Consider the following 144,179-nt stretch of genomic DNA (forward strand, 5'->3'; position numbering starts at 1 on the left):
TATCACAAGATAAATTTATATCTTATTATACATGCATCAGTATTTCATGCAGGCGGCTTAAGTAAAGGTTATCTAGCAAGTTGCGACTTATGATTTAGTAAACTGTGAGGAAGACTATTGTACACAGCCGATTTTGAACACTGGTTTGCTTCTTTCAAAAACTGTTTAAAAAGTACAATAATGTGATATTGAGATTAAAAGAATATATTAATTGTTATAACTATTTTCATTCTTAACATATAAGGAATGAAATGGCGATAGTAAATATGTTGACAATGAAAGAAACCCGACTTTACATTTAACGTAGAAATTGGACAATATTCATCTTTGAATTTATTTCGATCTAATAATAAACTAAGATAAACTGTTATCGGCTATTGCAATTTTTATATTTTCTATGAACGATCCTTTAATAAAACAATTTACATGGCTGATTATCGATGAAACAACTCATCATTAAGACATATATGAATTGCATTTTACTCGTAGTGATCCTACTCAAATCTATGTCATAGAACTAAAACTGTATAAAATTTCTTATGAGAGGATTAATCCGTCGGAAGTAGGCCAACTTTACAAGATAGGTTTTCTCCCTTTATTTATATATACGGGGCGAGAATGTGCAAATTCCATTTGAACATATCACGTAGGATCGAATTGAAGAACAGTATCGTACACTTTTAAATTTTTCAGAGTATGAGACAAAACGAAAGCAACGTCAATCCTGATAACCTACATAACAAAACTATACTTCTATTAAAATGGGTATATACAGCCCGTCATACGCAAAACACGGTTTGGCACATGAATCCCATACGATATACTCGGATATACACGGGTTGCCTGGTACGAGTATTGAGCTCCAACCGTGCCTAGAGATTAGTTGGTACGAAACATACTCGAATGTAGCACGAGTATGTACGAATTGAGCACGGATATACTCGGTCAAGCAAGGTTTGACCACGATTTGCATACAAATACATACGACTGTTGTACGGTTCCAAGTACGGTCTAGTACGGTCCGGTACGATTAAACATGACTTTTACTGGATTAACTCGACCTTCACGGGGTTTACATAGGGTTCCGCCGACTTCGGTTCAAGTTATGCTCGAATTATCACACATTCGTGTATGTTTTGATATAAATTGACCCATTTTGATGACATGGCTTCATAAATGTTCAAACTTTCAACGAAAAACACCTTTATATACATCATTTACTTCAATAAATGAATTAAAAGGGGAAACGATATAAAATGTGTCTCTTTGTATACGGCGGCTGTTTGGAGGTCAACCGAGCTGGCATAGGATTCTGAGTCCCTGAGAGACATGGGTAGTGCCGGTTGGTCCTCCAGCTTATAAGGGTCGGCAGCGTCAATAGGTCGGATTGGTCGGGGGCCTGGATGGTCCTTCTTGTATTCCTTCTGTGCATCAAAACCTTCTTCTTTGGATACATTCTAGTGTGATGCAGTGTGATGCAGCAAATACTCTCGGCAGAGTGTCAGCAGGTTACCGTTTTTGTACCGTTCTTGCTTACATAGAGGCCGTGTAATACCGTACGAGGCAGAGTGAGACCGTGTATATCCGTAGTATACCGTGTCTGCAGTGTATGTTTCGTAGTAGTTGAACAGTATTGGTGAATAGCAATCGCATGAAATCGTGTGGGCGCTCGTGTAAAATGTACCGTGATTTTGTTACATTCGGTTGTTAATCGGGTGTTGAATGTAGGATTTGAGGACGGTCTCGAACGATTCCATACGATTTATATACGACCTTGATACGGTTGGGCTCACTCGTGGAGTGGAATTCACATACGGCTGTATTTACGGTCTCACACGGTCTCTTACGGTCTTGTACGGTCGCTTATACGGTAATACACGGACATGGCATCCGTGCCATTTTTTAAAAGTTTTAAAAATCTTACACGGTTTACACGGATACACTCAAATGTCCCGAGTGTTACTCGGATAACGCCACGGTTAGTCATGTTGTATGTACGGTTTACACGGGTGGCCAACCGTATAAGCGGTGTCCTGTGTGAGACGGACTCACCGAAATAGTTGCCGAGTATTGCAATCAGCATTGCTAATGGTATTAAAATGTAGCAAAATATATTTATTTCCGAGCAGTACAAAAGGGTATCAATACATTGACGGTTCATAAATTATAACACATTTTCATACATCTATCAATGTTACTATATTGTATCATGTCTAGGTGCCACGTATGTAAGTAAACTTTTCGATGTTTATTTCATTAAGAAACACTGATCTCTATCAGCCTTTTCTCCATCAAAGGAATGGTCAGAGTTGTATGCCAGGTGTCAGTTATACTATTCAAATCACCACGTGCCTAAAATATCTCACTCACCTCTAGGCTATATATTTTATTTCAATCTGCTTTCTATTCATTGTTTAAAATTGATGTAAGTTAATATATATCTGCATATTGAATTTTTTATTTTGTCTGTTCTTTACAAAAAATTGATTACGTTAAAATATTATTTTGCAAATGAATTGAAAAATCAAATACAGGTATTATTTCTGCGTGTGCCATTCTCTTAATGTACTAGTTATCACCTAAAAATATTTTTTCTAAGAGTGTAGTAATATACTCTCAGGCTTCATTGTTTTTTGGGGTTTTTTTTGTTTTTTTGTTCATGGTCTTAGTAAACAATTCAGATTTTTATCAGAAGGATTACATAGATGGCAATTCAAAGAAAGGGCACACACAATGTTAATGGTGTAAATTTTCTTTTGCACAAATGTGGTATCTTTAGAATGTTTTGTTACCTCCTGTTACTTCTAACTGGCGATCAGTTCTCCATCATGATTTGTTCACAATTTTCCGTTTAAAGCCCGCTCTTTATGATAGTTAAATAAGTCATCTTTTAAGGTAGCATACCTGTATTATCATCCTGATTACGTTAGCTGTTAATATCAAATTTCAAATTCTGTCCTGCATTTCTTAAAAAGACGTATTCCAGAGTTTGTTGTTTAACATAATGGATAGACAAAATAAATTGCATGTCGCTACCTTCTAGTATATTACAAAATTATTAATGTCATTAACTATACAGTCGTATATCTCATAATTCACCAAGCCATGAACCAAACAATTCATAGAAAGATGCATATTCAACTTATTAGTCCCCTACCGGTTTAAAATGAGGGAACTTTAGGTTTACCCTCTGAACGTCCGTCCGACCGAGCAAACATTTTGAGTTTATATGGCAATGGGAACAATAGGTGACAGTAAATCTTCTTTGAACATATTCGTTCCGTAAATTTTTATGTGGCTTTTGTTTTGGTTTTCTGTGGACGTTTCTAAATTCAAAATTTGAGCTTTTCGTGTTAAATTGTTGTATTCTGATTAAGCCGGTGTTTGGGGCCGCGGACGATCTCTAATTTATAGAACGACAGAATAGTCACATCAAGCCAAAATTATGATAGAATGTCAGTTCGTCCGTCTAGAAAACTGTCGGTGTGTCTGTCGGCAAACCAACAGTTTCGTTAATTTTCTTCACAGAGGTTGCACATACTGAAATGAAATTCGGTATACGAATATCTAGGTCAAGTTCTGTTTTGGTACGATTGAACAATCTTTGGCAGAGTTATATCCCTTGGACCTTGAAAATCTCCAATTATTTGCAGTTCCGTTCATTTTCTTCGCAGTATGGTGGCTAATTTGTGCCATTCGTGGTTTCAATCCGCGACCCCGCCAAGAGGAAAGTCGAAAATTAACAAGTTTAAATGGCGGGTGTTGCGGAGCGAAAACACGCTAATTAGCGAGTGCGCGGGGTGAGATTTAAGAAATAAAACTCCGCCCCGCGAGGGAGGGGGGAGGGCGCGGCGCGAGATTTAAGAAATAAAATGGCGGGGTCGCGAGACGAAAACACACTTATTAGCGGAAGCGCGGGGCAAAGTTGATAAATAAAAACTTGCCGCGCGCCCCCACTTATAAGCGTGTTTTCGTCCCGCGACCCCGCCAAGCGAAAAATCGATAATTAACAAGTTAAAATGGCGGGGGCGCGGAGCGAAAACACGCTAATTAAGGGGGGGCCCGCCTATTTTTCTCCCCTGAAATTAATTTTGTTGAAACCTTGACTGATAAAGTTTGTTTAAAATAAACAAACTTAAAAAAAGTAAAAAAAATAATACTTATCTTTTGATTGTAAAAGGGTTTTACAAAAAAAAAACCAAAGTAATTTTAAAAAACCAAAAAAAGTTAGGTTTAAGCCCTTTTAATTTTAAAAGAAATAAAAAAAGTTTGCTGACTGTAGTACGCTACACGTGTTTTAGTATAATCAATAATTTGTATTTTTTAAGACTATTGCATTATTTACTGTCCCCTTTTGGTAGAAAAAGCCATGGTATTTCAAAAAGGTTATCTATAGTTGGAACATTTGCCAAAGTTTTCCATAAGGAAATGATTAAAGAAAGCCAGGCCACGTGTTTAACTTAACCCGGGGCCTTAAATAAGGGCCCAAAATTTAACAACCCCAATTCTTATATAAAAACTACAAAACTTTTTTGTTCATTAGTTCATGCACGGACAAGGTTTGTCATAATTAGGTTTATCATATATCAGAATAAGGGACGTCCATTTACACTTGCAGTACCTCGTTTTGCGTAAATTTACGTTACTATATTAATTATTCTAGTTTTTAAATAGCATGATTTTAAAATACCATATAATTATTTGTTTTTCTTCCGATGGTATAAATTGCATGTTTTTCGGGGAAGAACAAATATGCACTAAATCATTTTTATTATTATATAACTTTAAAAATGTGTGTAAGCTTGTTTTGTTTCCTATGGTTTCTAAATAATTACGCAGGCTTCTTATTAGGTCTATTCGGCATTATTAATTTAAACATCTTCTATACAAGCATAATAATCCAGGAACTACATAGTAGTGAAAATCTAATGGAAAATCTATTTGAAATGTATGAAAATGTGTCCTAACCACTAAAACATATAAGTCAGGGTAGTAAATAATACGTATTTTGAATACAGCACACGTTTCCTTGAAAAAAAATCAACAATGATGATTAAAATATATATATTCAAAAGCAATTACTTAAGCAGAAAATCAGCGTAATGTGTTCGAAGAGACAAGTCTTAAATATGTGTTTTATTTCGACAAATATCCTGACTCCCACAAGTGTTCATTAACAGAAAAAACCAAAGTTATCATTGAAAGTGACCAGTTTCGCCAAAAAGCAAATTGTTACACTGTCAAACTATATTTATGTCATTTGAACTTGATCATGAACGAAGAAAACAAAATAAAGTTGCGTGTATATGGACTTTATTTAAATTCGATTTTCAATATTGTTATAAAAAGTATTATCTTTTTTGTTTTCTCCCCGTACATTTAATCAATGATGTTATATTTTCGATCCTTGAAGATCGTTCAGCACGACATTATTGTTGTCCTTGTGATATTTTTAGTTTCAACTTTTCGGCATTTTCTAGATGTTTCTAAATTCAAAATTCTACTATTTCATGTTTAAATGTTGAATTCTGCTTAAGCCGGTGCCAGGGGGCGTGGACGGTAACTTGCACTTTCCAGTACCGTCCATGAATCAAACCGAGCCTGCAACATTTTCAATTTTGCCGTGTTGGGCTTTCTTTGGGGATTCTGTATTTATCTATTCTTAACTAATAGAGGCTACAATATGACCTTTTTACAACCCAAAATGTCCAAAAGTTTAACCTGACCTATCATGAAGACAAACATTCAGACAAATGTTGATCAAAATCTAATTAAAGCTATGACATTTAGCATGTTTATTTGTTGTTTCATTTTTTTGATCTTGTGATCTAATTTTCGATCCAAGATGAAATATTTTTTAATTCAGAGATATCAATAGTATAATTATTTCAAATAAGGTTTGATGAGATCGAATACGATTGGTTTATAATAAACAGTAATAATTCACGGAATAAAACGAACATTGCTTACAAGATGAAGAACATTACTCTTTATTATACACATATATCAAGTGTTATATTTTTTATATGTTAGAACTGAATATGAAAACAAGTATTAAAATACTGATACTAATTTATCTCTAAAGATTTTGGAAACCAGTGGCTGGATTTTGATATTTAATGTAAAGTCAAAAGGGTAAATAGATCTTATCAAAAAATATATAATTTGGTTTTACTGCTACAACTCTTTTCTAAGAAAAACAATGTAGATTCATGTGGATTCCGTTATATCGACCCCGCTAAGGGGGTAAACAATAAAGTATATATATTAGTATTTTCTTCAATGTTTAAGTTTTTTACAAAAGTTATTAGAGAGGTACGTTTGATAGGAGCATTTGTATCACAAAATATGACACTATACGACATAAAAACCAGTCGTTGCGGAGCACGACAAATTCGGTTTCTTTATAAATCAGATAAGAAAAACGCGAAACAACTGAATCAGACGTAAAATGCTATGCTACACACATGCCAAGTTAAGTACCAATAAGTCAAAATGTACTGAGAAATTGAGTAGAAGCTGAAAAGGCTATTGTAAGCAAGTTGCCTTGGCATTGACCCCGGGTATTTAAGTAGCAATCCCAAGATGCATATTAATATAAGCTACCAACACAGAAAGTGAAAATTGGTCAAAGTAAACACAAAATATAATATGAAAACCGAATTTCTTTTTTAAGCAGCAGTGACCTCGGCCTTCATCACAGACACGTGGATAACATTCCAAAGTTGCATCTTATTATAAGCTACCCACATTCTAAATTTGGTGTCGATAGACAAAAGAAAAGCAAACTCAAGTTATTATGCAGCGACTGAATTTCTATTTTTAGCAACAGTGGTCCTTGATCACAGACATCTGGGTAGAAATTTCGTCTTAGTCTTGATATAAGCTACCCACACATCAAATTTGGTGTCAAATGCCACAGCTAACTTAAGTAATTATGTGGAAACTGAATTACTTAATTTCTATTTTAGTAACAGTGACCTTGACCCTAATCATAGTCATCTGGGTAGAATCCCAAGTAGCGTCTTGATATAAGCTTACCACATACTAATCTGGTGTCAATAGGTCATAGAAACTGAAGTTATTGAACTTAATTTATTATTTAAGCAACAGTGACCTAGACCTTGATCAATCACATTTGGGTAGCAATCCCAAGCTGCAACTTGATAAAAGCTACCAATACACAAAGTTTAGGGTCAATTTGCCAAAGGAAACTTAAGTTATTGGGCGGAAACAGAATTTCTATTTTAGCAACATTTAGCTTGATCACAAACACCTGCATAGCAATCTCGAGTAGCCTCTTGATATAATTTGGACATCAATAGGCCAAGAAAACTAAAGGTATTGAGTGGAAACGGAATTTCTATTTTTAGCAACAGTGACCTTGATCTTGATCACAAACATCTGGGTAAAAATCCCAAGCTGTGTTATGATTTAAGCTACTTATGCCCAAGCTTTGTGTAAATAGGCCAAAGCCCAATCCAGCTATTGAGGGGAAACTGGATTTCTATTTTTTGCAACAGTGACATTGACTTTGATCAAAGACATTTGGGTAATAATCCCAAGCTGTGTCTTGATTTAGACTACTTATGCGCCAAGTTTGGTGTCAATAGGCCAGATCACAATCAATTTGATAAGCGAAAGCTCAATTTCAATTTTTATCAGCATTACCCCTGACCTTGATCACATACATTTGGGTATCAATCCAAAGCCGTGTCTTGATATAAGCTACCCATACATAAAATGTGGTGTCTACAAGCCCAAGCAAACTCATGTAATTGGTCGGCACTGAATTTCTATTTTAGCAACAATGATATTGACCTTGATCACAGACAACAGGATAGCAATCCCAAGGTGCGTTTTGAAAGATTCAGACGAATTTAAGTCCCAAAAACAGTTCACGGTGAATTGGTTTTATTATCGTTTCAATTTCCATGGAGTTAACATTGTTTTGTTAAAGAATGGAAACAGAAGCGCATAATCTTAATTCAAACTGAATAGAAAATACAATGAAGACTTACAAATCAATAGTGTTCCTCAAAAATCTATTTGGGAAATGAGCTTACAAAATAATAGTATGTAATATCTACTATCGATTCTGCTTTCCCTTACTTTACAGATCAGTCCATTTTATTTATCAGTATGCATCGACCAATATGCAAATAATCACATTACAATATCTTCCAATGTCTTCCAAACAAAACAAAAATAGCTAAAGGCAAATATACGGATATAAAATTACAAAATTGAATCTGGTTTCATCAGCCATTTACGTAAATATAAAAATGCTAGTTTATATGAGCGCTATAATTAGATATAGTGTGTTAAGAAATAATACTATTTTTTATGTCATGATATTACACATATTTTAAAGAATCCTTTTACAGTAAAAGTTTATATTGAATTGTTTAGTTTCAGGTTTTGCTTCCTTGTTTAAGTAGACATTTGAATTAAGTCGAATTTTTGACAACGGTTGAACAAAATAAGAATTGTGTTCTCATTTAGTACATTATACATGAAATTTGTAATTGGCATGAAAGTAACTGCATGTTTGCAGTAAAGTAGTGTTAAATTTTCTTTAAGTGAATATGTTTTTTAAAGCTAATATAAATGTTAGATAAATTATACCTCAAACAATCAAATGTTAGCAAAGCTAGTTTCCACAACGTTGCTAAATTGATTGGCATGATCAAATACGATAATTAATCTTTCTGCAGTTCTGAGAACAATGCAATTGTAAGACAGAATACTTAACAATTAAAATTTATTGTAATTAATATTATTATAACACTTCTATTCCTATTGATGTTGTCTGTAAACTTTGTCCCGTCACGCTTTGTCTGCCACTGAATGTTTAGTTTTACCTCCTTCTTGTCTTCATATGAAAAACTTTTTGGGTCTTTTATCAGTTGGAATCGAAAAACCAGTTTCAAATGTCAGTGAAGCAGTAGTTACCACTAGGATAAAATTGCCAAAACAGTCATTACTATCTTTGATTTTCAGGTATTTCTTGATAATATAATAGAAAAATCACTCCGCAATAATTTAGTGGTTTTAGTAAAAATATTTGTCCGGTAATGAATTTCAGTCCGGTGCCCTAGAAAAATTTGCGAGGTTGTAATAAAAGCACGTCCTACAAAATCCTTACTGAAACAAATATTTTAATAAAACCACTAAATAATCAAGAAATGATTTTTTCTATAATATGATCATGAAATACCTGAAAAATCAAAGATAATAATGACTTTTTGGCAATTTAATGCTAATGTGTACTATTTTTTCACTGACATGTGAAGGTTTGTTTTCAATTTCAACTAATTAAAAACCGTGGACAAACTTTATAAAGTTGTATATGAATTCCTTAAACATTGCAATGCTCCGTGCAAGTAGAATATTTGAAGACTAACAGTAGTAAATATGTTTAGTTTATATGTGTTCTTACCTTGTCATGCTCAAAATCCAATTTACCTTAATCAATCTAATGAAGTAAATCAAATTCAATTGAGGAACATGAGGAACGCGTAAATATTCCAAATCAACCCGAAACGATTACGCACCGTGCGATTACCTAGATCAATTGTAATATAGGTGAATAATGTTGTATGATACAAATAATTTAGCTTCATCTTCGTGTCTACAAAATATATTTGGTTGTTAAATTTTACATTGAAATGAGATTCGTTTGACTTTATTCTTACTTACAAAAAAACCCAAAAGAAAACAACTTTAAATGTTAAGTTCCGAGAAGTAACCTCTCTTTCTAATCTATTCATGACATTTCAAAAACTGTTTGCTTTTTTTTCTTTTTTCGACACTTTAAGATTAAAGCCTTTTTTCATCTGATTTAATTTCAACTTGTTGCGTTGATTTGTTTGGTATATTTCCCTCCAGCCGCATAAACCATTTTATTGACGGTGTTGTTCTACTGTATGACGCCCTCCATCTTAAGAAACTATGATCGTTCTCTACTACAGATATGTTACTGCCAGTTTGAATTACTTTTCATTCAACCGTTTTCATAAGGAACTTTACAGAAGACAATCTTAACCCTTTACAAAGGAGATTAATGACTTAGATTCATAAAAGACAATCAAAACCTTGCATAATGCAAACGTGGTTACATGTATTATCATATTTTAAAATTAAATGTCGTATGTGCGTCGGGTACACTCAATATGGGCGGCAAAAGCCGATTATATTTACAACATATGTTGTAATGTGGTCTTTTATTTTAATTTTGGAAAGGCAAGGAACTATCTTATTTAAAATTTTGAAGTTTTAGCGTACTTTCTTAACACTTGTGGAAGATGAAACACAATAAAGACCGTTGAACACCTCCCTTTTTAGGTCCATTTGCTAAAAGCAAAATAATATATTAAAGATAGTGCAAAGACCCTGATTGTTAAATTAAAAGGAAATAGCCCGGTCTGGTGAAACAACCCAAATTTCTTTAAATTTCCTTTAAATAACGTGTCCGAGTTAAGATCAGAAATTGCTTGCATTTTACATGTCCTTCATCTAATGTTACTTATAAAAGATTAAACAAGTTAAAACTATTTCATGTTTCATACAAACTAGAATTTGAACTGTTACGGTACTAGTTTATCAAAATTAATATCGATTTAAATATTTTCGTTCGATTGTATTTAAGATATAGGAATCTTGGCGCGCTCGCCAAACCACAATTGCTTGTTTATGATTTGTTTTTACAAAGACGAAATATATTACCAAACCATCTGTTCACATTAATGCAAAAAGCATATATATCTTTACGAAATAAATACACTTCTTTCAAAAGTTATGCCACGGACGAACTGTTGCAGATATTTTATCATTGATAACATAAGCATGTTTACCACATTTACATAACCAAACTGAAAATATAGCACTACCATATTGAGACTCTTAATAAGGTGTTCCGTAACCTTTTAAGAATTTCAAATGAAATGAGAACTTTCATTCGGAAATATTAATAACATACCTTGAATGTTGAATGTCATTGCATTACTTAGTGGACCTGCAAGTCCATGTTTTATTGCGATGTGTTTCGTTCACTTTCAGTAGGGTGAGCGAAAAACGTCCGTTGCCGTGACAATGCCATCAATATAACAACGAATTATTGAGCTAGCCATCTACAAGATATTGACCATTTTTGTGAAGACATGTCTTTAAACTAAAGGAAACTAAAGGTTTTAGGTTTTTTAAGATTTGTACGAACTTTAAATATCATTTTTATAATAGTACTGTACATGTTTTTCTACATTCATAAGAAAACAACCAGAAGCGGCTTTTTTCGACGAATGCATGGAAAATATTCTCACATAGATATGACTCGTCTTTCTTGGAGCAGTGATTATTAGAAATTTTCGCTGAAAATGTTGTGAAATATATCTTACTCATACGCAAAATGATTATACATAAAATAGTAACATTTTATCACGATGATAAATATAGCTTTACATAGAGTACTTATAGAATGTTAACGTTTTAAACACGATTCCAGTTCCTTAAATTTAAGAATATTTTGCAAAGTATGGGACTGTACACCGGGTATAATGGTGCATTGAGTCAGAAGAAAACCGAAGAAAATTAACAGAGGTATGGAAATTATATTCTCAGTAATAACATTTGGGAAGCATTGACATTTTCTAAAAAAGAAAGGCTTAACTACGAGGGTTGTTCAAAAAGTAATATGATTAAGTGTCTTGCATATTCATATTTCATTCAATTAAGAATATTGTCATATGTACAGCAATCGTAAAGTGTTCTCTACAATTTAAGCATAAGTTTATTAAATTATTTTGCTAAACGCGTGTTTTCTGCAGTTTTGAATAACCATGGTAACACGCACCCGGCGCAGCATATCAAAATTGTTGTTGAAGCTAAGTTGTACTTTGTGTTAAACACTAATTTATCGCATTTAACTAGATATACGTGTTATCAATAAATTAATATAAAACTGATTAACGGTAATAATTAGTCGTATTTTCCACAATTTTGTTTAAATAACTGTTAGACTGTGCTAAGTAGAAAAAGATGCTTTTCAATTAATTTATATTTTTATTTTATAATCATATTGTTTTAAAACGCACGGTAACATGTGTAAATGAATTATATAAATCGCCTTTGCATTAACATTTAAGTCCATGCCTGTTGAGTTTCAAGATTGCTCAAAATATATAAAAAAGCGGATAATGGTCGGCTATCGGGCATGTTTTGATATTATTTTTTTTGAGAATGGAACGAAATTGTGATGGCGTTTTTCCTCGCTTCGTCTCCACATATGAAGCCTGGTCATAGTTACATGATTTAGACACCTAGAGCACTATCGACAATACTTTCAGAAAGAATGACGCTTGTTACATTTTGTATTAATTTTACGACGTCAAGAACGTCATTAATTGTATTATTATCGTGCGCCGGGTTTCTGACCCCTTGTCATTTAAAAATTTCACAGAATTGTTATTTGTAAACATTTTGTATTGATTTTTTCACTGTATATAGAGAACATGTTCCGATAATTGTCTCTTGTAAAATTGTGTACATCAAATAAAAAATGTGAGCAGTAGAGCTGCAGTCCTATTACTTTTTGAACAACCCTCGTACATGTTGATAATGAACGCAGGGCTTTTGCTTTTTTTTAGGACAATGAACTTTATTTGTTTCAATCATTGATTGTAAGATATTTTTAATATCACCGAAAGCAGACTTTCATGTTGTAAACAATCTATTTAACTGAGGAATATTATGAATAATTTCCAAGGTAACCAAACATGAAGCTGATATATCAAAAACTCAATTAAATGGACTAAACTTTTGTTAATTAGATTCATTTTTTTATGGCGATCGTAATTTTAGTAAAATTCAACATAGTTACAACACACAAGAGAAATAATTTGTGGTTCCACATGGGTAAACATCCAAAAAAAGAAGTTCCTTCAAAAAACAGTGAGTAATTACACTAGGTTAACTGTCACTATGAAATTAAAAAGTATTATATTATAACAGAGCAATCATATCAAAATATAAAATATGTATAACTAAGCAGTATTTTTGTCAGAAAATATTTTATTTCAACATAATGATCTTAACGTTATGTAATCAAACGTAATATAGTACATGTTATAAAATACACAAATAAGTCATTTTCAATAGATATAATTTATAGAGATTTAATAGAGATTAATTATTTTCTGAAAATACATGAGCACTTTTAAATATTAAATCTACTTACCAGAAACAATTTCAGCAAGAGGGCAAAGGTGATGATTTTACCGATCATTTGAATATTTAGGCTTGATATGACACGGAACAATTATCGATAACTATGAATGGAAAGCAGATATTAAGTCTTAATTTTGATTTGCTATTACAGTGTTCATATCTGCACCTACATAGTAACAAGACTTTCCAAATTTGGGCTGTGTGACCTAATTTATGACCCCAGATGACCAATATTCGAACTTTAGCAAACATTATTAAAACAAGGTTATTCTGGCTGTGTGATATAGTATTAACCTCCTGATAATTCATATTCAAATTTAGATAGAAATCATCTGAACACCTTTTCTGGTAAGTTTTAGAAATTAGGTCCAAAAATGTAACCTCTAGAATGTTAACAAGGTCTTTCCGTAAGGATGTTTATATTTTTTCGATTAAATTTTGCAGACATTTTGGAAACATTCCAAGTTCTTTAATAGCAAACATATTTTAGGGACGGTCAGACAACATGACTGACCAAGGGCAGTTCTAAAAAATATCTCTGATTGTATATAGAATATAAACTGTTTTAAAACAATGTTCTTGCAGTAAAGAGAAAATAACGTAACGTTTCCAGAAGGTGAAAAGCTAGCTCACCAGAAAGAGTGGTATATGTCTTTATATATAGAAAACATTCCCTTATGTTAATTTGCCAACTTTTATTTTGCATATTAATATGCTCATTATCGGTAATATGACGTTCTGCCAACGTTGTTACAAACTCCTCCCCCTCACAAAATGTAACGATTCGAGGCACACAACCCTGTCGGTGAATAGCTTGTTCATCACCAAGAGTGGTTTGTGTCCTTAAATATGGGGAACATTCTCTTATGTATGTCACCAACTTTAGTTTTTACATATAATAATGCTCATTATCATAATAGTCTGCATACGTGGTAACAATAACTCTTGAAATAAAGATGCTAGACCTGTGAACATTGTCCTACATGATATAAGTGGTGACAAGAAACAATCATATGAAGTCTTAAGTAAATACAATTTATAGTAATAAAGGCGAAAAGTTAAATATATAACAATTTTCACATATACATGCCATTAAAAAAGGAAATTAAAAGAAATATATAACAGTTTTCAAATAAATTCAAACTTCAAAATGAAAATAAACATAGAAACAAGGTACTAGACTCATACATGTAATATCATATGATGAAGGTGTTAATAATGGACTTTCTTTTGAAATTGTAAGTATATCCATAAAGAAATATGAGTTATGGAACAAAAAGGGAAATTTAAAGTTTTGAAAATGTGGACGCTAGGTTTATAAACCTTGTCATATTATGATGTGGTAGTTTGAAATTTGAAGTAAAACGTGTAAAAATGAAACAAAATTATAGTTAAAAATTCAGTTCAAGGGGGACATTGTACCTTACAAATTATAGAAGTAATAGAAAACAAACAACATATTTTCATGAACATTCTTAGTTCAGGAACGATAATTTTGGTGATAAAGGAGCTAGAATTATGAACATTGCCACGTATGGTGTGCGTAATGATAAGAAATATATATTTAAAGTTTGAACTATATTCAATAAGAAATGAAGAAATTATATAAAACTAGAAATGTGTCGTCACGCCACGGATGCCCTCGCATGCAGCTTAAATGTCAAATGTTATATTATTTAGTTCCAAATTTGTTTACACAAGCTTTTTTTTATTCTAAGTTCATTGACATAAAACAATTCAATGCTTACACAAACCATTTTATGAAAAGTTCAAGTCCATGGAACTGATGTATCTATATGTCAAATTTGAGTTAAATGTTTACAACCGTTAGGGAGATAGTGAATGGAAACTGAAAATTTCTTTTTTCTTTTCAAGTTCAAGAGTGATATCTCTTTTAGAATTCATCAAACCATTACCAAATCCGAACTTGACTGGCATATCCCTATGACATATACATATGTTAAATTTGAGTCACATGTGAACAATTGAATGGAACTTTAATATCTCCTCTCTTTTTTCAAAGTTAAAAAGCATAACTCTTCAAAAAATCATTGAACCATGACCAAATTCCAACTTGACCTACGCATTCCTTTGCCGTATCCATATGTCAAATTTTAGAAGAATGTGTACAATTTCCTCTCTTTTTTCACATTTAATAGGCCTTTTTAAGGTAAAGGAGGCATAACTCTGCCAAATATCATTGAATCATGACCAAATTAGAACCTGATCTTCACATTCCTATATTCAAACACTAAATTTGAGTAAAATGTGTTAAACTGTTGGGTAGAAAATCGACGGAAATTGACAAAAAAAAATCAAAGTTAAGGGGCATTACTCAAAAATCATCGAACCATGACCCAATTCAAATTTGACCTTCGCATTTTTTTTGCCTTATCCACATATCAAATTTGAGATGAATGTGTACAGCTGTTGGGGAGAAAATGAACCAAAACTGAAAATTTCAAGGGTCATAAATCATTGGACCATGATTAAATTCAAACGTGGCCTGCATTTTCCGATGATATACCCAAATATCACATTTGAGTTGAATGTGTGCAAACGTTACCAAGATATTGAACGGAAACCGATGATAACTGAATGACGAAAAAACGGGATAACACTATATGCCCATGCCATTTAATGATGGGGGCATAAAATACTTTTCTTTTAAAAGATCAAGGAGGGTGGGGGTTAATCTGATGATCTTGACGTGCATAATCTCCATACTGTTATATGTCTATGAAGCTATTTTCTGTACATTTTGAGTTATCACAAATATTGTTATATCTGTCATAGTTTAAGTCTATGTGTTGTCATAGCAACCGAATGTCTCAACAGAGGAAGAAATAAAGACGTGAATTATCACGAGACTGCCACATCATATTTTAAGTTTCATAAAACTATTTCCAGTACTTTTTGCGTTATCATGGTCTCCAATTTTATGAAGAACGAACAAACGTTATAACAGTTTAGTTTTATGGGACTATTCTATTGTTCTAAAAAGCAACATTAAACAAATAAAAACATTAAAAACGTTACAAATAAATAGAATCAAAAGAAATTGACTGTAACCTAAAATGTTTGCTTGAATGGACGGACGAAGGGTAAACCTAAAGTCTCGTTGGCCCTAGCTGTACGAGTACAATCACAAAAAGATCTGCCATTGCCAAACCATAAATTCTTCAAATGTATCTTTATTGATAGGGTACCTTGAATAGATTATTTTTATGGAATTGAAAAAAGGAAATTTATAATGGGAAATAAATTTTGTAAACAATATAACTGACAGCTGGAAAGAAGACTGAAAAATGCAGCTTTGTTCGCACTATACAATGTTTATGTAAGTTATACAATGTACTATGTGTTAACGTAAGTATGTGTTTATGTTATTAAGTATTGTTTGCATAAAATGTATGGAAAATAATCACTGAAAGCAATAGTCGTATGAATATAAAAACTAGAGGTAAATACACAATAAAGCTCAGTACATGCGATATTTACAAGGAAAAAAAGAAAATTAAGTATATAACACAAAGGGCAATACGTTATGATCAAACTTAACACTGTATTTTTGCACAATAACACTACTTCACCCATAAAAATTATCGAAATCTCCTTTTTAGTCACTACTAGGCTTCGCCAATGATATAAAGATATGAAACATGTATAGGGCTGTAACTTGAAAACAGCAACAAAGCATTATTCTCCTTATTTACTTTACTGCTTGTTGATTGCACCTATCATGTTTATACTTCCTATTGTTTTGAGTTATGTCTCGGAATAGAAAATATTTATTTTCAAAAATTAAGAAAGCAATTTATGTAAAGGAAGATTTTGCAAAATTTTATACAGTAATTTCAAAAGTATACACTGGCGTTGTTTGCAATTAACATTATCAACCATAAATTTTTTAAGTATTTGACTGAAGCTCTGCAAAAAAACTGCTAAGGCATTATCATTTAATGTCAATGATTGCATATGAACAACATTGTTTTTAAACACTTAACTTGTCCATAATAACATCTTTTCTTTGTATATAGTTTCATGTTGATACATTTCATAGAGATAACTAAAAGAAAAAGAAAACCCAATTTCTAGAAACTTATGCAAAATAGCATCATGGTTCATAAACATTTCATTTTGTCAATGATCTTTATCAAATTGTTAAGTTTCTTGTTGATCATGGTGTAGTCTTTGGCAAACATTAAGTATGAAAAATTACAGATGACAATTACTTATATAATATGGAAAACAATGTAAAATTGTACATATACTAAAAGCAAATCGGAACTTATCTATGAATCGGCTTCTTGCTAAGATTAAAATAAAAGGCATGGAAAATAGAGAACAAAATGACATTAAATTATAACGGAAATAAAATCTGAATAAACAAAAAACAAAATAAAACAATGACAATCACGTAAACGATATATTAACAAATGTCGTCGTTAAAACATTCCTCATTAAATATGGCTATATTAACATTTTTTTTAAAAGTTTTTGTTTGTACATACTGATGGAGATAATACAACAAATGTATTTACACTGTTGTTTATAAATGCATTAACATGTTGACGTAACTGTTACTTGAGCATCTTGATGTAGGCATCCACTGCCTGATAGCAAAATTTCACTTGTTCCTGAATTAAAACGTAAAAAACGGTGCATGTTTTTATCGAAGGACAAACGCCATATTATATCAGATAATGCAAAATGATTAAAATAAAGAAAAGCGTAGAACATATTTTCCATTATCATTATTCAAATACTCTTCTTTATATTCATGGTAAAATAGGACTTAAATTCAAAAGTTTAAAATACATTAGTTCAAGTAAATACCATGCTAGTAACAGCTGTTTGCCGTCGTGTACGCAAATGTCTCAAAACATTGCCGACATTAATTTCCCTCTCTTCACTAATCTTCTCTTTCAAAAGTTTAACAGCACAAAACAACCCACTCCTCTCATTTGCTTTTCTGTAATGTTTGTATAGCAGGCTTCTTTTATGATTGTCATATTAAATATTATATCCAATAAGTAAAAATTGAACAATTAAATTTGAAATTTGCAATTCACAATACTTAAATTTTTGTCTTGCGGTACTTGGATTTCCATCTACCGTATGCAAGAAATTATCATCAAGGACAGTGTGGAACATTGTGTATCATATAAAACTAATGTTTAAAACAAGTTATTCCATTTCTAGTTCCTTTTTATAGGTATTTTAAAACTGTAAAATATAAATGCTTAAAGTAATGTAATTTAATAAAAATACTTAAACTTTGACAAACACCTCACTCTGTGCAGAGAAACACCCTTTTGGAGACACCGATAACAGCTTTTGAAAGATTGAAATTATTGTACAAGATTTACTTTGGAAAGAGTTTTTACTGTTGTTAAGAGATTATTGCTCTAAAATGAATGTTCTGCAGATGTTGCTTTGTATGTTTAAATGATATATCAAATCACTACAAGAGGTAAACAAAACTTACAGACAGTGTACAAGAATATGAGAATAATTGTCACTAAACTCGTTGTCATAATTTTCCACTTTTTCAATAAAGTGCAAAAATTCTACAGCACTGACGGGGGTATCTTGTCCGGGTATCCATTTTGTATACTGGAAATGATACGCAACCTTCTCACTGCTGTCAGCCTATAATTAAAGGACGTAGAACAAAACAGACAAGAGGTGATTTCAATTTATAGTTCAAACTGGAAACTTAATTTAATTTAATTTAAATATCGTGAAAATCATTATTGTAAATTAATCTAGCCCCTTTGATTTTGTACAAAAGAAATCAAAAATAGATAATATTTTACGTCCGAAGAACGTGACACAGTTAAAGAGACTAATAGAGGCTGTTTATGCGTGGTAGTGATATCATCCAGCCAACCCCCACCCCCTTTAACACAAAAAACCTGCATAAACATGCTTTGGCTAACTAACATATCAGCATGAAATTATTAAACACAGGTAGAAATGTTCATACGGTGTATATAATTGAACATAAAATGTAACGATTAATGACAAATTTCAGAGGTTACCAGAAGTATAAAGCCTGCTTATTACAAATGAATATATTAAATTTCGAAAAGTGGAAATCCCTCGAAAGCAATGAAAACAACACAATTACTTGACAATTTCAGACTCCGTTTAATTGAGTCTGTACCTGAGGGATAATAGAAAAGTGCAACATCTCTCAAGCGCGCTTGCACAGGCTTAAGTGGTATTAAATCTTCAACACATAATGTGCTGTTATCAAAGACCCAAAAGTATCAGAAAGATAGATGAAATTGACCTGTAAAATACAACATGAAGTGAAGAACGGTGCAAACTTTATACTTGATACAGACATGTTGTTGTGATGTATAATATTTTGAACAGTGGAGATCCATCGGAATCAATGGAATCTGCAAAATGGCATTTGAGCCTGTTCTTGAGGAATAACCAAGCATCGTGTACTTTAAAATATTATTCATTCATCCTGCATAGAACGAATTTAAACGAATACTGACGGACGCGCCGATTTACTTAAAGATGCTAAAAACGCCAATGCCTCTTTGAACGTGCATTAACTCTGCAAAAGACTTCAGACTTTAATAAAAAAAATAAATCCTATTGCCTTATGCGGTTTGCACTTTAAAATCATTATTGCACTTTTGCATATGTTTTTATGGCGCTTACAAACTATTCAAGTAGAAATAGTGACACAACGAAAAGACAAATTGGTTGATTCGGAATTTAAATTGTATATACATATATTCACACATATCTTCACTTACGGGGCCCATATATAAGACCGAGTTGAGTGGCATTATTTCATGCAGTCAGTTTTTATATACGCCACTATGTAGGCATAAAATGAACATTTCCATACAACAGAACTAAGGGGTACTAATTTATATATATCAACTATATATTTAATTTTACCATAGTTGAAAACATATTGACTAATAACATAAAACCCCATAATAAATATACACATTTGTGGGACATATATCATTTACTACTAAAACCGGCCTACGGGCACTATGTTAGAAGGGTAGCCTACGCCCCCATACATCGTTTTAAACATGCCAGAGTTGCGAGGCCTTATGTATGCCCACATTAAATATACACCCCACAAGTATGGTCTCAAATAGACCGATGCCCCGTAAATGGAGGAATGTGTTTGTATATATATATATATATATATATATATATTATATATATATATATATATATATATATATATATATATATATATATATATAATATATATATATATATATATATATATATATATAAATAAATAATACGGATTATTGGCTCGGTATAACTGAGCAACTACCGTTAATGGAAAAATGATTTTCTTAGAATTAACGTGCATTCGGATAGTGAGAAATTGTAAAAGATATTTAGTGTCAAACATATAGCATACTTTAAACTGTAATTCAAGTGAAATGAATCTTACTCTTCCGTTATACTTTATCTTCATTTGTCTGACAATATACTGAGTTTTTGTTTCAAGTCTTGAACAATCAACTGTAAAATTTCCGTAGGATTTTGGGTGTTTATTTTCAGACACATATTGACCAATCATCTGAAATGATTAACATTCAAATTACATAATTTTTAGTTATAAATATTGAACTGACATACCCGGAATTGGAACATTTAAATGACAATTATAAAAGTAGCCTGCTATATTAGTTTTAAAGCGTTGTTCTTAAGACCTACCAATTAGTTGCATTGATGATAATATGTCTCACTTAATCAAGTTCAAATAAAAGGAGTGACCAAACGACTAACACACTTTATTCTTGAAACTTAATAATAGTACTGGAAAAATCATAAATTGATTCATGCATCCATTGATTAGGGTCATAATTAAAACTTGCAAAGTAAATATAATAATTTGTCTTTCAAAATACTGACATTCGTTATTTTTTTTTAGAAATCTATATGTAATTGTTTATAATTGTTGTACTCGTATTTCAATATAACACAAATATCCGATTTCTAACCCAAATAATATCATTGCATGAAAGGCTATCATAATTTGAAATGTATTCTTATGTCTAATAATGCGATGCATAATTTTTGATATGTACGTATATTAAGCAGTATTTTTTAAAGATGTATGTATTGCAGAAATAAAACGAGCACATAATTTTTCAGATGGACTTTTGTGCATTTAAACAATTTAATTATTTTTCAGAGACATTTTTGCATTGATAAACCTTATCTTGAAAACAGTAAATATAGAACGATACAAAACTAAATCTGAATGAATATCCTTCAATGTTGATTTTAAAAGAACTATCAGAGGTTTTAATATTCATTCATTGTCCCAAATGGAACCAATATGTAAACACAACATGAATAATGCAAATACCATTCATGAATATTATAATATAAATGAGTTCTTTGTCTTCATTCAAGTGAAACTGTGTGTTTGCTTGGCTCTTTTTACGTATACCCTCGAAACTAAAATGGATAATATGAACGCACAGTACATTCATAAGGCTGTTAAGAAATCAATTTCGAATCTTACCATTCCAGGTTCTTGCAAATCTTCCATAGTGACTACACAAGTACAATTTTCATTGTAAATCATAGAAATGAAGTCCTCTATCGTGTCCGGCAATGGTGTTTGTGCAACGATTACATGGTCTTTTTTCAAATGTGTCTGTATTTTTGAAAATAAATGAGAATATGCCAATATAGATGGCATATTTTGAAATCAATAATTAAACGCACATTAACAAATTATCAGTAAAATAATCATTAAGCTTGGAATTCAAATCTATTTAAAATATCGTACACAAAAATGGCATTTGGAAATGATTTGATCACAAGAAAGTTTATATGCTTTCAATCCTTTTTTAAACATGAATGTTCATGAACGTTAATTTTACTCCGTTCACATAATCCGCATCTACTTCGCTATCAAAGCTATATTACATTTCTACATTTGTTACAACATCTTTTGTTTATCTACATACTTATATAACTTTTATCTATGTAGCTTATAACATACGTTGATATACACAGCATTAACATAGTCGTGATCACCACATTGTCGTGTGAGACAGAGCATCACTCTAAACCGCAAACCTGAAATGTAAAGTACGAGGATTGATAAAAAAAAGTTCTTGGCCCGATCACTTCCAGTAGTCTTATTTTTCAATATAATTGCCCTCTACATCAACGCACTTTGCCTGTGTCAAAACTTGTTTCATTCTTCAAAATAGAACTCCCTATTTTGAACCTCAAAGAAATCATTGACAGCCTCCATGACACATTCATTGCTTCCAAAATGTCTACTGAGAAGCTTGGTTTTCACTTTCGGAAACAAGTAGAAGTCAGAGAGGGCAAAGTCCGGAGAATATAGTGGATGGGAAAGAATTTCAAAGCTGCAATTAGTTACAGTAGCCATCGCAACTTGGGACGTGTGAGCTGGCGCATTGTCGTGCAGGAGCAGAACGCATTGAGTCAATTTGCCTCTCCTTTTGCGATTTCCTGACGCAGACGCCTCAATTCATCTGCATAGTACGTTACAAATTGAAGCCATCATCTCCCCTGCTGATAGTACGCTCTTGAATTTCTTCGGAGGGGTGAGCCAGGGTGCTTCCACTGCATGCTCTGTTTTCTGAATTCTGAATCGAAGTGATGAACCCATGTTTCATACTGTGTTACGATACAATAGATAAAATCAGGTTCGACAAAAGATATCTTGAAATGTCAAGCCTGGTCGTCAGTCAACTGTTTTGGGACACATCTAACCTTTGACATGCAATATTAATCAGTAAGAATTGCCTGGACTGAACCAAAGCTTATACCCACTTCCGTAGCAATGTTAAGCAGGTCTCGCCTGATGTTGCACATGACAAGATCATTCACAGCTTCGACAGTTTCTTTGCCAGAGGCCTCTTTTGGCCATCCAGGTTGCTATTTATCTCCAATGCTCTTCCTGCCCTTCTTAAATTCAGTAGCCCAATTTTTCACAGTGCTATAAGTAGGGGACTCCTTCCAAAATGTATCAATAAAATCTGCATGGATTTCCTTGGGGGCATCCCTTTCTTACAGAGGTACTTAATGACGGGTCTGATTTCATGTTTATTCCATTTGGTCTTAATGACCCGTCCCTCTACTGATGATTAAAGTGTGTTTTATGTTACTTTGTGTGTAAAACCGCGTGTAATTCGGTCAGTAATCTTCAAGGTATCGGCACCGACGTATTGTGTGTAAATGTCAGTGTAGTGGCTAAAAGTATATCGGGCCGAGACCTTTTTGATCATACCTCGTATATATGTTTAAAATGGGTAATGTATTTACGGAGGCAGTTCAATTAATAATTGTAACGTTTCATATAATGTTAATGGTCATCTCTTATCAGTTAACTTTATCAATTTTCATATAACCGATTTAATTTCAAATGTTTTTTACGTAAATATTTGCGTAAATATTTGCATGTGTATATGCTGTGTCCGTCAATCTGCATACATGTTTAAACATGCATGAGGCAAGAACTTTTTTTAATTTATGACAGAAACTAATATCAACGTCAAGCATGGCTTAAAGATTATACATTTATATAATACCATTATGGTGCAAATTTAAAATTCAAAATAGACACACATCGTAAGACTTGAGTCATGCTGACTGCTCATTCTGTCACACTGAATCGTTGAATTTATTTAAATGGATCATAGTTTAATTTCTGTATTTTACCTGGCACGTCAGCTCCTTGACGGTTGTAAATGACAAGTCTCTTATTCTTGGCTCTCGCATCGGCGTCTTCTTTCTTGTCCTTTTCTACAGACTTACCAAGTTGCTAAAGTGTATTAAATGAAAATATCATCCTAATGGTTCTTAAGATGCCAACTGTCTATGCTAATTTGATATCTCTCTCTCTCCCCCTCCCTCTCTCTCTCTCTCTCTCTCTCTCTCTCTCTCTCTCCCTCTCTCTCTCTCTCTCTCTCTCTCCCTCTCTCTCTCTCTCTCTCTTTACATGTCCTTTAAGTAATACATGCCCATTCACCATTTTCTATAATTGTATAGATTGATTAATCTGAATAAAGCGTACTTATCTTTCCATGAATAAGAATACAACGAAAAACAAAACAGAAATTAAATATGTAACGCATATCTTCCATTGCCATTTTGTATGAATAACATTTAAGAGAAACCATTCAGTCCTAACCTTATATTGATTGCTGTAAAAATTGTCGTTATTGTGTGTAACGTAGTTTTCAAATCGGCCAATATGAATGGTTTCACAGCCAAACACAAGTGCATTTACTAGAGCTTTGTATATGTAAACATATTGTTCCTGAAAAATAAATTGTAATCAAATAATCTAATTATATTATTAACATGCATACCATATCATTTAAATGTAGTAGTTTTTATAAAAGACTGTAAGGATATCATACGAAAACAAAGTCATTGCCGATTAGTACAGTTTAGAGAGGGCAAATAGACATTTGAACTTAAAGTGTTCACTTAAGATTCATTTCATCTTTAGGATTTGTTCATTTAGTTCGAATGTCTATGTTTATGTATTATACGAGACAAAAAATACGCTAAAGATTAAAAAAAGCAATGAAATGCGATTTATCTAATTAAACTTACTGGAGTTTGAACCATTTTGACTCTTTGACTTCTCATATGCTCAACGCATTCGAAAACATTTACTGATCCAATATCTTCACCCTCTTCGATAAGTCTGTCAATAGCTATCAAAGTTCCTGTACGACCTATTCCCGCACTGACATTAATATTCAGAAGTTAAGTATTTCCCTATTGTTCAATTTATAATAAGTTATAATGTTGAAAACTTTTTTGGTATTCCCTAGTTTTCAATATAGCAGTTACGTTGGACTATAACTTGCTTTCTTAAATCAAAACGTAAGAAGGCTAAATTTAAGAAATTTGTATTATATTTTTTACATTTTACAGAAGAAATGAGATAATGCTTATTACCTGCAATGAACAATTATTGGTCCTTTCGAAAACGTTGGAATAGACTTCATACGTCGTCGAAATTCCAGTAAACATGTAGTATCTTCTGGTACAGTCTTGTCTGGCCATGCAGTGAAATGAAGATGGGTTAAATTACGTTTCCGGCCATCCTTAAAATAAGATACAAAATAAATATAAATAAATGAATTTTAAAAAGGCAACAGTTTCTTAACTGATGAAAAAACCTTATTGTATTAAGCAGTATTCGATGGTGATATCTGCATCTTTGTCAGTTTGAGACGGTTGATTCAGATATATGTATTGCTCGTTTGATATTTCTGTTTTGAATGAAAAGAAATTATTTTCTGTCATTGCATATAAAATAATTATAAGACTTTATTACCATTTAAAGTATAGTAAGACATTTTCACTACGGGATACTTTTAGCTAGTAAACAATAAACAGTAAACGTGCATGAATAAAACAACGACCCTTGCCAAAAACAAGAAAGCCAATTGTCCACCTGATGACCGTTTTGATATGTTTTATAAAATTGGACTTTCGTGTTTTGAACCAGGGTCTTTCTATTTGAAAGACCCTGTTTGAACATACAATTGATTCAAAAATTGAAACAAAATGTTTAGATCTTTGGTTTATTGTGTTATGGAATACTTTGATTTTCCTTACCTTAATAATGTGGAATGTTCTGATAGTGTATTCTGCAAGCACCTTTATTTCTTTACTTTTTACAGATATGTCGCCATAGTCAATACATGATTCTCCGGATGGCCAATACTGTTCACATTTCATTCCCTATCATTTCAAAACAATAGATAATCAAATTTCAAATGATTTATAATTCAAAAGTCAAACAGAAACATGAGTATAAAAGAAGTGTACATAATTATCAAATACGTATGTAAATTGTGACATATTAATACGAATATCTTAACTTTAGTTAAATACTTTTATCATCAAACATAAGTAATGTACGAAATGCATAAAAAATTAATTGTCAAAGCAGATACATATAATAAATATATCAGCTTGAACAAAACCAAGGAAGGGGACTTTAAAAGAAAATATACACTTGATACGCGAGCTTTCAACTATTTATTTGAAAATGTATTATAATTCAAATTAAAATAAGTAAACCTATAACATACATTCACTTTGGTAAACATATACATTTATATACATATGTTCATTATTTGTTTGGTGAGTATATCAAAACGAGGGGCAACAGCTCAATTTTACCATTATTTGCAGCTAAAAGTACACGTTTAATATATCGTTGGAAAGATAATTGACTGTTTCTAATCAACACGATTTGCACTTGCAATAAAATTTTAGAAGGTCATTTAAACACAACTGGTCGTAAACATGTTGCATTGTAAATTGAAAGAGGAGTAAAGAGCCAATTGCAAAATTTATGAGTTATTGGGTAAATGCGCATTAGATAAAACACATTTATGGAGATAATGCCCTTCCATATGGTACAAATTTTCAAGTGGATGTTAATGTTTAAGGAAGGTAAAAATAATGTTAAGGATGATCGCTAAAAATACACCAGCACTGTCAGAGCCATGATCAAATTGTCTCAGGAAATGAAGCTTGGCTTTTATTATATTTTATATTTTAACTAAGTAACAAAATGTGGTAAGGAAATGTGACAACAACAAATATCGCTCAGTTGTTGCTCGACGTATCATGAGCGTTGAGAGAGTTATGTACACTCTTTTATGACAATGTTGGAATAGTGGCACGTGTCGCTGTTTTGTTTGTTTTGTTTGGGTTTTACGTCACATCGACACAGTATCGGTCATATCGCGACGTTCCAGCTTTACTGGTGGAGGAAGACCTCAGGTGCCCTTCCGTGCATTATTTCAGGCACGAACGGACACCTGAGTAGAACCACCGACGTTCCGTAAGCTAGCTGGATAGCTTCCTCACATGAAACGTGTCGCTGTGCCCGAGAGGGGTTAACGTTGTGTCTCTGGAACATTTTACCGTGACCATGTTCTCCCTACAATAGTTAATCACTAAATTACAAACAACCAATGGTCCGGGTGCCCTCGATCTAATTACTCCATGATAATGCACCTGCGCACTGGTCAGCCTAGGTTCAAGCTTATTTAGTGGAGCACAGAATAGAGGTTTTTCTAAATCTCGCTTATAGTCCTAACCTCTCTCATTGTGACTTTTGGTTAAATCCATACATCAAATCTTGCATTTAAGGTCGCTCTTCTGTATTAGCAGTACACCCAAAGAACAATTCAAACATGCTTTTTCAGAATGGATTCATAGGATGGAAAAGTGTGAAGAGGTACATGGTGAATATTTTGAATGGCTCTGTTAATCATTTCTTCTCAGTTATGAGTTAATTTTAAAAACGCGCTGCCGTTGCCACTAAATAAACTATGCCCCTCGTTCATAAAATATGAATGATGCAATTTTATTAATTTAAGCTACATGTAATGTTACCGAAGGCTCGTTAAGATTGGTTAGCATCACGATCACTTCTGTTTCTTCATGCCAAACCATTTGCCAGAATGTTTGAAAGTCGTTTGTTGTTTTTGTAGTAGGTCCTGATGAAACACATACAGATGCCATATAATTGAATTAAACTCTTAATAATATCTTAAGCACAAATTGAATTAAGAGACATTCAGTGGGAATAAAAGGAAGTTTTTTTCCTAATAAAGTGCTTAAACACGAAATAACAGTAAAATTTTGTTAAAGTAATTTGTATGCTTACCTAATGATGCTATATATGCATTTCTTCTTTTATAACCCTGAAATATTAAATAAAATTCATGTGTATCTTTTTACTATAAAAAGATGGCATATGTATCATTTTAATGGCAATACTAACTGAAGTATTTAATTATTTGATACTTACATCAATATAGCACGCATTCATGAAGAAATCTGGACAGCTAGGTATTTTCACTCTCGAGTGGTCATCTGCAATAGTGGACAAACAAATATTGAGTGAAAATATCCTGCTTGTCAAGCCTGTGAAAAGTGTGTCACGTGTTATTTAAATCTATTAACAGTTTTATCAAAGGATTTAATGAATTGTTAAAATAAATATTAATTTTGATAATACAGGAAAACAGATAAACAGTGATATTTCATTGACCCCTTAAAATAACGTTTGCTTATTTAAATAGATTATGGACTTACATGGATAGATTCCGTTATATCTGTTAAGAGGTAAATTTTCAGGCTTCCTTGCAAATGTGCATGGCTTTTGTAACCCTGATGGTAATTTCTAAAAACAATTGATATCAATCTAATTTACAATTGAATCTTTTATTATAAAAAATATAAATATATTGTGTTTGTGAAATTTGGTAAGAATTGATGAGTTTATATATATATATTTCATATTTGATGAGTAATTTTATACCTATATTTGCACTAATTCTTTAATATTATAAGTTCTTTTTAAGTAAGGTGCATTTAAAAAATTATAATATGTTACATCTCAAGTCTTTTAATGCACTATATGTTTTGCTTTGTTAAATAAACAGATAAATATTTACTTTGAAAAGCTAGCTAGAACTTTGATAAATTTGGAATTTGTTGAAACATAGAAATATCTCTGAGTCAATTAATCTCTTTATATTCCGTGCTTAGATAAATATACCGATAGTATAGCGTCGTATAATTGTTCGCATGCAAAAACTAAAATTAAGCTATTGATATCACTTCTGTTATTAATAATACATTGATATACATAACAGTCTACCAATATTGATGTTGTATTTTTTATTATTTCAATTAAGTAGATGCTTACATTTGTAATGAACACTATAAAAGGACTTTGAATATCCATTTTTGTGAACATATTTTTTAACAGTTTCGTTTTGTGAGAGAGTCCCATAATAACATTCGTAACAAGAAAGAATTTTTCAGAGGCCACATTGTTGGTAATATCGTTTTTACTTTTTAATTATCGTGCCTTGGAATCATTATATATAGGTTTTTCAATTAAACACGGAAGTGTCGTTACTTTCTTTTAAAATTTAGATATGTTTTATATTTTAACCATATGCAGACGTTAATAAATACGATGAACACTAATAAAATCAGCACTTTTGCAAATGCATTGCCTTAATATGATTATGTTTTTTGTTGATATCTTTTTTTTACTTTGAAACAAATGTAAACCTCCTTTATATCCCACAGTCAAATCATCAATCATACCTCATAATCAATTCCAAACGATTCGTAGCTCTTTTCTAAAACATATGAATATAACTCAGACACTTTAATCCTTTCAATTCGCTCTATTTTCTCTGGAGAATTATAATATTCTGAAGGTTCAGACAAATAGTGTGGAACATCGTCAATTTCTTGAAGTTCTTCACTGTAAGTTTCTACAGACTGATGTGGTTTATTATGTTGTTTTGCTTTAAGTTTTCTATCTGAATGCATAAAACACATCTTGTTACATATATACACTATAGATCATTTTCAGAATTTATGGCAATAGTACAAAATATATAATCTTTTTCAATTTTTATTTTTCCTTTAGCCAATGAGTACTTTTACTTGTTCCTAAGAAACATTTCTTATTATTGTTTTAAAACTATCATGTGAAGCCAAAATTATTTTGCTATACTAGTCGTCTACATTTCATATAAGCATGATAGCAATAAAAAGAGTATGTCTTTAAAATGAAAAATATTGTGGAATATAGACGGCTTAGATAAACTCTTCACAATAGTTTTTGGTTTCTTCGAAGTGTTCGATAAAATTGTTCATAAACGTTTAGGCTTTTGTTGTTTAGTTTTCAACAGCAAACAGAATGGTGAATACGCAATGTAAATTTATTAAAAGCTTAAACATAGAAAAGTTTAAGGAAGTGCATATAAATAAAATAACTAGAAAATACGGTTAAGAAATTTTTCTTCCCATTAAAAACACCTACAAAAGGTAAATTAACTTACCTGTATAGGGTACGTTTTGGTAAATCAGCTTGTCAGGTACACCTGTGTTTCTGTAAAGCATATGCATACATTAAAGCTTTGTTTTAGTTGCTGTTGAACTTTACAATACTCATATCATGATATTAAAAGATTTTAAAAGAGAAAAGGTTATCAAGGGGTAGCAACGTAAAACATATACCAAGTCACGCCCAATGGAAAACATAAAAAAATCCAAATTGCAGAAACTTTATTATTTATTACTTTTCTGAGCATGTTTATTTAACTTACTTATGTACGTCCATGTATTTATCTCATACTCTGTCATTTTCCGACGTAATATTTTGATATCATCAGTAAAATATAAAAGATGAACGAGCATACACGAGTACTTTAAACAATTAAACATGCATGCAATCTACAAATAGTTCATAACCGTTACGTGTTTTACCTTTTTCTATACAAAATGATACCTATGACTAAGACAGTTGTAATAATAATTATTATAACTACGGGTAACCCAGCAACGAGCCCATAATTGACTGATGGATTTGAAGAGTCAGATGCCGGTGCTTCCATTCCTACAACATGAATATGGCAAATATTGAGGTATGATTTGCCATTTTTCAAGTAGAAGATTAAAATTGAAACTCCCAAACAAAACGTCACAGCATGCTACTCTTAATTCCAACTTTGAGAACTTTATTGTTTTAAAGAAATTGTTTATTTTTATTTATTAATAACATAAATATGATATTCAAACATTTGTTGTCATTGTCTTCAATTATTGCATAAAATATTTATAAAACCATAAAACTTTAGTGCCTTGAGTATGTCTTTATGCTTAATTTAAGACAAAAATATTTATCGTGTACACTACATTACAACATACCTGCAGGCTCTATGTAGAAAACGTGTTCAAACTTTCCATAATCATTCCTAATAATAAGCTTGTATTTGCCATAGTCCTCTTTCGAAACACGAAGAATCGTGAATTGAATGTCAACACCTTCATAGGTAATATTATAGTTGTCGCTGTCATTCATAGGTATCCACGATTTCCCGTTATGTTTGTTCAACAGAATGTTGGTTGGTTCAGGATATGCTAGCACTGTGAAGTTTATACTCACGGCTTCATATTTTGATATTTTAATGTTTCTTTGTAATGGCATTGCAGGATTTTGTCTAGGTGAACCTAAAATATTTTTTTATACAATTTCAAATACCAATCTTACAGGCCATGTCATTTATAATTTTGACTTTAAAACGTGATTGCAATCATAAGAAGAGATAAAATTGAGAAGGAGTAATGAAACTCAAGAGAAGCGAAACAACATTTATATTTCATTTACTATTTTTATAAGTTTATATTACTCATATTAAGATATTTGGTCATTCACTTAGCATATGATCTTTTCGTTTAAAATATACCGTAACATAATGCTCAATCTTTCCTTCCTACGTTTAACTGAATTAATTATATAACTCGACAGTAAATCAGTGCTTTATATAAAAATAAATGATGACTGACCTACGGTTGATATATGGAATAATATAGGGTAAAATACAAATTTGCCTAAATATAAAAATACTGCCCCACTCTACAGAAATGTCCTTTGGCCGCATGAGTGATTTATTGTTCAATTTAACGCTAAAAATGTCTTATGTTCAATAACAAGGAATTCGAAAAACTTTTTATTGATGTGAAGTGAGTTGACGACATTTTTATATCACAGGGCTTAAAAAAAGAAAATACAGTCAAATAATTTAAAGTTAGTCGCTGATAAGAAAAAAATATACAAATATATAGCTCAAATATAGGATAGGCTATTATCTAGTTCTTTACTGAAAAATATATCTTTGTTGCATATTTTACTATATTAGATTCCTTAACTAACTAACACATAAACTATCGGATATTACTTATATTGTGTTCTTCGATATATTAAGTTTTTTTCTTATTTTAAATGCAAGTTGTTACCTTTCTAAAAAGGAGAATACAAAAAGGAAGACAGAAGGCGGGTGGTTAAAGTGGAAGATTGTCGAATTTGAACTCACATCTTAAAATAAATAAATATTGTCCAAGGTATGCTGCTTTAAAAACAAAAGAACTTTTTAATTAATTACCTTACGTTCAATACTCACATGTTATGAATAGTGTTATATTTCTTTCAGAAATTTCTCTTTGTTTGATCAAATTGGAACCTCTGCATGTATATACTCCTGTATGAAAACATGTTGCTTTAAATGTTACAGAAAATATTGAATGACTTTCATAAGTAGACTGTGTTACATCAAATGCTTCTGAACTGAAGATGCTCCCTTCAGGTGCTGGATTTCCCTCGATTTCACATGTCAGATTGACTAATTGATTCTCTGCTAATGTAACGCTGTGATTTGCTGTGTAGTTATTTGCTATAAAATTCAATACAGCAACTTTATCTGTAAAAGAAAGACGTAAGATTTTTGCAAATAGTGAAAATCGAAACATACAACGTAACACATGTTACGTTTTTCCATTTGCATAATATATCCTTCTTAATTGCTTTAAGGCTTAGGCAAAAAAAGTTAATTGTCAGCAAAATAAACTATTTTGAATACAGATAACAGTCTGAGATATCTCACTCATAAGTTTATATATATATCACCAACACATCATTTAGTTGAACATGAGATACAGACATAGACACGGTTAGACTGGTAATCAAAACCGATAATTGTGTTTATACTTACACAATACGTTAAGATTGATACTTTTTTTATTCTTCCCATGTTTTGTTAAACCGCCTGTCATTATCATGGTGTTGTTGACCGCACACGTATATGTCATACTGTCTGTTCTTGAAACGTTTTCTAATGTAAAGTTTGATCCGAGCCATTGTTTCCCATCTTTGTTTCTTGTCCACATAATATGTGTCTGGTGAGGATTTCCGTCTATAACCGGACATGCAAATCCGACATTTGTTCCTTCCTCCGCTGTTATGCTATTCATATGTCCAATTTCTGGAGAAACTGAAATTGTTCAAATGAAACCGACATATTACATTTTTCACAGCCGTTTACAGTCTGTTCATTTTTATTTTAAAGTTAATTTCCATAAAACCCAAATTAAAGCATCTATCCCACACATTGTAGTCAAAATGGTTTTCAAATAAAATGTCATCAAAAGATAAACTTTTCACCCAGACTTGTACATTTGTATGTAAGAAGGTGGTTAATGCAGCTCTTGTCTGTCAACGGAAATATCTAATTAATTTTGTTCATAGTGACTTAAAGTATAAAAACATCCGTTAACTTCTTGCAGGTAGATCAGTTGGTTGCGTAAAGAACAAATATGCCATAAATGCACAATATATCATAATACAATTATGTCTATAAAAAGTGACAAAAAGAACATACATGTTAACAGATGTGACAATAGGGTTGTTTATATCTGTGTCAAGTGAATTATAACAAACGTTAGGTCACAGCCACTGAATGGAAACTTAATATTTCACTTATATGCATTTTAATAACTTTAAACCAATTATCGATTATTTTAAGAACCGTTGATATGGGTGGGAGAGGAGCGTTAAAACATGGTATGTGATTACTTATATATGGCAATAATTAAAAATCTTCCTTATTTATAGATATTTGATAATGAGTTAAATCTTTTTAGTAAAAAATAATATTCATTTACGTGATAGTTTAGATCACGAAAGCTTATTTAATGAATCGCACATGACTGTATATTTGGACTTCGTTCACCACTAAAAGATAACATAGGATCAATCATATCAGAATTACAAGAAATATTGTCAAGGTAATTTGTCGAAAATAAAAACAATAAGTATGTAATGTTACATAGTTTTTCTATCGAGATTGTTCTATTGTTGTTCCCTGTCATTGAATTCCCTTCAGTTGAAATCATTGTATTTCTGACAAAGCAGGTGATTTCCTCTGTGCCGTTCCTTGTTAAGCCAGGACTCTGTATAACTGAATCATTTGACATCGTCATTGGATCCCATGAATAACTTGGCATAGGTAAGCTATTGGCTTTGCATGACATAGTAAAAGGAGTATGTTCAAAAACAAGTAACTTGTCCGTGACTGTTATATTTACAACATCTGATTTTGATATGGAGACAAGAAATATTGTCGGCTTGTCCGGAGGATCTGTTGGTGAATGAAAGTTATTGATATAGTTATAAAACAGATAACCAATTAATATTTTTCAATCAAGAACTTTAGTCAATTTTTCATTATAACATATAGTAATATGACTATTTTTAGATGTTTTCTATTTTAATATTTCAGATGTATAACTATATTATTTCATCCAATCATTTCATATTATGATTTCTAGAAAATGACGTACTTCATTTACTGAAAAAAATTACAAAACCCGGTACCTAAAGGTTTTTAAAATGTGTTTCTCTTTAATTCATATACCATTTATATGTGACAAAACCGTTTTCATAATTGTATTGGTAGAATGGCAAAGTGTTTTGTTGTTATTTTTTAAATAACGGCTGTTTGAAAAACAAAAATATTTGCTTATTTCAAAAGTGTTCTTTTTTCTATGATTTTTTGTCTTTTTTTCAATAAAAACACAAGATACATACACAATACTGTCATATGTACATTCTTGCGTGCTGATCCATGTCGTTTTAAATTTCCAGTCATTACCATTGTGTTGTTTGCAATACATGTATATCTCATAGAATCGTTTCGAGAAACGTTATGAATTGTAAACGAACTGCTAAACCAGCGCTTGTCATCTAATTCCCTCGTCCATGAAAAGGTCGTATTGGTTGGATTACCATTTGTAATTAGACATTTCAACACAACTCCTAACCCTTCTATTACTATCTTATCGGCCATTGTATTTATCTTAGGCGGATCTAAAGAAATCGGGTAATACAGTTAAATATCTGATATAAAAATGCATGGTTACTAGAAAAAATTAAGCAGAGCAATATTCAAACTCGATTGTTTTTTTTAAATATAGCTCATTGTTTTATACAATATAAAGGTGTCAATCTACCTGGTAGATTTAACGGTATATAATAGTTATGTAATGTCTTTATAGTTTAAGTAAATTAAAACACTATTAAAATTAAAAACAATCATATAAATCAAATCTTTTTTTACACAGAATTTCCACAGTCACACTTCTGTTGACGTTCACTGTTTCTTGTATTTGATTAGTGAAATTCATAGCGTTTGTTGCATGACAAGTTTCCGTATAGTTCCGCCGTGTGTGTGGGTTTATTATCACGATAGTTGAAATGGTTGAACTTTCCATTCCTGTCCATTTATATGATGGTTCTGGGTTGCTGCTTGCTTCACATATTAATGTATAAGTTTCATTTTCTATGACGTAGATAGTTGTGTCAACTGTGATACGATTGGTAAGTTCAGAATGTTCAAATTTGATGCTGTCAATAGTCGGCGGGTCTTGAAAAGATAAAAAGGCAAGGTGTCGGGCGTGAATTATATTAAATTATAATTATTATATACGAGAAACGATCCACAATTACTCGAAATTAAATTATAGATTCATTCAAATATATTTGAAGTTTATATTAGAAATATATAAATGTGTAAAATTTCTACTTTCAGATAAAACTCAAACTGTAATAAAGCTAATTATGAACTAAGCAATAATAGTTATGCACATACAGCGCAATCATTATACACTTCTAATAAGTGTGCATGTATAAATATCTTATAATCTGAGTCAATATTGACCCTGTCATGCTGGAATTTTCGATATACAAAGGTGAGAGACTTAGTATGATATTCCATTCATTTAAATTCATAACAAACACAAATTTAACATACATGCCCAATAAATGTGATGATGTGTAAAAAGTAAATGTCGCAAAATAATTGCATCTGTGATTTATATTCTTAAAGGGACTCCACTGAGGTTTTTTGACATTGCAGGACAGGCAATGATTTTTTGAAATTATTACACCATTTGATGTAGATATATACCAATAACTGATGAGCAAAATTATTTCAGATCATTAGCTCGCTCCGTTTTTCCAGTATAATTATTATGATAGTGAAAAATGTCCTAAAATTGAAAAGCAAGTAAACGCTTTTCACTCAAATCAAAATGAGAATAGCACAAACATATGATTTTTAATGTATTTCTTGTAAATTTGTTAATAATTTTATTATTATATTTTTTTATTCGTCTGTTTTAAGTGCTCATGTTTATCTATGCGATTTTTTAGGGTCTTTAACCTTAGTGGAGTTCCTTTAATCTACGTACACCTACATTGACTTTAATAACAACATGGCAGTTATAGTTATCGTTGTACATTTAATTTTGAGATAAAATTTAGTCTTAAGAAATTTTGACTCATTACTTGGCGATGGTCTGTTGCACTCCACAGGGAAGTTCAGGACAATTTTTGTCACTAACAATGTGCTCTTAAATGGAAATATCAGCGCCGAATATAACCAATACGACGAGCTTCAAACTACGGTTTTATCAATATCTAAAGAACAACATATGATTGCAGTTTCATCATGATGTCTTGCAAGCACATATCCAGAGCGCCATTATTTCTAAACAACTTCAACGTAATGGAATATCACAAAAATATCTAGACATAAATATAATAGAAGCTATACAGTAATAAGATAAAAGCTATACGGGATAAAATTAACCGCCATATAAATGTTTTGGTACAATGTCACAACCCATCGCCTATGAATATGCAAAACCTCTCCAAAAGTAAATAAATCTACCCAAATATTATGGAAAATATTGCGACAACGCTGCCGGGTTAGAATAAGGGTGGGCATACGATATTAGAATAATTTTCACAGATACATTTATTTTGCGACATTGGCTTTTTAACTCAATATCACATTCATTGGGCATGGTTATTACATTAGTGTTTCTCGTGAAATTTAATACATGGAATATCATAGCATGTCTCTCAACTGTATTTAATGAAAATTTCAGCACGATCGCACCAAAATTGACACATATGTGAAACCGTTAATACATGCACACTAATAAGATTTGTGAAGTGTTATTGGCCGTCATGTGAACCCCCAGCTGTGTAATATGACTCATGGTGGTCATTAATGTCTCACTCGAGTAAAATGAGATGTTGTTTACAAGATTTTTTTTCAGTTTTAACCATTTAATTTGGAACATTTTTATAGAGGACTATTTATATAAAATTTCATCAAAATCGATTTTGTTTAAAGACTTTTGTACCTTTAGCTCCGATAGCCATTTTGTTTAGCAGACCGGAGCTATTTTTATATATGTGTGGTTTAAAGGTATTTTGTATTTTTAGTTCTGGCAGACATTTTATGCAGGGCACCAATGCAATTTAACTACTATAGTTACAGACTGCCCAATGATCATTTCTATAAAGTTTTATCAAAATATATCGAACGGTTTATGACGTTTGAGCAATTTGTTTATAGAAAACGTAAAGTTGCTAACGACGGACGACAGACAACGGACAACGGAGGCCGGACACAGGGGTATCACAATAGCTCATATTGAGTGAGTTCAAGTAAGCTTAAATAAAAAAACAATCCGAATATAGCTTATTTGGGGTAAAACAAAAGTGTTACGAATCAAATAAGTTGTTTAACATTGGACTTTATAATATGGCACTCAATTTTGACGAGCCGCATAGCTAGAAGAAAAAACATGACATGCCATTATTTAGAATTCATAAAATACAAGAAATGCAAAGCATTAAAAGACGTCAAAAAAGCAGCAAGTGAAGATGGACTAGTAGACATCTGATGACCAGATATTCTTATAAACTTTTTAATGGTTAATTGGTTTTTACCAGAATTGAATATCATTTATGAATAGGCGGACAAAAGACATTGTTCATCATGAACTTTGGTAGGCATGCTAACTATTAGAAAATTAAATGTTTTTTGTTGTTTTTTTTTAATCACGGGAACTTGAAATTCTATCAATATTAACGATAATATTCAAAATATACAGGTCTATAATATCCAAAATACGCCCCTATATAAGTTTATGTATACTACTTTGGGGGTATTTTTGGATATTACCATTAATATTGGTTATTTGATAGAATTTCAAGTTCATGTGGTATTTTCTTTGTAACATACAAAATTGTAGTCAAAATGAACAAAGTCTGTTAAATGATTTATTTGGAGGTCAATCTACTATTTTAATGAACTACTTCAAACGCCTCGTCTGAAAATCTCGTCTGACCTACCAGTATGTTTACATTCCTGTCAATAAACGCAAACCAAACTATGTTACAATTGCAGACAAAAGTTTCTGTTGTTAAAATATCACAATATTCGGCAAATCAACTTTCCTCGCAAACTACTCTTCAAATAAAATAAAAAGAACAGCAACACTTCGGAAAATCATATACCCTTGAATGACAGAGGAATAAGTTTACTCTCGGCGGTTAGCAAAGTATATTCAGCTGTGTTAAATAATAGACTAAAGAAACATTTAGAAGATCAAGAGTTACTTGTTTAATGAGCAGAACAGATTTCGTTCAAAACGGTCGTGTGAGGACCATGTTTATACCTCATGTACTATTATTAGAAATAGACTTTTGAGTAAACTTGATACATTTGGAACTTTTATTGATATAAAAAAGGCATTTGACTTTGTCAATAGGGATGTTCTTTTGTATAAACTTTTGTCTAATAGTATAAATGGAAAATTTTATAACTCGATTAAGGCTATTTTGACGGATACATCGTCTTGTGTTAAGTTAAACGGTATGCTAACAGACTGGTTCCCGACTCTGTCTGGCGTAAAGCAAGGAGACAGCGGATCGCCAACTATCTTTGCTTACTTCATAAACGATCTAGCTGAAGGTTTAAAGACTCTTAACAAAGGTGTACAGTTTAATAATGATATACTTTGTTGTTTGTTTTATGCTGATGACATATTATTGTTGTCTGAGAATGAACAAGATATGCAAGACATGTTAGATTATGTTCATGAATAGTGTCGGAAATGGCGACTTATTATTAATAATGAAAAGTCAAAGGTTGGGCATTTCTGAAATTAGGGTAAAAATAGAAGTAATTTTCAATTTAGAATAGGCGATTGTTTTGTATTGTTTACGGATATGTATAAATATTTGGGTGTTAATTTACATGAGCACTTAGATTTTACTCATACTGCCGAATTGTTGTCTAAATCTGGTGGCCGAGCACTTGGTGCAATTATTTCTAAAGTACATAATTATAAAGATGTTGGCTTTAAAACATTTACTAAAATGTATTATTCATGTGTTGTTCCTGTAACAGATTACTGTTTCTCAATATGGGGCTTTAAATATTATAACAAAATTGATATGACGCAAAACAGAGCAATAAGATATTTTATGGATGTGCATAAATTTGCACCATTATAAGCAATAAATGGTGATATGGGTTGGATTTCCACTGAACATAGACGTTGGGTTAACATTTTACGATTTTGGAATCGACTTGTAAATATGCCGGACGATAGACTTCCAAAAAAAATGTTCTCCTATGACTACAATTGTTTCGGAAAAACATGGTGCTATGATGTAAAGACTATATTGCAACAAATTCAAATGTCACATTACTATGAAAACAAGTTACCTGTAAATCTAAATGATGTTGAAGATGCATTGTTTGTTAAATATAAAACGGATTGATGTAATAATGTTAGAAATGTTGCCAAACCTATAACATATATTGAATTTAAACAACATTATAATACTGACAAGTATTTGCTTTCGTCATTAACTAAGATTGAACGGTCTCATTTAGCCCAATTCCGATGTGGTACACTTCCATTAAAGATAGAAACGGGAAGATATGTCGGTTTAAATGTAAACGAAAGATTTTGTCACTTTTTTCCAGTTAATGTTGTAGAAGATGAGACTCATTTTCTTTTAAACTGCATTAAATATAATGACTTACGAGAGAACCTTTTATCAAAATGTAAAGATAGAAATCCTGATTTTGAACATATGTCTGAAGTAAATAAGTTAGTATATGCTGTCAATTATCAGTATGTGCATGTTGCTAAATTTTTAGTCGAAGCTGAACAGAAGAAGGATGTCTCTCTACAGAAATTAATTTAAAAAATGTTGTAAATGTATTTGCTCTAATGATATGTACATGAATGACAACTGTATATGTATCATATATGTGATTTGATACCGAAAGTAATTGGGAAAAAATGTAAACTTGTATACTTCCTATTTCTCTTATAATGCAGATGTTATTATGTCCAAGAACATTTTAATCACTATTTGCTCGTGCATGTATATAATTAGTTAATATCTCAATTATGTTATAAATTGTATATTTTTGAAACTGATTAAATAATTAAGTGACTTGTAGGCCCAACGTGGACGGGTGTTGTAAAAAAATATGTATCGTTATTATGTATGTACATAACACAATGTCACTATAATAAAATTTACTTATCTTATCTTATCTTATCTTTTTAATAAACCACTGTATACTACAAAATGATTAATAAAAAACCGAAGAGCGCGATTAATTGACGGAAAAGATAATTTCATTTGAATATGATTGCATTACGAAATTCTCCAGTTCCCTAGTCATTGTACATATCGCGACATTTCATTTTTAATAATTAAACACCCGCATACCAATCAGAATGATCAGCTATTTTGACCGACGTGTGTTTACATTCCTATCAATAAACCCAAAACACCTCGTGTTAAAACTGGCGACAAAAGTTTCTGTTGTTAAAATGGCACAGTTTTCAACAGATCAACAACCCACTCAAACTACCATAAAATTGATTGCCTTGAAACAAAATAGAATCCACTTCTTACAGCAAAACAAATGGATAATTAGGGTCAATTATAATATTCTCGGTAAAAACTGTAAAAAAAGTGCAATCAGGGCCGTAAAACAATTAATTTACCGGGAAAATAAACTTACGGAAAAGTTTCAGAATGTTAATACTATTATATAAACATTCAGAAAAAACTCGTCTGCCTAAGTTTAGTCTTTAAATCATGTTTTATTTAGATAGATTTTTAAAAATCTCAATTTATTGTTTAATATGTCCTGCAATTTTTTTCAGTTCGTTATGTATAACCATAGCGCTACACGAATAACCATTTCGTTTAAACAACCATTTCACCAATCGGAACGTCCTAAAAGTTGCTATTGCCTTTTAACAAAATCTGAATTCATTCCATAAAGGGCGTTGCGCTTCAGCGCGGACGCCGATAATCAATTTTCCCCTATACTTAAACAAGAAGTATCTTTAAAAAAAGATACTCGGTCGAAGAAAAACTAGTTAACTTGCATATGTTAATTCTCAGTTTTCAATGCAAAGTCATACATGAATGTTAGCATAGCTTGCATAACAATGACAATAATTTTTGTAGGGTTTTTAATCTTGACAAATGGAACGCTTTAAGATAAATGTGTTTCTAAACAAAAATGATGTTTCTGTAAATGAACTCAATTTTTAACACCTACATCAACTAGGCGGTAAAACAATTGTTTTTATAAATACTTGAAATGTGCATGATGTTTGTTGCAAAACATGTTTCTGAATAGTTCTGTCGTGTTTGTGGGTTAACTATGACGACGGTTGACACATTTGAATTTTTCAACCCTGCCCATTTATAGGATGGCTCTGGTTTGCTGATTGCTTCACATACCAATGTGTAAGTTTCATTTTCTATGACTCGTATGGTGTTTTTAACGGTGGTACGTTCATTAAGGCTGGTGTGCTCAAATTTGATGCTTTCAATCGTAGGCGGGTCTTAAATAGAAAAAGCACAAACTAGATACACGCTTTAACAAGATTTACCAAGTAATTATTATGATATAAGTTATTTTGTTTTATTAAGCAGTAACTTTTTGTTTTATGTGTTTTTAAACACATTTCAATACCTCTCTTTTCATTTTATAATACTTCAATAGTTGATAAATGGTGTCGGACTCAAGTAACATGAAATAAAAAATGTTTTACTGGGTTATTTATGAACGTTTAGCCTTATTAGTTCGGCGTTAACGGCTTACAGACTACAGTTTCTTAACCGCTTTTCACACTTCTTTCTTTCTAGTTTTACACTGATAAGCCTGACAGTCTTATGGACGGAAAATCTACGGTCAAAACTTCCTATAATTTGAACGTTTTCAAAAATTAAATAGGTATAATTGTTTGTACTAACTGCATTCCAAACAATCAAAAATGTTACCTCTCTTTACACATACAAGCGGTTTCTTTAAAATGTGAAAAAACATTTCTTTGGTGGACATGTAATGCCGTTATCATAAAATGATTAATTACGTAAAATGTATAGTAGCTTATTAGTGTGTATAATTGATAAGAAAAAGCTGCGCATAGAAAGTTATTTTCCTATAAATTCCGGCAAAAAAAAAGTGTATGCATTATTTTTAATAAATTTATGTTTTATAAGTAACAATTAAATAGTACCGATTAGCTAAGCCTAAAATGCAGTAGTTCAAATACGTTTAGAAAAAACCGTAGAAATTATATAAAAAATATTTCCAATGCATTTTTATGGTGTTTTTTATTCAAACAATAGCAATTGGTGTTATGCCATTTATTTTACAGCTAATGGTTGTTGCTGTTGTCCTTCTTGTATAAAAGGTGCGTAATCTTTGCGATCTGGCCACATGCCGTTGACACTATGAGGGAATGATCACAATTGATGTAATAAATGTCGTCGCTAATTCCACATGCTGTTACATTTTTTATTAGACTGTGTGTCAGTTCCTTTTACAGCGGACTTTATAACTTTAGAAAAAGCAAACAATATATTACTTTAAGTTATTAAATTATAATATTTAACTTGATTTCTATTCGGTAGTCTGCTCAAGGATTATCCAAGAGTCCTTTCGGACTGATGGTTGTCGGAGGCTGCGTTCTATCTTATCATTTCAAAGACCAAAATTCCTCGCGTGAGCTTTGTTAGTAGTTATAAATAACATATTGAAAACCCTGTTCATCATGGCAGCGTGTAAAATATTTGTTACCGACATGTATGACCATCTTCGTCACTATCAAGGTTTTAAATCACTTAGTGTTGTTTATTAACCGTGCAAATTAAGGACATTAGGAGAGCGCTTCGTAATTTCATTTATCTCAAAGCAATTGCACTTGCGCTTGGAAAAAATGGGGAATATTGGACAGATCTAAACCACCGATGAATATAACATGCATAAACATGGGAATAGATAAATACGTAGGTTGGATAGGCAATTGTAAAGAAAACAGCCAAAATAAAAGTAAATGAACAATGCAATAGGTAGTCGCCGACAATGTGTTACTATACGGTCAATGTTTACCAATGCACCGACAATGTCGTTTTTTTCTCACTATTGGATAGTGGCCGCTTATAAAGAAATTTACCTGTGTGAAAAATATAGATTGAATATTTTTAATAGTTTTTACTTTATTTTGACGTCATCACTTTTATAACCATAAGGATGAGCTATTTATAGCTACTGTTACTTAAAATAACTTAAATATATAAGGTCAATTATTACGACGGAAACGCAACGGCCGCTGTGGTGTTATGGTTAGCATACTGGACGACCCGTAGTTCGAGTCCGGGCTGCAGCGTGCCGATCGATTGTTAGTGTGATTTTTTAGTATTCTTTCTCGCTAATGAGTTTCTTTCTTATATATGAGGTAATGTTGGCCTTTCTTCCTAACTTTGCTAGTTGATTTCACCAAACATCTATTTGGGCACCGTCCGTGTAGAACAATGCTGTTCGTTTTTGGACTTGGAAAAAGACATCGACGTCGAAAATTATTTCGATGCCTTTTTGACAAGTCTTATGAATTCAACTAGAATGTATAATAACAAATAACAGATGTTATAGTTTGATTTTATTGACTTGTCAATTATGAATACATTATAGTACTAAATTGCATATCCGTTATATAACTTAATATATAATAGACGTGTGGTTCGATCCCTACCCCTACTGTTGCCATTGTTTTAGATCTGCTCTTCCTAAAGGAAATGGCAAGTGCATGCAAAATTGTCTATATGAAACAACTAAAAACACTGTTTTGTCTCGTTTGAGATTGTAATTTACGTTATTGAAATTACTTTTTGATTCAGATCCGAGTCAATTTTAATTATTAATTCTTAAACAATGTTATTTAAAAAAGTATAGACTTTACCAAAATAATTGCAAAATCATATTAAATAAAACGAACAACATCAAAAACAATCATAGCTTTAATGATGTTGAAAATAAGAATTAGTAAATAAACATGGAACTATGCGGTTTCGATCTCACAATACGTAGAACATATAAAATTATTAACCCGTAGTTTACTCTATTGTGCTATAACTCTCAGTACAATTGTTTAATTGGCACACATTAAATTTTATCTTATCTTACTGAGTACATCTCATGAAACTTACCGAAAATATTTCGGAGATTAATATAGCGTGTACATTGACCGTATAACCAGTATTCAATTGACATGTAAATAAAATCAAACAGTACTCGCAGTTAACATATTTAGACTGTTTGTTGTAATCCATAAAAAGAACGGAAATTGTATGAAATAATAAGTCAACCTAATAACTGGGTTATATGCATATGTAAATTAAATCTTACATAATATAGCAATCCTTATAATAGCTGTATCAATCCCGGCTACCACGTGAGTTGATGTACATGTGCAAACTCTGTCTTCATCACGTTTTACCTGCCACTGTAAATTTAATCCTACCTCCTCATTACTTTCAAACTCGAATTGTGTTCCAGTGCAGTTCCATGATAGTTTTGGGGGCGGGTAACCCCCAACGATTGTGCATGTAATATTACAAGTGCTGTTTTCCTTCAATTTGTAGAAGCTGTTATTGAAAGCTTTATTAATATAAGGACCTCTATTTGGAGCATCTGGAACAATTCATTGATTTAAAATTGTCATTAAAACGACAACAAACAAAAAATAAAGGAACAATTATAAAAAAAATCATTAAGTGTGTTTTGAAATTAAAAGAGCGGGTAATATAAACCGTAAGTTGAAGCCTCTAAAATTCTCATTACAAACATTCAGATTATTATCTCGTGTAGACTATTTCAAAATGTTAAACTATATAGTACCACTTCATTTGGAAAGTTGAAATTATGCTCCAGTATAATAATTATATATCTAAAATGAAATTGCTTTCCCTAAAAATAAATTTTGTAGTTAAAAGATAAATATGTGACCAGAACTTTTACTTACAAAATACGCGAATCTTTATATTTCGAGAGACAACAGTTGATCCTACGCCATTTTTACCAATGCAAAATATTTTAGCCCCCTGTTTTTCTCTGGTGACACTTATGTTTAGCTTGCTAATAGTAGACGTATACCCTTTGTCATCAGATATGATTTCAACAGAACTAGTTGTGCTTATTGGACTTGTTTCATCTCCGATTTGCATTAACCATTGCACAGATGGTGTTGGTCTACTGTATGATGTTTTACATATAAACAGTTGATAATTATTTTCCGTTATTGTTACATTGCTATCGCTTGGCGAAGTAACTTCAATTTTTTCCACGGGAACTGAAAAAAAAGATAAAAAATAAAGAACCCGTATTTGGAATTCAGTAAAAGGGATAATAGATTACGAAAAGTTAAATTGAATTCCATTGACGTATTTAAATAGATACAATCTGAGACTCTATTTTTGTGATAATATAGTAAAATACGTTTTTATAATATGCTGTTATGCATATTTTGTACATAGTCTAATATACAACAATGTATATTATTATCTTGGTAAATATCGACATCTGAATTATTGACATTAAAGTTAAACATTTTTAAACAATTCTTATCATCGTTATCCAAGTTAAGCAATTTCAAAATAAAATCTTATTCAATTTGTGTGTCATATTGTTTTTTACTGTCATAAAATATGTATAGTTACCAGTTGACTATCTAGCATACAATTAAAATACAGTATGCACTGCATATTCTTATCATGTATTAAATAATTGCTGATATAGCTTTACGTTCATTTACCAAGTTATCAATAAAATAGAAAGAATAAAAAATAACAAAACAGCAGATTTTGCTGTAAAATGAATATCCTTTTAGTGGTATCTAGATATCTTTTAAATGCTTAATGCATATCATTGTTATATTAATAAGTTTTATAAATCAAACACTGACTAAAGTAATTTATCTGGTTTTGCAACATGCCATATAGATTCAAAACTACAAAATGCACTTCAAATGCGAGTATATGCATAAAACTATATGTTTTGTTGACCTTTAAAAGTGTCCATTGAAAGGTTAAGCAGACGGGTTATTTCAAGCGTCAGCAATAAAGCAATAAAGTTATTCAATTCGTTTTTTTTCCAGTCAGGGTTTTAAACGATATGCGCAGCTTGTATTGTAAAATTTTAACTCTATTAAAATATCAAATATCAAATTAACATTCTCTTAAAAGGTATTTACAGTTGTTAATCTCCTATGTAACATTATGAACATGTAAAATAAAGAAACAAGAAAATAAAAATACCTTTCACATTGATAACTACTCGATTACTTAACGAAAATCCCTGCTTGCACGTCCAAATGTTTTCATGTTGTGACCTATCTACTTTAATCAACGTTAAAGTGAAGCTTCCATTTATATGACAATTCCATGAATATAATAAACTGTTATTGACAAAGCCGAATGCCTGACATGTGCCGTCCTCTGATTTGTATATACGCGCCCAGATGGTACTGTTGACATTATTTATATTTATGCCCCATGCTGATACGTCACCAGTTAATAAGCATGTCAAAGCGACACTAGAATTTTCAACCACATCAACAGTCTTCGGTACAAGTTCAACTGTTTGTGTTAGTTCACCTATAAATAACAATATCATTAATATTATATCTTTATTCTTAAATAAGTTTGAATCTGACCTATACTATATATTTGATATTTTGTATATATACAACATTAACATTTCTCCACATTCAATTTCGAAATAAGTAATGAATTCTTATAACAATTAAGAACATTTACGAAATTTAAAAACGAACAATGAGACGGTTAGATGGAACTTTTAAAAGTCCATAAAGAGTTCTAAAGATTTGTTTTTGACCGGATTGTAAATATTAGAATAAAACGATAGGAGAAAATATGAGAAGAAAATAATTCATTTAAAGTACTTGGCTATAAACATTTTTAAATGTGAGCCTGCAAATATACATGTATAGTACTAAAAGGCCGATTTCATTTAACAAAGTGCATCCTTATCTTATAATTTCAATCGTGTGTGAAAGATATGATTTCGTTCTTTGTTATAGTGGGACGGTGATCATATGGTTGTTTGATTAATTTGAAGTAGATTAAATCTGGATTTGATCTACTTATCATTTTGAAAGGGATTCAAATTCCGATGGAAGAGGATTGTTCTGATATTGAATTTTTGCTGAAGGCGGGTGTACATATATAAATATGTAGAATAAATAAAATATTTATTAAGGTCAGAAGAATAATTTAAATTTACAACAACAAGATGTCATTAGGTTTTGAATTGCATCATGTTTGTTCTTCTCATTGCTTGCGCAAAATGTTAAAGCAATACTTTTAAAAACATGGTGAGGTGAATGAGGCGTTACTATAATTCGCGTACAAGAAAAATAATATTTAAAGGTTCATTCAATACATCTTATTTTTTTCCTTCGTAAAATATTAGTTGATATCTTAATTTGTAGAACAAAAACACACTTTGTGAGTTTATTTGGAATAAATCTAATTTGTTCACTGGCTTAAGTTATAACCAACCTAATGGGTACTATAAGGAACTGAGAAATTGTCAGATATAATAATTATGCCTGTAAGGACACCTTCATGAAAAATTTAGACAAACTTTACCGTACGGTAAACGAGTTATGGTAACATTTGGATGTTAGAAGGTCAATTTTTCAGAAATGATAAACCTTAAAATAATCTACGAAAAAATTTTCCCATGAAGCTTGGATAAAAACAAATCCACAAGCAAAATGATTGTTCCTAATCAAAATTTATGAAATATGACCATTTCTTACATAGAGAGCCTAAATAGAAAAATTCCAAAAATTTACCAAATTGGGGCTGTTTCCAAAGATTCCCTATTTATTTATTTATTTTTTTAAATATTGGTTGATCTTGTAAAATATTAGATACTATTTCTATGTAGTTTTGATTTTATTAAACTTTGAAAATATCAGGTACCATATATGTTTAGCCAATAAATACCTATCTTTACTATATAATTAAAATTAAATACATTTTCCGAAACTTGTGTTTTCTTGAATTGCTCTCTAAGTCTTTGTTTAATTGAATCAAAATGTGTTTTTGCCAAAAGCTAGAAGATAATTATTGAAAGATAATCGTTTCACCGATAAACACTTTCCGAACTAGCAGACAGCAGGCTATTCTTATCAACTGTGTATAGAAAGCCATGGCTGTCTTATATTGTTCTTTTTCAATTCATTTAACCATTTGGATAATATATAAGTTCACTTCGACTATATATTAATTGATATTAGTGAAAACATCTTCTTATTTAATCGGAATCCATTATATTAATCCACAGTTATTATAGTACGATACTCTTTCATAAACAGGGTTTATGATCCTTTGTAAAGTTCGTTCTACAAACAAAGAGTAGACAAGTTTGCATCACACTTATAAATTTCAGCTTTCACCTGCTTTATACGTTGAAATCAATGATACAATATATGAATATGACCAACAAGAATTTGTCATAAATAAAGGGAAGTAGATTTGCGTAAATGTGATTCTAAACAGTTACAAGTGTTCTCCCAAGTATTCTCCCTTGCAACCATTTACTAATGATTCAATTAAACAGATATTATGGTTAGTTATAATCAATACCCGTCAAAATATTAATATTAGGCTTATCGGAATATTTGGGCATTAAACTTTTTATTTATAAACCAAATTTGGAAGAAAACAATAGCTTTCAGTCCAATTACACACAAGTGAGATTTTACATTGCGACGGAATGGTGTTACATTTTTGCATACTTTGAGAAGGGTCGATTTAGATCAGCGCAGTTGTGAAAATTGAAGTTAAAGGAGAAGCGTTATAACACAAAAATTACGTTTCGTACTAAAACTTATGTTATAATATGACAGGACAAGGACTCTTAAGTCAATGTCACAGGGAAAGCAAACCAGTAAGTGTGCCAGGAATCTGACACGACGGGTCTTTATATGTCCCGCTCGTTTTTGATAATTATAATGCCTTGTACTGCAAAGTATCAACAATGAAGCCCTAAACTTGGTTATAAATATAAGGAAAGGTATTAGACATATCATAAAGTCTAGACCTCCCCCGCGATCTTGACAATCGTTTGCAACGTCGCGATATAGACCTTATTATAAATAAGTGGTCAATGGGCACAGACGTTTGAGAATAAAAAACATGTGATTTTATACAGTATTTATTTAAAACTTTTTTAGCAAAACAGTTTTCTAAGTTATATTTTCAATGTTATATGATTATGTTAGGATTTTTCCGTTATCCGTTAATACACACGATTTATCTATTTATTCAATGTATTCCGAAGTCAATGGGTTGAACTGAATGTGATGGGATTTTGAAAGAGGATCGGAAGTTATGAACCCTACAAACTCAAGATAAGTCGTGTAAAAGTATTTTAAAATGCAGGCAACATATCCTAGGGATGATGATACAGTATTCAAGTAGGAATACTGGAGTCACCCTTGTAGAAAAAGGACATCTATCAAAACAGCAGCATCATATATGGAAATAACATCACCATCTATCAAAACCACAACGCCATTTATAAAAAAAAAACATCACTTAAGAAGTGTATATAGAAGCATGGATTTATGTAATATAAATCCGTGATAGAAGGCAGTTTTTGCGTTTCATAAATATTTCAAAGAAAATGTAAGAATGATCATGTCTGTCTAATGACCATAGATCAACATGAAATTAAGAAATAATAATTTACAGTGTCTTCTTAAACTCGCATACGGTGTCATTTAATAACAAATGATCATGACTATCCAACGGATAACATTACAAATACCATCGCGAGATATATAAATACACCGGTACCATGGAGACATCAGTAGTATGGGGTTTCAGTAAAGGTACCACGTGAAATTTGTTACCATACTAATGATCCGTATCAACATCAAGAAAAGCAAGTAAAAATGCTATGATAGTAAATAAGGATCGTGAAATGGCATAATTGCAATGAATAATTTCTTGTCAGCTGTCGTACAACTATTGTAAGTCAAAGTATAGTACGTACAGGACATTCTTAAATAAACAATAAACATCATGCAATGATGATATACAACAAAATAACTGGAAAGTAGCACGAGGGTTATATAATGTTACGCATGCTTCGTATACAAAGAAACGGACACCATATACTGGAAAATCATAATCAAATAATGATAAATTTGCATCACATATAGTATGAATTTTTTTAAAAATTAGTAATCGAAATTCTTTCGGTTTAAAATCAATAAATGTCATTTCATTGCCGTAAAATACAATACAAAACGTGACAACTCAATGTTTCTTAGTTGTTTCATATCCATGTAGGCAATCTTGCAAACGCTTGACAATTTTTTTTAATTATACTTAAATATAAAGAAAGAATAAGCCTAAAAAGAATGTCAAAAGAAGGGATCGAACCTCGAAACCATCATACATAAGGTAATCACTTAACTGACTGTGCTATTGCGGATGTTACAAGAACCTATATTAAGCTAGTGGGAGTTTTCCAAACGCTAGTCATATGCTCCATATTAATTCTCGTAAAATAAACGGACAAAACCGAAGTGGGATCGGATATTTAAATGAGTGCTATAATGTATTCATATTTGATTTGACAGGTCAATATAAACAGACTATAACGGGTGTATAACACAGCCGTGTTTATATCATAACAACTGTAAGGTCACACTTAGCTCATTGAAACTGAAGATTTTTCTTCAGTTGTACAATACGCGTATCTATTAACTTGAAACAAATATGGTCATGTTATAATAATAATATCTGTCATATTTTGCGGTTCGGATCGGAATATCCGTCCCGAGGTGACCAGCCCATTGGGCGGTAACGAGGCTTGCCGAGTTACCGCCCATGGGCGGGTGACCGAGGGACGGATATTCCGATCCGAACCGCAAACATATGTCAGATATTTTTTCTTGCATATTCTACCATATTCCATTATATTTTAAATTCTTTATCTTTATTTTCAATGAAAATTTATATCATTACAACCGTAACTACTTTCATTCTACAGCGTATGAATTACAAAATCATTCATAACGGTAAAATGACGTCATCTTTATCGTGCCATTGTACAGCACGCGACTCATCTGGAACCCCCATGCCAGATGAAATTTCCGGCATGGGTAAAACTAACGGAAACGCCAGTCTGATACGCAAGAAGACACGTTCTGTGATGGAGAGGGTAGTTTTAACGACAAATAACACACCGTATTACCGGCGGCAGTGATGGCAGATCACTGCAGTGATGGCAGATATCTGAAAATTACCGATCGGTACAGGTAGGTTATAAATTTGGTTGGTTTAATTATATTACACAAATACGGCCCATTTCATTGCTATAAAACTATTGTCCATTGAATGGAGATACTGTAAGGTAATTTTGGACTCGATTTTTCCTTTTTTCAGACTATTTTGAGCAGGTTAAAAGTGAAAGCCTTAGAAAAATCCGTGAAAATGTCTGTTTTCTGTTCAAAATATCTCAAGTTTTAAGTAAATGGCAGGATTTCCTGTTATCAATATAGACGTTCATCCATTGGGGTCACGCAAGCCAAATATCTACCCCGTGAGTCTTTTCTTGAAAGTTTTACAGACGCTCAATCTTGTCCGGTCGAAGAAAAAATGCTGCCGTTGTAGGCAGATACATATTATAAATGCTGCCGTCGATGGCAGAAATACCACGAAAGTGGCTAACATTCTGACAGAAAATCAAGTTCAATCTTTTATCAATTCCTCTTTTCTTTGCGTCCTTTTAGTCGGAATTGAGACGTTAAACTATCATTTCTAATATTTTCTCAAGATAGAAAAAGTATTAATGCGGTGTGTGCATCGAAAAAAGCTTTTTAGTAACATGCAGTTACAATACAAAAAGTGATGATTTAGTACGACAAAATTTCACTATAAATAGAGAAATGAACATGAAAAACTTCATTTTTCTATATTCATGCATGTGTGCTTGATCTGTTCATATGAATTGAAAGGTCAAAAAAGAGAAAAAGAATATAACAAATCAAAAAATTCTAGTTTTTTTCCTATAAATACAGGATTTATTTTCATCTTGTGATATGAATCATCGAAAGGTTCATCTTTATAAGTTGTCATGGTTACAACTAAAATGAATGAAAAAAATATATAGTTAAATGGGAGCACGTGATGTTAGAACTGTTGTTAATAGTTTAGCATAGTAAATGTAATTCAAAGGCAAACTACAACGCTATTACAAACATGAAAATTTAAAGAAATGAATCCACGTTGTCGTGTTTTATCAAGAACTTGATAATATAGGAAAATATTTGAACTGTCAATAATATTATATTTCCATTTTACATTAACATACATTGTTTTATGATACACTGATGCCAGTTGCGAGGTTAATAGTCTCCCCTTTATTACATCAATTTAATAATTTATAATCTGCGCCGATTAAGTAAATTTCAGCCTTTATTTGTCATAAAGCGATGAACATTATTACCTCGAGAAAATAATGTCATATGCTAGCAAATGAATATCCACTTACAGAAGTTACTTTAAAAAGGGAGTGCGCTGCTAAACTTAAGATACATATAGTATTGTATGCATGTAACTGACAGACACAACAGATCAAGCACACATGCATGAATATAGAAAAAATGAAGTTTTTCATGTTCATTTCTCTATTTATAGTGAAATTTTGTGGTACTAAATCATAACTTTTTGTATTGTAACTGCATGTTGCTAATAAGCTTTTTTTCGATGCACATACCGCATAAATGAAAAAAATCAAAAAATCTACAAAACAAGCAATTTTTCTTCAAAATTATATGTGAGGCCATGTTTTAACATGGAAAAACGCGTTTTTGGGTAAAATCGTTTTTTTTTCATCATTTTCTGTTAACCCATTACCAGATATATACGCCTTTCTACGCCTTTTTCACCCTCCCCCACCTCCTTTTTTGCTTTCTCAAATGGTGAAAAAATGCCTTATTTAGGCCCCCAAACACTTGTTTTTGTTTGATAAATGTTGTTTAAAAAATTGACCACTTTTTCGGCGCGGCCCCCCCCCACCCCCATCCAAAAGATACATCAGGGGGTTGCCAGAAGGGGGATGTGCCCCCTTCTGTTTGGGGGGTTTGAAGGGGGGCTGAGTCCCCCTCATCGCCAAGAAAACTTTGGACTTGTGGGAGGCTAAAAATGGCCCCAGGTCGATCATAAGGTAACGTGTAACCAATGCTGAAAAGCCTTTGACTACTCTATCTCAATCCATTGAGAAGTGGCAGCACTTTGAAATCAATTTTGATGGAAAAAATCAACGTAAAATAGTGATTTTTTGCAATTTTGAGATGTCCCCTAGTTGCTATGGTAACAGGAAATTTCAGACTGAACATGTTGTTACAAAGGCAATGGTCCACTCAACATTTGTGCCAAGTTTGATTAGTATTGAAGCAGTTTTTATAGTTTTATAGCAACTTGAACTTGTAACGGGAGACCTTTCAATGAAAACAGCCATTTTTCACAAGATGCTCATGGAGTAATGGGTTAATAACTTTTCTATCTTGAGAAAATATTAAAAATGATAGTTTAACGTCGCAATTCTGACTAAAAGGACGCAAAGAAAAGAGGAATTGATAAAAGATTGAACTTGATTTTCTGTCAGAAAGTTAGCCACTTTCATGGTATTTCTGCCATCGACGGCAGCATTTATAATATGTATCTGCCTACAACGGCAGCATTTTTTCTTCGACCGGACAAGATTGAGCGTCTGTAAAACTTTCAAGAAAAGACTCACGGGGTAGATATTTGGCTTGCGTGACCCCAATGGATGAACGTCTATATTGATAACAGGAAATCCTGCCATTTACTTAAAACTTGAGATATTTTTGAACAGAAAACAGACATTTTCACGGATTTTTTCTAAGGCTTTCACTTTTAACCTGCTCAAAATAGTCTGAAAAAAGGAAAAATCGAGTCCAAAATTACCCTTACAGTATCTCCATTCAATGGACAATAGTTTTATAGCAATGAAATGGGCCGTATTTGTGTAATATAATTAAACCAACCAAATTTATAACCTACCTGTATCGATCGGTAATTTTCAGATATCTGCCATCACTGCAGTGATCTGCCATCACTGCCGTCGGTAATACGGTGTGAATAAGAAGCAAAGCAAAATAAATTGTGTCCTTCCGAAGAAAGTCATGCGCCTTATTTAAAATCATATATGACTCGCTGCTTTGCAGTCGAATCACGATTATAAGTCAATCGGAAAAGGCCCAATATGGTAGGTTGATGCATTTTATGAATTGACATTGCAATTTATTTGTACAATAAAAACTTACACCTATAATGAATGTGAAAAAGCTAAATTTAGGTAAATTTACTTCTAAATTTGATTGTATTAACTTCGTTCATGTTCCTATCGTTCATTTCCTTATAGATTTTTTATAAAAACATACCTTTACAAATAAGAACCGTTATTATAACGATTATTATAAAGCATCCGTTGTGCATCATGTTTCCTCAGATTGATTTTTTTCTAAAATATGATTAAGACATATATTAATATATCTTAAGAATATGAAAATGATTTCTTTAGATATCGCTGATGTTGCATTTTCTCTTGAAGCAGATTAATCATCTAAAGTTGTTTCTTTTTAATATTAATGCCATACCTCGACCAGCAAGTTCATGAGATATTTTACTAAAACGATATATGAATTAATACAATTGATACAAATGGATACTGCTCTTTCTACAATTTAACTTTTATATACCAAAATGCATTGTAAGCGGAGGAATGATAATTAAACTGTTATTTAACATAAACTGAATTATTATATTTTGCACAATGAAATATTCAGACTTTGCATCGTAAATATCATGGAAATAGCTAATTCTTACCTTCTGTGATAGTCGCACACATATCATTCGTTCACCTAGTACTTTTCCATTGATCAAATTTCGTTTTATATTTTTCAAACTTCCTCAATTAGATAGCTGTTTACCACAATACATGTTAGAACATAAGTCCTCGGTGGATTCTGGTAGTCAACAGCAAAGACAAGACAAGTTTTAACTAAATTTCCCAAGACGAATACATATCAGCATTACGTTGTTTTTTTGTGTTTTTTTTTATGCTCCCGAAGGCTGAGCATATAGTCGCCGCTTTGTCCGCCCGTCAGTCGGTTTTTCTTGTCCGGGACATAATTTTGAAACAACAAGAGGTATCAATATGAAACCTTGTAGGTAGATAGATCTCTTTGAGTAGGTGTGCACAAGAACTGTAAATCGGTCTTGACTAATTTTTGAATTATTGCACTTTGTTTATTTTTACACTTTGAACTTTGTCCGAGACATAAATCTAAAACTATAAGAGGTATCAACATGAAACTTTGTAGGTAGATGGATCTCATTGAGTAGGTGTGCAGTGTACTAGAAATGTAACTCTGCCTTGCCTAATTTTTCAATTATTGCCCTTTGTTTATTTTTACACTTTGAACTTTGTCAGGGACATAACTCTAAAACTATAAGAGGTATCAACATGAAAATATTTAGGTAGATATATCTCATTAAGTAGGAGTGCAGTGCACAAGAATTGTAACTCTGCCTTGCCTAATACTTGAATTATTTCACTTTGTTTATTTTTACACTTTGAACTTTGTCCGGGACATAACTCTAGAACTATAAGAGTTATCAACATGAAGCTTTGCAGATAGATGGATCTCATTGAGGTGGTTTGCAGTGCACAAGAACCGTAACTCTGCTATGCCTTATTTTTGAATTATTGCCCTTTGTTTATTTTTTACACTTTTAACTTTGTCCGGGACATAACTCTAAAAGTATAAGAGATATCAACATGAATCTTTGTAGGTAGATAGATCTCATTGAGTGGAAGTGCATTGTTAAAGAGCCATAACTCTGTCTTGCTTAATGTTGGAGTTATTGCTCTTCGTTCATTTTTACACTTGGAACTTTGTCCGGGCATTACTCTAAAATTATAAGAGATATATATAGAAACTTTATAGATAGATATATCTCATTAAATAGAAGTGCAATGCAAAAAAATCATAACTCTGCTTTCAAATTGCCTTATTTTGGAGTTTTTTTGTTGTTTTTTTTTTTTTTTTTTTTTTTCAATAATTTTTACACTTCCGAAATTGCAATCTTGTTCATTCTTTATTGAATTACGCTAAGGTTTCACACAATGGTCAAATAACTTAAAATGATTTTAAAATAATGTACATATATCAATGTATTTCTTTTTGCTGTAAATTTAAATAAGAATGTTTTGCAACCAAACCAAGAAATTAACAATTGCTATCGAAGTGCTAAACCAATGTATTTGCATGTTTTATGTACTTAAGAATCATGACCAAAAAAGAAAAATCGATGTGACTTGATTAGCTTATTGTGGAATGAAACTAATACAATTCATTAGGCTGTAATCTTAAGACAACTTTCGACCAGAATTTTGTCAAACAAAATTGCATTTGCATAGTAATTATTAGTTAGTAATTACTTTCTCGGTTTCTTGATGAAAAGTTGGTCAGTTGGCGTTTTTATGACTGTTTTGCATAATTGCATTTAATCTTAGACCGTGCTTTAAGCACGTTAAACACTCATGCATCATAATGTTGTTGTTGTTGTTGTTGTTATTGTTGTTGTAAAGTACCGCCTGGCTAATTAACAAGGCAATACCAGTTATACGTTTAAAAACACTTTGTCATTAACCACTACTTTCCAATGGCCACTTTTAAATTGTATGATTACCCTGTACACTGCAAATCAAAAGATTTTTCACTTATTTTATTAATAAATTTAAGTTGTGCTGCCTTTGGCAACAGCGTTTTAGGCCGATTTCTTATTGTGTTGTTGTTAAAATTATTTGCTATGGCACGACATGAAATAAAGAGGTTATGGCCAGATGTTTCTTGATTATATTGGATTAAAAGCAAACAAATAAAAGTAAGTTTTTGATATAATTCAATTTTGTTAAACTATGCGGGATCGATAAAATCTTGCCTTCATTTAAATCATTGCCTATTAGACTTTTTTATTAAAATAGATGGTGTTGTCTAGTCTTGCCAATTCCTTTTTTTGCACTATATTATCAATGGTGTTATCCTAGTATGCTATACAAAGTGAAGTATTGAAATATTTATCGCTGATGATTACGGTAGTTTTGAAGCATTTGTGCGTTTTTACCGAACTTAAGGTAAACAAATACATTGATTCGGAATGTATATGACTTGTTAATTATTTATTGGATTTAAAGATAAATTGAAGGGAATAAATATTTTATCTCATTGGTAAGTGATTATGAAATTCGTTTAAACTGTATATTGCCTTTTCTTACTAGTTTTCTCTTTCATTTATTTATATTTGTATGTTTATTGTTATTTTTGTTGTTAACGAGGGGGGATAAAATGGCGACACCCTTAACTTATGTCTATTCGACTGGTTGTATAAATGGTGGGCATACAGTTATAAGACAAGCTTATAGAATTATAGTTTGATTATATATATGTGGTATATGTACATACTCAGAATATATATGTCAGGTTCTTGTGACCGCACACAATTACATTAACAAACGCTGTTTAACAGTCATAAAGCTTTCACAGTTCAATCAAAATAGCCAAAGGGTATGTTCTTCCGAAACTAGAAATATTGAACAAAACAAATGAGATTGAAAGAAAAGGGCTAAACTAGAGCTGCAAGTTGGTTTAAAGCAAGTTGTAAATTTTTATTTTAGAAAATACAAAAATAGATCATCAAATGTTTAAAGAATGTACATAAAGTTAGTTTCCTATTCCTTTTTCGTTTTTCGAATAAGGAATAAGGAATCAGTTCCTTATTCCTTTTTCGAATAAGGAATAGGGAACTATTGCACAAATCAATCATCAAAATCATAGAATAAAGCAACCGCATCGACATATTTTTAAACAATATTCAAATCGAACAATTCGACTTTAACATATTTTCAAAATAATTTTATGCAGATGCTTTATGCAATGATTTTAATGAGGTATAACAAACGGGTTCATTATACCATGTTCAATTTGATTATTGTTTAAAAATATGTCGATGCGTTTGCTTTATTCTATTATTTTGATGATTGATTTGTGCAATTTTCAACAGATTTTTGAAAGAAAGAACCTTTTTAGTGTTCTGATCAACCAAAATTTTATTTTGAATAGATACTAATTCTGTTGTTTCTTATCTAGAATTGAATAATGAATGAGGAACATGTTCCCTATTACTTATTCGAAAGGAATAAGGAACTGATTTCTTATTCCTTATTCGAAAAGGGAATAAGGAATAAGACATAGGGAACTAACTCTATGTACATATTTAATGAATACGCGTATGGCTTCACATACTTAAAGTTCATGAAATGTGGTGGATTTGCATAGGTCTATTTTAAAGAGAGCAATTTTGAGCTATGCAATTTGTGCGTGTGTGTGGAATATGATAGACAGGTTCCGTTTACATGTGCAATATTAATATTTGCATATAACTTTCGGCAATCAGTTATGAAATAATATATTGTGTTACTGTACATGATGAGAAAGTTTAACTTTGAATTAATTCATTTATTGATTCAGAATATGTATTTGTCAAAATCTCTTTCATTTACTATGCATACGCGTACAAAAAACATGTAGTAAACCAACAATTGATTCTAGAAGACTAATAATATCAACAACAGTAAAATGACATACAATTTTATGTTAAAGTAATTCCAATATAAGGCTAAAAAAGTCTAAATAAAACATAAATTCGAAATTATTATATAGACTAAGTGCTCAGAATTAATTTTAAAAGATCACGATAACAAAATAAGTTTTCGAAAAACAAAATGGCAATGTCTTGTTTGTTTGATTGTTTTTCAAACACACTGACGCAGTATAGGTTATATGGCGACGTTCCAGATTTACTGGGAGAGGAACAATTAAGGTGCCCAACCGTGCATCATTCCAGGCACAAACGAGCACCTGAGTAGAACCAACGAGGTTTCGAAAGCTGGTTAGCTTCTTCATATGAAAGAATCCAAAGTCCCTGTCGGGATTCAACTTACATCGTTGAGGGGCAAGTGGTTTGAATTCAAAAACCTTAACCACTCGGCCACGGACGCCCCCAACAAAATCTGAAAATAACTACATCTTAAAACATTTGGGTTTCTTTCAGATCATTGATGTATGATGGGTTCCATCAACATTTTCAGCTTATTATTCATTTTGAAGTTACTGCAAACAGGTAAGGAAACTTCTTTGCCACATTTTAAAACTCGTTTTATTAATGAGTATATTTCAATGCAAGCACTGTTAATACATGACCGTTAGGAATTTCACAGTGTCTTTGTTTTAGGAGCAGATATTGTTATAATCATTGACAATGACGTGGATATGCGATATGGCATTCTTAAATCAATAATGCTGAGGGCTATTTCAACATTAGAAGCAAATGAATTGTTTACATGTGTACAAATGTATCTACCAAAATTATGTTGGAGTTTGTATGAGCCCTTTCTAAATTTGTAAATTTAGTAAGGTTCAGCATAAAAAACTCAAATATACAAATTTGAAATAAATCTTACTGTTCTGTTGGTGTTTGTTAATTTGTGTTGCTGGTACAATTTGAAATTTTCTGTTTTTTCAAACTGGAAGCAAATAAGTTAATTTCAGGAAACTTCAGTAAGAAATAAAACATACATACTTCAAGACATCATTTGACTGAAAAAGATGGTATAATAATCTGTTATCTTTATCCTTTAATGTATGCATAGTACTATAACCCCAAAAACTTGTAAGTTACAATCACCAGAGTTGCAGGCATAACCATACATTTTTATGTGTTTTGACAAAATTATGTGTCGCTGTTTTTCTTAGTGTTTTGTACCATTCACTGTATTGCTATAAACTTTTAGTTATATACATGAATCTTAATGACGCTCATATGCCAGTGCGAAAATGCGATGGCGACAATATGATAGTGCAATAATACTATCGCGTTATCGCCATCGCACTATCGTACCGTCGCCATCGCACTATCGTATTATCGTTATCGCACTGTCGCATTGTCGTCATCAAATTTTCGCACTGTCGTCATCGCGTTATCGCATTGTCGAAATCGCACTATCGCAGTGTCGTCATCGCGTTATCGCATGGCCGACTATCGCCTTCCGTTGGACAATTATAGACTGCTAACGAATAAGCTGACGGTATTGAATATGTGTAAATAATTTTTCGTTTGTCAATATACTTTTTTCTTCTTGTTTTTTCTTTTCTTTTTTTTTTCTTCTTTTGTGTTTGTTTCTTTCTTTTTTGTAAACTGAAAACGTCTAAATAAAATTATGAATTAATAAAACTCACATTTCATATCGAAAGATATGGAGAAATACGTTTAATACACGGAAAATGTAATAAATGGTGTGAAACTTTAAAAGAAGTCGAAAGATTTCAGATGAAAAAGATGTTATGTTGACAAATTAAAAAATGGAAATAAAAATGGTCCATAGATAAAGGATTTATTTTTATGGAGGTGTATGAAAATAAAAAGTTTGTGAGTTGAGGTATTATTATATACTTTTCCTCTTTTTGACAATTTGAAAGACTTGCCCTCAAATGTTGTATTTCGGCTGAATCTAGCAGAAAGTAGTCCTGAAAAAAAGAAGTGAAAATACGGCAAAATATGTTTCACTCCAGTGAAAAACAATTGTAAATACGGAAAATGAAAATACGCATTTCATTTCTAATATATAAGTTTTTTTTATGTATATCATTAATAAATCTAACTGGACAGCTTTGTTCGATATAAACAAATGCTATTTCTATTATATTAATTGGTAATCATTTGTTTTATTGTTTTGTAAGATGTCATTATATTTACTAACAGGGTGGAAAAAAGAAATGTACGTCTACACATAATTTTCGCTGTATATTTAACAAAGTGGTCAGCAATTTCCACTATAAGTTTAAGTGGTCAGCAGATTCTTCTTTATTTTTTAACTTGCCAGCAGAGTCTACTATACGTTTAACTGGTCAACAGCGGTTTTTTTTTTGCATGACGTTCATTATGTTAAATTAGCTGACCATATAAAATAAGAAGAAAACACGACAAAAAACACTTAAGCATTTTTTTTATATTTTAGTTTCTCAGCAGTAGTTCAATTGGTTTGCGATATGTAGAATCTTTTATATTTCCTAACATGATCATATAAATAAAAAATGCCTGGCAAAATAACATATTTCTCTAGATATCTAATTTGTCAACAGTTTTCATTGTAAGTGTAACTGGTCAACAGATTTTACCTAATGTTTTACCCTTTATCTCATATTTTAACGCCTTTTCATCCCGCCCCTTTTGAGGCCAAATATTGAAAGCAATGCCGTTTTTAATCCCCAAACTCTTGTATTCGTTTGAGAATTGTTATTAAAACTAGTGATCACTGCTTTCGGCGCCGCCTTTTACCTAAAAGAGACATCGGGGTGCTAGAGAAGTTACAGCTTTGATGGAAAAATCAACACAACATAGTGATCTTTAAATGTCCTCTCTCGTTGCCATGGTAACAGGAAATTTAATAGTGAACATGCCGTTTCAAAAGCTATTGTCCAGTAAACATTTGTGACAAGTTTTATCAGTATTAAGGCATTTTTATAGTTTCATAGCAATTTGAACTTGTGTAACAGGAGGCTTTTCAATGAAAACACCTATTTTTCACCAAATGCTATTGCGGTGATGGGTTAACTGGTCAGTAGTTTCTCCTATACACGTGTACCTAATGCACAGTACGTTAAGTCTGCTGACCATATAGTATAAGAAGAAAATATGGCATAAACCACAAAGTAATTTTTACTAACATTGCAAAATGAATTAGTATTTGACGGCAAATATCATTTTCCTCTGTACATTAGCAGTTTCTGAGGGTTGAGCTAAAATCACTATAAAAACAAGTGGACACAAAATCTCGTACATCTTAAATGTCTTTTTATTATTATTATTATTATTATTATTATTATTATACTTATTTAATTATATTTATTAACTATTTTTAAGAAACATAAAAGCGCTATATGTACCAAGCACCAAAGATAGCCCCATCTAAAACTTAAAGAGCGTCAATTTGGTAGGTATTGGTAGTAGGTTATTCATAATTCCCACTACCCACCTGCAGGTAGTCGGTTATTCGAACTTTGCATGTTTTCCCTTAAGTTAGTATTGTTCTGGAATATATATCATGGATATACGATAGCATGATAGATGTGCTTTTCAACATTGAAACACCTTGTCTCACTATGTCCACCAGCGGATACTCCAATATGCTGACCAATTAAACTTATAGTAGAATATGTTGTCAAGTTTAACTTACAGTGAAAATTTCTGACCACTTTTGTTAGATATATAGAAAAAATATGTGTTGATTTAAATTTCTAACTATTTTTACAATGTTAGTAATATGAAAAATTCTTACAAAACAATAAAACCACTGGTGACCAATACAAATTAATAGATATTACTTAAGTGTTTTAAGCAGTATTGACAGTACTGTGTTGAAACTTAATATTCATAAAAACAAATCCGTCACGAATTTACACGTGTGAAACATTTGCTCGAATTTCTCACACGTGTGTGACAAGTTCGTACGAATTAGACACAAAAAGGTTCTGTGAAATTATCAAGCCCTATTTTTCAACCACCTCTTTTTTCACACATGCTAGTGAGGGTTTTAAGTTAAAGGAGGTTTAACTTTGTATTGTCCGGACTGTAACTCCTGAATATTTTTAGAACGGCCATGGTTATAAAGCGAAAGGAGTTAACCCCCACGCTTTAAGGCGTTTTGCGCTAAATCAACTTATTTTAATTCGCATTTATAAGATGTTTTTGCATTTCTCAATACAATTTACTGACAAAGATGAGAAGCATTTAGGTATTGCAACTGAAGTTTTTCGATATCCTTGAAGCAGGTATCACTTAAACAAAAAAAATAGGTTAGCTGATATCAAAATACAATTCGGCATCAGAAATTGCATTCCTGGTCCAAAACAAGAAAGTAGGTGATATGGTTCCAAAAATACCAATAAGAGCTCAACTGATACCAACATTCAATTACAAACATGAAACAGATATCAGGTTCAACAGTGTGTTCCCTAATTGATTTCAAGTTTGAATCCAAATAAAAAAAAATACATTTTTTAAGAAGATTAAATTTTTAAAGATAAGCAAACAAACTCATCTTTGTTAGTAAGATACAGGAAACAAATGTAAACTTTTCCAGGCCTAATTTTATGTCATGTTGGCAAAGCTAATTACTTTCGGCCTACAATTGACTCTGCCGAAAAATTTGATTGTATGATGCACTCTGTCCAAATTTTAGAGCTGAAAGTTATTTACACTTTAAGACAAATATATTTTTTAAAAATAGACTTACTGTAGCAGCAGTTGATGGTCGGAAAAAAACTGTAAAATTAATGGTAATTAATTCAGTGTTGATCCAATGGAAAGTTTAAAGAGTAAATTAATTTTACACACTTAATGTTATGAAATGTTAATTCAAGATACACATTTATAACATTAATGTTATGGGTGGGGTGTGCTCATTATTGAAATATCAATATGTGTGACTTGAAAGAGTATTTAAGTTATTTAAAACTATCAATAAAATAACTCGTATACATTTCCATTTGGCTATTTTAAAGAAATCTGTCTTGTTTAAAACTTAAAACAATACCCAATAATAAACGCCTTATTATCCTTGATTAGGATTTTTTTCAGCAATAAATATCTTGTTTTGTAGATAAATGTCCGCCATAGGACATTGATTATTGAAAATAACTTGGAAACTTGTTATGTCTTTTGTTGTTGTAAATAAGCATTCGATTTTGATCATTAATAAATAAATAAATTAATTAATAAAGTGATTAAGTCATAGCATTCAATTTTATTTTAGCTGACATCTATAAATATTTCTTTTTGTAGCATAATTAAAATTCTGATACAGAGGACAGTTCTCGATTGGCCGAAGATTTCTTATATTGTGTTATTCTTATAGATATACATGCTTATATTCAGCTCCATCATGATTATTTACTTCAGTGTTTAACAACAGGTTTACCGTGAACGAAGTATATCGAAATTAATAAGGGTTACAAACTCTTATTTAGATAGAAAGGTATTCTTCAAGCTGACAGCTGATAACTCCCTGTGGTTGAAGGGTTTACACAGCGGTCGAGGGGGGTTTTTTTGTTTGTTTTTTTTTGTTTAAGCCAAATAAACATTGAATTCAATATCAGTGTTGCAATAAGTCTTACAGCCAATTTACTATAGTTATAACACTGGAAAGAGTGTTTTGTGACACTTTACAAACAAATTGGTTTATAATCTCACAACCTTCAACTTTTTGACATTCTGAGACCCAAACAAATTCAGCGCCTTCTGTGCTTTGATTAAGAAATGCCATGGCCTGGGGCATGTTAGCTTAATTGACCCCTAAACGGGACCAATCAAGTTTATGTAAAGAAACTTGATAAAAGCCTAAGAATGCTACAGACAAAGTTTGGTGATCATCCATCAATTAGTTCTATAGGGGACGTTTAAAGGTATTTCAATTTTTAGCTGTAGCGGCCCCTTAAAGGACCCAATCAAATTCATATGAGCAAATGTAATAAAAGACTACGTTAGAATGCTATCAAATTATTTTGAACAAATTTGATAACAGGCTATCTAAGAATGCTACTGATTAAGTTTGGTGGCCATCCGTCATTTAATTTAATAGTAGAAGATTTTGAAAGGTTATTTATGTTTTGCGCTGTTGATCCCTTAAACGCACCAATTGAAATGAAATGAGCAAGGTGCGACTGTCAAAAGGATGCTACAGACCTAATGTGAGGTAAACCTGCTAAGCAGTTTCAGAGATGATTGTTGACGCATAACGACGGACGACGGACGCGGGAGAGTAACCCCCTTTGTTACTAACAACTCACCCTGAACTTTTGGTTCTTGTGAGCTAAAAAAGGAAATGAAAACACAAAAAGAAAACGATTTATTGACAAAAGTAAAATTATTTTCCCATATTCTATAGCGTCAGCTTAATCGTCAGCAGTTAAAAACACCGGAATACGATAGTCGACAATGCGATTACGCGATGGCGAAAGTGCCACAATACGATAGCGACAATACTATAATGCTATGACAACAGTACGACATTGTGATAGTGCAACAGAGCCCTAATGACAATACGATAGTGCGATGACGACAATGCGGCAATGCGATGGCGACAATGCGATAACACCACCGCCCTGTCATTATCGTAGTATCGGATTATCGCATGTCACCAGCGCACTGTCGCCGTGTCGTCATCATATTTTGTTTATTGTCGTCATCATACTTTTGGACTATTGCTTTGTCGCCCTTTGTATTTCAATGTATAACTACGATGGCCCTAACGGTATTCCGTATTGTGTTGACGTATAAGTAAATGCTCGATTTATCGTTCGGGCCAATTTAAAATGACGTCATACTGGTACCTTTAAGTTTGAGAACATACTTATGATGGCGTCCTTACGCAGCTGACAAATTGGTGCCGATTTGTCTAACTTAAATTTTATCAAATGTTGCGAATCAAACCTGTGGTGTGAGTGTATGTGAGATATAATGTTAGCATTGTATGAAAAGAAACTTATGAAGAACAGAAAAATATCAGTAAAAATGCGTTATTATTGTTGCCTTAAGAGAGATTTGTAAACTATAGTATCGAGGGAGAAAAAAGTCGCATATATATATTTGTGTGCATGTGGTTGTGTGTCCGCGCACGTGGCGATAAAATTACAAGTGGTGTTAAAATTTCGTATAGGTTTTGCAAGTTTTTTTTCTGGCTTCACTATCAGGCACAGCTTTAAGGTTCGGTTTTATTCCTCTATCACCAAAAGTACTTATTACAGTCAGGCGCGCTTAATAACAGCTTTTGTTATATTGATTGTAGATGCCAGTATTAATATATATCAAAGCGGTGTCCAAGCTGGTAGCGGCCATTTTGAATGCGGAGAAGAATTTGTTCTTACATGCCAGATAGATAGTTATTCAGTTTCAATGGCATTACAAAATGACAGCAGCAATGTTCCACTCGCAGAATGTTTTCTGAATACATGTACATTGAACCCAGATGTAGCAAACAGATATACATTGTCAACAAATACAGCCACTGGAACCTTCAATTTGACGTTTAATGTATCAAATTACCATAACGGGACGACTTTTATGTGTGACGATGCTTCTAACTCCAAGAGTTCTTTATTCTTGATGAACGGTATCATTCTTTGTTTATACATTTTAGAGTTTGATAACATCATATACAATTTCATGCTGTAGAACGTTTTAAATATCCTTGTCTTAAGTTTCTTGCGCTTGTTACAATCGATACTCATTGTCAAGCTTGCAAATATTTAAAAGCATTATCAAATTAGGTAAGGTCCAATTACTACTATATATGTACAGAATCACTTCATGAATTTCAGATTATGAGCCAAATATAATTGAAACAAATCAAACACAGTTGGAAGTGATGTCTGGATGCATAAATTCGGGTGTAACTGTTACATTTTTATGGAAGAAAGTAGAGGTAATACTGTATGAAAATTTGCAATGTAATGTCCTTCCTAAATCAAAGATTAAAGTCTAAAAACAATCAAGAAAAGTGACCTCATAGCATGACTTCAGATTACACTTCCAAATAAACATAACTGTGAAATTCAAGATTATGATCGATATAAACGCTCTTATAATGGTAAATTACAATATTTTTGGTTAGATTTTCTTTAAGACGGAACAAAAATATCAATACATTCCCGTGGCACTGGATTTTGAATTACATTCAAAACTAAAAATGATAAAAAAGCAAATTTCATAGCAACTTATATTACCTTAATATGTACATCCAACTATTTCTTTGCAAGGTCATGTTGCATGTCGAATTATTTATTGATTGTTGTCACTGAAGCACAAAATATTTCTTTTTTTTTAAACATGCACTTATCATTTGAATAAAATGTGCGGAACGTTCTATAATTTTAAATTATATTTTAGATAACAATAAATTTGGCATTGTCGGTCTTAAATCCGAATAAAAGTTTAACGTTCATATATAATCTTATTGACTAAAACTGATATCCTTAGAAACTTACTAGAAATTTTTAAGGGTTTTCTATTTTTCAAAGTGTAGATGTAGATCACAATCACAATTTTGGAATGCCGCAAAATTTGATAACTTATATACATTATTTACTTAAAAGTTATAATCATTAGAAAAATATAGAGTGTTTCTTTCATTTTTGAATGCAAACTTGTAAATATGAAGTAAGTTTTGCTTTGTGTTGAAGTAGTTAAAACCCTTTAAATGCAAGTGTGTTGGAATTTCGTGACTTACAATGTTTTTATGCCCCCACAGAGTGGGAGCATATAGCGTTGCACTTGTCCGTCCGTCTGTCCGTCCGTACGTCTGTCCGTCCGTCCGTCCGTCTGTCCGTACGTCCCGAAATCTTGTGAACGCAACTCCTCTTAAACCGGATGGCAGATTTTGCTTAAACTTCCAGGGATGAACAACCCTAATGTGTAGATGATAGTAAAGGAAGGAATTTTTGCTGTGACAAAATTTAACAGAATTATGGCCCTTTGTTGATTTTTTCACTATATACCATATAGAAATTTTGTTAACGCAACTCCTCTTAAACCGGATGGCAGATTTTGCTTAAACTTCCAGGGATGAACAACCCTAATGTGTAGATGATAGTAAAGGAAGGAATTTTTGCTGTGACCAAATTTAACAGAATTATGGCCCTTTGTTGATTTTTTCACTATATACCATATAGAAATTTTGTTAACGCAACTCCTCTTAAACCGGATGGCAGATTTTGCTTTAACTTCCAGGGATGAACAACCCTAATGTGTAGATGATAGTAAAGGAAGGAATTTTTGCTGTGACCAAATTTAACAGAATTATGGCCCTTTGTTGATTTTTTCACTATAGTCTATATACCATATAGAAATTTTGTGAACGCAACTCCTCTTAAACCGGATGGCAGATTTTGCTTAAACTTCCAGGGATGAACAACCTTAATGTGTAGATGGTAGTAAAGGAAGGAATTTTTGCTGCGACCAAATTTAACAGAATTATGGCCCTTTGTTGATTTTTTCACTATATACCATATATATGTTGTCAGTGGGGGCATCCGTGTCCTTTGGACACAGTTCTAGTTTTATTATGAGTTCGAGCTTGAAAAGTTGTATCATTTGTTCATTCATAATTTATGTTTTATTTGTTTGGTTTTTAATGTTGCTGAAGGCAGAGCAATGCATTTTGATTATAATCACATTATCTAAACGTAAAACTATAAAATATTATGGAAAGCCATGCCTGTCTGATATTGTTCTTTTAATTTATGTAACCATTTGAATCATATATGAGTTCACTTCGACAATATATGAATTGAAAACACATTATTATTAAACCGGAATCCATTATATTTATCCACAGTAACAATATATGAAACCATACTGTCAGTGTATGAAACCGAGATAGCAATATATCAGTTGATTTTCTCAATATATGATTCCAATTCTTCAATATATGGTACCAAAGTAGCCATGTATGGAACAAGATGTCCTTATATGAAACCGAATTATCAATATATTAATTCATTTTTCAATATATGAAACCAATGTATCAATTTATGAAACCAAAGTAGAAATATATGAGTTGGTTATTACAATATATGATACCAATTATTCAATATATGGAACCAAAGTAACAATGTATAGAACCAGGTGTCCTTATATGAAACCAAATTATCAATATATTAATTCATTTTTACAATATATGAAACCAGTTTATTAATGTATGGAGCCTAAGTATCAATATATAAGTTGATTATCACATTATATGATACCAGATCTTCAATATATGGATCCAAGGAAGTCATGTATGGAACCAGATGCCCTTATATGAAACCGAATTATTAATATATTAAATCAATTTTACAATATATGAAACCATTTTATCAATATATGTAACCGAAGTAGCAATATATAAGTTGATTTTCACATTATATGATACCAGTTCTTCAACATATGATACCAAAGTAGCAATATATTGAACCAAAATGTCATTATATTGACGGGACTTTTTTTAAAGCCTTGCACCGGTATTACAGTTTCGCGTCAATATTCCTTGGTGCTTCACTGACTGCATACTGCACATTTTCTGAATAAGGAAATATTTGAATTTACTTAAAATGGGCCGGGCAGGCAAAACTTATATCGTTATATATGTAGGAGTTGTATGTCATAATTTAAGCTATTGAGTCGTACATGTACTGACCATTAACAAAAACATATTTAAAAAATAAGTTCATCTCGACCTTTACCTTTGATCAAAAATAGGCATGGCCAGAAGGACACATCAAGGTTAATCTACTCACAAAGTTTAAAAAATAATCAGTCAAATAATAATTGATTTCATGAAAAGGTGTATGCATTATAATGAAAATTGCTATCATAGAATGTAACATCAACTTATATACTGCTACTTTGGTTCCATACATTAATAAAATGGTTTCATATATTGTAAAAATAACTTAATATATTGATAATTCGGTTTCATATAAGGGCATCTGGTCCCATATATGGCTTTTTTGGTACCATATATTGAAGAGCTGGTGTCATATAAAGTGATAATCAAGTCATATATTGCTACTTTGGTTCCATACATTGATAAATTGGTTTCATATATTGTAAAAATGAATTAATATATTGATAATTCGGTTTCATATAAGGACATCTGGTTCCATATATGGCTATTTTGGTACCATATATTGAAGAATTGGTATCATATAATGTAATAACCAACTCATATATTGCTACTTTGGTCCCATACATTGATAAATTGGTTTCATATATTGTAAAAATGAATTAATATATTGATAATTCGGTTTCCTATCAGGACATCTGGTTCCATATATGGCTACTTTGGTACCATATATTGAAGAATTGGTATCATATAATGTAATAACCAACTTATATATTTCTACTTTGGTTTTATAAATTGATACATTGGTTTCATATATTGAAAAATGAATTAATATATTGATAATTCGGTTTCATATAAGGACATCTTGTTCCATACATGGCTACTTTGGTACCATATATTGAAGAATTGGAATCATATATTGAGAAAATCAACTTATATATTGCTAACTCGGTTTCATACACTGACAGTATGGTTTCATGTATTGTAACTGTGGATTAATACAATGGATTCCGGTTAAATTTCAATTCATATATAGTCGAAGTGAACTCATATAAAAAATTATTATCCAAATGGTTACATAAATTGAAAAAGAACAATATCAGACAGCCATGGCTTTCCATAAAATATACCACAAACTGATTTTATCATGTGTAGTGCATATACTATTACATGTAGTTCCATGCATGTTTATAATGCCAGCTAATTAAAAGTTAATGCAATGATATAATGATATAATAATATCAATAGTATGTAATGAAATTAAATATAATCTAAACATCGACATGTTGGCAAAAAACAAAGCTTAAACATTTTATATATTACTTTAGAATTCCTTTTAAATATTTTATAATTTATCAACAGACTATGGAAAAAAACAATTACATGACATTTAAAGTAAAAAAGAATTAAAAAAAAACGTTTGTTATTATAAAATTATATTAACAATATTTATATATATATATATATATATATATATATATATATATATATTACATGACATTTAAAGTAAAAAAAGAATTAAAAAAAAAAACGTTTGTTAGTATAAAATTATATTAACAATATATATATATATATATATATATATATATATATATATATATATATATATATATATATATATATATATAATATATATATATATATATATATATATATATATATTTATATATATATTCGTACAATACTATATAAAGTCCTTCGCTTTTTTAAACTTAGTTGTCATCTTTTGCTTATGAAAGTATTGATTAGTCCAATGGAAAACATAAGCAAAGCAACAGAACTAATTCAGGAAAACATTTAAATTATTGTTATACTTAATATTTCAAGAATGGAATGGCGGAAAAGAGAAACATTACATTTTGTTAATATCAATTGCCCACTTAAGATCATGTATGTCAGTAGGTAACGGAGACGTTAGGTAAACTTTTCTTTTAAATTTCTATAAATGTTGATTTACATTCACTTGATCATTCTTCAAAAGTTATTCTTTGACGTATTCTACAAAAAGGCCTTTGAAAAGCTTTCGCGAAAAGGTTTTATAAATGCAGTTAATAACATCTCCAATTTTCATAATATGTTTAATGTTGTTGTTTTTTCTTTTGTTAAAGGCAAAGACCATGACTGAAAGTGAATACAAATTTGATTTTTCAAACAAACACGAGTATTCTAATGCAACCATCTGTGAATTAGACGAAGAATGTGGTGGACAAGGTTTGATAAAAAGAATCATATCGATAGATGTAGAGGAAGAAGGGACAGACGAATACTATCTGAAAGCAATATTGTCTTACCCCGGCGTTAAAAAGGAAATACTTACAAGTAAAACATACAAGATCAAACAAGGCAAGAACATGTCATAGAGTAATTTGATATATGTATATAATAAGTACCGGAAAAAAGTCACATATAAATAAAACAAAAAACACAGTCCATCATTTAAGTTATTTAATTATTTGATTAATTATTTAATAATAAGTTAACACATGGATTGTGTTTTTGTTTTATATATATATACTAATATGAAAAAGGCAAAGCCTCAGAGCGAGCTCGATGTATTTTTAACGTGAAATAGTATGAAATAATCGCTCATTTTTATTTCAGTGACGAGTGCGTGTGACGTCACACGTACTTTGTTAAATATGGATCCACCCCTGTCGTTAAATGAATAACGAGTTTTGAAAACGTTGATAAAACTTTGTTTGTTTATCTTATTTCACTCTATAATTTTTCAAGCGAAATAAAGATTATTAAAAGTGAAATAAATGTAAAACTTAACACGTTTGCAACATTAAAATAGCGTATTTGATCACGTGCTGTTTGGCGCTACATTGTGACGTCACGTAAACAATACTTTAAACGTCTGTACAGCGTTAACGAATGAATATTAATATAATGTTCGGATTCATTTTCTTAGTTAGACCATTTTCTTTCATTCTAGATAGTTTTCACAACAAATTTCGACAAAAAATTGTTTTTATTTATAAGATTTTTCAAACAGAATGGCGCCTTCAATGTGAAAATACACGGGGAAATAATAAGAACGGCGAGTGCATTGTCGTAGAATTGTCGGACCTTCTTTGTTTATATAAAGAATTTTCCGATAGTGTTAGTCTAAGAATGTTTTGTTTCTTCAAAAAGAGGATGTGAATGTTCATTTAATGAAATCAGGCAAACCCTATGTACGAGAATAATCGTTCAATTTTCATTTTACATTTTTCGTTTTAAAACTGTCATTCGATATTTTATACACATCTTCCGTTATTCTGGTTCCTTTTCCAATTATGGTTCCCATAGACGTGCGCGGGTGACCAGTCAACACATCCGTTTTCAGCCAGAATTCCTTAGTTTTTATCGTTATCTTTAAATTCGAAAAGTTGCGATGTGTCCAATTCGGTACTTCGGACGAAAATTTTCAAAACCATCACTTTGCAGGTACTCACGTTACCGTAAAGCTCGCTTTGGGAGCAGGCCCCTCGAGCCAGCTCGTCGAGCTCGCTATAAGATGATTTGCTGAAGATTTAGTTTAGTTCTTATTTGATGATTTTATTTTTCAAATCGGGCATTTCAAATCTGGTATTTACCACCCAATATACGACTGACGTAGAATTAACAAGATTTTTGTTGTTGTTGTTGTTTTTGTTACAAAAAAGCAGACTTCTAGAAAGAAGAAATTCTTAATTATCATGGTAAAATTAAGACCATTTAGATCTATCAGAATGTTTACCAGTGCATATCAATATTATTAACTTAACATATACTTCTTATTCGGTTAAACAAAAAATCTGCTCTGTACTATTAATTAAGTTAAGCATAGCACAAAAATATTTTGATGAGGCGGCTGACTGGAATGAGTCATCTATGAAAATTCTTTACACTATGAATGTTTTGAAACAAAATTACATGTTTCCAAACTATGTGTTCTGTATATGCTCCAATTTAATTGGTAAAGCCAGTGCCTTTGAAGCTTGTGTTTGTAGTTTATCTATGCACTTAATACCATACGTTTTTCGATTCATTATAAGAAAGTATTTAATTTTCAGCATTAAGAATTTAGTATTTTGGTATTTCTGTAAGATTTCTGTCCACAAATGCTGATTTGCATGCATGACTGTTCTCACATCTTTGCCGTTTTAAACCATCAAACAACCAAAAATACTCAGTCATGTTATTTGATCGTGTTTGAACATACATATTAGAAAAAATGATCACTATTGATTTGACTTATAATGAGTGTAATTGCATACAAGAATAAAAAGGAATAACTAATTAGTCATACACTCAAATTGAATTAAACATATCTTTAACATTAAATAAAGACGTTTATTTTAATAGCACTAATAGACATATACTTTTTCAATAGCATTACATTTTGTTTTTGCTTTCATTAAAAATGATTTTATGTAAATTAGCGTCATACTGTAATTTATTATCCGTCCGTCGTAAAGGCTTCTTGTGTTAGTGAACCGGATATGTCAAACACAAATTTATCTACAAGCGTGATGCTTTTGGGGAAATTTCCGCATAGAATATATGATATACATACATAAAAAAGGGAATTTCAACGAGTTCGATGCATTGAATTGAAATATTCTTAGCAAGCATTCATTTCATGGTTTAAGGGTGGCCGTTTAATAAAACATTTTACTGTTCTGAAATTATTGGCGTTTGGCGTTGCATATCGTACACATATAGCGTTACATATCAAATATTGGCAAGTTTCTATATTTCTGGAAATAATTGGCAAAGCTAACACTAAAATACATTTTTTTTGTTCTTTATAATCATTATTCTTTTATATAAAATTGAATATGTTCAAGAAATGCTTTTTTATCGATGTCATCATGAGCAGTTTTTCATGTGAAATTAAGTGTATTTTTCAGACTTTAAAAATGACACAAAAATTTTGCGACGATATTTGGTGATTGGTAATTTGAATTAATTTATGTTGGTTTTTTTTTGTTTTTTTTTTCTTTTGAAATTTAAGTTATTTATCAATTTTAGCTTCGCTTTTCTCTAAACAGCCGTGGCAATGTGAGATTGTAACCAAAATAAAATTGAGGTACCACATGGGGAAATCTTTAAAAAGTAGTCTCGTCATTGAAATGTATGAAATTATATTTTTATAATTTTCACTGTGAAATTGTCAAGTATAACATTCAAAGATAAATCACTTATTCACTGAAAAACATAAAATTACGTAATTATTTGTATATCAATTAACTAGTATGTTCATCAAAACATTCTTGATAAGACTTATTTTTTCCACATTTTGTTTTTAATATTTCAATTATGAAAGTTATTAATCATTCCTTTTTATCTAGAAAGAAATTAATTAATGAAAATACCTTTTCAGGTTTAATACCATTTCTATACTGATTGCAAAGGTAAAGATTGACAACTTTCACCTTGATTTTAATATGGTTAGTTTCATTTACCCATGGTACTAGATTGGACCGAGAAATATCGATTTTACTTACAGTAGCAAGGCGTTTGTACAAAAATGAGACGATGAAATGTAACTTACATTGTTGACTTTTCTCAAACTTGATAGACTTGCATTTATTATGCAGATAATGCCATATTAGTTTAAAATCGCTACATTTTAACATTTACACATTAATCCTTGTTTCACCACAAAAATGTCTGTGTGGAATCGAGATGAGATTTTGACCAAGAACAAAAATATCTCAGAAGCTAGCTTTGACACTTTTTTGACAATAATAGAAGCTGTAATAGTATCTGAAGTGGCAGCTGAAGAAACTGTAGAAATGAAATCGATAGAAGTGTAAGTAGAGGTAGTATTTATTGATATAACTGTAGCATCAATAGCGATAGTTACAGTAGTATTTCTTACTGATAGACGTATAGTATAAGTTGATGTGTAATTGCTGGTAATGTAAGCTGATGATACTGTTAAAATGATAGTACTGTTTGTGATGAAAATGCTACCTGCTGAAGGCGGCGGGGGATAAAGAAATAGTCTCCGTCCGTCCGTCCGTCCTTCCTTCGCCCGTCCGTCCTTCCGTCCGACATTTTTAGTCTGGAGCAAATCTCAAAAAGTATTTGAGGTATCAACTTGAAAATTCATAGGTGGATAGATCATATTAAAGATGAATGCAGTGCACAAGAATGATAACTCTACCATGCATAATTTTTAAGTTATTCCTCTTTGTTATTTTTCAAACTTAAATTTTGTCCAGAGCATAACTCACAAAGCCTTTGAGATATCAACATGAAATTTCATAGGTGGATAGATCTCACTCAGAAGGTGTGCAGTACACAAGAATGATAATTATATCTTTTATAAATTTTCAGTTATTGCCCTTTGTTATTTTTCATACTTATTTTTCACCTTAGTGGAGCATAATTCAAAAGTCTTGGAGATGTCAACATGAAACTTCATATGTGGCTAAATCTTATTGAGGAAGAGTGCAGCAAACACGAATGATAACTCTACCCTGCCTAATTTTTACGTTTTTGCCCTTTGTTATTTGTTATACTTAATTTTTGTCCAGAGCATAACTAAAAAAATGTTAGAGGTGTCAACTTGAAACTTCATAGGTGGACAGATCGCATTAAGGAGGAGTGCAGCACACAATAATGAAAACTCTACCTGCATAATTTTTCAGTTATTGCCCTTTGTTATTTTTCATGCTTAATTTGTGTCCAGAGCATTACTTAAAAGCCTTTAAGATATCAACATGAAACTTCATAGGTGGATAAGTCTCATCGATGCGGAGTTCAGCACACAATAATGATATCTCTACCCTGCATATGTTTAAAGTTATTGCCCTTTGTTATTTTTTAAGCTTAATGTTTGTCCAGATCATAACTATAAAAGCCTTTGAGATATCAACTTGAAACTTCATAGGTGGATAGATCTCATTGAGGAGTAGTGCAGCGCGCAAGAATCATAACCTACCCTGCATTTTTTCGTTATTGCCTTTTATTATTTTCAGCCATCAGTATTCACATAGGTTTCAAATTTGTAATCACTTCAGCCATCAGTTTTCATTTCCAAAAGACCTCTTAAAATTGAATTATTCTGCTCTACTACATATACATTCTTCCAATTTGGCGAGGGATGGCCATGTTGACATGACTCTTGTTGATAGTAGTGTAAGTCGTGTTAATGGAACTGTAGCATTGTAAGTACTGTAAGTGGTAATCTTAATTATTGAAATCGTCGCTATAGTAATAGTATTGTAAGTCGAATAACATGTCGATATGCAACGTAAAACGTCTGACTTAGGCCGTTTTGCGAACGGGACGTTACGCGGTGTGATAAGGCACCTTAAATGCAATTACATAAATTAGTTTATGAATATTTTGAGACAATAATTATTGATTTACTTCTTTAAAGATAACAGAAAGATTAACATAAAAGAAATTCTGAACATGAAGTTTATGTGCCGCTTAATTGATTTGTTTTGTGTTGTGTGATAATACGCTTTCTTTTAATTATAATAAATAGATTACGTATTTTTAAATGCGTGCTAGCGTGTTTTGATTGTAGTGAAACAGGGTTATATAATATTTAGATACCTAACGGACAACGTATTTCTGAAATATATAACTATGAACCATAATAGCTGAAAGTATGCATGACATAAACATCATACATTTTTGGTGAAAATAAATGGCTCATTGCTTTGTAAATTGTAGCTAATATATGACTGAAATACTTTAAGCGATTGTAACATTTCCTATATGTAGCTGAAAACGAACCAGCCTTACAGAAAGATTAACGTATTTCAGACGGATTTTGTGTCATGTCGTTTCAGGTTTCACAAATGTGACACAAACTCCTGACAATAAGACGTCATTAGTCAATAATAAAACGGCGAGTGATGTGCGAGATCAAAGTGAGGGGGGATATCTTATGTTATGGATAGGATTAGGATGTGATATTATTCTGTTTTCTTTTGGGATGATTGTTTACGTGACTGTTTATATATTTTATAATCGTTAAAGGACAATAATAGCAACATTATGATTAACAAATTTAATTGTAACAACGTTATGTACATGTACAAAGCTTTACCGTGACGATAAGATGATTTGTAAAGTACAAATGCAATGCTGTATACTGTTAAAAGTATGGATACAAACAACGATAAAATATTGGTGCATTCATTTGCAAGGTACAAACATATACAAATTTTAAGAACGACTTAAGAAATAATGATCCAACGTGTATCGAATAAATGGAAGTAAATCGCTGCCAATTAACATCCTGCTGTTACAGATTTAATGTGCATAAATTCAAGTAAATTCGTTCATTGATCTTTTAAAATGTATGTGCCAGGCTGCATTCTTACATTACAAATTGCTGTTATTTTAATTCATGGAAAAAAATGCTTTCATCTTTTCATTTGTTCATTTTTTTACAAAATTATTTCTTTTAACTGCGGATGAAGAGATAACTCCCAAATATTGGTATAACACTTGTTTAAGCCTTTCCCTCATTAGCATATTGTGAAAAAATGGCCGTTTTCATTGAAAGGCCTCCTTTTACAAGTTCAAACTGCTATGAAACTATGGAATATGCTTCAATACTAATCAAAATTGGCACAACTGTTGACTGGACCATTGCCTTTGTAACGACATGCTCAGTCTTAAATTTCCTGTTATCATGGCAACGAGGGGACATCTCAAAATTGCCAAAAATCATGAGGCCCCCTTCAAACCCCCAAACAGAAGGGGACCCATCCCCATTCTGGCACCCCCCTGATGTATCTTTTGGATGGGGGTGGCGCCAAAAAAATGCTCACTTTCATAGCAACATATTATAAACGAAAACATGTGTTTGGGCCCAACCAGGACATTTTTTCGCTATTTGAGGCCTAGAAGAGGGGGGGGGGGGGGTCGAAAGTGCGTTTTTTTGCGTATATATGAGGTAAAGGGTTAATATTTTACTGACTATTTTTCTATGAACCTTAAGCTGATTATCTTAAAAAAAGTAATAAAATAAAAAAAAATAAAAAGGATGTCTATGTTTCTCTTACCGAATTTCATAAGGGAAGTTAATCGCTTTCGGGGGCCGGGCTTTGCTTTGACCGACTATAGTATATGTACAAGTGTTCATTTAATTGAAAGTAAATCTATATGCTCGTAAAAACAGGTCCATTTGCCGTTTTGGTCACCCCTTTTTTGAAATAAAAAGAGCAATCAGTGATCAATGTTTTGTTTGATGATAGCCAATTGCATGTTGCAACTGCTGTGAAACAGGCAACACAAAAGTCATTAAGATGACAAAACACGTTTTTTATTCAATTCAGCTAAAATCATTTAACAGGAAAGACCGTTTACAATGCACAAGAACTTGAGGTACCAATCAATCCTATAAAACTTCATTTTAATTTGAATCAGTTGTATATGAGAAGTTGTAAAACATGAACAACAGATCATTAAAGGGCCATAACTCTGACAAAAATCATTGAACTGGAAAATGTGGACGTTTCACACAAGAAGACTTAGTATCGATGATTCATGTAAACATAAATGAATTCGATAACGATTATCCTCGTTCTAGCAGTAAAAATATAACTGGCATATGCATTTTGTTTATTAATTATTACCAAGAAAATTAAACACAAACAATATTTATATAATGCTTTCTTGATATTACTTGATGATTGCTGCTTCCTTCATTCGATAAAATGTCATGCGACAAATTTCGTTTGGCTGCGGTAAACAAACATGTTATTACACTTAAAAAACATAATAAACATTAGGGCATTTCTTAAATCTTTAATAAATACATGCTATGGCACCATCATGATGGTTGATACATACAACAAAATATTTAATAGAGGTTTAAAAAAAACACAAACACACAATAAAAAACATATTCAATTCACCATTAAATGATTCAAAATTAGATAAAATGATTCCTAACAGCTGAGAAAGAGAGATTATTATCTAGCAGTATCTATTTATTGGCAGTGAAAACATCTTCATGTAAGAAAAGAATTAAAATAGTAAGCAGGTAGAAGGAACACTCCTCTATATAACAAAAACTGCAATTGATTATGATAGAATGCAGTATGGCATAACCATCTTAAAGGTTCAATGAACGAATTTATTTGCATGCACATAGAGTTTACAATATAAGAAAACAGTATTTTGGCAGCAAAAATCTTCCATTCACAAATAATAGTTGAGATTACAAGTTCTAATCCGTCAGTGAATAAGTTCGGATGTAGTTCATGTTTCCTTGTTACTGGAAATCTGTTTAGTTTTGTTTTTGTGTCACTTTGTGTTTTTTTTTCTTTCTTTTTATTTATTCATTATTCAGTGTATAAAACCAATCTTTCCTTATGCGTTGACATATCTCATTTATTTGCACCATCGTGTAAATAACTTACATTATAAAACGTTTCTATGTTTTGCAGACTAGATTTATAAGTATAATGTTTCAATAGCAATGTAATATAATCCTCTGTCATTTAGTATGCAGATACTTTGTTTAGATAAATGGAAAGTTCCATTAAGAATTGCTTTTATTAAATAAACATGCGCGCCATAACTATATACACTATCACACATTTCCAAAATGAATTTCTTTGCGTTAGCATTGCAAATGAACAGTTATCATCTCCCCTCATTTTTTTTATTTTTAAACAATAAGATTGTTATGTTTGTATGAAATGACATGCACAACTGTTTGCTGAGAGACGAGCTTTTTGCTGGTTGCCTGTCCTTTATCGTCCCTCGATATCTGCATCTTTAAACAACATTTCCTCTCCTTGACCATGAGTAATAACGACCAATCTTAACAGAATAAACGCGGTCTTTAAATTTTACTACATCATTTTTGGATTTTCATATAACAGTTGATAACAATACTTTTATAAAAAGCTCTATGAAAATCTATGATAAGTGACATAACAGTCAATTTTCCATATTTAAATGGAAATATACCGCATACAACATCGGCGGTATATGTATCTCAGTTAATTAGATTCGCTAGGACTTGTAGCCATCTGAATGATTTTAACGGACGGAAATTTTCATTACAAGCAGACTGTTCAACCAGGGCTACCGCTATTACAAATTAAGGAAATATTTAAGTTTTATTATTGTTTTCTTCGATTTAAGTTCGAAATTCAAGCGATTTGCAAACTCGTCTGCGACTGGGATATGTAAGCCTGATTTCTAACGAGACGTCATTTACAAACTTCGTTTGGTCTTCGTTCATGGTAAATTTGCGACTGCCTTTAAAAAAAATAAACGTTTTGGGTTATGAGCCTACAGGGGCTACACTGAGGTCTGACAGGTAATTTGGTGTCCAAAAAAATGTAAACAAATTTCCTCACAAACCACAATATTATAATTAAAATAACAATAACTTACACTTTAACTCAACCTCTGCTAACAGACCAAGTATGGCTAGAAAATGCATTATCACATTAGCTTTTGATGCAAAAATGAAAGTTGGTTTTCCAGGCGGCATTGTACAGAAGTTACCCACAATTCATCGGGTATGACTTAAAAATACGCAACGGAAGCATTTTTGAACACAACATGAGTAAACCGGGGTAAAAAAGTCTATTGATTTTTTCTCAACACTTGTAACCTATGCATGTTTATATAACTTGAAGTATAACGAAGAAAAAACTGTATAAAAGATAAATCAAGGTAGCAATTTTCGTTGGTCTTGAAAAAATCAAACGCCAAGCGAAGCGGACATTTTCCTAGACAAAAGGAAAGATATATATATACATGTACAATTATTTCCATTGACATTTCAGTTTTAATTTCAATATTCCTAAGGCAAACATTAATGCAATACGTGATTATTTATACTATAACGAGCACAGTGTAATCGAGAGACGACAATAAATGTATTTAACGCTATCTATAAGCGTATTAAATCAAATACAGTTAATGACTATTTCTATTTGATTTGATTGTTTGTTTTTTGGAATGAAATGGGGGTTACGTAACACAAAAACTGTGGTAGGTCAGTTTGGCGACGCTTCAAGTTTTACTAGTCGGAGAAAGAACTCAGGTGGCCCCCTTTGCAAAATTGTTTCTGGCACAAACGGGCATCTGTGTAATGTAATTGAGCGACGTTAGGCTATCTTCTTGATAGGATCGTAACATACACGTTCCACACACAATTACATTAATTCATACCATATAGGCAAAATTGAAATGTACGTTCCGTTGTAAGCATATGAAACCCCAGATAAAAATAACCCTAATAGAACACAGCTTCTGAATGTGGCATTTCCTAATCGGTTATTCAACAAACCAATAAAAAAAGGAATGAAGTACATCGAATGGGCATGCTCTGGAGTGTTGGAACTTATTACCTGACTCCAGTTAACGCACTTTGCATGTATATGAATTCGATTTAACTTCTGACACGTTTTCAACAGAAATGTCCTTCAAACTATGATACAATAAATGTTTAATGATTCTGTTAGAAACTTGTTTAGAAATTTAATGATTTTTCGGTGAAAACGGATATAGTTTACTGATTGTACTACATATAAGATCAAAGTGCTGAAGGCACTGAAGAAAAAAACGGATAAACTAACACATTTTCACTCAGTTTCACAGGTAAAGTTAAGATTTTATATGTCGCGGTTTACATTTTAATATCAGCTAACCTTTTGCTTTTTTGAGGACTTTTTGTTTTTGAGAATACATCTAACGAGTAAAATAAACCCCTTTTTATGGGCAAATAATTTTAATAAGTGGCATCCCCGATTTTTCTCTTTCAATAAATTGGCTTTAGCAAATTCTTTTCTTTTCAAATATTAAGAACATTCTGTCAGTGACGTGTCTTCTACTTGAAATCTTCCTGGTGTGTATTTTTCGGTAACATGAAAGAAAATGACAGTCTGTCGTAAATCTTTTCGGTAACAGGAAAGAAAATGACAGTCTTGTTCATTTGATCATGACTGTGAAAAAATCATGTTTTGTGAAACCAATTTTTTCCTGCCCGATAAAGATTTTGCATAGCAATCTAGTGGTTTATTTCTAGTGCTTACACTTAGTATTTATTCCAAAGAACATTTTTTTAGGAGACCTTTAACTGTTTGATTAAGGTATAATCACTATAACCGAAATACTTAGGAATTAATTTTAATTCCTTGTGACCTAATGAAATTTTTTCGTTCAATCGGGTTTAAAATACTTCAGTAGCCCTCTATAAATTTTTCAAAAACGATATCCAGTATTTCCGAAAACAATTAACAAAGTATTGCAAGTATTACGAGAACCAACCCACCTAATCGTCCAGAACATACATACGAAAAACAAGAATAAATCAAAAGGCCTGCAAGCTCTGGTGGTATTTTTTGATCTTTGCAATCTAAATCGCACTGTAATAACTGTAATTATTTTCCTGGTATAAGTTTATTTTAAATGTACTATAATTCTTGCTTGCTTGGTACCAGAGTTTGATACATATGAATTTTGCATGAACTAGAGTTGCAATCAAAAAATCATTTTATGTTCATTTTTATGACAAGCCACTACTTTATCCTTGCATATCGTGGGCTATTTCCTTAACAAAGAAACTTTATAAAAAATAATTGCCTTGATTTAAGCTGGTGCTAGGGGGCGTGGACGGTAACTTGCACATTCCAGTAATGTCCATGAACAGGCTCAATCAAACCGAACCTGCAACATTTTCAATTTTGCCGTGTTGGGCTTTCTTCAGGGATTCTGTATTTATCTATTTTTTGAATTTGATTTGAACCCCAGACACACTAAACGAGCGCGTTACCCTCGCACCACGGAGAAGATATACGAAACAATGCTGAATAAAATCAAGTAAATTCTAAATTAGATTTTTCATGCATTTCGTGTTTGTAATTCTTATTAATTTCGAGGTTTTTGTTCAAGATAAACCTTTTTGTTTAACAATGATGTAAATAATTTTACAAAAAAATCTTCTCGCCAAAAAAACAGTCCGACAGTATATATTCCACTACTCGACAGTCAGATTTATTTTTGAAATACGCTCTCGACATCGCTTAAAATAGCATTTTCATTGATTAAAAATGATATTCATCCGCGTAATTTGTGAATGTGCATTCATGACAATTCTATAACCCCAAAGCTACTTTTAAACTTTGAATGCGTTGTAATTTGTTAGATTCTTATAAACAAAATGAAAATATTCTTTCTTTTAAAATCGCTTTTTTCAGCTGTTTGAAGAACTGCTTGTTGTTAGGTTTGTCGTGAAACCGCTGTGTCAGAGATTGACTGTTAGCTTTGTATGTTCCTGATCTTCGATCAGAAATACAAAAAGGAATGGTAAAACATTCAATGAATGCAACACGCACACACGACCAAGCAACACAGATCCAAACAGCTAAATTATCAATGAAAAATTTAATTTCAGGCTTTCAAGTGGTAAATAAAAAGACTAAACAAAAAAAAATGAAAAAACAGAAGAAAGAAGAGACAAAAGTAGAGAAAAGTAAAGGTTTTAGTGCTATTAAGGAAGAAAAGCAGGGTTCTCTTCCTAACATATTTACTGCAATGAAATGCACCCGAATCAATATTTTAACCATTGCAGTTTTTGAAACCAGTCACTCGTGTTTTCCAAAATAGTCCCGGGAAATGAACCTGACTTTTTTTTATCAAAATATTTACAAAACTATAAACAATGAGTATGCCATGATATCATAAACAGGCTATAAGGAGTAAAAACAATGGTTAAGATATGCATTGCCCTTTCCCAAGTTTGTATACCGTCTAGGAGTTGGAAGTATTACAAAACAAAGTTTAAGTAATGGTTGTTGTTTGAGGTGAGGTTAATAATATCTTACTGAATTCTTAAAATAGATAAATAGAGAATCCCTAAAGAAAGCCCAACACGGCAAAATTGAAAATGTTGCAGGCTCGGTTTGATTGAGCCTGTTCATGGACGGTACTGGAAAGTGCAAGTTACCATCCACGCTCCCTAGCACCGGCTTAAGCAGAATTCAACATTTAAACGTGAAATAGTAAATTTTGAATTTAGAAACATCCGCAGATGTGTTCATACGGCGGTTATCATGACACCTTCAATGTGACACTTCCGTGCCATCCATGAAAAGCAGCGTATGGTCCCCAAGTAATAAAAAGCGTGTGCCCTAAACGAGAAAACAATGTGCGGAACTAAATAAAATGGAATTTTGAAAGGGGATCAGAGGTTATGAAGCCTGCGTATCACAGATAAGACGTCAAAAGACAAATTTAAAAAGCAGGCAACATATCCTAAGGGTGATTCAACATTATTCAAGTAGGAATATTGGAACCACCCAACTAGAAAATGCCGAAAAGTTGAAACTAAAAATACCACAAGCACAACAATAATGTCGTGCTGAACGATCTTCAAGGATCGAAAATATAACATCATTGATTAAATGTACGGGGAGACTTTTTACAGTCGCCACTCGGCACAAATAACACGGATGTGATCATAAAATAGATAAATAGAGAATCCCTAAAGAAAGCCCAACACGGCAAAATTAAAGTTACTTTTACTTCACATTTGTCTTGCAAGTATCATGATTTTGTTTGTTTCGTTTAATTTGAAAGAATGTTAGGGTTAAAGGAACAACAACTATATAATCAGTTTTAAGTTTATTTCACCAGTCACGACAATAACCCTGCTGTGGAAGCTTGACTGTGTCGGGGGCTGCGTCCTGTGAACGTTGCCGTCGCCTTGTTTGTCTTTATTCCAGTTTTCCTTTTTTTACTCTTATAACGCTCTCCATTTCTTTTCCACCGGGAAGCTTCAATATATTGGTAACATTAAAGCACAGCTCAATTGACCCATCACTAGTACGGAGGCCTTCCAATAACAAAGAAATTTATCAGGATATCTGCTAAATCAATAATGATAATAATAATAATATTAATAATAGAGCCATATTGTAACTCATCCGACCTTCTTGATAATGTTTACCATGTGCATGAAACAGGTATCAATTACCTATAGTTTTGAATGTCTATATCAAAACGTAGTAATCTTCTCATCAACAAAGTTTACATCCAATCCGGATAAATATGCAAGTATGTATGTAAAATGATAAATATTGAAATTCAGATCTATCTAGTAAAGGAGATCGATTTTTTCTTATAGAATTTTAATAATATGCACTAGACATACATAAGAAATATTAACTAATAAAGTTGAAGCCTAAATTTCCTATAATGAGGCCGGATTCATTCTCTATTTAGCCAGTGCTTTCAGTGCTTTGATCAGAGTTAAAGAGAAATCTCTGGAATAACATTCTGAGTGTGCCTGTGATTTTTTATGCTTACAATACTCAAGTTCATGTTCGTTGTATAAAAGGTATTACGAAGTTTTTTTTCCAGAACGAGTGTCAGATAAACCAAAGTGACCTCTTAAAAAAAAAAGGACCCATTACACTGATTGACAAAGTAAATTTTCTTAGCCTAGATATCATGATATTTTAACCATTACAAAGTTTATACATAATATCTAAGAATTACACGAAAGCTCTCAAATTAACATAGAATATTTGTAAAATTTGTGTATGTCAGTTTCCAACTCCGTACGTTTAGCTAAATTAATCATTGTAATGGAGAGAAAAAAACATGATTACAACAATGTAATGCTTTAAATATATTGAAACTGCTTTTGAAAGATTTTTCTCACAAGAACATATGTGAACAACAAGAAATTTAACAAAGAAACCCATAATTTGCTTCTAAATTTATGGATTGTTGGTATATTCCACTTTCGCACTTTCGTTGCTGCCGATACACAAGAAATTCTCCGTTTCGCTTTTTAGTCATCCCGAGAATCATCACGTGACCATTGTTTTTATTAACATAACATATATTTTATTAGTCTTAAGCACATTAACAGCTCATCGACATTTACATACAATATGACACGTATTTGTAGCATGCGTAATAATTATAATCATATTTACAGAAATAGAAAAACACATACATTAACACAAAACACAAAACACAACGGGCTACACACAATAATAAACAGCGAGAATTGACATTTTTTTTACAAAAACAGAAAGCTTGGTAAATACGTCATCTTTTATGACACTATTATGTTGAAAAGTACACATTCACTGTTCGAACACTAATTGGTCTCTCTAAAAAATGATTGTCTGATTCTAAAAGCCTTAAGAATATATAATGCTAGCTTGATAAGTACATTTTTATTGGTCGAATTTAAAAGTTCAATAAACTTGTAAACACTTGCATGATTACAATAATAGTCACTTATATACTTCTTTCTGATGTCTCTATATAATTTACATGTTAAAAAACGAAGTGGAATTCGTCTTCAATGTCATTCATGTCACATAGCATACACTTTCGCTGGTCTCTCGGCACTGCATTTTCAAAGTGTCTTGCCTTTTCTATCATTAAATCATGCGAACCCATACGTATCTTTGCAATTGCTCGTCTGTATTTCAAGTTATTCAATATTATGAGATATGAGGGAATTTCAAAAGTTTGTTTGATTTCCTTGTATAAATATAACGAAGGACACGTGTTAATATCTATATACCATTCTGCTATGTAAAAGTCTCTTAGTCTCTGTTTCAGAATAGGCGTAAATATTTCTATACAAAAAAAAAATATATGTTATGTTATTGTTTTTATTCAGATTTGCAAACCGAAAGGTGTTTAAACACTTTTCCCACAAAATTGGAGAAAATATGTATTTCAAACGATTTGCCAATCCAAAGAACACATATCAATGTATCACTGATTCTGTTTGAATGTCCCTAACACGCAGGTAACAAAAAATTATCGGTTTGTGAAATTTTACTTTTTTTGTGACATTCGGCCGTACCTCAGTGGAGTACCTTTAAGACATAGTGCATGCTCAGTGGTCATTCCTTTAATAGTTGGACATTACGCTTTCCACTTTTGATAACATTTGACAGACTAATTTGGAGACTCTATGGTTGACTGAATCGTCTTAATTTTCGTTTTCTGTCTTGCTTTGTTGGGCTCATGTAGGGGATATTCTAGCTGCTTTGTCTTCCCTTAAGATTTCGAGTATTTTTGTTATGGTAATTTGGCTTACTTTTTATATGTATCTATTGTTTGATTTTATTAACCTGTCAATTCCATACTCATTATACGGTCAATGCACAGAATATATTAATATTCGATAAATGTTCGGTAAATTCCGTGAGATGTATGCAGTAAGATGTGATTAAATTCATCTAGTTGCTATGAATTAGTTACACTGACCGTTATAGCGCAATAGGGTAAACCACGGGTATATAATATCAAAATGTCCTAAGATCGTTGTTGTAAGATCGAGACAGTGTATGTCAAGGGTTTTTTCTTATACATAACTATTTTCAATTTTTTGGAATTTATGGTTTTTCTGTTTTTAATATGTTTTGCACTATTTTGTAAATACTATATTTTTGTATATAACATTGTTTAAGAATTGATACTGAAAATTCATTGGGATTATAATCAATAAATGTATTTTCAGTGCCGTAAAATACAATACAAAATGTGACAATTCAGTGTTTCTTAGTTGTTTCATATCCGTGTAGACAATTTTGCAAGCGCTTGACCATTTTCTTTAAAATATACCTAAAAATAAAGACAGAATAAGTCTAAAAAGGATGTCAAAAGAAGGGATCGAACCTCGGACCTCTCATACATTAGGTAATCACTTAACCGACTGTGCTATTGCGGAAGTTACGAGAACTAACATTAAGCTAGTGGGAGTTTTCCAAACGTTAGTGATATACTCCATATTAATTCTCGTAAAATAAACGGACAAAACCGAAGTGGGATCGAATATTTAAATGAGTGCTATAATGTATTCATTATTGACAGGTCAATAAAATCAGACTATACATGTCATTTAGCATTGTGTTAATTTGTTTCTCCTTTTGTAACTATAACAACTGTTAAAATTTCACCTGACGGGGAAATAAGTTTATTTACACTGTCTCGTTCAAAAGGAAGAAAGAGTTTGGTGCACTATTTAACGATTTAAACCCTCCGGCAATGCTTATGTTGCTGAACGTTCAAAGGTGTTGCCTCCTTTGTTCCTCTGATGTATGTCTTGTTAATTGTATTATACAATGTTACATATTGTTGGATGAAACTACAAGGCCAAGAACTGAGATAATTTGTATGTGCATTCGCCTATGGAACCTCTACGAAAGTTATGAAAGTCATGACCCTGGTGGGGGATGGTCCCACTTTTTAGTAAACATAGACTTGTATAGTAAAATATCTTAAAGGTCTCCTTATCTGAAAGTGAAATGATCAGAACTATAAGATTTTGCATGAAATGTCGTCTTATGGTGTCCTGTACAAATTTATATACATTATGTCCTCTGGTTAAAATGGATCAACCGTGGGGGTGGACTTAGCTTATAAAGACTTGATATGAAAAACATTTAAATATTTTTGTTTTTACAATACAAAGATACTACATATTTCAAGTATATTATTGCCAATTGAAAATATAAAAACATTTATGTCCGGTCCCTGAAGGTCAAAAAAGGTCCCGCACTTTATTTTCGTGACTTATACAACTTATACATGTATAGTAGTAATTTAATAACCTGCTTTTCTGTGTGTTTCTCATTGCTCAAAGCTGAGATATTTTGCATGAACACATACATAATAAACCTATACTAAAGGGGCTTTACAGACATCCTGTATGGTAAACGATATTTGACGAACATGTTTTTAAATGATACATTGTACAAATATTGTTTGAGTAATGCTTGCTTTCCCCTGCATCCATCTGTTTTACAATTATCATAAAGTTTATAATTGTCTGTAAGCTTCCATAAACTTCAGCATATGTTTTAATTATTCAGATATTCAGAATAGAACTATATATATCTAAAATTAACAACTATGATGTAATATAACAGTACGAGTACATACGGTTAATATGAAACAATTTAATTATAACATACAATATGAAAGTAGCATCGACTTAATCAAAATTATATCAGAATTTACATAAGAAAATCACCCCTTATAATCCTGTTCACTTCAATGTTTATTCCTTTTGACTAAGATGTACAAGCCGCCATTAATGTATTTTCCGCTGTGGCCTTACAAACACATTTGTTTTACCGCTCCAATATCTTTGCGACATGAAGCAATTTGATTCATATGCTTCACATAGTAACATTTGTTGAAATCGATGGATGCTAGAACAAGAGCTATCACTTAAGCGCCACCTTACGTATTTGACAAAAGAAGTGATCTGAAGCCAGATTTGAACTCGAGCTATATTTTATGATATCTCGTCTGTGTACCGAAAATTATTACAATTAATTGCCTTGTAAAAGAGTATTATCATCTGCTAACTATTATTGTTTGTAAAAATAAAGAGGAAATGTAAGTATAGTAATTAGTCTTCTGAAGCCAATTTGAATAAAAGGAACTTAATTATGTCAAACTTCCTATCAGAGTTATTAAACATTACTGATAACAAAATGTAGTCATTTAGATAACTTACAATAAAGCTATAGCCACTTTAGACATTTTCTGAATGTTTCGTCGAATTTTAAATACGATTCAAATAATTATCAGTATTTAGTTTCAGGACCACTTATATGTGTTTGGATCGTAACAGACTATGTCTTAACTATTTGCATTGGAATTACATTTTGCCTTCATCACATTGTTGCATTTGTGATAATTTACAAAAAAGGTATATCATTTCTAGTTGAGTGATTTACTTCATGAAATGATAATATTTAAATTTAGATCTATATGATAAAGAATAGTTAGTAATATCAAATACAACATTTTTAGTATTATAAAAAAAATCGAGATAAACAAAAGGTTTAAAATTCTAGTGTAAATCTTGTAAATACATTCTGTATGTAGTTTAAACCATTTAGTGAACTCGGGTTATTTTATTTTCAGATTTATGTTTTAGATCAACATTCGCAAACACTGCTCTCATTTCTACACCAATCTATATTTGTCTGGCACTGTGTATCGCTAATTGGATACGATGTAGCTGTACTAATCGTAAAGATTTCCTTTATTTTATTTTTACGCGCATATACAAGGGCTGATTATTAAGTCCGTGGACATCCTGGCTGAAACAAAGATAGGATATATCATTTAAATAACCCATGAGTGAGGAAAATAAACATGATATTGTTTGAATTTATTAACCTGTCAATTCCTTACTGATATAATACGGTTAATGTCAAGAATATATTAATATTCGATTAATGTTCGTTAAATTCCGTGAAAGGTACGCAGTAAGATATGATTAAATTCATCTAGTTTCTATGAATTAGTCACACTGGCCGTTAAAGCGCAATAGGGTAAAGCACAGGTACATGTATATATTATCTAAATGTCCTACATGTTGTAAGATCGAGACAGAGTATGTCTAACTATTTTCAATTCTTTTGGTTGTTATGTATTTTATATGTTTTGCACTTTTTTGTAAATACTATACTTTCGTATTTAATATTGTTTAAGAAGTAATACTGAAAACTTATTTTGATTAAAATCAATAAATGTAATTTCAGTGCCGAAAAATACAATACAGAATGTGACAATTCAGTGTTTTTTAGTTGTTTTATATCCGTGTAGACAATTTTGCAAGCGCTTGACCATTTTCATTAAAATATACTTAAAATAAAGAAAGAATAAGTCTAAACGAATATTCAAATGAGTGCTATATTATGTTCATAATTGGCAGGTCAATAAAATCAGACTATAATATTAATGTAGCTGCAAAATTTCATTTCAAAATAATGATTTATGAAAATATTATAAACATTTATCAACAATCCTGTATCAGTGACAACGCAGGTACTGCGACGTCAACGTCATATTTTCTCAACATACGCTCCACGGGCTTTTAAACAACGTTCATATCCTATGTACACACTGATTGAAAAGGTCTCCATAAAACAATTTATCATATCCTCCCAATAAACAAACCAGCTGTTTTGAGTTCCTCAAAACACGTGAAACTAAGTTCTGACTGCAGTTTTTGGAATGGAGAGGTCATACGGGGCTATCTTCTGGGCCAGTATTCAAAATGCATCTTCTGATTTTTCTTTTAAAAAAATCCGCTGAATTTAAGAAATTTTTATATCTATTATAACAAAATAATAATCCGTTTTTGCGAAATGATAATTCGTTTTTAATCTATAAGGTATATTTAAGGACAAGATCATCTTAAGATGTATAATGAATACGGGGCCTGGTCTAGTAAACGTTTTCGAGATCTGTATTAAGGTCTGGTTGCTTTTGCCGTGATGTTGTCATGAGATTTCTTTGAAAAACTTAAAATTGAAGAAATAAAATTGATATTAACAATGAAATAATTTCGTCCTATCATTATGATAACTGTTATTTCTTATAACAATAATAAGTATAAATACTGTAAGCATTATTATTATTGATATTATTATTACTGTCATAATTATGTGATAGAACGCTGACATAGAGGATATGTGTTTGTTTTGCATGTAAAAATAAGAGGATACTTTTCGTTTGAGTGAAATTTGGAATATATTTTCACTCAACATGATAAAATGCAACATATTTTCACAAGTCGGGACGGCGAGTGAAAATATGTGGAATTTTATCATGTTGAGTGAAAATATATACCATATTTCACGTAAAACGAAAAAATGATATTTTTATTTAATTTCATTATCAAAAAAAAATGTTACGACTTCCCTTGCTTGCTACGCAATTGTACAGCGCGCAGTAATATATGTATCATTTATATATGCGTCTTGTTTTGCACTCAATGTTTGGCGCTACATTGTGACGTCACGTAAACAACACTTTAAACGTATGTACAGCGTTAAATTAATGACTGAACAGAATTCATTGACAAATAAATCACAAAACAGTTATCTGTCTTGATGTTTTATCAAATTTATCCACGGACCTAATGATCAGCCCTCGTACTTGCACTGTTATAATAAAAGTAACAAAAATGTAATAGTTTGAATAATTTGAAATGTTTTAATAATTCAGATAAATCAAAAGCAAAAACCTTCATTCATACAATTAAATTCATTTATCATACTTCTTGCTATCGACCAAGTTTAAATCAAAAATATGTTACTATGTTAAATTTTAAGGCATGAAAATGCTTAATTTTAAAGTGGATTTGTCTACAATGCTCCATAAGTATTTTTAACAATAATAAAAATCAAAACAAATATAACATTTGGATATTCTAATAATATATTGCATGAAAAAAAATGTTGATAAAATTTATGTGATTTATTATGAACATTTATATAGAATAATAATATCTTGTTCTATTATTTGCTATTTAAATATTATGTTAAATTTAATATATCTCAAACTTGTCAACGACATCTATTTATAATTATTTCAAGGTTTAATGTTATCTTCGATACTTAATACTATCAACTTATCTTTGATACTTAATACTATCAACTTAATATTTTTCGTATAACAGACCTTCTGTTATAGACCATTTACTTTCACGCATATTATACGCTGAGCTGTTCAAAATAAATTCATATAAATGCATACTTGATAATAGATTTAAAAATATTTTAACATGACATTTAAGAGATATGTATATACTATCCTTACCGTAGTTTTGTATATAGCTATATGTTTCTTCTTTAAACTATCTTAAACATAAGAGCTGTTTATTTCTATGTTTTGTGCATTAGTCATTTAGATTTATACGTATGCATATTTCATAAGCAACACAGCAGTTAAAATTGTTATTCCTAATAAGTTCATTCTTACTTTTTCAGCCTGTTCATCATGTGAGTACATGTGTGTTTTGCGGTATATTTGGATAGCTGTTGTCTTGGTAAACTGGGGTTTAGGATTTTACCGGTTGCACAAGATTCGGAAACTTTGCGACAAAAAAGGTATCATATTTATTTTATTTAAGTTTTCAAACATAATTTTTTTTAAAACTGAATCTTAAAATCATTTCTGCTATAAATGAAAATGAAGTAGGTTTAATTAACCTCCATTATGTAACAGCTTTTATTTTAGATTTTACAGGTGTTAACGAAGAAAGGGGTGTGATCTATTTGGTCGAAGATACAGAGTTTCTTATCAGCCTTTTTTGTTTCATCATTCTGACCTATGTCTTGCTGTTAATTGTCTGGATTTTTTACAAGATTGGTAAGACAACTTTATATTTTTGTTTAAAACGGAACAATTGTTTGACGCAAGAGCCAGATTTATGCTCAAATCTGGTCCAAGTTCATATGATTATCATTTAAATTTATTCAAAAATAGCATACTTTTTTCTTTTAATTCCCTTTACTGAATAGAAGAGTTTCACTTACAATGTAAAATAGATTATAAAGCAAAGAGTAAGGATAAACTGTATTTCATGAGTAAAAAAATGCAACTTTCAAGTTGTGTCGCACGTATCTCAAAAAGTATTTGACCTAGAGTCATGAATCTCTTCAGGAATGTTGATCAGCATGTGAAGTTGTGAAGTTGTGCACCTGTTTCTCTTGTGGATTTATTCTGTTTTGTCAGAGTTATTGCCCTTGACATAGTAAAACTTTGCAATCACACATAGCTCAATAGCGTCATGAAACTTTAAGGGAATGTTGATCAGCTGGTGAAGTAGTTGTGCATTTCGGGTTTCTCTTGTAATTGTATATGTTTTGTCAGAGTTATTGCTCTTGACTTAGTGAAAATTTTCAAGTTTCAATTTGTATCATGCGTAGCTCAAAAGATATTTAACGTAGAATCATGAAACTAAAGAGGAATTTTGTTTTGATAATCATAAGTAGTTGGCACATTTTCGCTTGTGGATTTATCCAGTATTTGTAGCTTTATTTCCCTTGACTTAGTAATAACAGTTTCATTATGTTGTGTTTTAATTTTTTTTATTTCTTCTTTTGTTCCTTGAGTTAGAAACAAACAACTTTACAGGAATAATGATCAACATCACTGTGAAACTATGCACCTGGGATTTTGCATGTTGATTTTTGTCAGTTTTTATAGAGTTATTGCCCTTGACTAAGTATAAATTTGCAATTTACAACATGAACATGCATAGCTCAAATAATATTTGATCTATAGGCCTGAAAGTTTAAAAGAATGTTTATCAGCATGTTTACTTATGTACCTTTGGTTCGCTCTTGTGGATTTAGTCAGTATTTGTAAATTTCTTGCCCTTTACTTAATAAAAGATTTTTAGTTTTCAACTTGTAGCCGAAACAATATTTGACCTAAAGTCATAAGATTGACAAAACGGTTGAGCACGGGGTACCCGTGTCATATGGACACATTTCTAGTTTAAAAACTTAAATATAACTCTCTTGAAGATCTATTTCTTTAGCGGTAAATAGGTCGGAGGGATGTCATGTCTTGCACCGAACGTCACAGATACTATAGAGCATTCCTTTACTGTACTTTTCACGCAATGTTGGTCTTGTTGACGATTATTATTCTGCCAAAAAAAAATAATGTGTTGGCGTTTGAAACAAATACATGTATATCGAATATACGAGGGTTGCCCGAAAAGTTATATAATTTTACTATATCTGTAAAAATAGTAATTCAAAAGTGTTTTAACTCGGCGTGTGAATACACATGTACCTGCTTTTGCCTCAATAATATGCTTCAAAAAGTGTTTAAAACCACAATTTTATTTTTGATGTCATGAATGAAAGAATGAAAAGGTGTATTTTATCAATAATTTCAACAACTTTGAAGAATATGTAAAATCTTTGTAGGGACTTTGCTGATGGCCAGTAGTTGATTGTTAGATTATAAGCATATAAAATGAACTATCAAAATAATTTCATAGTATAATATGGATCATGCATGTTGATAGATAACAGCATACAATTCCAATTACATAATGGAGCACGTTATCATTTTAACATATCTGGAAATAAGTGATTCCCTCGGAAGCATAAAAACCAGCAAAATTACATGAAAATTGCAGACATGGTTTGATTGAGTCTGTGCATGAGGGATAATGTAATGGATTCAACGATCCCGAAGGACCGAAAAAAAAACAACACTAAAGTGAAAAACGGGGCAACTTTTACGGCTGCCACTCAGCACTTGCACCTGCTATTATAATGTATAATTATCTGGAAAAAAATAATGCCTCGAATGAACAGATAAATTTTATAAAATAAATTTCACGATTTTTCTTCCGAGTTTTATCCTCTGCAAATGTTGTTCAAGAAAATATATCCCTCGAAAGTATTTGATTTATAACAAAGTATCATAACTTAAGTATAAACTACAACATAAATAAATCGGAAACATGATGAAATGTTTAATTTTTCTATTCCGGATAAACATTCATTTTTTTCATTTCAAATGTTTGGGGTTTTTTTGTTTTTGTTTTGTTTCAAACTATTTTTTATAATTAAAGTGTAAAAGCTGTATTTTAGTTATACTTGTTAAAGAATGAATTTACATGTGCATTATTCAATATACATCAAAAATGGAAATAAGCGATAATCATAACTTGCAAATACTTCGCTACTGGTGTTATAAATGTGCGTATGCTTGACCTTAAGTCCAATCTCTTGGCTGCCTGTATAAAATTATATTTCTTGAGAAGACCCGGGACAATCCGTTCTATTTAGTGACAGTGTTGTTATATAAGTAAATCGGGAGTTGCAACAAATATTCAGCATTCCACATATTTGCCTAGCAATGGCACAATTCTTCAGTAAGCAATTAGTCCATGGTCAGAATACCGAATGTACGAGGTATGTTTAATAAGCCTGCGGCTCTACTTTTCGTCTTTTAATATTTGTATACGATTTTACAAGAAACAAATATCGGAACATGTCATCTTTACACATTGTAAGCATCAATAAAATATATTTATACGTAACAATTCTAAATACTCTAAATACCGAAGCATAAATTATTAAGCGTTTCAGTCACAAATTTACAAAATTTCTTGACTAATATTTCTTCCTTGCTGAGGATTTTTGAACAAGCTGTTTGGTCATATTCTTGTTTAATATCATTCACGTGCTTAAACATCAATTCAATTATTTGGTAATCAAAATGTTTATACACTTTATTAATAGTTAAAAGTCGAAGACCAACTTACGCATGTACAAAGATCGACAAAGAAGCAAACACCCCCAAAATAAATCGACCTTTACCACCGTTTTATAAAAAGGCTGCCCCGTCATCTTCAAGGGACCAAATGTCAATTAGTTACCACGTTTACAATTTGGACCAAAAGTAAAATTGTTTTTATTTATTATTTTATTTGAAAGCGTTGTTTAGTTTTTTTCAAGAGAACTTATAAAACGAATTGAAACGTACTAATAAATGTCAATAAACGCTCACGTTTAAATGTATTACTTTTTCTTTAAGTGATATACTTTGATCATGAATATGTTATTTATTCATAAGTTTATAGAATATTATGCAATGCTGTTTCCGTAAATGAAAAACTGTGTTTTGCAAAAAGGTAACGTTTTTGATATTTAAGTCGACAAAGAGGAGAAACGCAGAAGACAGAGGGGCAGCCCGGTAAAGGACGTAATAATATGGAAGGTTCTGAGAAACTTAAATCACCCAAGAAATCAGAAGGAAAAGCAAACAGGTATATTGAGGAAATACAAATAGTGTTTTCTTACTATATGTTCAATTTTGCAACATGTTTATTGTTAAACTGTTTGGAGTTGGTCTAAAGTGAAATACGTTTAGCTTTAATTCATTACTTTCATGTGACTTAACTATAATTGACAAATCAATACTTTGCGTTTAATTCTTCAGCCATGTTAAAAATTCTTGCATTGGTGTCCTTTTAAGATCACCTGTTATAATTATTCAAAAGGAAGGACTATCCTAATCATCAGCGCTTTGGCGTCTGCCTCATACTTTATGTTTTTCGGACCACCTTCCTTTTTTCTTCACCCTTAAAGCATTGTTTTGAGGTGAAATTAAAAACCGTAATATCTACGTCCTGGCAAGAGAACATGACTCAGTCATAATTTTTTACGAAATTAAATTAAAACCCTTCTTTGACTGAACAGTGTTATGTTAAGGTTTTTTGTTCCAACATTTTTGCTGTACTCTTTAAGGTTTAACTTCAAAGTACTAGTACTTTAAAGTGACAATAATTTACGCTTCCAGACAAGAAGATATAGCTCTGTCGTAGATTTTCACACACAAAAATACGTTTTTTATTTACTTCCATTTCTTGTTAAGTCTTCTTATTACCTCATTTATTTCCTATAACCGTTGAGGTATTGCTTTGAAACCTTGAAATATTTTTTAGTGACCATCATCCCAACTTACAGGCAAGAGTACATAACTTTTATCATTTATATAGACAAAAAAGGCCCATTTCACAAATTAGACGTTTGATTTAGTTCTTCTACTACACAACTTTTTTCAATAAGTCAGGAAACAGCTTTTTATGCTACCGAAAACAAATCAGAGAGCATTTAGTCCGTGCTTAATCCTTTTGTAGTTCCATCGCGCTTCTCTTACAAATTCTCCTTATTACTTGACTTATTGACCGATGATAATCTTTCAAATATTTTAGGTAATTTGTGATAAAGGTCAAGGTCACTAGAAATAGATTATTACACTTCATATATACATCCTTTATGTATAGATTGATGTCTTTCATAATTGGTAGGAATATACCTTGGGAAGTCGTCTTCTTCTTTGGCATGGAGTTTTGGGTCTCTGGCGTCAAGGTCGCCAGTGTTACTAGTCACCAGTAGATGGTTAAACTTAGTCGTTAACATAAAAAAAATTATCAATTTACTAATGCCTTTCATATTTACAAGGCAGATACGTTTGTTGGTGAAGAGCTTAAGTTCACTTGGGTCAATGTGACCAGCACTAAAAAAATATTTCTATATTTTGGTATTTATCTGTTGGCGGATTTCTTAGCAATAATATGTAGTCCTCTTCTTTTGGGTGGATATTGAGAGCACCGGGGTCATCGTCACCAGTACTGCGAAAAGGATGTCTATACTTTTGTTCATACTGTCTTAAATTATTCACTGACGTGTTTCATATTTGATAGTAAATTCCTTAAGTGGTATTCTAAGTTTTGGAAAAGATCAAGGTCACATTGCTTTAGGTCCAGGAATATATTTCGCCATATATATATTGTACAGTTTCAAGAACCTTTTTAACAGTATTGTTGTAAATCTAATCAAACATTGTTCAGAAATGATAACTTTAAAAGAAACCCCCAACATCACACTAAATTTCGTTAACGAATTTTAACTCCGACAATCGAAACGCTCTTTAAAACAATAGCTGTTAGTTTTCTCATCTAATACGGGTGTGTGAACAAACTGTTTCCGTAATTCCTACATGGTGTAATCTTGAGAATGATGAAATATAAATTTCGGTTATAAGTAAGATACTTCCGTAAATAATAAGTTTTCTTGCTCAGCAATACTTATTAAATATGTGCTTTCAAAATATGTCAAAATATTGCATGGTCATTATAATTGTGTTTGTTATTTTTCATCACAAAATCAAGTTACTAACACTTTTTAAGCATTTCTTGATTCCAAATATGTAAATTTTATAGATACATGTATTTTATCAATAAATTATTTTAAAATATTTTTAACTTATTGTTAAAATATGCAAAGCTATTAGTAAGGATATATAAATATCTTAGGATAGAACTGAATTAATTCAAACTTATTATTTGATTTTACCCATGAAATATGGTGATATATCAGTCAAATGTATTTCATTTTTGTAAAAAATAAATATGAAATATAAATATCAAAAGTGAGCGGAGTCAAAAGTCATATTTATTTTAAGGGACCTCTTTCGCCATTTTGTTTAAAAAATCTGATAAATAAATAACAACTTTAGTTGAATTTGTTTTGAAAACTATCTAGAATGATAGATTATGGTCTAACTTAGAAAATAAATCCGAATACCAATATCTTTAATTCTATCACTCCACGTGATTTTGTCACTATATACAAAGAAGGAAAAAAACGGTGTTAAACTGCCAATAAACACTGGTTAGGGACTACTTGTATATGCGGCTTTTATGTTTTCACCCTCGATTTTATAGTTTACAAAGCCTTTTAAAGCAACAATAAAAGCATTTTTATTTATATTTCCAGTTCTAATAATGTTTTCTTTTCATACAAAACCGAAATAATATCTCACATACACTAACGCCACATATTTGATCCATATCAGTTAATAAATAGTTTGACAAATGTTATTTCATACATACAAGAATGATAAATGGAGCACTGATGTAAACACAATACGACATAAATTTTATTGTTGAAAACTTGATAAAATAACGTTTTTTCTTATTATTTATTTTGTTTAATAATTTCTATATCTTTGCCACAGTAGGGTGCGAAAATCGAACAGCGTTATACAAAAATCGCCACCGGAAGTTATTTCCGCTTGAAAAAATAACATAAGTGATCTTCCTTATTTTATCGTGATAGAATCGAAATAACATCGGCCTGATAGGTGTATATCGGCGGTTTTGTCGTTTTGATGCAAAAAAATAACACTCAGGCCTACGGCCTTTGTGGTCAATTCCTACGCATCAAAACTCTAAACCGGTGTTAAATAGTCGATATACACCTCTCAGACCGATGTTATTTCTTAATTCAATCATTAACGCTGTACAGACGTTTAAAGAGTTGTTTACGTGACGTTACATTGTAGCGCCAAACATCGCGAGCAAAACAAGACGCATCTATAAATAATCAATATATTACTGCGCGCTGTACAATTTGAGTTGCGTAGCAAGCAAGGGGATTCGTATCTTTGATAATGAAATTAAATAAAAAGGTTATTTTTTCGTTTTTCGTAAAATATGGTATTTTTTTCACTCAAGTGGCATTTTATCTTGTTTCGTGAAAATATATTCCAAATTTCACTCAAACGATAAAATATCCTCTTAATATTCACACGAAGCAAGTGATGTCAACTGAGGCATTATCTTACCAAAAATAAGACTTTTAAACTGAAAAAAGTGTCTAAAGTTTTTAGCAAAGCAAATAAAACATAACCTTGTTATGCTTGTGGGAGACGCTTGTTAATGTCAGTTGGCCGTATCATAATGTTAACATTGGACATTACAGATTGGTATTATATAAGGCGATAACGAGATGAATTATAGCAATTATTCGAATATTACAATCTTTTAGTGAACATTTTTGCTTACATTTAGAATAACAGCTGGCATTCCAGACAACAACTCAAATACGGTCATGTCTATTAATACAGGGAGCAAAAAAAAAGGCGGATCTAAAAAACTATTTAAAAAAGGAACTGGACAAAGTATTGCAATGAACAGGTAATGATCAAGTAAAACTTTTACATAAGTATAAAATTGCTTTGTTCTATCTTTATTTACTTCTATTTATGCAAGGTTATGATTCTCTTTAAGCAATTATTTGCCCCCTTCAAAAAATTTCTTTTTCATTATTTTTTTTTCTTTTTTTTAAAAAATGTGCATACAGATAGTAATCTAAAGAGCAATCGAGCTAAATCGATATTCTCTAATTAGGAGGAAGAATACATCTGCCTCAAGTAAAATCGTTACCAAAAGTCATTCTCAAAATACCAGGGTATTAATAAGATCAGTATTCATCGAGTTAAATAATAATTGCCATAAAATATTAAGCCTTCATTTAATGTCATTTACCTTTTTTGAAGTACTAAAATAATAAAATTGAAATGTAAACATTTGAAAAAGGGGTTAAATTTTAATATAGATATGTTTCTGTCTTATAAATAATTGTTTAATAACAATCATTGTGTGTGTGTGTGTGTGTGTGTGTGTGTGTGTGTGTGTGTGTGTGTGTGTGTGTGTGCGTACGTGCGTTGGTGGGTTGGTGTGTGTGTGTGTGTGTGTGCCCACGTGCGTGTGTGCGAGTGTACGTGCGTGCGTGTTGTGTTGTGTTCTATTGTTTCGCTGTAAATGGAAATTGATTATCGTAAAATGTTTTAAGAGAAATTCTATCACTCCACGTGATTTTGTCACTGTAGACAAAGAAGGAAAAAACCGGTGTTAAACTGCCAATAAACACTGGTTAGGGACTACTTGAATATGCGGCTTTTATGTTTTCACCCTCGATTATATAGTTTACAAAGCCTTTTAAAGCAACAATAAAAAGTATTTTTATTTATATTTTCAGTTCTTATAACGTTTTCTTTTCATACAATACCGAAATAATATCTCACATACACTAACGCCACATATTTGATCCATATCAGTTAATAAATATTTTGACAAAACGGCGCCAATCCGTAAGCAGCGTAATGACGTCATCGTAAGTAAACAACTCATTCATAAACAAGCTGACGTTATTTCATACATACAAGAATGATAAATGGGGCACTGATGTAAACACAATACGACGTAAGTTTTTATTGTTGAAAACTTGATAAAATAACGTTTTTTTCTCATTATTTATTTTGTTTAATAATTTCTATATCTTTGCAACAGTAGGGTGCGAAAATCGAACAGCGTTATACGAAAATTGGCACCGGAAGTTATTTCCGCTTGAAAAAGTAACATTAGTGATCTTCCTTACTTTATCGTGATAGAATCGAAATATCATCGGCCTGAGAGGTGTATATCGGCTATTTAACACCGGTTTTTTCGTTTTGATGCGAAAAAATTAACCAGTCAGGCCTACGGCCTTCGTGGTCAATTCCTACGCATCAAAACTCCAAACCGGTGTTAAATAGCCGATATACACCTCTCAGGCCGATGTTATTTCTTAAATAAAATCTTTGTAAAAGTCTTAGGGAAAAAATGATATATAGATTTCGCCTGAATATTTCTGTTTCATTTAAATGTTTTATAACAATCAGTAATACAGGGGTAAACACAAAAATTGAAGATCTTTTACAAAATGAAGACGGTAGAAAGGGTGAAGATACGAAGACTACTAATAAGGACAACTTAAAACATTCTGGTGGACAAAACGGTGCAAAGAATGGGTAATAATTATGTTTACCATATTATTATTATTTATGATTGTATCCCAGCAAAATAATGTTGTACGCAGAGTAATATGTGGTCAGTTTGTCTAGCGTGTTTCACTTTCCTCAAATAAACATTTCCAAACAAAGTCAACACCTAAACTACAAAGTCAAAACAATGCCTTGTAATGCTTGTCACTTGCTTTGCTATGCTCCCCAGATGAAGAGGCTATAGTTGCCGCTAGTTCCGACCGTCACACTGTCGACAATTGAATTATTTTTCTTTATGAGACAAAATAATGCTTGTCCAGAAAATAACTTGAAATGTATTATCTTCTTATATGATACTTAAAATAACTTTTTTTTTCAAATAATGTTTGTCCAGGGAATATATTCTAAATTTTCAACGGTATTTTCTGAATGAATTGTGTATCTAAGATAAGAAAACCGCCATGAGGATCATTTAGCTGTATAAGAATAAAAGTAATTTTGGTTCCTTTTGGCAGTTATTACAAATTATAGATATATGACTTTGTTTTATCCTCTCTATTAAGTTATAAAACGTCTAACTGTATTTATAAGTAATGGAGTGAATGTTAAAGCATATGAGTGTGTTAATACACGAGTATTTGAGACAACAAATAAAAAATATATGAGATAACTATAAAGATTGTTAATATATTTCTTCAAATTTACAGTAAGACGGCTCGCGATCCTGGTAGTGAGACGGCTCACGATCTAAATAACAGAAATGATAATAATAGTGGAAATAAGCATAACTATGACGAAAAGGCTCAAAACAGTGATAAAAATCAAGGGTAAGTATTTTTGAATTGCTTTATAACATTATACTGCCACTGTTTTATACATTTTAAACATTTATACTCGTTAGAAAGTGTATAGAGTTCCGATTTAAGGTATGGTCCACCTAATGCATTACCTCCACTTTGAAGAGTATTCAAATAGGCTAGAACTACTGTCAACTGCATTGTAACTGAGGGGCGTGGGTTAAAGCCCCAGAAGCGGCAACTTTTTTTTCTTTCTTTTTTTTCTTTGAACATTATTTGTGTCTCTAATATAACAGTTGAGAAGAAAAAAGTGTTTCATTTTAATTATGAAATTATTATTGGAATTATAATAATTAAAATAATGACAAAAATATTAAAATGATCTATGTACTCATATTACGCTAAAATGACTTTTCTTGAAGTTTCAGCATGATTTTCTGTTTAAATTCTATATATTTTGGGTTTGAGCGTAAATATATCTACATATGTTGAACAAAATTTAGATGCCAATAGAATCACGAAATAGTCAGGTGACTTGAACAAACCCTTTACAATAACAAATATTGTTGATATTGTATGATTGAAACAAGCCTAAGTCATTCATTTGACATGTTCTTTAACTTTTCCAGAGTTTACTTTGACAACTATTGTGAAATGCTAGCGCTCTAACCTGACCCACACGGGTCAAGTTAGGAAACCACCATTTTATTCCTAATATGGAGCCTTTAACTGTCTTATATATTTATTTTGATGGCATTTAAAGAATAATGAATGAAAAATTCAAAACTAAGAAATGAAAATTTTGCCTGTGTCTCCCTTTAAGGTATATTATTTTATCTAAATACAGATTTAACACATTTAATGCAGGTTTGCCTCCTTTCTTAGACATATAATGTTATCGTTATTGGTTATTATCTATCCTGTACATCTGTAAAATAAATAGTGCATAACTTGCTTTAAACTACCATTGTTAAAGATTTGCTATTATACCGCTCCAAATCGCCTAATATAATCTGTTCAACCTAATCTACCACCAAATACCATCGGTAAAATTTTTTTGCTTCTTAAAGTATTGGAGGGCTTTTTTTTAATTTCTGGTAAAAGTAAAACTGTAGACATTATAAATAATTCTCAGTCAAAGTTTCGAATAGACATTAGAGGGACACATGTTCTTTTGACATGGTGGGACTGAAAATATTTATTTCCAGATAAAAGTACCATGTGATGTAGGTTTAGACCACTTATCTTTCTGCAAAATTTCAGATAATTCGAACACTTCGTTTTTTACAAAATAATTATTCAAATTATAAAAAAATGATCCAAAATGAAAAGCGTTTAAACGCTTTAACTCAAATCGAACTAAGAAATGCATAAACACACGATTTTCATTTTATTTCAAAATATATTTCTTAATTATCTTTGCATACGAGTATATTTCTGTTTAAATTGCTCCAGCTCATTTATGTAAGAAAATTAAATGTTATGTTTTTTAGGCTTTTAAACCTCAGTGGAGTCCCTTTAAGCAACAATCATAAAATTACACAGAAATTGCTCTATTTTGAGACATAAATTTAACACTTAACCTGTATATTATAAATTCAATTTAGGTCTAGCATGGTAAAAGTTTGTTTTTTTTTTGTTTTTTTTTTTTTGTTTTTTTTTTTTTTAATTTATAGCTTTGCTTTGGTAAAGATTTATTAATAAACTAAATAAATCACTTAGAAATGTGCACATGTTGTAAGGAAACACTTGGAAGCTACGGGAAATAATTATTTTTCTTCTTTTATTTGAAACACATTCGAAGCAAAATTTAATGATAACATCATTATTGCATTGACTCTTAGACTAGATATCTATCTCTTCAACAGAAAATAACCGGAAAATAACTTCTTAAATATAAATGATATCTCATTTGAACATTGTAAAGACTTAAAAGAGAGTAAGTGCAATGTCAAAGAACCATATCTTAACATTGCTAAGTTGTAGAATTAGCTCCTATTTTTATACTTAATACAGTATATCCGAAGAATAGCTTAAAAATATAGAAAACATTTTATCAGATCTTCACATGTAGATATATATAAGTATTAGGAAATGCATTGTCAAAGGTTCATAATTTTTTCGAGCTTTTCTTATCGCGTTTTGTAAATTTAAACGTGAAATAATTCTGGAGCATAATTTCTTAACTATCTATGATGTCTCTTTGAAGCTTCACATAGTTGTACAGACTAGAAAGAGTGCAGATATTACGTAGTTTTTTTAATTTGAACGTCCCTCTATAAAACTTAATAGTGCCTGTCCGGAGAACAATCTGAAAAGTTTTGAAGACATTTGATTTTCATTTAGTTAATGTAGATTTTTATATATAACTAAGCAGCTCATCTTATCTTTTTTCCGGGAAATACCAAAATACCAATATATATATATATTGAATTTTGTTTTGAAAACTATCTAGAATGATAGAAAATGGTCTAACTAAGAAAATAAATCCGAACACCAATATCTTTCATTTATAAACGCTGTACATACGTTTAAAGAGTTGTTTACGTGACGTCACAATTTAGCGCCAAATATCGCGTGCAAAACAAGACGCAATAATATATTACTGCGCGCTGTGCAGTTGCGTAGCAAGCAATGGGGTTCGTTACCATTTTTCTTTGATAATGAAATAAAATAAAAAGGTTATTTTTTCGTTTTTCGTGAAATATGGTATATATTTTCACTCAACATGATAAAATGCCACATATTTTCACTCGCCGACCCGGCTCTTGAAAATATGTAGCATTTTATCATGTTTCGTGAAAATATATTCCATATTTCACTCAAACGAAAAAATATCCTCTTAATATATATATACTCTTCAAAACAATGTAGAATGCAGTATCTTTTATTTGGAATATGTTTTGATATTTGATAATTATATGCTTTTAATTTTATTTGCTTCATTCCCCGCAAAAAATTATACATATACAACTGTGTCCGCATCATGGTGGTTTTTAAGTACCAAAATGATAAAAAATATGTTTTCACTCCGGCAATTGTTACAATCGAATTAGATATAAAAATTCATTTGATCCGCTCTATCAAGAGATTAGATGCCTGACTATATTTCATAAGCGATCGAATGAATTTGAAATAAAACACGAGAATATGAGACTGGAAATAAAATGGCATGTGATAATAACGTTTTCTTGCAAATCAATGCAGAACTTATTTTGACATAAGTATTGCATGATCATTATGATACTTTTTGTTATTTTTGATTCATATCTCCGGGTACTGACAGATAACTGAAGTAGCTATTAAAGCGATTCCTGAGTCAATTATTGTAAATTTTATAGACTGAAATCTTTATAAATAGAGCTTCAGGTCGCTTTGCTTTAGGACGAGGAAAATAGGCCGCCATAGACCTACATATCAACCGTTATACAACTTCAGTAACCTTTTTTGCAGTATAAATCTCAGAAATGATAACTTTAAAAGAAAAACCCCCGAGACAGCACTAAAATTTGTATGCGAATTTAAAGTTATTTAATCAGGACTCTTTTAAAATCCAGTACGTGTTATAATTTCCATCTAATACAGGTGTTTGAACAAACTGTTACCGTTATTCCTTCACGATGCAGTATTGGAATTGATACTCAATATGTGATGAAGAATAATTTTCGGGTTAAAAGTAAAATACTTGTTTAACTAATGAGTGTTCTTGTCCAGCAATACTTATAAAAATACTTTTTTTTAAATTTGTCAAAGTATTACATGGTTAACATAATAGCGTTTGTTATTTTTTATAAAAAAAAATCAAGTCACTAACAGTTAATAAAATTAGCTATTTAAAACAAATCCTGAATCAAATCATTTAAATTTTATTGATATTTTTATAAAAATATAGTTAAACCTATTGTTTATTTATGTATGCAACGTTATGAATAGGGATATACATATTATATCCTACTGAGGATAGTACTTATTTAAAGGGACTCCACTGAGTTTTTTTTGTTGTTTTTTTGCATGACGGGACTACAAAATTAATATGTTTTGTACGATTTATGCACCAATTGATGTAGCTGTGGACCAATAACTTGTGTGCAAATTTTTAGATAATTACCTCAACCTTTTTTTCAGGAATCACCATTTATATAGTGCAAAATGACCCTAAATGAAAAGCGTTCCAACGCTTTTCACAAAAGTCGAAAAAAATCGAGTTTCCATTTAAGTCTGATCATATTTCTTTACAATCATTTTCAGATCTTTCCATTTATGTGTTTTAATTGATCTAACCAAAAATTTCAAAGTTGATGTTTTAAGGCTTTTTGACCAATGTGGAGCCCCTTTAATAGAACTAAATATTCTCATTATGCAAGTGATGTCAACTGAGGCATTATTATACCAAAGTAACACTTTGAGAAACAGTGCCTTAAGAACCCTGGTGTGCTTGTGAGAGGCATTTGTTAATGTCGGTTGGCCGTATAATGATGTTAACTTGGGACATTACATATTGGTATTATATTAGGCGATCACAAGCGGTATAATAGCAATTACTTGAATATAACAATCATTTAGTTAACATGTTTGTTTACATTTAGAAATACAGCTGACATTTCAGCCACCGTCGCAAACAATAAGATCTGTATCCATCGAGTTTAATGATAATTGCCACAAAATATTTAGCCTTCATTTAATGTCATTTACCTTTTTGAAGTACTAAAAAAATAAAATTGAAATGTAAACATTTGAAAAAGGGGTTATTGCTCCGCGCCAACAGGCGAGGGGCTATGTCCATGGGCCTAATTTTTATCAAGTAATCCCTTCGATTTACAGCTTAAAATAAATTCGGAATCAAGAACTCCTTGTGATTACTATTATGTAAATTCATATATTGGTTTCCCCTTCGTTGATTCGCAGCACGTCATATTTTAATGAATGGAAACAGGAACAAATTTCACGGAAGCATGAATTCGACAGCTATAAATAGATGACCTTCACATTGTAAAAGTCCAAAAATCTATTTATAGAGTAGATTTTGTCTAAACGAAATGGTCATTCGTGTCGCACTATGGTAATAAATAACGACCTGGCGAAATTTGCAAGAAATTAAATGCAAAGATGTCACAATTCAGAACTGTTCACTATTTAGTGGAGATAATGTGTTAGCGGCCGGATAGCTCAGTCGTTAGAGCCGCGGTACGGTATTCAGAGGGTCCAGGGACCCGTTCAGGCTGCACAATTTTGCAACCTTGTGGCATTTGGCGCTAAACGTGGGGCCGTGATGGTATACAGCTCCGAGTTTAATTTCAAATTGTTCTCGTTAGCCATTGGAAATTCCAGGACGAATTTCAATATAGCTGGGGAGTATGTCACGGTTCAGAATTTTCACTATTTTGGGGAGATAATGTGTAAGCGGCCGGATAGCCTAGTCGGTAGAGCCGCTGTACGGTATTCTTAGGGTCCCTGGTTCGAGTCCCGGTCAGACTGCACATTTTTTCGATCCTGTAAAATTAAGTAGGCAAGTTTTTACAAAATATTTTATCATAATATTATCATTTTGATTTTTTTTCCGTAGGTTCTCTCCGGTATATAGCTCCTTTCTTTTTTACGGCCCTGATTGCACTTCTGACATTTTTACCGTGAATATTTACATCAACCCTGACTTCTCGAAAAAAATTTGTAAGAAGTTGATTTTATTTTGTTTGAAGGCACACGGTTTTGTGAAATGTTGATTTGCCGAATACTTTGATATTTTAACAACAGAAACTTTCGTCTTCACTTTGAATATGAGGTGTTATGTTTTTTTTAGGAATGTAAACACAGAGTTTTGAAGCAATTCCTCAAAAGAGTAGTTTTATCTCCCAATAAACTAATAAACAATAGCTCTATATTCATCACCAATGTCAAGTAGGTTTTATATCTTTGTCTGCACGAACATGATGTTAGTGAATTTCCTCATACCTGTCTAAAAGTTAGGTTACAGTCTTCAATTATATTGATAAACAATGTTTCACCATATAACGTGTATAACAAACAAAAAATTCTGAATTTGGTCTTTTTGAAATTCATCCCAATTTTTCATTCCAGTGTGTATTCAACTTTCAGTATTTATCCGGGACTTGAAATCTATAATCCCATGATGAAAACATTTTTTTTAAATTAAACATGAAAACAATACATGTACTATTGCTATGTTAGACCCTTTTGTTAATATTTGTATATTTGTTACAATTATAATAATAAAATACAGACTTTGTTCATTTCATTTTGACTATTGTTTTGTATGTTCCAAATAAAATACATTTAATAGTCCAATCTCTAGCAAACCTACCAAAGTTCACGATAAACAATGTCTTTTGTCCTCCCATTTATCTATGATGTACAATTCTGGAAAATCCAATTAACCACTGAAAACCTTATAAAAATATCTAGTCATCATATGTCTACTAGTTCATTGTCATTAGCTGCATTTCTTGCTTGGACGCCCTTTTATGCTTTGCATCAATGCTTTTCTTGTTATATCGTGATATACCATTTGCAGCGAAACATGCAAAGAACTTTTTGAAAAGTAAAGTCCATAAAAGTTTTTGCTTTGGCTTATTTACATATGTTTTTTTATATTTCTTACCCTGATTAGTTGTTGATATTTGTAGAAAATGAGTAGGCATATAGGAAAAAAACAAAATGTACATGCTTGATGTTTTATCATCTTATACTACTGACTACTGTAGTGACACAGACAGAACACTGTTGCACTACTGTCATGTCACATTACATTTACAAATAGAGAAAAATAAAAATCCCTAAAGATAGCCCAACACGGCAAAATTGAAAATGTTGCAGACTCGGTTTGATTGAGTCTGTTCACAAGTCTTGTAAGCCTTGTTTGCATTTAATGGAATTACTTGCCTTACCAGGTAGGCATCAGTGAAAACATATTTTTAAAGATTTAATATCTGGCCCCTCTCTTATGTACAGTGCATACGACAAGTATAATTGTGCGTGTGTGAGTCTTTTGCCGTGTTGGGCTTTCTCTAGGGATTCTTATTTTCTCTATTTGTGTGTATTTTTTTTTTATTTTCTCTTTCTCTTTTATGAATTTGCATAGCATCAGGAAAAAAAAGAACAGGTAAAAATAATTCTTTAATTATGAAGTGAGGTTTATATAAACCAGATAAAATAATTTTCAGTTAATCATATGCAAAACTTTAAAATATGAGTAAGATCTGTATGCATTGAGTTTAATAATTATTGTCACAAAATACTATGCTGTTAAGGAGCGTTCTTATAATCATGACATTAACCTCTAAAGTACTATATAAAAATTATATCAAAATCATACACGTATTTTTAGCAAAATTGAAGTAGGAAAAGAGTTTTATTGTTTCTCTGTAAATGGAAATAATTTATCCTAAACTGTTTCAGCCGATCTTAGGGAAAACATCCTTTCTGCTAAACATTGTTGTACGCAGATTAATTTTTGGTCAGTTTGTCTAGTTGCTTATGTCATGAGTTTAACTCTAAAACTTTAGGAGAACAGCATTAAACTCCATATGTGTACGTGTCGCATTCAGTGTAAATGCTGAAAATTGTAATTTAATTTCTTTTCCATCGTGTGAAATTATCGCTCTTTTCAAATGACCGTCCGACCATCTGTCCGCGCTGTAACATTTGAACCGATGAAAAGGAAATTAAACAAATGGCCGAAATGTGGACCAGAGTAGGATGATGTACAGAGCGGGGGTTTCACTTTCCTCAAATAAATATTTCTAAAAATATTCAACACCTAAAATACAAAGTATTGCCTTGCAATGGGGGTCACTTGCTTTGCTATGCTCCAAGGAGGAAGAGTGAATAAATGTCGCTACTTCCGACCGTCACACAGTCGACTATTGAATATGATGATACTAAATAATGCTTGTCCGGAGAATAACTTGAAATGTATTATCTCCTTATGTGATACTTAAAATTACTTTTTTTTAAAAATAATGTTTGTCCAGAGAATATCTTCTTAACTTTCAATGATATCTTCTTGGAACTTCGGAATATTTGGCATTGGCCTGTTGAATTTTACAATGTTTTATGATTTATGCATCTATGATTAAAAACTTTCTCACCATCGGGATCATTTAGCTCCATAAGGATAAAAGTAATTTTGTTTCACTTTTGCAATTATTACAGATAAATTATATATGTGAATTCTTTTGATTCGCTCTATTACGTTATAAAACGCCTATATATATTTATAAGTTATGGATTGAATTTAAAAGCATACGAGTGTTTTAATACACGAGGATATGAGACAGACGAATGAAGATATATTTGGTAACTATATAGATTGTTAATGCATGTGTTCAAATTAACAGTCAGAAGGCTCACGATCAAGATAAAAGAATTGATAATAAAAGTGGACCTGAACAAGAAGACATAATTAAGAACTCTACTGAAGACAAGGCACATGGACAAAACGGTGATGAAAATCAAGAGTAAGTATTTTAAAATTGCTTTATAACATTATATTGCCACTGTTTTGTACATTTCAAACATTTATACTTGTATATAGAAAGTGTATAGAGTTCCGATTTAAACAATGACCAAATGGTAGATAATTGTTGAAAAAATTTGTTTTAGGTATATTATTTTATCGAAATAGAGATTTAACACATTTAATGCAGGTTTGCCTCCTTTCTTAGACATATAATATTATCGTTATTGGTAATTATCTATCCTGTACATCTGTTAAATATATAGTGAATAACTTGCTTAAAGCTACCATTGTTAAAGATAGTTTTTACCTAATCCACCACCAGAAATCATCGGTAAAAATGTTTTTGCTTCTTGAAGTATTTGAAGGATTTTTTTAATTTCTAGTAAAAATAAAACTGTAGACATTATGAATATTTCTCAATCGAATTTCCGAGTATACATCAAGCATACATATCATTGTAGATAGTTAGATATGTATGCAATATTTTAAGACATAAATTACAAAAATACCTTAATGTTCTCAGGCCCATAATACTGCTGTCATGTGAAATAACTTGGCACAAGTACGAAACATGATGACACATTATCATGCGCAAGACCTAGACCTCTAGTTCCAAGACCAAGAAACATTTTAAAAGTCATATGTCAGCAGTCAATATGAATATTAAAAACTGTTTTTATCAACAACCAGCGTTCCTTTTACTTTAAAGGGACCCAGCTATAGTTTTTATTTGGCATGAATGGACTGGAAACATTTTTCGAGTATACATCAATCATACATAGCATTGTAAATAATTAAATGTGTATGCAATATTTTAAGACATAAATTACAAAAATACCTTAATGTTCCCAGGCCCTAAATACTGTCATGTATCAAAGTATTATGAAATAACTTGGCACAAGTACGAAACATTATGACACAGTGCATCATTAGCAAGACCAAGACTTCTAGTTCCAAGACCAAGATTTCTCTTAAAAGTCATACGTATGTCAGCAGTCAATATGAATATTAGAAACTGTTTTTATCAACAACCGGCGTTCCTTTTACTTTAAAGAGACACCGCTGTAGTTTTTTATTTGGCATGAATGGACTGGAAACATTTTTCCGAGAGATTTGTACCATTTGATGTAGGTGTCTGAACCAGCAACTTGCGTGCAAATTTTCAGATCATTCATTCACCCCGTTTTTCCTTAATAGTAATCTGTATTGTGCACATGACCCAAAAATTAAAAGCGTGTGCAATTTATATTTTTGAGTATTTTTGCATGTTGGTGGCAACTAAAATAACAAACTGTAAACAAAAACAGTAGAATCATGTGGTAAATGAATAACATCAACCAATCACCATAGTCGTTATGAATAATTCTAATTATATATTTAAACAAGAAGCGCCGCAATGCGACAAAAAAAAACAGATTTTCAACCACCAAGTATTGATGTGACATGAATTACGAATGAAATATGGCAGTGAAGACAAAAATGATGCTGTTATTTGTACCAATACAGATAGTTTGTTTCACTAGTTTAAAATAAAAATATACCAGATACCCGAGTATCAATTCCAGGTTGTATTTCGTGTAAGCTACACACATGTCGAATTAAGTATCAATAGGTCAAGGTGTACTGAAGATAATGAGTAGAAGCTAAAAAATTAATTGTAAATAAAAGATTGGGACCTTGCTCGCATACATTTAAGTAGCAATTCCAAGCTGCATGTTAATTTAGGTTACCCATACACCATACAACAAGTTTAGTGTCAACAGGTGTAAGCAAACTCAACCTATTTTGCGGAGAATAAATTTCTATTTTAAGCAACTGTGACATTGAAAATAATCACAGGCATCTGGGTAGCAATGTCGAGTTGCGTCTTGACATAAACTATCCACACACAAAATTGCCTTTAATTTGTCTCAGCTAGCTAAAGTTATTACATGTATGTGGAAACTGATGTTCTTTACAAACAGTGACCTAAATTCTTATAACTGTCATATGGGAAGTATTTACAAGCTGCCTGTTGATATAAGCTACCAAGATAAATATTTGGTATCAATAGGCCAAAGAAAACTCAAGATATCGAGCGGAAACTGAAGTTCTATTTTTTTAGAAATAGTGACCATAACCTTGATAACATGCACCTGGGTAGCAATCCCAAGTGGCCTCTTGATATAAGCTACACATACACCAACCTTGGTACCACGAGGCCTAAGCAAACTAAATTATTAAGAGGAAACTGAATTTCTATTTTTAGCAATAGTGTCTTTGACTTTGGTCACTGACACTTGGTTAGCAAATCCAAGCTGCCTCTTGAAATACGCTACTCATACACCAATTTTGGTATCCATAAGCCAAAGCAAACTCTAGTTATAAAGCAGAAAATGAATTTCTATTTTTAGCAGCATAAACATTTAATTCGATCACAGACAGCTGGGTAGCTATCCCAAGCTGCCGTATATGATACTTAAAATCATTAATAAATGCTTTTCCAGATTTTAAAATTCTTAACTTGCAATGGTATTCTAATGGAACCTCACACAATTGTATAGACTGGAAAGAAAAAGTGCCGTGGCAAGGAACCATATCTCAACAATCCTTAGGTTTTCTTTAAATTTGAATCTCCCTTTACAGAACTTTATAATGCTTTGGAAACTGAATTTCTATTTTTAGAACCAGTGACCTTGAATTCAATCACAGACACCTGGGTAGCAATCACAATCTGCCTCTTTATATAAGCTCCCCATACACCACGTTTGGTGTCAAAACGTCTAAGCAAACTCAAGTTATTGAGCGGAAACTGAATTTCTATTTTAAGCAACAGTGACCTTGACTTTGATTATTGACACCTTAGTTGCTATCCTAAGCTGTCTCTTGATAAACACTACCCATATACTAAGTTTCGTGTGAAATGTTGACCAGAATAAGATGATGTACATAACGGGGGTTCACTTTCCTCAATAAATATTTCTTAAAAAATTCAACACCTAAAATACAAAGTATTGCCTTGCAATGGGGGTCATTTGCTTTCTATGCTCCCAGGAGGAAGAGTGTATAGTTGCCACTAGTTCCGTCCTTCAAACTCTCAAATTTGAAATATTTTTCTTTATGATACTAAATAATGCTTGTCCGGAGAATAACTTGAAATGTATTATCTCCTTATGTGATACTTAAAATTATTTTTTTAAATAATGTTTGTCCAGAGAATATCTTCTTAACGTTCAATGATATCTTCTTGGAACTTCGAAATATTTGGCATTGCCTTGTTGACTACTACAATGTTTAATGATTTATGCATCTATGATTAAAAACAGGATCATTTAGCTCACTCAGGATAAAAGTAATTTCGTTTCACTTTTGCAATTCTTACAAAATAAATTAGATATCTTAATTCTTTTGATTCGCTCTACTACGTTATAAAACGCCTAAATATATTTATAAGTAACTGTTATGGATTGAATTTAAAAGCATATTTTTATACACGAGGATATGAGACGACAAATGAAAATATATTTGGTAACTATATAGATTGTTAATGTATGTGTTCAAATTAACAGTCAGACGGCTCACGATCTAAATAAAAAAAATGATAATGAAAGTGGACCTGGACAAGAAGACACAATAAAGGATTCTACTGAAGACAAGGCACATGGACAAAACAGTGATGAAAATCAAGGGTATGTATTTTTGAATTGCTTTATAACATTATACTGCCACTGCTTTATACATTTCAAACATTCATACTCGTATATACAAAATGTATAGAGTTCCGATTTAAACAATGACCAAATGATAGATAATTGTTAAAAAAAAATGTTTAAGGTATAAATTGTTTTATCGAAATACAGATTTGGCACATTTAATGCAGGTTTGTCTCCTTTCTTAGACATATAATATTATCGTTATTGGTAATTATCTATCCCGTACATCTCTAAAATATATTGTGCATAACTTGCTTTTAACTACCATTGTTATAGATAGTTTTTACTTAATCTACCACCAGATACCATCGGTAAAAATGTGTTTGTTTCTTGGAAGTATATGAAGGTTTTTTTGTTTTTTTTTTGGTTTTTTGGGGTTTTTTTTAATTTCTAGTAAAAATAAAACTGTAGACATTATGAATAGTTCTCAATCAAAGTTCCGAATATACATAAAGCATATATATCATTGTAGATAATTAGATGTGTATGCAATATTTTAAGACATAAATTACAAAAATTCCTTAATATTCTCAGGCCCATAATACTGTCATGTATCAAAGTATTATGACATAACTTGGCATAAGTACGAAACATGATGACACAGTATATCATGCGCAAGACCTAGACCTCTAGTTCCAAGACCATGGTTCCTCTTAAAAGTCATATGTCTGCAGTCAATATGAATATTAGAAACTGTTTTTATCAACAACCAGCGTTCCTTTTACTTTAAAGGGACCCCGCTATAATTTTTATTTGGCATGAATGGACTTGAAACATTTTTCCGAGAGATTTGTACCATTTGATGTAGGTCTGAACCAGCAACTTACGTGCAAATTTTCAGATCATTCATTTGCCCCGCTTTTCCTGAATAGTAATTTGTAGTGGGCACATGACCCACAATTAAAAGCGTGTGCAATTTTTTTATTTTAGTATTTTTGCATGTTGGTGGCAACAAAATACAAACTGTAAACAAAAATAGGGGTAAATGAATAACGCCAACCATTTTGAATAACTCTAAGTAAAGGTTTAAACAAAACGCCCTGCAATGCGACGAAAACCAGGTTTTTAACCACCGCCAAGTATTGCTGTGACAGGAATTAGGAATGAAATATGACAGTGAAGAAATAAATGATGCTGTTGTTTGTACCAATTTCACTAAACTAAGTTCAAAATAAAAATATACTAGATACCCGCGTATCAATTTCAGATTGTATTTCGTGTAAGCTACACATATGTCAAGTTAAGTATCAATAGGTCAAAGTGTACTGAAGATAAGGAGTAGAAGCTAACAATTTGATTGTAAACAAAAGATCGGGACCTCGCTCGCATACATTTGAATACAACAATACAACACATTTAGTGTCAAGAGGCCTTAGCAAACTCAACTTATTTTGCGGAGAATAAATTTCTATTTTAAGCAACAGTGACATTGACATTAATCACAGACATCTGGGTAGCAATTTCGAGTTGCGTCTTGATATAAACTACCCACATACGAAATTTGCTTTCAATATGTCATAGCTGGCTCAAGTTATTATGTGAAAACAGATTTTCTTTACCAACAATGACCTTTATCTTAATCACTGGCACATGGGAAGTATTTACAAGCTGCCTGTTCATATAAGCTACCAAGATACAATATTTGGCGTCAATAGGCCAAAGAAAACTCAAGATATTGAGCGGAAACTGAATTTCTATTTTTTTAGAAATAGTGACCATAACCTTGATAACATGCACCTGGGTAGCAATCCCAAGCGGCCTCTTGATATCAGCTACAGATACACCAACGTTGGTGCCAATAGGCCAAAGCAAACAAATTATTAAGTGGAAACTGAATGTCTATTTTTAGCAACAGTGACTTTGACCTTGGTCACTGACATCTGGTAAGGAAGTCCAAGTTGCCTCTTGAAATACGCTACTTATACACTATGTTTGGTTTCAATAGGCCAAAGCAAACTCTAGTTATTTAGCAGAAAATGAATTTCTATTTTTAGTAACATAGACCTTGAATCCGATCACAGACAGCTAGGTAGCAATCCCAAGCTGCCGTATATGATACTTAAAATCATTAATAAATGCTTTTCCAGAGTTTAAAATTTCTAACTTTCAATGATATCCCAATGGAACCACACAATTGTATAGACTAGAAAGAGGAAGTGTTGTGGCAAAGAACCATATCTCAACAATCTTTAGGGTGTTTTTTTAAATTTGAATCTCCCTTTACAGAACTTTATAATGCTTGGGAAACTGAATTTCTATTTTTAGAACCAGTGACCTTGAATTCGATCACAGACACCTGGAAAGCAATCACAATCTGCCTCTTTATATAAGCTACCCATACACCACGTTTGGTGTCAAAACGTCTAAGCAAACTCCAGTTTTTGAGCGGAAACTGAAATTCTATTTTAAGCAACAGTGACTTTGACTTTGATCATAGACACCTAAGTAGCTATCCTTAGCAGTCTCTTGATAAACGCTACCCATACCAAGTTTGGTGTGAATAGGCTAAAGCAAACTTAAACTTAGCGGAAACTAAAAGTTGACGCCCGCCCTGCCGACTTTGACATTACAAAAACCTGGTTAATAACTGTTTAAGCCAATTTATGTAAAAATGTAAACGACAATTCATTTTATTGTTAATTGATAAAATAATGTTATATATTTCATGCAATGCTTATAAATATTATAATAACATTTAGAGATACTCTTAACCCATAGTTATTGTACTAAAAAAACCTAAAGCAACATTATTACGAACTCTTAATTCATGATAATTAAACATTCATTAAAAAGGCGTGTTTTTACAATTAGCAGTCCAAATTTTATCTTTTATACGGTTGTTTAACAGAACCTATTAATTTGAAAAACAAATAGTAATGCAAAAGTATAGTGTTGTCCTTTTTTCTAGTAACATGGCTAATGTACACAGAACTCAAATCTTTGTCACTACACCAGCTCAATCAAATATTGTAGTTCAGCCGCTAGATGACAATACAGTACAGCAGAGCAGTGTAGGTAAACAGAGTAGTAAAACACACAAGTAAGTATTCGTAGTAAAGAAGAATATTGATACATTATAATTATGCAGACGTCCACTAAGAAGATTTGGTTTGCTCTTCGGTATTTGCAGATTTATTGTCTAAATGATATTTTAACCAACTCAAGAATAACTCCATATGATATAATAGACTTTCGATTATAATAATAAATTTATTTCTTAATGATGACTGTCGAAAGAGTCTGGTCTGACTGTTCTTCAGTTTTTATAAGATTTTCTTGTTTTGCCTTTAAAAGATATCTTTTACAATCTGCTGACAAACTTTCATTTAATATTTGAAACAATACCCTTTTTAACTATAAATGAATATGTGCATTATCACTGTAATCAAGTAAAGATAAGCACTCGCTTTTTAAGTAATTCTTTTATGTGAAATAATTCGTTTCCGCAAACTTTGGCATAGAAATATGTTATATCAAAACAAAAAATATGTTTGTTGTTCATCGCAATTAACTCATTTTTTGGAAGAATTATGCCCCTTTTTGACAAAACTGTCTGTGTTTTAATTAGTTTCCATAGAACAGATTTAAAGGGATTTCACTAAATGCTTTTGTGTAGGTCAAATCTTATTATATCAGCAACTGATTAATTGCAACATTTTCTAAATCGATTTATTTCAATCAAAAAAGAAATCAATTATCTTCTATTACGGTTATTTGGCTTTTGATTATGATGTCAAAGTCATCATCAACAATAAATTTGCTGTCTTTCCTTTAGGCAAATATGTACATAATGCCATATTTAAATTTGCCGACGGGTTTAAATTGAACCGCCTCAGGGGTTGTAATATATTGTTATTTGTCTCATATTTCTATTGTTATGATATATTAAGCATTATATTGCTTTATTTATTATTTTCAGTTCTTGAAACATTCATGAAAAATAACTTCTATTACGGCTAGTATTTTTACTTTAATTCATATCATCATACAGCTAACTACAAATTAATTTTAACTGCTTTAAATTGCGATAAATGTTTGTGATGATAATGATTGTGAAGCCAATTTTATTACTCTTGTCCTGCACAAAGTGCAATAGTAAATTGTAGTTTATATGATAGTCTTGTTTTGACCATTATCTTTACAATCATATATCTTTTTTCTTTCAGTGATATACCTCGTGGAATATCAACAGTTTTTAATGACCCTGATAATAATGATCCTCAACCAGCTTAAACTGATAGTGAATGAAATTGGCAAATGTTTGAACTATATGAATAGATATTGGCATTTCAAAACATGAAAACAAGTTAAACGATTACATTTTTTTTATCAATTTCACTTGTTTATAAACAGTTATGTATACGACATTTAAAGTGTGTAAAGCTATGTATTTACTTTCGATGGATTATATATTGATTTATTGTTTTTTATATTGTTCGTAAAATGATTACAGAATGCATAGAAAAACAATATTTTACTCAAAGCGAGTAGGATATTGTGAAATCATCGCCAAACCTCCTAAAATACATCAAACTATTTTTTCAGTGATATTTTTTAATTACATAATGGTGTGTAGTAATTCAAATATACATTCAATGAGAAACGACCGTATCGTTATGAAAACAACATCATTAAAAAAAATATTTCATTATATAACTTTTTGCACGTTTAAAAGACAAATAATAGGTATGAACTTATAAAATTGAACACAATATTTTGGTTGGAGATTTCCTGAAAAGGACAAATTTAACCTATGGTCGACAGGCACATTAAATATCACTAGTCCGTTCGTATCTAAAGGACTTTTTTATTTAGATATCAAGTCCTGATGCGCAATTAACATGTCTTTTGACACGCTTGCTTAACGCATACCTATTCAGTATCGGTGCTTTTTCTCAAATTAGGTGTGAAAAGCAATTTTCGTTGCTAGTGCGCTAAAATTTCATGTAGACGTTTCTCTCCCATGGTGTAAACGTATTCATCGAGTAATTCGTAATGGCCTTGCTACAATGCAGTAGAAATATTGAGAGGTTGATATGGAAAACTTCATTTTATATCTAAAAGTCAATTTGATCAATTTAATTTTGTATCGACAACCGAAAATTTTACATAAGCGTCAGTGTCAATGACTAAATAAATAACATTGTTTATTTTCTGTTCAATGCTGCAAGGATGTTACGGATTATCTAAACTACGTTTGGGAAGTGTATGTTATGTCTTTTGTCACGTTTTGGCATATATTTAAACGAATTAGAAATGCGGTTGACCATTAATCGTCTTACATGTATGTAAAAAGCAAATAATTCTAGCTATTTAATTGCAGCTTTTTATTAGCATTTTATAACTTATTGTGAAATACCAATTTACTGAAACCTAAAAATGTCTAAGAAATCATCTTTAAAAAGTTCTTCGAAAGGAAAATGCAAAAAAGCAGTAGCACTGCCATTTGTTAGGACAGGTAAACATTTCAAATCAAAACATATGCATCGAAGGCCTGTAACAACAAATATTTTATTAATATCATATTGACATGCAAGTGAGTGTAATTAAACCTACTGGAGGATACAAGTTAATAATCATTCATGTGGAGTACGTAAACTGAAAAAAGATTGATACTCTGAATGACTGGATGATATTCCATTTCGAATTCCCAAATATACTATGTAAATGGAGTTTGTTATTTATTTACATAATCATGTCTAACATATATAAGCGTAATTAATTACAAACATTCCTCCAACAATGTGGAACAAAGGTTCAGTGACACATAGCATAATATCAGATAGGATAGTGTTTTATACAGTTAAATGTTTTTTTAAGACAAATGCAACCATCTTACTTACATAGATATGGAAGGATACACTACTATAGAACCTACAGCACCATGTGCACACCTGCATCACTAAACACAATGATTAATGTCATGGTACTGATAAACCGTTGTTACACATTTTTGTTTTTAAATTTGTAAAACGGCTTTAATATGTGAAATTGTACATTATGTATACGCACACTATTTTCAGACACATAAGTCCAAGGATTAACACTTTACTCCCTTAAAAAATATTCACTTGATCTGTGAAAATAAATACACACATGATAAAATTAGCCAGGTCAAACTGTGTGTTTAGTTATTGAAATGATGGACATAATTATATAAATCACAATAACATAAAGTAACACAAGCTATCTTGATTTTTTCAAGTTTACCTGCACGACGATATTACAAAAAAAAATCGCACACCTGATTCAAAGCGAAGCACTAATGTACTGTAGATTTGCGTTGAGCAGGCGTTATTAATGTGTTATTTATCTGTTTAACCTGTATTCTGTGATATCAATACCTATTGGCTCATTCGTCACATTGAAGAAAACATTTTCTGTCGTGTCCTGATTAAATGCACAAAAATAATATTCTTCACCTTGTAAATTTGCAAAATTGTCTGATTTCTTGTTTCACGCAAATAAGTCATGAATGCATGCAAATAAGCCATAAATAAGGAAATCTGTTTTTGGCATTTGTATCCCTTTTTGAAGAGTGTTAATGCTCCTTAGAATGTGAAATAAAACGCCTTTTTATTTCATCGTTGTATTATTGAAAGACAGGACGCTGTTGGTATCAGTATTTAAAGTGTATAAATCTATATCCTACGATATATTTTTATAAGATGTATGAACAGTAAAATTATATTGGTTACATTATAATTTGACTGATTCTCTAAAAGCCGTAACATAGAATGTCTCTATTATTTAATACATATGAATAATGTATGTAAACAGAATAAAACGTTCCGGAACAAATTGTTATTTTGCTGTTTTAGGTTGGGTTTTATCCGCCCTCGCTTAAAGGCAATTTAGTGCCATGTTTATTTCATACAAACATTTTGGAAGTATTCTTTTTGCAAAATCCAGACAATATTTTTGTATGGGATATACATGTATATCTTTATACACTTTAAGTTAACTCTATATATTTATTTTTAATCAGTGTATTTTATCATTATTATCTGTTCGGTAGTATCGTACTTGCCGTTAAGTCCATTAACTTTTTGTCGTTGAAGTTAGCGAGTGTTTTGTTTACATGAATATCACCTGGTGTCGAGATAAATGTCACTTCTTTTTAACTGTCAATTGAACGCGTCTTGATCAATAGCAACATGTCATATTATATATTATTACCTTAAAGGCCCATTTTGCCCCAGAAATGAAGAAAGAATTATTTCCTTCTTTAGAAAAGATAAAAGTGACTTAAATAACCATAACGGCATGTTACATGCTTAATACCTGAAGAAAGAAGGGATGAACGTGACATTATGTGTCATAATAGTAGGTAAATGTAATCAAAATTTATTTTGACTTGCATAGAAAATACTTTACAAAGTATCAGGAGCAAATGTAAATAAGATGATTGGCCAATAAGTAGCTGCAAGGAAATCTTAATGGGACACAGAAAATAAAAAGCTTTAATTTGCGTAATAGATGTAAAATCAATTTTTTGGACATAATGGGCATAAATTTACGCTTGTATGAAATAGTCTTACTTATTTTTAGGCGAGTAATTTTGTCTCTGATAAAAGTTTTGAATGCTGAAATATATTTATTTTTGAACGTGTTGTTGTATGCATTAAATGATTTTGATTTGTTGTCATACCTTAGATATTGATTTATATTAAACTATTTTGATGAGCTTGATGTTTTCTTTCAATGTAATCCTTTTAATTAAGATACATGTTTATAATGCGTGTGTCACATATATAACTAGAACTGTGTCCGAAGGACACGGATGCCCCCACTGTGCAGATGTGCTCGTAAACAAGAGCATGCATATCTGAATGTAAGATTTTTATGTGGATTTTTTTTATTCTGCATTGGCAAAGAAAAGGGCCATAATTCTGTGAAATTCAGTCGCAGCGAAAATTCCTTCCTTTACTTCCATCTACACATGAATGTTGTTCATCCCTGGAAGTTTAAGCAAAACCTGCCGTCCGGTTTAAGAGGAGATGCGTTCACAAAATTTCTATATGGTATATAGTGAAAAAATCAACTAACGGTCATAATTTTGTTAATTTTGGTCGCAGCAAAAATTCCTTCCTTTACTACCATCTACACATTCAGGTTGTTCATCCCTGGAAGTTTAAGCAAAATCTGCCATCCGGTTTAAGAGGAGTTGCGTTCACAAAATTCCTACATTGTATATAGTGAAAAAATCAACAAAGGGCCATAATTCTGTTAAATTTGATCGCAGCGAATATTCATTCCTTTACTGCCATCTACACATTCAGGTTGTTCATCCCTGGAAGTTTAAGCAAAATCTGCCATCCGGTTTAAGAGGAGATGCGTTCACAAAATTCCTACATAGTATATAGTGTAAAAATCAACAAAGGGCCATAATTCTGTTAAATTTGATCGCAGCGAAAATTCCTTCCTTTACTGCCATCTACACATTAAGGTTGTTCATCCCTGGAAGTTTAAGCCAACCGATTTAAGAGGAGTTGCGTCCACAAGATTTCGGGGCGTACGGATAGACGTACGGACGGACGGACGTATGGACGGACGTTCCAACATTTTGGGTTTAGGGACTATTTTCTTTGTTATTTTCTTTGTTTTCTTAAGGACTACTAGCCCCTAAACCCTTTGATCACGGAATGAACCTATTGTTCTCTTTTGATCTCTTTACTGTTATATAGCCCCTAAACCCAAAATGTTTGCTCGGACAGACGTACGGACGGAAGGACAAGTGCAACGCTATATACACTCTACTTTGTGGGGGCATAAAAATGAATGAAATTTGTGTTGCATGTTATGTCTACAGTTATTGGACCGATTTACATGGTGCAAATGTAACTCTCTTTAAAGAGACTTGCATGAAGAAACAGTTTTAATTCACTGTAAAATAATTTTGTTGTCGTTATCATTATGTCTCCCAAAATTTTTGGGATACATATTATTTTTGCATTCTTTCCCGTCCGTCCGTATTCAGACTCCGGCTATCACAGGTCAAGCTGCTAGCAGGATTTCAATGAACCTTCACTAGAGTGATCAGTCTTATTCCTAGCTGTGCATATCGTCGGCATGTTCTGCCTCACTGCACACAATGGCTGCAGCTATGAATAGAAAACAGTCTTGTCTGGCTTTCACATGTTAAACGTTTGGCGGAATTTCGACAAAATTGCACAAGAGTGATCACTGTCATACACCTAGTTGTGCATTTCGCGAGCACGTTCCGCTTCTGTGAACAAAATGGCGCCAGGGCTATAAAGAGAAAAGTCTTGTCCGGCTTTCACATGTAAATTGCTGGCTACTTCACATGAGTAATCAGTACCATCCCAATTTGTGTATATTGCCGACACGTTTTCCTTTTCTGCAATAACTGGCCACCAGAGCTATAAATATAAAAGGTATTGTCCAGCATTCACAGGTAAAACTGTTGGTTGGATTTTAATGAAACTTCACAGGAAAGTTCAGAACCATACCTAGTTGTTCATATTATATCATATGAATAGAATAATCTTGTCCGACTTTCACAGGTCAAACTCCTGGGGGATTTCGATGAAATTTCACAACAGTGATCAGTACCATTCTTGGTTATGAAATCGCCGACACGTTCCTCTTCGCTGCACAAAATGACTGCCATAGTATTTAATATAAAAATCTAGTCCGGCTTTTACAGAGGATACTGCTGGACAGATTTAAATAATACTTCACAGAAGTGATCAGTACTATCCCTAGTTTTGCATTTCGCCGGCATGTTCCACTTCGTTGTACAAAGTGGCCGTCACAGCTATATATAAAATAAACCTATCCAGATTTCACTGATCAAACTGATTTCGACCAAAATTCACAGGAGTAATCAGCACTACAACTAGCTTTGGGAGACATATGTTTTTGTGACAGAAACGTCTTCTTATTTCCAGTTGCTGTTTTCGATATGAACCCTAATTTGTAAACATTAACAAGGCAATTGCTTAAATAACGCTTTTTTTGAAGACAATTGTATTAATTTGTCAATAATTTCTTCGCTCGTTAACAAAATCTGCTGGAGACAAAATTACATAACTAACTACGATCACTCTTGTTATTTTTTTAAGAAAATCTCTAGTATCAAAACAAGGTCAGTTGGAGTCAAATATTGCCTCGAAGTCTAAAAAAAGAGACAAAATCTAAAATCAAACTTAAATTTCTTAAAGTTAAATAGAGAAAAAACAGAATCCCTAAAGAAAGCACAACACGACAAAGTTAAAAATGTTGCAGACTCGGTTTGATTGAGTCTGTTCATGGACAGTCCTGGAAAATGCAAGTTACCGTCCACGCCCCTAACACCGGCTTTAGCAGAATTCAACATTTAACACGAAACTGGTGAAATTTTGAATTTAGAAACATCCACAGATGTGTTCATACGGCGGTTATCACGGAACCTTCAATGTGACACAGTAGTGCCATTCCATGAAAAGCGGCGTATGGTCCACAAGTAAAGGAATGCTTTTGCCCTAAACGAGAAAACAATGGGCGGAACTAAATAAAATGGAATTTTGAAAGGGGATCTGAGGTTACGAAGCCTGCATATCAAAGATAAGAAGTCAAAAGACAAATTTAAAAAACAGGCAACATATCCTAAGGATGATTATACAGTATTCAAGTCGGAATACTGGAACCACATCAGTTGAAAATGGCCAAATAGAAAAAAAAACTAAAAGTACCACATAACATGTATACACAACAATTATGTCGTGCTGACGATCTTCTAGGATCGAAAATATAACATCATTGATTAAATGTACGGGGAGACATCTGCAAATAATCCATATACTAATAGACAGTGAGATTTTCATTCCTGCTCATGAAAATACTCAGTCAAACTCTGTGAAACGAAGCCAGCAATTGTCTGTATTTGTGGTCCGCCTGGGCTCCTTGCCACTGGTTCTTGTTGCTTCGTCGTAGGGGGGTTGCGTTCATTTAACGCCGCCTTTCCTTGTTGATCTTTTTTATCATATTTTATGCTCACAACCGTGTTGTTTGTGCCGTGTGGCGGCTGCAAAAAGTCTCCCCGTACATGCAATCAATGTTGTTATATTTTCATCCTCAAGGGATTGTTCGGCGTTCAGTGTTGCGTTCATCGAACGCCGCCTTTCCTTGTTGATCTTTTTTATCATATTTTACAAAGTTCTCGTTGCTATAGAAGGATCAACCTTTTCAGAATCTATTAATTATTATTGCATATCTTACTAAATCGTAAAAAATGCATTGAAAGTGCATTAATACTGCCTCAAGATTGTCAATATTAGACGGTATTGAGAATGTGTGCCAATTTCTAATATCAACCTACTTCCTACTATGCAAAAAATCCATATAAAGGTAACTTTATTTTTTACCTTCATTCTAGCAACGACAGACCGTCTGCACGTGTAATTTGTTACGTCATTAGCAATGAGTTATTGTATGACTGCCGAGCGGGTACATCTCAAAAACCGAATAATTGATTTCGATAAGATTATGGTATTAAAATAAAAGGGTTTTGTTCCTTAACATTTTACCTAAAATAGGCGTGTTTTGAGGGCTTCACATCCTCCCCCTTTTGATGCCTAAAAAAATGTGAAAGAAATTCGCTTTTTAGGCCCAAAACACTCAGTCTGTTTTTCGTTTGAGAAATGTTGTTCATAAAAGTGATTATTTTTTCGGCGCCACCCTCATAAAAAGGTACATTAAGGAGGTGCCACAGGGGGGGGGGCGGGGGGTACCCCCTTCTGTCTGAAAGTTTGACGTTGGGCATTATAGCTCCTCTAATCGCCAAGAAAATTTTGGATTTGTGGGGGAGGGGTGGCCTAAAAATGGCTTCAAGTCGATTTAATGGTAACGTGTAACCGACGCTGAAAAGCCCTTGACTCTATCTCAATCAATTGAGAAGTTTCAGCACCTTGAAATCAGTTTTGAAAGAAAAAACAACGCAAAATAGTGATTTTTGGCAATTTTGAGACATCATCCGTTGCAATGGTGACTGGAAATTTAAAATTTAGCATGTTGTTCTACAGGCTATGGTCCAGGCAACATTTGTGCCAAGTTTGATCAGTATTGAAGCATTTTTATATAGTTTCATAGCAGTTTGAACTTGTAACAGGAGGCTTTGTTCAATGAAAAAAGCCTTTTTTTGCAATATGCTCATGCAGTGAATGGTTAAGACGATACCGGCATACTTGGAAGGCAAAAGCCCTCGGGCAAATATTTTACTAAGATTGTCGATATGTTTCTTAAGGCAAGCTTGCCCTGTTAAAACCTATAATTAATGTCTTCTAAATATGTTTTTAATTCTTTTTTTTTAGAGATGACAGTTTCTTGAGACATGTATTGAATGATTTTTATCGTCAATTTGGGTAGTTCTACCCTGCTCCCGACCCTGCTCCCGTCTATAAGCGTACACTTTAACGCCATCTTCATTAAACGCACTTAAACTTTTTTCATCCGTAGAGTGATTTTCAATCAAATGGGAAATTAAATCACTGTATTTGTCCGTAGAAAAAGAACAGTAATAACATTGAAAATGCATTGTTGAATCTGCAATACTTGAATAAATATCATATAAACAGTACATAAACAGCAAAATAAAATGGCATCGATAAACAGACGTAACAAAAATGTACACACAGAGTTGCATCAGTACTTAGGGTGCAGTGTTTAAGTACCAGTATCAGTATTTGCCAAGTTATGAAATATCAGTACTCTTACTGGATTTTAGCTTGGTACTGCAGAAATAGTACTTTTTAGGAAGTAATTAAGTATCAATAACAGTAATTTTATATATTTATCATAGTTTGAATAAATACACAGTGTCAAACAAAAATAAATTATGTATATTTATTTATTTATTTATTTTTGTTTGACACTGTGTATTTATTCAAACTATGATAAATATATATCCGTTGCAAGTTCAGGGGTGAATTTATAAGTATGTATAATACACTTTTCGAGAAAATCTATGACCCCTTGGAGGCAATGATCTTAACAAACTTGGCAGAGGGCTCTTTAAGAATGCCAAATGTGTCTCAGGCATTGAGTGAGCCTATATTTACACCGGGAATCCACTAGGCAATGGCTCTTTTCAAGACAAATATCTAAATTCTAACCAAAGCGCATTAAAAATCGCTTTTTACTACTACTGTGACCTTTTTATGCATCATACAATTGATTTTTTGATAATTTATTTGGAGGGTTACCTACAGACTATTCCTATGACGTTTGAGAAAAACACTTAGACGTGTAAGAGGAGGTGTTGTTTAGAGAAGTAAATGACACTGACAAACGACGTTTACACTACCATTACCAAAACAGCAACATTTAAAATTTGTATGCGCGTTTGATTGTGAATGTTCATGAACGCTAGTAGTAGGTACAAACTACTGTCCAAGCCAAATACCAAAGGATTAAGTAAAATTCAACATTTTCATATGGTATAGTGGATATTAAGGTACATATGTATAATCTATGTGTTTATACGGCGTGATTATTGATGCTTCAATATAACAAGTTGTCTTTAAATGACATGTACAGAATCGCGTCTGCTTCCGCGGGAAAACAGTGGATGAAACTAATTAAAATGCAATATTGACAGGGTATCAGAGGTAATTAAGCTTGCATGTCACATGATAGCATATCCTAAGTGTGATTATACGGTAATTTGTTAAGAAAACTAGAACCACTAAACATGAAAAAATATTAAATAGAAGGGATTTTAATTATTACACACCCAATAATGCTGAAGGATCGGAAATATAATTATAACAGACTAGAAAAAAGATGAAAATATATCATAAAGAGGGATAGATTGTCGATGAATTTCTGTTTATTATGAAGGTCTAGATTGCATGTAAAATCACTAAATCACTAATTTTTAGACAATAATTTCATATGGTTTTCATCTGGTTTTAACCGAAGAGAAAGGATGTTACTTTGCAATGAAATAATATAATATATTTATAAAATATTTATAGGTTTCATTGAAATACAATTATTATGTTGTAAATGTATTATAACTCTAAATTTAGGCCAAAAGGCAATAAATTAATAAGAAATGAAGCAATAACATCACAGTTCATATTTATATCACGCCTTTCAGGATAACAGTGCGATTTAAATGGTAAACAACACATCAATTTATACTAAAACTTTGCACATTTATGACTGGTATGCAAATTTGATAACATAATTTGCTATTATAGTAATCTCATCTTATATATTAATAAAAATGTTTACACTGCACTTTAACGATGTGCCAAATAGCCAGCGATATATTTCTTAATTTGAAAAGTACAGAAATAAGTTAAGTTCTTAATTGTTAAACGGAAAAGAAAGAATTTGTATCTATATAAAAATGAATCACTACTGTAGAAAGATTTAAAGCAGTTATATGTGGAATTTATTATTTCAAGACACACAGTGTTTAAGTGGATTCAGACATTTGAAAATGGAAAATATCAGCAGAATTGAACCCTCGTTCTGGTATGTCTAAGAGCTCCATTATCAAGGCTATTACCATTTTGCAAACTTTTGGCCGAATGTGATTCGCTTTTGCCAGTTACAAAACTATCAAGTTATTGTCCATTGTGCAGAAATGTAAAATAATAATTCACACTTTTGCTGTGCTAGCTACTCATTAAGCAGCAAAGACAACAAAACCATAAAGATGTCCGGTAACAAGCATCAAGCTGTAGAAGAAAATAGAGAAACAAAAACGCTCATAGTGATGCTATCAGATGCTATCTTTTTTGGACGAAGCACGTCTGTTATCGGTTTGACTTCCTGTAAAATTAATATGGAAGGACTGAATATAAAAAGAATCTTCATTGGTCATTTTAAAATTGCAAACTAAAATCGGCGAATCTCATTGGTCATTGTAAAATAGAATGTGAAGGACAGTTCTAACCATTCTAAATAAGAAATGTAAACAATAGTTATTACGATTCTAAAATATTTTTTTAGGATAGCTCTATGATAAAATGTAAGGAATAGTTTTGTCACTATAGAAAAAAATGTAATGGATAGTTCTTAAATAAAATGTACAGGAATGAGAAAAGTTCTTTAAATTTTAGATTAATTTGTAAATGATTACTAAATTTATAAAGTCAAAAGGAAAACAAGTATAAGTAAATTTAAATTGTTCTTGCTTGAAAAATCATCAATATCAATATACTGTACTTTAATTTCAATGTTTGCAAAGTGGGTATTTTCTTAATAGCTACGAGACATTATTATCATACCATTGTTATGCAAGCATTGCTAATATTTCTTTTTGCATTGAAAACTTAAAATATTTTGGCATGTTAAACAGTTATACTGCGGTCGAGTATCTTTTTAAAAGAGACTTCTTGTGTTTTTTTTTATTCTAGTGGACTAGTTGCCTAAAATACCGTTGTGATTTTACAAGAATATTTTATAAAAGGAAGAGAAGGAGAATTTCAGTACGAAGAGAGTCATACGTCTATACTATGCACCACAACAACACTTCTCACAAGCGTGATTTTATACATCTGTACTGGCTTTACGAAATGTAGAAATTGTACAGCCTTACTAAAGTGAAATAATTTTTCTTATGTATTTCTCAGGAGCAATAAATGCTTTCTGAAATTAATTATACTTTCGGACAATCTCTTTGCAGCTCCGTTTATGAATACATCCAAAAGAATGTTAAATAAAGCATTAGTTATATATACAGTTTGATAAAAAAAATTATGCAAAAGTCCAGGAAATGCATCGATCAATTGCTTCAAATTTTAAGTTGTATCAAACTTGGTCTTTTATTACCGGAACACATTTTTTAGCTTCATTTCCAATGTATATATATATATTGGAAATGAAGCTAAAATATATATATTGGAAATGAAGCTAAAAAAGTGTTCCGGTAATAAAAGACCAAGTTTGATACAACTTAAAATTTGAAGCAATTGATCGATGCTTTTCCTGGACTTTTGCATAATTTGCCCTGATGCCCTATCCATTTATACAAATCCTTGAAGCTTTCTTTCAGGGTTTGGTAGCATTTACCAATTGTACTAAGTAACGGGGTTTTAAAGCTGCAAAATCAATTTTGCGATGAAAAAGCAAAGTCAATTCAAAACAAATAGCCGGCGAGCAATTACATTTCTTTTCTGGAAAATAAAATTTCAGAATATTGCTGTAAACCTTGATGTGTTTATAATTATTTTTATTCTGTTAAAACTGTTGTTACATTATTTTTTGCATTTGAAAATATTCTAGCATAAACAACGTGACAAAATTGAATTATGTAAGAACTTCAAGTTTTAGTTTTTAGGCTTTTTGGCACCAGTTGAATTCGTTTGATTGATTTCTCTTAGAAATAAGCTATCAAGGATGAAAATAAAAAACACGTTCTCCATATTAACATAAGTAACACAGTTTGATAAAAAAATTGTACTTAAACATTTTGAGTATCCCCGTCAACATAAGCGAATAAATCCATTCAAATTTTAACAAACAGAAAAACGATAAAACTTCCTTTTGAAATAGAAAATGTGAAACTACATGTGCTTTATTAAAGCATTTTAGCTAAAGCGGTAATTTAGTGCAATTGTCTTGTCGAATGTGACTAAATCATTATTAAAAAAGCGTCATTTCTATAAAATGGATAATTTACAGATAAAATCATCATTTGTGAACAAAAACCTTTATGCATTATCTAGAATTTTGGTAACAGTGGGATGTCTATCCCTGGTGATAAACGATGGTAAGAGTATCTAAACTAAAATTTCAATTTTCAAGTAAATATAATTTCTAGAATTTATATATTTTGTATCTTGATTTAACAAAATACGATGCGCCATTGGATATTTGTTTGTTCGCTTGTTGCAAAACAGGCGTTATTTTCAAAAGAAAAAGAGTGGAAAGGTATGAGACGAGGTAACACAAATACTAGTTTTTATTTACATAAACTATGCAATTGGACAATTGTAAATGTGCATTTGTCAATATTTTTACCTTTCAAAAGTGTGTCCTTATAATGAGCACAAGGTCTAGGAATAGTTTTTGTATTAATCATAAAAACAATGTTTTTCGTTGATTCTTGTCTATACTCGTAAACACATTATTTCAAAGAGCGTGTGTCATCTTATTGGTTACGTGTTATAATCATTCTTCTAATAAATAAATTCATTTAGAAAAAATATGTTTTCAGATTTTTTCTGATTCTCGCTTTAGAAAACTATGGGATAAGTATGGGCGTTAAAAAAATTTTTATTTAAAAAAGTCAAAATTTGTTTTTAAACATTTTAAAAATTATATAAAAACCTTGATTTTTTTATTGATAAAACGTTTTAACGTTAATATCTTTATTTCCCAAGTTTTTGAAATTAAAGTAAATTTTTTGTTTTTATTTTAGGAAATTGTAAAAAGGTCGTTCGTTGTTTTCTGTCCTGAAGGGGTTTTAAAATTACAAATTATTGATATGTTTTTCCCCATGGTTTTTAAAAATTTCTTTTCCCCGGGGGAAATTTAAACAGTATCAAAATCCCTATAGGTTAAAATGGAATCGTTTTTCTGGTTTTAAACGTTCAAAGGATTTGTATGGGCTGTAAGAAGACAACTTTTTTTGTGGTTTAAGGTGTAACCAAAAAACAAGTAAAAAATTGGGAGCAGGCAGATTTTTTCATTGTAAAAATTAGTTTTGGTCAAGGTTTTGTTAGGGATTGACCTCTTAAAAATTATTCAAAAATAAAGTTTTTGTGTATTGTTGTGAATAACATGGATTAAAAATCTTTTCTGATCTAAAGAAATTTTTGTTGTTGTTTTTTTTGTTATTTTTTTTGTTGTTTTTTTTTTTTTGGGGAAACTTATTTTTCCCTTTTTACTACATGCACGTTTACTTTAATCTGTTTATGTTTTGGATAAACTATTTTTTTTGACTGTATTTTCATTCCTGTGGGAAAAAATAATTTTTGTAGGAAAAGAAGAAATGGTCGTTTTTTGAAAAAAAAATTGAAGTTGTTTTGAAAAATTTATGTCGCCCTGTGCGCATTTTTTTGGTTTATTTGTCCCAGACAGTGTCTTATAAATGGCAGAAAATGTAAATGCCAAAAAATTTGTTCAAGTTTTCTGAAGCAATGGGGGTTTTATAAAGGAAAATGTTTGGGGTTTTGTCCGACCCGGGCAAAAATGGTTTGGCATATTTTGTTCGCTCATTGGAGACAATAAAATTATCGAAGCGTTCACTTAAAATTACTGTGGTAATCAAATTCTTCTTTCTTAATTTAAAAAAAGTGAATAAAATTTGAAAGAAAAGGGAAAAAAAAATTTTCTATTCTCTAAATATTTTGTTGAAAAACCGTAAATTTTTAAAATATTTGTTTTTTGAAAGCGATAAATTAAAGAAAAACTGTTGTCCGTCAGTTTATTTCTTAAAAAAATTTATTCAAATTTTTAACCTTTAAAAAAGATAATTTAAAAAGGGTTATGAATTTTTTCATGATTTTGATCCCCAAAAAATATTCCGAAAAATTTGGGTTTGGGGACTTCGTGTAATGAAAACGAGGCCAAATTTAATGTTCAATAAGCTGGAGGCAACCCTCTCCCAGATCTCCTATGGGAATGCAACAATGGAAGTTCAACAAAGAGAAGTAATGAGTCAACTGTCACATCATCTGTTTCGTGGGTGGCTAAACAAGGACAAAATAAAAAGTGTTTCTGTAGGTCTTTACACTCAGAAAGTAATCAGTCCGTTGAAGTTAATTTGGATGTTTTGTGTAAGTTTAACATTTTGAAGCATCTTCGGATGTTTAGTTACACGTGCTTAATATATAGTGCGACGTTAAATCAATTGAAAAATATTGCCATTCGATATCTTCAATACACATACATTAGACCTTCAAAGCCCCAACCCCGTTCACAAATAACCCGATTTTTCGAGATCTAATTAAAGTATTTTGCGAAATCCAGAAAAACAATCCTAAACTGAATTTTTGGTTTCCATGGTAACTGCAGAATTTCGGACCTAGTAACCTTTACTGTTTGTTTTTGTTTTTGTTTTTTTTTTTGTGGGGGGGGGGGCATTTGAAATAGTAATGTTTCATTTAAAAGTTTAACTGATGTCATATATTTCAGTTCCACCAAAAGTACCAAACGTGTCAACAGATTCGGTCAATGTTGAAAGTACGATAAACAAAATTATAAACACGTCACTTGTTATTCATTGCAACAGCACAGGTAACCCGGAACCAAATTTTATTTGGTTGCTGCCAGACAAATCAATTTCAAAAGGTGATGCACTTATAATAAACCATATAGACATGTCAAATAAGGGGACTTACTATTGCAAAGCAGAAAACATGTTGAATCCTTCAAATGGCAATGTTGAAATTGGAAGAAGCGAAGTATCTATTGATGTCCATTTATTGAGTATGTTACTTTCTTTTATCATTAAGCAATCGGTTAAAATTTCGATTTAGTTATAATTTTCATTTCGATAAAATTGTAATTCCATTATTTTGCACTTGATACAAGCATTTATTTACTTCGTTATTAAATGAATTTATTTTTTAATTTCCGAAATCACCAAAAAAGATTAAGAAATTGTAAAAGATTCGATCTTGTTTCGAATTCAAAAAGATTTGAGTTTTAAACCCCAGAAACCCGAAGGGTTTTTAGTAAAACAAAACAAAAATAGAATGTTTTTCGAATGTTACAAAGTATTAAAAAACTGCCGGTTACAATGCTGAAATCGGGGATAGCCCCAAAGGAAAAGCAAAAAAAAGGTGTTAATAATTTACTTATCAAAAAAATTTTTATTTTTAAGTTTTTTTAATTTCAATAACTTTTTATAAAAAAAATTTTTCATTTTTTTTTTATTTAGAAATTCAAAATTTTAAAGTGTGAAAATAATAATCCTAGTAGATAAGAGTTTTGTTACAATGATCAATGTCATTATTCCTAGATCCGCCCAGAATACCAGTTATTCAGTTTGAAGTGAACAGACAAGACAATGCTAAATGTATTTCTGAGAAAACAGAATTAAGCGCAATGGAATATACAGACTTTTCAATGATGTGTGATTCCGAAGCAAAGCCAAATGCTTCCTACTCATGGTACGGTCCAATAACAGCAACATCGAAATATCTTTTAACTCATAATATTACCAGAGACAAGAAGGGTAACTATTCTTGTTATGCTTTTAATACAATGGAAAGAACTTTTGGTGGTATCAAGAGGGGTGAAAGCCATAAAAGTGTTCGTTTGGATGTTCTTTGTGAGTTCTTACACTTTGTATATGTATCTATAATATATAAACATGATTAAACATACGCAGTTATATAAATTGATTTTTACTTATATATACACCTACATACGAGGTTACGCCAATTTCATTTTATATTTTTTAACATATGTTAATTAAAATAAAAAAGTTATCACATTCCAACATTTTCATTGTGCTAAGAATAATTTTATTCCTGCCTTGGCCTTTACGAAAATGAAGTATTTGATATGCAGTATCATACAATTAATGTTCTTTACTGTTCAGACTGTGTTGTATCTTAAACCTAGATCCTCCAGCAATCGGCCGACTTGCGGATATTTCTGCTGTTGAAGATTCAACTTTAAATGTATCTTGTCCTGTTACTCCCGGGAACCCAGCCGCCACTAATGTCTCGTGGACTACAAATGAAAACAAAATAATTTCGACGTCAAAAGAATTGTATATACACCAAATTAAAAGAAAAGATGATGGATTTTACAAATGTTTAGCAGTTAACAAAATGAATCCAAGTTGTGAGAATGAAACTGAAGGAGAAGTCAGTAGAAGCTTTCATCTAAATGTCGTTTGTATGATGTTAACATTTTTCCTAAAAAAGACGAGAATCTGAATTTAAATAATAATAATTCATTTTTCAATATTCATTTCAATTTGTATACTTGAGAAATGTATGTTAATGTCAAAGTGACGAGGGAACTTTTCATCCGTATATAAACATATTTGATTAAATTGCACACATATTTATAATAAATATCACTCAGTGCCAATTTTTACCTGCATCAGATCATTGATTTTTAAACAATATAACATGAATCAATTAATAATCTGAACAGACCTTTGCAACTGTGATTTTGTTTACATTACCTTTATTGTGTTTTAGGCAACTAGAGAATCATTTAGTTCTTATTGAAGAAACCTGTTTTTATGCTTGTAATTTAATTTAGGATTGCTTTCAGATAAAACAACAGTAACGAGTTTGTATGTAAAAGGCAAACATGGTTTAGATCCAGTAACTCTGCGTGAAAACGATTCGCTAGAATTAGTCTGCCAAACCGAAAGTAATCCTAAATCATCGATAACAATATATTTCAAAGACGTTATCCTTATCTCTCAATCTAATGTTAATACACTGACATATTCAAAAGCTACGGCCTCGTGTTCTAATGATGGCATATATACTTGTGTCGGGAGAAACATTCATAATGAAAAGGATCCATCACGAAATCACCTGACTTTACATATATTATGTAAGCAAATTGTTCAGTTTGTACATAAGTTGTTGTTGTTGTTGTTGTGGTTCATTACTAAGAGGATATTTTTTCATTTGAGTGAAATATGGAAAATATTTTCACGAAACATGATAAAATGCAACATATTTTCACGACCCTGGACGGCGAGTGAAAATATGTGGCATTTAATCATGTTGAGTGAAAATATATACCATATTTCACGAAAAATAACCTTTTTATTTAATTACGTTATCAAAGAAAATGATTACGAACATCCTTGCTTGCTACGCAGCTGCAATTGTACAGTGCGCAGTAAGATAATTATTGTCTTGTTTTGCACGCGAAATTTAGCGCTAAATTGTGACGTCACGTAAACAACTCTTTAAACGTCTGTACAGCGTTTATAACTGAATTAAAGATATTGGTGTTCGGATTTATTATCTTAGTTAGACTATTTTCTATCATTCTAGATAGTTTTCAAAACAAAATTCAACAAACAGTTGTTTTATATTTATCAGATTTTCAAACAAAATGGCGAAAGAAGTCCCTTAAAATAAATATGAGTTTTGACTCCGCCCACTTTCATATTTATATCTCATTTTTATTAAAAAAAAATTAAATAAATTTGACTGATATAGCACCATATTTCATGGGTGAAATTAAATAAAAATCGTTATTTTACATGTAAATTTTTTACCAGAGCTTAATCGCTTATTATATACTGATATACTGAGGTAATGTTAGTCATGTTCGTAGATTCTAAGGTAATCAAAATTGGTATAAGTTAGATATAAGCTTGATCACTTAATGTGAAATATTTTGCTAAACAATCCAGCTAGGATAACATTCGTATAACAGTTTGTATAATAACATTTCATACTGAAGACAGACCTAACGCCATTATCATATTAACTATTTAAGGTTCTCCCCGTCCATCTCCGGCTGTGGATTTACAAGAACATATATTTACATCAGAAAGGAAAACAGTGGTTCTTACCTTTGTTGCATTAGCTCATCCAGCTCCTACAAAAGCGGGCTTCAAGTGGTTGAAAGAACAACAAAAATCTATCTGGATATATTTACAAGAAAGTGATCGCTTTCATATCGTAACATCGGGTTTACAGACCAATCTTACAATTTCCAACGTCTCAGAGAAAGATTTAGGAAATTACCGCCTTACTATAGAAAATTCCATTGGCATATATGATCAGTCGTTTCATGTTTTAAATGAAGGTAAATTATTTATTTTCAGTCTTCAACTAGTTAAAGTCAGAAAATGACGCTGAAATTTAAATAAGATTTGTAGGCAAATAAAATTCAAAACATAGTTATGCTCAGAGTGCTAATTCAAATAATTGAGCTGAGTAGACAAAGACATATCTGATAAACAATGTTATTTAATCGTTCGATATGCATATGTTAGGGCCTGTTGTAACGGAACTGCATTATCAATTGGTGGGTCATTAAACCTTAATGAATCTAACATAAAATATATTAGACGTAAAATACAGGCGATAGATAAGTTAATAGTAAAAAACATGATATTCCTATCTATCGAAATAATGAGTCTCTATATTTTCAATTTGACAGTGTTGTATAACTTCCTTTTGACTGTTTTAATGTCACATCAGCTTCGTTTGTGTAGTGTGATGGTTTTGAAATTCATCATGTACATTCACTAAGTGCTGTGAAAAACAAAGTCAACAAGAAAATGAGGTATTCAATGGACGCATCACCCAACACAGGACCAGCTGTTGTCACTACACTTATGTTGTCTTTGTATCATTTTAGTTCTTTCAATTGCACCATTTTATGGTTTGTTTCAACATTGTGCTATTTTGGCTGATTCATTTTCTTTTCAGTACCACCGGCAAAACCGACACATTTTGTAATCATAGATGATAGTCTCACAAACTCAAGTGCAACCCTGAGTTGGAAACCTTTTAAAGGATATGACAAAGAGCAAATATTTATTTTACAGTACAAAAAAGAAACTTTTCAACAGTTTACGACTATCAACATAACTGATAATGGTGGTTTAGAAATGAATCATACAATTATGAATTTGTTAAGCGGTACACGGTACCTCGTGCAAATTTCAGTTGCCAACGGCTTCGGAAGATCAGACAACGTTACCTTAAGATTTCAGACAAAATGTATGGAAAACCTATTGTCTTAATAATCTAAGCAACGTATTTATGATAATGTTTCAATGCGCTTTATTTGATGACTTTTTTATTAATATGATTTATTCTAAGCATTTAGGAAAACCATATATGATCCAATTTCTTTCAAAGTTTTCTCGTTATGTTATTTTGGATAATACAAAATAGTTTTATTTAAATCAGGATCTTTTTTTAAAGAAAATTGCTAGATTGTAGAAATTTGAATATATTCACTACAATTCAGCAAAAAATACTATTAGAAAGCTCTAGCTATACTTTTCATTAAGTATATTTTTCGTACTTTGTGCCTTTATTTTTACTAATTATGCATTGCATTTGTTTATAAATTCCATTTAGATTCATATATTAATTAACCTAAACTACATTGCTAATTTGGTAAACAAATATCATTTAAGCCAAACCAGCTTCTTTTGAAGAATTGATAGTCATTGAGCAGAGTGTAACGGAAACATCACTTACTGTACAATGGAAGCCAGGAAATGATGGGGGTGACAAACAATTATTTGAAATAAATTATAAAAAAACAGATAGTGAGGAGTGGACACTTTTGTTGACTGATGATATGGAGACAAGTGATTATATGATAAGGCAATATATTGGCGGGCTTGAGAGAGGTTCAACATATCAATTGTATTTGATGGCAACCAACACTTATGGAAATTCGGACAAATCTGAAATAATTGAGTTTCAAACGAAACGTGAGTGAATAAATTTGGTTCTGGTTTATTCCAAAAGTGTTAAATCAAGTATTATCAATTAAATGCGTTCTTTATAATCAATGACTCAGCTGGTGAAGGAGAATAAATGTCAAATATTTTCTATTACATCAAATGCTACATGTTTTTCTATAGAGCTACAACAAATTAATGTATTTTAATCATATGTTGTAGGATCTAATTCATGTCAATGTAAAGTTACACAGTCATTTATCATTTGGATTCTCGCTGGCCTTCTTGCAGCAATTACATTGGCTGTTATTTCAGTTACTTCTACAATTTGCTTAAGACGAAAATACTTTTGTCGGAGGTAAGAAATAGAAGACACTATTTTATTACATGCTTTTCGGTGGTTTATAGAAATATATCAGTGATATAAAACTGGTAATTTCACTGTTTGAAACAGTGAAATTACCACTTTGATAATTTCACTGTTTTGAATTTAAGCCCCTTACGTTGTTTCAGTGAAATACCAGCGTGCACAGTACTATGACGTCACGTTGTATTATTATTTGGCGCGCTTTTCATTCAGTATTAGGTTAAATGTCTTTTTAAAACGTTTCTTTTCATATAATAAAAAGAAAATTTGTTTAGTTTAGTGTAAGATCGAAATATATTTCACCTTGTGAACACCAAAAGTTCATATTTCACTCGTGGCTGCGCCACTCGTGAAATATACCTTTTGGTGCTCACTCGGTGAAATATATTCCGATCTTACACTGAACTAAACAAATATCCTCTATATAAACTTATTTAAAAGAATACAGCCACTACGTTTAGTACACAAGTTTTCTATAATTGGTTTAGTCAATCAGTAATGAGTTATGAAATGTGTTTATTTATTTCTAATTTATTCCTGTTATCATCGAAAACTTTTCCATGTATTCAGTTTACTTTGATTACCATAGCTTCACTACTCAATAAAAAACAAATGAGTATTATTTCTTTTCATCGCTTTCATGAAAAAGATTAGCAGATGAGGATAGTATCACTTCAAAGCAGGACCGCATGAAAGGTATGTGAACAATTACCTAGATAACTGCTTTACGGAGTTGTTGTTATTGTCGTGTTTCCACGTTTGTTTTATTTTATTTTTTACAATTTACCATCCAAAAATAAATGCATTGGTTCTTCATCTTATTTTTTCAACCCTTATACATGTATAATATATATATTTAATGATTCACGCTTAAATTTATCTTAAAATGTTTGTTATAATATATGTGTAATAATTCATAATCTATAACTTTATCAGCAAACAGTTCAAAGGAAATATATGAGGAAATTAAACAGGAGACAGGTGAGACGATTGATTACAGAGTCTATGTAAAAAGCTATTTCTAATGTACATATTCATTCCACTTGTACAAATATACATACAAAATAAACATGCCTTCATAATGAAAAAACACATTATACAATTATTCTAATTACGCGTACATAATCATTTATGTAAAAGATTTGACTTAATAACAGTTTTGAACTTATTTGAAGCACATATTGCGTGTTTAGATTACTTTATGATTTAAATGAATTTTATAATACATGAATGTATTTTAAACGGCGAGTATAAATATTATACAGGTATACGTATTTACAAAACATTTTATGAAAGATATGCAGTGATATACAATACTATTTATAATACGAATGCTATTAACTTAGCTTGTCTTATTTTAAAGGTACAGAAATGGTCAATTTACGACAGAAATATGAAAGACTTGACACACCAGAAAAAGGTGAGTGTACTCGTAGATGAGGATATGATTGAAATTCTCTTCATCTCTGAAAGTTATAGGCAACAATAAACATACAACATATTACACAAAGCTTAACGCTTGACAAACGCCAAGTAATGATAAAGACTTGAAAATTGATTTATAATAAAGTATGAAATTGTGATAGTTTTCATAATGTATAACTAATTGCCAAGCCCTTCTACTGAGTTGTATTGTTCTTTTAAGATCCATTCATTGCCTTGCAAGATTACTGAATACCAAAAAGTAGTGATAAAGGAAGTTATTAACTGGATAGCATTTATTACCGCCCATAAACTTATAAAGGATTTTCCCGATTATCTTCGTTTTTATTGAACACTTTCTTAACCCATTACTTCATGAGCATTTTGTGAAAAATGGCTGTTTTCATTGAAAAGTCTCCCGTTACAAGTTCAAATTGCTATAATACTATAAAAACTGCTTCAACACTAATCAAACTTGGCACAAATGTTGACTGGACCATTGCCCTTGCAACAACATGCTCAGGCTTAAATTTTCTGTTACCATGGCAACGAGGGGACATCTCAAAATTGCCAAAAATCACTATTTTGCGTTGATTTTTTCCATCAAAATTGATTTCAAAGTGCTGCAACTTCTCAATGGATTGAGATAGAGTCAAATGCTTTTCAGCGTTGGTTACACGTTACCTTATGATCAATCTGGGGTCATTTACAGCCTCTCACAAGTCCAAAATTTTCTTGGCGATGAGGGGGACTCCGCCCCCCTTCAAACCCCCCAAACAGAAGGGGGCACATCCCCCTTCTGGCAACCCCCTGATGTATCTTTTGGCTGGGGGGGGCTGCGCCGAAAAGAGGTCACTTTTTTAACAACATTTCTCAAACAAAAACAAGTGTTTGGGGCCTCAATAAGGCATTTTTTCATCATTTGAGACAACAAAAAGGGGGGGTGAAAAAGGCGTTAAAAGGCGTGTATATGAAGTAATGGGTTAAAAAAAAAACAAAAAAAAACATTTTATTTAAATCTTCATGCAAATAAAAATCAAAGACAATTTAAATTATAAGTATACAAATGATCGCATTTTGGATTAGTTTCTTCGTTGCAAGTCATTATCAATTTCTAATTCGACTCATATCAAGTTGTCTTCTGAGGGAAAGTATCGTACACGGTTTTAATGTTTCTGTTTTCTGAAAATTGATTCTGCATAGTTTAACTGATTCATAATTAGTAGAAATAGGATGGAGGAGAGAGAAAGAAGTCCTGAAATGATTTTTTTTCTTTGGTGCCAATTAGGTGATTCCTCCAACAGCAAATTGGTAATATATGAAGACATCCATATTCCGACAGAAAGTAAGTAATAACGTTAACATATCGTTTACAGATATTTAAGATATTTTGAAAACAGTTTTTTTGCATATCACACAGGGCATTCTATTATTTACACCGGTGCAAGGAAAACCTGTATAACATTCCCGTGTAAGACAAGTTGCTGTTTTATATTACATTATTCCCGCGCGTCTTTTATGAATGAAGTGTTTTCTAAGGATGACGTCATTCAGTGTTATGAATGAAGTTGTATATTTTAAATGCTGCAGCTAGCAAACAGTACTTTTTTCGTATTTCGTTACGAAATATGATTGATATGAAATATGTGAGAAAAAAGAACCAAATACCATCATTCGTCGCTGGCAAGCAAGATATTTCAGTCTGTACCGAGAGTCATTGTAAGACTCTTAAAATATCAAGAACTGCCGAGTCAATTTGTAGCCTATAAGGTTGTATGATAATTCAAAATCAATCAACAGTTATGACAATAACATATGTCTTATCTCATCTTTTTTAATTTTAGTAGGAGGAGAAAAAGAAAACAAAATGAGGGCGGTTGATGGATATGAAGGTAACAGCCATGAAATGCTCATACAAACAATCAGATGTGTTTATTTTCATACGCGCAAAACAAATGTTTTGGCTTATTAATCTATTATTATTAGGCGAACTATAACAATTTTTAAATGTTAATTTGAAGTATGTAATAGAAGGTCTGGCAAACGAATTACTGACGGAATTTTCGTTAATATTTTTGTAAATTTTACTTAAGATTTGATTGCACCAAGCATACCTAGTTGATTGGTATGGTATTTAATTTGCATGGTTTTAAATTACAGTTCCAGCAGCCTTCTCAGATAAAAATAAACTAATTAGAAAAAAAGAAGACGGTAAGTAGAACATTCATTACTAACATTAAGTTATTAAGATGCTCAGTTTTTAAAATTCAATGTTAAACATAATATAAGTGTGAAATGTTGCAAATGAATTTATTTATTTACTTTCTTATTTATTTATTTATTTATTCATTCATTTATGTGTTAATTACATAATTATGTAGATTAAATTGGATAAACAAACTCGTACAGTATGCTTTAAACTGAACTATACATTGATATGATGTTTATCTCTAACATGATATAAATAACAATATTTTACTGGTTTCAGACGACAAGTCAACAGGGAAAAACACCAA

General features: G+C 31.6%; 5 protein-coding genes across 6 annotated transcripts in view; 4 read left to right on the forward strand and 1 right to left on the reverse strand.

Moving 5' to 3' along the window:
• Positions 1–13,031: 13,031 nt before the first annotated feature.
• LOC132748459 (hemicentin-1-like) lies at positions 13,032–54,914 on the reverse strand. The gene is made up of 28 exons (XM_060738080.1): positions 54,835–54,914; positions 46,637–46,975; positions 45,346–45,672; positions 44,730–45,014; positions 35,250–35,555; positions 34,721–34,999; positions 33,960–34,271; positions 32,847–33,125; positions 32,259–32,555; positions 31,006–31,308; positions 30,565–30,694; positions 30,138–30,187; positions 29,392–29,612; positions 28,366–28,453; positions 28,079–28,143; positions 27,935–27,971; positions 27,661–27,764; positions 25,864–25,989; positions 25,198–25,346; positions 24,847–24,982; positions 24,416–24,544; positions 23,944–24,046; positions 22,250–22,326; positions 21,764–21,898; positions 20,681–20,809; positions 18,716–18,879; positions 18,064–18,199; positions 13,032–17,864 (listed from the first exon to the last, which is right to left on the reverse strand). Exons 1-28 carry the CDS (start codon positions 54,890–54,892, stop codon positions 17,808–17,810), a joined length of 4,821 nt encoding a protein of 1,606 aa, XP_060594063.1. The 5' UTR covers positions 54,893–54,914; the 3' UTR covers positions 13,032–17,807.
• A 2,643-nt stretch (positions 54,915–57,557) lies between these two features.
• On the forward strand, positions 57,558–79,182 carry LOC132748460 (uncharacterized). The gene is made up of 5 exons (XM_060738081.1): positions 57,558–57,687; positions 59,570–59,638; positions 66,360–66,683; positions 66,892–66,995; positions 71,786–79,182. The coding sequence occupies exons 2-5, from the start codon at positions 59,581–59,583 to the stop codon at positions 72,035–72,037; spliced, it is 738 nt and encodes a 245-aa protein (XP_060594064.1). The 5' UTR covers positions 57,558–57,687; positions 59,570–59,580; the 3' UTR covers positions 72,038–79,182.
• Positions 79,183–89,532: 10,350 nt separating this feature from the next.
• On the forward strand, positions 89,533–123,233 carry LOC132748461 (uncharacterized protein DDB_G0290685-like). The gene is made up of 13 exons (XM_060738083.1): positions 89,533–90,348; positions 90,567–90,674; positions 93,425–93,544; positions 93,675–93,806; positions 96,710–96,869; positions 97,123–97,236; positions 100,828–100,953; positions 102,480–102,608; positions 103,289–103,408; positions 111,733–111,852; positions 115,403–115,522; positions 118,455–118,586; positions 119,713–123,233. The coding sequence occupies exons 3-13, from the start codon at positions 93,445–93,447 to the stop codon at positions 119,777–119,779; spliced, it is 1,320 nt and encodes a 439-aa protein (XP_060594066.1). The 5' UTR covers positions 89,533–90,348; positions 90,567–90,674; positions 93,425–93,444; the 3' UTR covers positions 119,780–123,233.
• Positions 123,234–132,172: 8,939 nt separating this feature from the next.
• LOC132748463 (contactin-6-like) lies at positions 132,173–135,415 on the forward strand. The gene is made up of 4 exons (XM_060738086.1): positions 132,173–132,275; positions 134,098–134,286; positions 134,645–134,938; positions 135,393–135,415. The coding sequence occupies exons 1-4, from the start codon at positions 132,173–132,175 to the stop codon at positions 135,413–135,415; spliced, it is 609 nt and encodes a 202-aa protein (XP_060594069.1).
• A 19-nt stretch (positions 135,416–135,434) lies between these two features.
• Positions 135,435–144,179, forward strand: part of LOC132748462 (uncharacterized) — a 9,023-nt gene continuing 278 nt past the window's right edge. Inside the window, exons 1-14 of one of the 2 annotated variants that reach the window (XM_060738084.1) lie at positions 135,435–135,785; positions 136,082–136,360; positions 136,748–137,038; positions 137,942–138,253; positions 138,883–139,176; positions 139,602–139,904; positions 140,097–140,232; positions 140,891–140,937; positions 141,178–141,222; positions 141,605–141,661; positions 142,952–143,008; positions 143,508–143,555; positions 143,824–143,874; positions 144,152–144,179. The exon at positions 144,152–144,179 is cut by the window's right edge and continues 278 nt beyond it. In XM_060738084.1, the coding sequence (XP_060594067.1) occupies positions 135,458–135,785; positions 136,082–136,360; positions 136,748–137,038; positions 137,942–138,253; positions 138,883–139,176; positions 139,602–139,904; positions 140,097–140,232; positions 140,891–140,937; positions 141,178–141,222; positions 141,605–141,661; positions 142,952–143,008; positions 143,508–143,555; positions 143,824–143,874; positions 144,152–144,179 (2,276 nt within the window). In that variant the 5' untranslated portion in view covers positions 135,435–135,457. The remainder of the gene's footprint in view (positions 135,786–136,081; positions 136,361–136,747; positions 137,039–137,941; positions 138,254–138,882; positions 139,177–139,601; positions 139,905–140,096; positions 140,233–140,890; positions 140,938–141,177; positions 141,223–141,604; positions 141,662–142,951; positions 143,009–143,507; positions 143,556–143,823; positions 143,875–144,151) is intronic. The other variant, XM_060738085.1, reaches the window with a different exon arrangement.

The sequence above is a fragment of the Ruditapes philippinarum genome, unplaced genomic scaffold (assembly GCF_026571515.1).
Source record: "Ruditapes philippinarum isolate M1 unplaced genomic scaffold, ASM2657151v2 ctg1480_1_1_1_1, whole genome shotgun sequence".
NCBI classification, from domain to species: Eukaryota; Metazoa; Mollusca; class Bivalvia; order Venerida; family Veneridae; genus Ruditapes; species Ruditapes philippinarum.

Excerpts from the sequence above, each read along its gene's own strand:
- LOC132748459 (XM_060738080.1), bottom strand. The coding sequence starts at position 54,892 with ATGATGCACAACGGATGCTTTATAATAATCGTTATAATAACGGTTCTT. Across the intron at positions 28,454-29,391 it reads CGTTTGGAATTGATTATGAG|AAATTACCATCAGGGTTACA; the intron begins GTATGATTGATG and ends AATTGTTTTTAG. Across the intron at positions 18,200-18,715 it reads CATATTCTTGTACACTGTCT|AAAAGCAAATGAGAGGAGTG; the intron begins GTAAGTTTTGTT and ends CAAACATTACAG.
- LOC132748460 (XM_060738081.1), top strand. The coding sequence starts at position 59,581 with ATGATGGGTTCCATCAACATTTTCAGCTTATTATTCATTTTGAAGTTA. Across the intron at positions 59,639-66,359 it reads TTTGAAGTTACTGCAAACAG|ATGCCAGTATTAATATATAT; the intron begins GTAAGGAAACTT and ends TATTGATTGTAG. Across the intron at positions 66,684-66,891 it reads TTCTTTATTCTTGATGAACG|ATTATGAGCCAAATATAATT; the intron begins GTATCATTCTTT and ends CATGAATTTCAG.
- LOC132748461 (XM_060738083.1), top strand. The coding sequence starts at position 93,445 with ATGTGTGTTTTGCGGTATATTTGGATAGCTGTTGTCTTGGTAAACTGG. Across the intron at positions 93,545-93,674 it reads GAAACTTTGCGACAAAAAAG|ATTTTACAGGTGTTAACGAA; the intron begins GTATCATATTTA and ends CTTTTATTTTAG. Across the intron at positions 102,609-103,288 it reads CAAAACGGTGCAAAGAATGG|TAAGACGGCTCGCGATCCTG; the intron begins GTAATAATTATG and ends TCAAATTTACAG.
- LOC132748463 (XM_060738086.1), top strand. The coding sequence starts at position 132,173 with ATGGATAATTTACAGATAAAATCATCATTTGTGAACAAAAACCTTTAT. Across the intron at positions 132,276-134,097 it reads ATCCCTGGTGATAAACGATG|CTGGAGGCAACCCTCTCCCA; the intron begins GTAAGAGTATCT and ends ATGTTCAATAAG. Across the intron at positions 134,287-134,644 it reads AGTTAATTTGGATGTTTTGT|TTCCACCAAAAGTACCAAAC; the intron begins GTAAGTTTAACA and ends CATATATTTCAG.